At 39.3% G+C, this 123,091-nt stretch overlaps 2 protein-coding genes across 2 annotated transcripts; both read left to right on the top strand.

Annotated features, from left to right (window-relative positions):
• The first annotated feature begins 16,520 nt into the window (after positions 1–16,520).
• On the top strand, positions 16,521–45,323 carry RNF138 (ring finger protein 138). Its single transcript, XM_037508688.2, has 7 exons — positions 16,521–16,696; positions 28,117–28,282; positions 29,764–29,879; positions 37,531–37,587; positions 38,296–38,407; positions 40,600–40,707; positions 42,435–45,323. The coding sequence occupies exons 1-7, from the start codon at positions 16,587–16,589 to the stop codon at positions 42,501–42,503; spliced, it is 738 nt and encodes a 245-aa protein (XP_037364585.1). The 5' UTR covers positions 16,521–16,586; the 3' UTR covers positions 42,504–45,323.
• Positions 45,324–64,668: 19,345 nt separating this feature from the next.
• Positions 64,669–100,261, top strand: MEP1B (meprin A subunit beta). The gene is made up of 17 exons (XM_037508277.2): positions 64,669–64,795; positions 69,723–69,885; positions 72,416–72,608; positions 76,832–76,922; positions 78,755–78,773; positions 79,586–79,630; positions 79,723–79,766; positions 81,883–81,961; positions 87,075–87,192; positions 87,901–88,079; positions 89,673–89,891; positions 90,462–90,614; positions 91,929–92,144; positions 94,618–95,061; positions 96,623–96,802; positions 98,062–98,206; positions 100,048–100,261. Exons 3-17 carry the CDS (start codon positions 72,556–72,558, stop codon positions 100,259–100,261), a joined length of 2,199 nt encoding a protein of 732 aa, XP_037364174.2. The 5' UTR covers positions 64,669–64,795; positions 69,723–69,885; positions 72,416–72,555.
• Positions 100,262–123,091: the final 22,830 nt, after the last annotated feature.

Here is a 123,091-nt window from a genome sequence, read left to right as displayed (position 1 = left end):
TGTCTTTTACTCTTTAGTCCCTTTCTCTAATAAACCTGCTCTTTAAACATAACTAATGTCTCTGCCTCATGGAGCAACTTGTCTAGGAAACGCCGCGTGCTGCTGAAAGGGGAGCTCTGATGAAACCTTTCCCAGAGTGAACCCATGAACCCCACACTCCAAACCAACAGACTCCAAAATGACATCAATTCTAGCCAAAATATCTTATTTTATCTATTATTCTATTACACTTTCTTCTTAGCTGTTACTAGAATTTGAGATCATTCTTTTCACTATTATTATCTCCTCTGTCTAGAATATAAATTCATTGAGAGCTGGTATGCACATTAAACTCCCCAGCATTCTTGCATCTCAAAGCATCTAAAACAGTGGCACATGGTAAGTACTTAATATTCTAGTTGTCTAGTTTATTGTAATTAATGGTGATATGAAGACATGTAAAAGTAATGTTCTTATTACAAAATAATCATAGGAATGATAAAAAAAATGAGACAATTTGCTGAAAGATTGGAGCAAAGCAGAACCTCAATAGATGAAGATCTCCATAGGTAAATATCCCAGGTAGCTCAGAATGCTGTAACAAAATACCACAGACTGAATGACGTCAACTGCAGTTATTTATTTCTCACTGTTTTGGAGGGTGCCAGTCCAAACCAAGTTGTCAGTAGATCTGGTTCTTCATGAGGTTCCTCTTCCTAACTTCTTGCTGCATTTGCACATGGCAGAGAAAGCCAGCTGTTTTCTTCCTCTTCTAAGAGAACTAATCCCATCATGGGGCTGCATGCTCATGACCTTAACAAAACCTAATTACCTCCAAATGCCATCATTTAGGGATTTAGTGATTCAACAAGAATTTTGGGAAGACACAAACATTCAAGTCAAAATAACGTGTTTGTTGAATGAAAAAATTAATAGCTGACAAGTGGATCAAAATACTCATGTTAGCTCCTTAGCAGTCATTTCTCACTCACACAAGCCTCCTTTAGACAATAGGACGCTTGATTGCCCTGGGACAATACTGATGTGCTTTGAGACTCAGGAACTGATCAGTGGACCATCTTTTTAATAAGATTGGAACCTTGGGTGGGAGCTGGTTGTATACTCACCCTCCCTAAAGCCCAAATCCAGTGTTCAGTTTGACCCACTCTTTTCTGTCTATAAAAGCCAGGATCCTGCATCCAGCAGCATCCTGCATCCTAAAGCCCACTCCATGACTCCTGTTTCTTTTCTTTATCACTGTGGTATTGATGACACAACAGGGAGACACAAACATTCAAGTCATAATAATGTTTGTTGAATGAAAAAATGAATAGCTGACAAGTGGATCAGAATACTCATGTTAGCTCCTCAATAGTCATTTCTCACTAGTAAAGTCTATAAGAAGAGCACTACTATAATACAAATACAGCAGACTTTGTCTAAGTTTGCTCATAGTTCCCCCCAAATTTAATACAGTGTCATGCATCTTTAGGCACTCAAAACATAATCTGGTAAGTAAGCTGTAGTTTGCAAGGGATAGACAAGACATTTCTAAGAATAAGGTTTTCAAACTGTTATAAGGCAGCCCCGATACAAAACGGGTTTCCTTGTTATAGGGCAGCCCTGATACAAAACGGGGTGCCTGACTGTGGGTCCTCACCCACGCGCTTAAAAGGACTTATTAATGCTCTACTGCAGGCACATGCGAAAGGTTAATAAAAGGTTTATTTACAAGGGAAGAGGAAATGAGGAAATGTACAACTCAGGGAGAAAAGTGGGAGAGAAAGTTTTAAATGTGTCCTACCCAATCCGCGGATCTGGAATCCCAAATGGCACTCCAAGAGCTGGCCGCGAGCCAGGAGGCGTGAAGCCAGGAGGCGAGTGAGAGAGCGAGACCCCAAGGCCCACGTTTTTATACCCAACTCATGGTTTTTATACCCAACCTGGCTGCTTAACTCCACCCTCAGGTCCCAGCCACCTTCCCTTTGGTGGTGATGGGATTTGTCTTTCCCAATGTCCTGATGGCTTTAGTCTGGAGTGGGGGTGGAGTCCACAAAGCCTGTATGGGGTTAGCTCAGAACATCCTTTCCCCCTAACAATTCCCCCCTTTCACTTTTTGCCACCATTTCCGTGGTGATGAATATCAAATATATGGATGCTGGGATGCAGTCTCAGATGAAAATTTTCCAGGGTTCCAGTGTGAAGGAAAACCAGTCCCTCCAAGTACTGTCCAGTGTGGAAAGCAAAAGTCCTCCATTCCTGGAAAAACAGTTCATCAGTCTGTTATAGAGCAGCCCCGATACAAAATGGGGTGCCTGACTGTGGGTCCTCACCCGCGCGCTTAAAAGGACTTATTAATGCTCTACTGCAGGCACACGCGAAAGGTTAATAAAAGGTTTATTTACAAGGGAAGGGGAAATGAGGAAATGTACAGCTCAGGGAGAAAAGTGGGAGACAAAGTTTTATTTTATTTTATTTTTTTATTTTTTTTTTAATAGAGGCATGTTTTTTTATTTATTTATTTGTTTGTTTGTTTGTTTTGTTTATACATGCACTGGGTACAGTCAGAAGCGCAGGAGGGTGAAAGAATTCACCAGAGCCAGAGTGGGGAGCAGAGCAGGCAGAAGGACCAAAGTACACTGCTGAGGGGAGCAGTGGGCGGCAGGAGAGGTCTGCGCGCCATGTGGGACCCTCCTCCGGTGGCTGGGGAGCAGCCGGGGATCGAACCAGCGCCACAGAGGCCGCGGGCAGCTTCGCAACCCAGCGCTCTACCGCTGCGCCACCTGGGAGGCCCGGAGACAAAGTTTTAAATGAGTCCTACCCAATCCACCGATCTGGAATCCCAAATGGCACTCTGAGAGCTGGCTGCAAGCCAGGAGCCATGAAGCCAGGAGGCAAGCCATAGCGAGCCAGCCCAAGGCCCACATGTTTGGTTTTCATACCCAACCTGGCTGCTTAACTCCACCCTCAGGTCCCAGCCACCTTCCCTTTGGTGGTGATGGGATTTGTCTTTCCCAATGTCTTGATGGCTTTGGCCTGGGGTGGGAGTGGAGTCCACAAAGCCTGTATGGGATTAGCTCAGGACATCCTTTCCCCCAACACAAGTCCAAGCCAAAAAAAAAAAAAAAAATCTGGAGGCATTAGCCAGAACAAGACAGCAAATATGTCAAGATCACAGGGAAAAAAAAATCTTAAAATGGTTTATCTTATGTAAAAACAAATTCTCTCAAGGAACTCTGATGGATCCTCATTAGCTTCTTGTTCAAGTTGTAATATTTTGTTAAGGTTTTTTTTTGTTTGGGGATTCCCTGCTGCAGTCCTACCAATAAACAATTCTTATACAGGTCCAACATCGCCATTCCTCCATTGTTAGGGTCCCATCCAGGATCTTTCTCTGGGACAACAACCTCTGGCTCTGGGGACTGCCTATCCTGTTGGTGGCCTATCCCTGGCTTTTCTGAATACCATCCTCTGCTCATCCAGAGTTAATAAAGTATGCAGCATGGACTGTATATCTGCCCATTTAGGGCAGTGGGAGACGAAGATAGAGGCAAACAAGTTTGCCATCCTCATAGGAGCCTGCCGGTACGAGGGAACAGAGCTCCTCCAATTTAGGAGGTCCGCAGTACTGAGAGGATGGTGCAACCAAAAGTACCCAGCAGGTCGCCCATGTTCATTCAAGCCACCCATTGGCATCTGGCGAAGGGAAAACTGTCCTGCCTCAGGGTGATCCTTCCTGCCAAAATGGGTGCCATGTCTAGTGTGTGGAGGACACACCATTTTAGTTTCCTCCCCAGAGGGCAGTGGAGGCTGTGAAGCCTCAGGAGTCTGAACAGGAGGGGCCTTGTCACATGGAAGAGGATTTTGTCGTGATGTATTTAAAGTATTTAAAATACATGCTCCTCCTCTTCTAACTCTGCCCACTGGCAGTCCTCATGGGAAGGGGAAGGTTTATCCTCTCTGTGCCATAAACCGAGCCTGCTCCTTATCCAATTTATGGAGGGCGACCTCTATCCGGTCCTGCATACTTTTTTTTTTTTTTTTTTTTTGTTTATTTTTATTTATTTATTTTTTTAAGATTTATTTATTTATTTATACAAGCACTGGGTACAGTCAGAAGCATGGGAAGGTGAGAAAATTCACCAGAGCCAGAGCGGGGAGCAGAGCAGGCAGAAGGACCAAAGTACACTGCTGAGGGGAGCAGTGGGCGGCAGGAGAGGTCTGCGCGCCATGTGGGACCCTCCTCCAGTGGCCGGGAGCAGCCGGGGATCGAACTGGCGCTGCAGAGGCTGCGGGCAGCTTCGCAGCCCAGCGCTCAACCGCTGCGCCAGCGGGGAGGCCCCCTGCATACTTTTAAAGGCTTGATCTTGTATGCTTTTATAAACTGACTCAAAGATGTTACGGTTCTCATCCCTCATACACTTAACAGTTAAATCAAAGGCCTGATTTTGTTGTTGTATGGCCACTTTAAAAGCCTGAATTTGTTGTTGCATGGCTAAGTTAAGAGCCTGAATGTGTTGTTGCACATTCTCAGTATGTGAAGTAGAACATCTACCTCTCATAGAAACAAGAATGTAGCAAATGGCGCTTACACATGTTACCAAAAAAAACACCCAGAAGCACAGACTGTAAAGGGATGGCTTGTAAACCACCCATGTATGTATACAATAGTAAAATCACGTGCCATATACACCAGGCTTCATCAAATTATTTATATTAATGAAACTGGCGGTGATATTTAATGGAAGAAGGCTACTTAAATTCAAAGCCGGAAGGAAACTGAAAGAACTCAAGCTAGGAATGAAACTGTATAGGCTCATGGTTGAGGCCATATTTGAGTCAAAAACGCACCCACAAGAGCTGTACGCACAGGGTAAAAAAACAGACTTTTCAGGACTTGAGACAAATATTACACTGCGACTCCTGCAGAACTAGTGCGCTTATGGTGACCAAAGCAAGGAATGTTACTTTGGGCTGGTCAACCACGGGTGTAAACTGGAAACCACGCTGGGCACCAAACTGTTATAGGGAAGCCCCGATACAAAACAGGGTGCCTGACTGTGGGTCCTCACCGCGCTTAAAAGGACTTATCAATACTCTACTGCAGACACAAGCGAAAGGTTAATAAAAGGTTTATTTACAAGGGAAGGGCAAACAAGGAAATGTATAACTCAGGGAGAATAGTGGGAGACAAAGTTTTAAATGCGTCCTACCTGATCTGCTGATCTGGAATCCCAAATGGCACTCTGAGAGCTGGCCGCGAGCCAGGAGGTGAGCGAGAGAGTGAGAGAGCGAGAGAGCCAGAGGTGAGAGAGTGAGAGAGCGAGCGATCGAGAGAGCAAGCCCCCCAAGGCCCACGTGTTTGGTTTTTATACCAAACCTGGCTGCTTAACTCCACCCTCAGGTCCCTTTGGTGGTGACGGGATTTGTCTTTCCCAATGTCTTGATGGCTTTGGTCTGGAGTGGGGTGGAGTCCACAAAGCCTGCATGGAATTAGCTCAGGACATCCTTTCCCCCTAACAAAACCAGGTGCATCTCTTCTCTTTAGATATGCCCTTGTCAAGTGGGACAAAAGAAGAGGTAGCTTCTCTCCTAGATGGAGTTCTAAAGTAGAGATTCAGCCTAGTGCTATAGATCTAAAAGGAGAAGCAATATCATTTTGCCTTAATTCAGTCATACCAGTTATGCTGCTACTTCTGAAAAGCAACTTTACATTTTATATTGCAGTAATTGAGTAAATTTGCTCAGATTATACAATGTAGTGATTTGCTACAGAGTTAATCTATACAGAGACAACCAAACAAAATTAGCTAATCAGGTTAATCAGATAAAATAAATAAAATGTTTAGCCCAGTATACTTTGATATATCTCTAAGTGTGTTTCACTTTGTCCCTTGGACACACCCTAAGCTGTATATGTGAAAAGGCAAAAGTTTTATATATAAAATCATATTGTTCTTTGTCAGTATTTCAAGGGTCTATTTTCCAGAAATTTCCTCAAGTCTTGCTGGTTTTATTTTTTTAAAAAGATTTTTATTTATTTATGCAAGAACCAGGGTACAGGCCAGATGTGCGGGAGGGTGAGAGGATTCACCAAAGACAGAGAGGGGAACAGAACAGGCAGACTGACGAAGTGCTCTGCTGAGGGAGCAGCAGGCGAGACAGGAGAGGTCTGTGCACCATGTGGGTATCTCCAAGGCCGGCGGAGATCGAACAGCATTGCAGAGGCTGCGGACATCTTCATAGCACTGTGCTCAACCTCCTGCGCCACCAGGGAAGCCCAGATCTTGCTGATTTTAAAACTACCTCAATGCGAGAAACAACTTCCTAATTCTTTTTAAATAATGTAATCAAACACTTAAAATCAGAAAATAGAGTGGTGTTTGCCAGGAGTCAGAGGGAGGAAAAAGGGGGAGTTATTTAATGGGTCTATAGAGTTTCAATTTCACAAGATGAAAAAGTTTTGGAGACCTGTTACACAGGTGCATCTAGATAATACTACCCGACTGTAACTTAAAAATGGTTAAAATGGTAAATTTAAAATTTTTGTACAATAAACAAACAAAGATGGGTATGTGGGTGAACAAAATATCATGGCATATTTGTAGCTCTACGCTGTCTAGTTTGGGCAATGACAATGGTTAGTGAACTTTAGGAAAGAAGTATCATCTTGCTGGTAAAGCCTTTGAAGTTTCAAAAATAAAGTATTTAAATATAGAGACTGAACAACTCTTTCCCCTGCTGCTATTTTTTCTACCCACTGGTCTGTATTTTTTTCTATCCACTGATCTCTCTCCAGACTTTTGATGAGATTTTACGCACATAACTTTGTTTGCATGGTTCATTGCCAATCCTGCCCATCCCCAAATTTCAGTGGGTGTACATTCTCTTAGATATTTATTGATTTGAGTCACCAGTCCAGGTTAGTGTCTTTTAATTATAGGATATTTGATGGAACTCTTAGGAAGGAAAAGAAAATCTTATTTTTGTCGGTGGTGCTATTGCTGTTGTTTTAGACACTGAAAAGTCTGAGTTCAAATAATTTAACATTTGAGGAATGTTAGGGAAGAGTTTGTCTGAGACCAAAGTCAAGCCAAGAAAAGCAGAGCCAAGAGAAGTTGAGAAATTAAAGTCCTAATGATATCTATTGAGCCTCTGGTGGCAGATATGCATCATCTCAGATTTGCCAATGGAACTGTGTAACCTAGAGAATTCTATTTATTTTTTAAGCCATTTCAACTTGGATTTCTATCCCTTGCAGCCTATAGAATCTTGACAAACATGAGTTCTATGCAATATTTCTGCATCCTTAAGTGCATTTCCCTCCTTACCTGGTTCAAGTTGGTTTCTGTAATTTATCCCCTTAGAGTCCAATGTGATATAGAAATGAGTGCCAGAAATGGGATCATTATTTCAGATCATCAGAGAAAATGTAGTTAGCTGAGATATGGCTAGGTAAGGAAGGGGCAGGAAAGACTTCTGTATTGTAGGGTTAGAAACATATATATATATATATATATATATATATAAGTTTATGTATATATATAAAACATATATATATATCTCAAGGTCACTGTTTTACATCATTGTAAATAATTCAGAAATACAGGCTCCCACCCCTTGAGATGTGTGCTACCACCACACACACCACCAAGGCACCCATTGTCCTCCAACATAGTCCTGTGCCCCTTTACACCTTTGTTCTCCATCTTCACCCTCTGTCACTACTAGTCTGTTTTACAGTCAGGTTTCTAGGTATTTTTTTTTTTTTTGGTTTGGTTTTGTCTGACCCTATTTTTTTTTTAAAGATTTATTTATTTATGGTTACAAGAACTGGTGTACAGGCTGGAGGTGCAGGAGGTGAGAGGATCCACCAGACAGCAGGGAACAGAACAGGCAGATAGACAGAAATACACTGCTGAGGGGAGCTGTGGGTGAATCAGGAGAGGTCTGCTGCGCCATGTGGGTTGCTCCCTGGTCAGCCGGGAATTGAACTTGAGCTGCAGAGGCTGTGGACAGCTTCACAGCGCTGCGCTCAACCTGCTGCACTACCGGGGAGGCCAGGTCTGACCCTTTTTTCTCCCCTCTCCCCTATATCTCACACAGGAGAAAAACAATCTGTATCTGTTTTCCTCCTTCTGGTTTATTTCTCTTAATGTATTCTCCAGTTCCATCCATGTTGTTACAAACATCAAGAGTACTTTTTTTTTAATGAGTAGTATTCCATTGTTATACTTCATATGTTGAGAACTCATACAACTTAAAAGAAAAAAAAATAACCTAAATAAAAAATGGGCAAAAGACCTAAATAGACACTTTCTAAAGAAGGCATTCAGAGAGACTGTAGGCACATGTAAAATTTTCAACATTGCTTTTTATAAAGAAAATGCAAATCAAAACCACAATGAGATATCACCTCATCCCTGTGAGAATGGCTTATATCAAAAATAATTGCAACAAAAAAATATTGGTGAGAATGTGGAGAAAAAAGAACAATAATCCATTGTTAGTGGGGATGTGATTTCGAACAGCCTCTATGGAAAATGGTATGGTGATACCTTAAAAAAAAAGAAAGAAAAAAGAAAATACCATGTGATCCAGCAATACCTTTGCTAGCTATTTACCCAAAAATATGAAGACATTTATATGAAAAAAACTTATATACTCCTATGTTCATAACAGTACTTTCCATCATTGCCAAGTCACGGAGCCAAACAAAATGCTCAAAGACAAACAACTGGATGAAGAAATTGTGGATATAGACTCAATGGAATAGTTCTCAGCTAGTAAAAAAGACGAAATAGTGCCCTTTGAGGGAAATCAGGTGATTATGCTAAGTAAAATAATTCAGAAAATGAAAGATTGATATTGGATGGCTTCACTTATTGGGAAATATAACAAATATATTGTTTAACAATAAACAACAACAACAACAAAACCTTACACTGACAAACTACAGCAAAAAAAATTATTAAACTTAGTGCAAAATGCACTGGTTACCAGAGGGAATTGTGTGGGGAAAGGAGGAGGAGATAGGGAAAGGAAGGATAGGGAATTGGTACCGGTGGTTTGGTGAATGGTGAATGAAGCGTGTGCACATATGGAAGACTGAAAATGTAACTGCATCGTTCTGTAGACATGTGAATGACTGACAAAGAAAAAGAAAAATACCGGATGGTCTCGCTCATAGCAGGAATCTAGAAAACTTAAATAAGGGACCAGGAAAATGAATAACTATAAGAAAGTGAAAATCAAAATCAACAAAAAACTATGAACCAGAGACACTTTTTGGGGGGGGGGGGAAGGGAGGGATTGGGGTCAGAATGGGGGGGCTGCAATTGTATGGGGAATATAAAAATAAAATTTATTATTTAAAAAAAATAAATAAAACAATAGAATTCTCAACTTGAAATTTTATTTTTTTCTTTTGTCTGCTGTGTGAAAATGGATCTGGGCCCTTCAAATATTTTCCTTTGCTATGTGGCACAGTAAGTTTTGCCAATAGAGGGCACTAGGGAGAAATTGCACAAAAGAGTTTTGTTTCCCAGTTCTGGTGTTCAGGATTCCTGCAGCATACAGAGCAAAAGCCCTGGCTTTTGCCAGCAGACGGCATCTACTCACAAGGTGCCCCTACTGGTTTTGTAGCAGAATGCATGTGTGAGACCTCTTTAAACTAAGCAGCTGTCCCGATTTCTGGGAACTGGCACCAGCAAGTAACGATGGAGACATCTGTGCATTCCAGTGAACCATAGCTGGGCCCTCTCCAGCAAGGCCGGGATCTCAGCCTTAGTGGTGCTGCTGTAAAATGAAAGCATTTATTCTACAAGATAAATAAGGCCACTAGGGGTACACCAGGAATGTCATTAAAAATGACGGTTGTATGACAGTACATTAAAAAATCCTGCTGGGGCCTCCCTGGTGGCGCAGTGGTTGAGCGCTGGGTTGCGAAGCTGCCCGCAGCCTCTGCGGCGCCGGTTCGATCCCCGGCTGCTCCCCGGCCACCAGAGGAGGGTCCCACATGGTGCACAGACTTCTCCTGCCGCCCGCTGCTCCCCTCAGCAGGGTACTTCGGTCCTTCTTTGCTCCCCGCCCTGGCTCTGGTGAATTCTCTCTCCCTCCCGCGCTTCTGACTGTACCCAGTGCTTATATAAATAAATAATAAATAAATCTTAAAAAAAAAAAAATCCTGCTGACAGGAAATTAAATGTTATACAACTAGCTTAAAAACATTGACATTTGTGAAGGAGTTGAAATTTAACTGTCCCAAACTGGGGTGGACTAAAAAAGGATAAATTCCTTTATTTTCTATATTCAATTTAATCTTTTGAGTTTCCATTTGGGCTAATTTGCAGAGTTTTTGAGGGGAGAATTTAAACTTGCAATGGCAAGTCATTCAGTTCTTTCTCTTTTGGGAAAAGGAATTACTTTTGCAGTGTTTCCTTCTCCTTTGTCTTCTCCTAAAATGTTGATTCAGTTAGGAAAATGGGTCAGGGTACAATCAGGAAAGAGTTCATAATATGTAGTTCAAAGGATGATATTTAATATGGAAAAGTAATTTCAAAGATATTTGAGACCTGAAAGACACATGTGACAGTGAGGCAAACAGAAGGCAATGAGGAAGGGCAAGGACTGGGAAGGACTATCTTCCAGAAACTGAACCATGGAAGAAATGAAGCCACTACAAGAAAGGAGCGGGGAGGGCTTTAATCTTCCTTTCAATTGCTCATCAGTGTCTCTCATTGCTTGAATACAGCAAAATATCAGTTGACAAGGGAAAACATTTAACAGTTTTAAGAGTGAGCTTCAGCAACAAAAAGCCGTACACAGGATTTGTGGGAGACAGACTGAAGAGTGCACAAACAAATGCCTAACCTAGATACTTTCAGCTGCAAATAGAAGAGTCAAACTGAGAATAACTTTAACTACAAGGGCTTAACAGATGCGAAGACGGCAGTTTCAGGCTTGGTTAATTAAATGGCGCAATTACACCAAGGACCTATTTTCCTTCTACCTTTCAGCTCTATCATCTTCAGCACATTGGCTCCTGGTTGGTTGGCTCTTTTCATGGTTTCATGATGCTTGCATCATTCCAGACAGCACATACAGACATAAAACATCTGGATGTGGATGTGAAATTGTTTATGTTTTCTTTTGCATAAAAATTTATTGGTCTTTGGGGAATTTGAGTATCACCAGTGTATTACAGCTGAGCCATGAAACTTGTAGCTTCATCAATGTCAATATTAACTGGTTCATATTCATGACACTGTTGATGCATCAGCTGTTTCTGCAGAGGTTCAAGAGAAAGGCATTTTTAGAAATGTGCAAGTTCCTTTTGTGTGTGTGTGTTCACTCTTAACTTTTTCATCATTCACAATATTTATCTTCTTAAGATTAGTGGTGACTTAGCCATAAAGGTCTGCAGGTGATGCCACACAGGATCCAGGAAGTTCCAAATTGCTACGTGATTCTTAAACAGCAAAGGAAAGCATTTGTTGAAGCCCAACAGAATAAAACCCCTCACACCTCCTTGGTCATAATGGAGTTACAGGCCTATCCCTTAACCACTGGTAAGAAATGGAAATAGCCCATACATGCTTGGCTCATTTCAATCATGGTCCATCCTTCCCTTGGGCTGGGCATGAGTTATGACTCCTGAAGCACATAGCTAGAAAAAAAAGAAACGATAATGAACAAAAATGATTTGCTGGAGTGGGGGATGGGGTGGAGTTTTTGAATGTTTGTTGATAGGAGGATGGTACCGGCTGCAGTTTCCCTTTCATATTCTTTTTTTTTTTTTTAAATTTACTTATTTATGCATACAAGAACTGGGGGACAAGCCAGAGATGTGGGGGTGGTGAGAGGATTCACCAGAGACAGAGTAGGGAACAGAACAGGCAAATTGACTGAAATATACTGCTGAGGGGAGTAGCTGGCGAGTCAGGAGAGGCCTGCTGCGCCATGTGTGTTGCTCCCTGCCCGGGGATCGAACACTTGCTGCAGTGGCTGCGGTTAGCCTCATGGGTTGTATCTTAACCCCTTGCACCACCAGGAGGCCCTTCCTTTCATATTCTTATTCACATCTTTTCTATTCAACTTGAGGTATCCATCTGCTTATGTGTATACTGGGGTGAGGTGGGAAAAGGGAAAAGTAGGATTAATTCATCAAAAACAAAAAGAATGCTGCTCACTTAAGAAAAAAAGAACATGTTAAAAGCAGACTTAATCAGTGAAGTTACATGTCTTTAGTTGAATAGGTCATTTATGTTCATAGTAATATTGAAATATTTAAAACTGGAACCAAATGAGCACAGGTCATTCAAGAGAGACTACTGGCCAATCAGAATGGACAAGATTGAAAATGACCATTAGAGTTGCACTGGTACACATGATACCAATTTTAAAAGGTACAAACAAAGTCACCTTCCTACTGCATCACCACCTTCTTCAGTCAACCACTTTTACCAGCAAAACAGATGTTTAACTCTGTAGTGAGACACAGTCAGGCTTCTAAAATTCTTCTAAATTCACTTATCTCCCACTTAAGGGTACTAATTATCTGACCTAGTGAACTGGACCAGAGTTTTGCATTGGGAAAGACTTAGTCAGCATAAGTGGCAATGAGAAAAGTCCAGTCTTTCCAATGTAAATGATTGTGGTTGGAGAAGAGAGGCAGTTTAAGGGGAAAGTAATAGGTAGGTTGAAGGGAGTGCTGAGCACCAGGGAACTCAAAGTACATTAGCCCTATAGGTTGTTCAGAACCAACCCAGGGGTCAACACTCTATGAAAATTCAGTGACATAGACCCTTTAGGTAGACCAAATCTCCCTCTCAACATGGTGAAGAGAAGAGCTCCAAGGGATGCCTTGGACAGAAACTTTCTGGAGAGTATGAAGTGCTGCTCAGGGGCCTGCCATGTTGTGGGTAAAGAATTGGAAGATGATTGTGGAGATCCAGAGGTTTCTAAAGAGTAGGTGAGGCTGAATCAACCAGGGCATACCACAGGGCAGAGACCCAGCTGTGATAATCTAACAGAGTATTCATCAGCAGTTACCAGCAACAGAGTGCCCAAGACTCATTGTGTCTCAGGGAGTAGAATTACTGCAGAAAAGCCCAGCAGGAATTCAAAGGACATTTTGCAGGTTTTAGGACCCAGATTTCCTAGTAGTGCTTCAAATTCCTATTAGCTCTTCCTCCTTCTTCCTCCTATCCTCCCAGATGCCATTCTGAGGAGGGCACACTGAGGGAGATAGAATATTAAGAAATAATATTTTAACCTAAAGTTAAACTTAAGCCTTAACTTAAAGGGACTGTTTAACTCATTGCACAGGCTAAAGGCTGAGGACATTTTATTTACATGGCTGATTTTTTTTTTTGTGTGTAAAACTGTAACATTGTCATAAAAATAGCAAACAGTTTCTCATATGAAATGTTGCCAGGACAGAAGATTGTGTCTTTCCTCAGTGATGGTTTATCTTTCTAGGCTTAACCCTCAGAAGCTAGCTTAATATTCCTTATGCCCACTTTTTTAAACAGAAAATTTATAAAATTAGTTTTATTCAAGCAAAGGCAAATTAATATACATTTTCTGTATCTTTGCCTTCCTCTTTGTTTGTTAAAAAGGGTAAGTTCTCAGGGTTGAAAAGTGTAGCCATGCAGCTAGATCTCCCAAAAGTAATGAATCTGAAGGTTTTTTTTTTTTTTTAAGATTTATTTATTTATTTATTTATATACACACTGGGTACAGTCAGAAGCGCGGGAGGGTGAGAGAATTCACCAGACCCAGAGTGGGGAGCAGAGCAGGCAGAAGGACTGCAGTACACTGCTGAGGGGAGCAGCGGGCAGCAGGAGAGGTCTGCGTGCCATGCGGAACCCTCCTCTGGTGGCTGGGGAGCAGCTGGGGATCGAACCGGCGCCGCGGAGGCTTTGGGCAGCTTCACAACCCAGCACTCAACCGCTGCACCACCGGGGAGGCCCTCTGAAGGTTTTTTAATGAGTTTGTTCACTCATTTGCCACTTTTCTATAACATGAGGTCATATTTTACAAGGGTTCTGTTATAAGGCTTACCATCAGCTAGTTGGTGATTCCTTCTGGAAGCTGGTGAGTTGTTTATAAGGGTGTAATAGGCCAGTCTGTAGTTGGTTATATCCAAGCTGCTGCCCAGACACCTGAAGTCCTTGTATTATTTAATTTTTTTTAAGTTTTTTTTTAAAGATTTATTTATTCATACAAGAACTGGGGTACAGGCCAGAGGTGTGGGGGGTGAGAGGATTCACCAGAGACAGAGTGGGGAGCAGAACAGGCAGATTGACTGAAATACACTGCTGAGGGGAGAAGTGGGCAAGACAGGAGAGGTCTGCTGCGCCATGTGGGTAGCTCCCTGGCAAGGGATCCAACTCAGGCTGCAGTGGCTGTGGATAGCTTCATAGGTTGCGTCTTAACCCCTTGTGCCACCAGGGAGGCCTATATTCTTTTATTCCTGTATCTTGGCTCCATTCCAGGATGGAGAAAAAGAGGTGCCTGAGAATAGCAGTGACTCAACCCTCAGTGGGGGAAATACTGAGGATTTGGAAAGCACCCAGCCCAAATCCCCAATGAATTTCCACACCCACATTTATCAGCTATATGCTTACATTTGCCAAATGACTTCTTTGAATATGAGTGAGTAATACAAATATGGGCATGAGTAAAGTGGCCATTACAGAGAAAGAATGAAGCAAATAAAATTAAAGTAAAAAAAGTGAAGGTTCTGGTTAGGGATTTACAATGAGTAAAGGGGAAACAACTCTGTTAAGTAGAAAATACATACTTCCTAAAGTGGTAAAAAAAAATGAATGAAATATGATAGGAAATATATTATCAAAAAATGAAAATGTTTAAATTTGGTAGAGGAAATGCTATTCATTAGACAAATAATCCAGTATTATTCTAGAAATGGTCATTTAAAGATGCACATTAAAACCCATTTCCTCCCCAAGATTTTCTCTAAATCCACACAAATCCAATCATTTCACTTTCTATCCTTATTATAATCACTGTTAATGAAAAATTTAATGCTTTGGCAAATTTAACAAAGCATGATCATGAAACCTTTTTCTTCCTGAAGTTGAGGGTGTGCCATATGATATTCCATGTTTTTCTTAGCTCCTGTCAACCTGATTGTGACCCCATCTGAGCGATTTCTCAATTGTGTGGATCTAACTGGAAATCGGGGTCCATTTAAACATTTTAAATTAGTGGAAAACGATGGTGAAATACCTCGGTAGGTCCCGGGCCTCATTTTTCTTCAAAGCTATAAAAAAATAAAACAAACCAACAAACAAAAAAAGTACAAACAAAAGGAGTGGGTGGAAGACTGCATCAGCGATTGGGACTCACCAGTAACTGCACTAAGGAGGGAAAAGTTGAAATCCTTAGAGCTCATTTTCTTTTTTTTTCCGCCCAAAGGAATAAGAATTCCAAACGGACATTACTTGAGTGAAAGCCGAAATCCCTAATAGTAGGGAATCCTATTTTATGAGCTAACACTCCTGGGGTGAAAAACACAATCTATGTCTCTGGAGCGGGGAGACACGAGCTGCCCATTGTGAGGCGCCTGGGGGGCATCGTGTGGGCATCCGGCTGTTTATGTCACAAGCTACTCCGGGCGCAGCGCGCCACGCGCCGGTCGCTATGGACACCGCCTCCCCCCGCCTCGCCCCACTCCTCCGCGGGGTGCTCGCTGCCCTCCAGGGTTCGGTGATCCTCCCGGCAGGCTGCTGGCAGCGCCATGCCACGGGAGGGCTGGTGGCAGGCGCGGTGGGATCCCGGTGCACCATGAGCCTCCGGCCCGGCCCCGTCCCGGGCCGATAAGCGGAGCGCGCCCAGCCCGCTGCTGCCCTCCGGGCCCCGGCTGCGAAGGCAGCGGAGCGGGCCCAGCCCGCGGCCGGCGCAGGGCCACCCCGCCGCCTCCTCGCGCCGGGGCAGCGGCCGCACCCGCCGCGCGGCTCCCGGGGTAAGTGAGCGTCTACGCAGGCGGGGAGTGCAGGGGCGGGGCGGGAGTGCAGGGGCGGGGCCGGGCCGCGGGAAAGGCGGGTCGTGGCCCCGAGCGAGACGGCTGCGCGGGCGGGGGCTGAGGACGGGCGGGGGTGGGGAGAAGGAGTCTGAGGAAAAGCCTGGGAAAGGGCGGCTCGAGGCGGAAAGCGGGCACGAGGCGGGGCCGCGTCCGCGTAGAGCAGCAGGTAAGGGAGTCGCCTCAGGCAGGAGCCCGCGGCCCGCGGCCGCCCTGCCGGGCCAGAGGGCCAGTCCTCTGCGCTGCCCGGGCGTGAACGGAAGCGAAAGGGAGCCCAACTGCCGGTGTCTCCGCCGCGGCCTCCCGCCAGGCGCCGCCCTCCACAGCCCGGGCCCGGCGGGAGGCGCCACCCGGGGCGCCCACCCTGGCCGGGCGCGTGCGGCCTGGGCGTCCCGGCGTTCGGCCCCGCCCCGCCCCGGGCCCCGCCCCTTCCTGGCACGAGCCGCTTCCTGACGCGATTCCCCTCCCCCTCCGGGCTCGCGCAGGGACTCGGGCCCCGGGCCGCCACCGCCACCTCGGCCGCTGCCGCCAGCGCCTTGATCCCCCATCCCCCGCCATGGCCGAGGAGCTCTCCGCGGCCACGTCCTACACCGAAGATGATTTCTACTGCCCCGTCTGTCAGGAGGTGCTCAAGACGCCCGTGCGGACCGCGGCCTGTCAGCACGTGTGAGTAGACGCGCCCTCCCCGCGCGCCGCCGGGTGGTCGTTTAGGCCCGGCGTGCGGCCCTGGACCCCCGGCCGCGGCCTGCTGGGCGCCCCGGGGCGCAGAGGGCCGGTTCCGGTTGCTCAGAGTCCGGGGCAGCCCGGCTTCCGCGCTCCGAACCGGCGTGCTGCCCCCCGCCCCGCCGCCGGCGCGCCTGGCCCCCGGCTTTCCCCGGGTTTCGCGCCCGGGGGCGGTGACCAGTCTGTCCCCGCGAGGTCTTCTGACCCCGGAGACTCCTCCGCTCTCCTCCAGGCCCGGGAGGAATTGCAGGGAATGTGGAGCCTTTTTGTTTCCTAGCAACCTGCACGAAGACTGGGGTGTCGAGTGTCAAAACCGGCGGAAGGGTCCGCTCGCCCCACTCCCCGACCTGGTTTGCTTTAAAGTTTTCCCTTCTTCTTTCAGAATCTTGATGCAGCCTTTCCAGAGCTGAGGGCAATTTATAACTTAAGCCTTCAGCGGAGCTTCACAGCCCACCTCGAAGGTGTTTTTGTGTCCTTCAAAATTCAGAACATATTAGAATGGTCTAGAATGAGTTTTCTTATGTCAGAACTGACAGGATATCCGGGTATTAAAGTGATAGTTTCCCTTTGTTTTACTCTTCTGCTTATTATTTGGTTACTAGGAGGGTGGAGATTAAAAAAGGAAGACAGTTACAAAAGAAATGAACTGGGTGGGAGGAACACAAAAGGATTAGGTGAGAAGGTATAGTGCTCTTTGATTTGGCGTGTTTATAGGATGAAATTGGATAATATTGTAGACTGGTAGAGTGTCAATGAAAATTGTTGGAAGGAGCTCTTCTTGTAAAGGTATGTAGCACTTCTCACAAACCTGGCTGCTGATCAGAGTCCCTGGGGAACTTTTAAAGTAAACATACCAATTCCCAGGCTACATTCCAAGCTTATAAAAAAGAATTTCTGGCAGGTAAGGCCTGGAAATCCTTATTTGAATAAAATTATTGTCAGGCTTGAAAGTTCTAAATAACTGAAAAGAATTGAGCAAGTTTCCAAATATGTTTATTTATCGTCTTTATTTTTTTCAGAGAAGGAAGGGCTATACTTTGTAGGGAATAGGGAATGGATTGAACTTTGGGTTAATCAGAAATTTCATTGCAATTATTTGATGTCTACTCTTTTTTAAAGGTTTATGCATACAAGAACTGGGGTGCAGGCCGGGGTGGGGGGCTGAGAGGATTCACCAGAGACAGTGGGGAGCAGAACAGGCAGATTGACTGAAAATATACTGCTGAGGGGATCAGGGGGTGAGACAGGACAGGTCTGCTGCGCCATGTGGGTAGCTCCCTGGCTGGCCAGGGTTGGAACTCATGCTGCAGAGGCTGCAGATAGCTTCACAGTGCGGTGCTTAACCCCTTGAGCCACCAGGGAGGCCCAATGTCTACTCTCTTTACTCATCTGTGAACTTAATTGTAATGTGTGCTTTATTCCTGTAGTGTGGTGTTCATACTAGCCTAGTTATATATTTGCTGTTTAAGAGCAAATATATCTAATAGTAGTCTGAAATTCCTTTATTTGGTGTGACATTCAAAATGTTAGAAAAATATTTTGTGATGTCTTGTTTTCAGACCTTTAATCTGTTAGTATTCTAACTTTGTCTTGTGCTGATGGAGGAGAGAAAGAAAGAAGTGCAAAGTGAGAGGAAATAGGTCTTTTTTTGACAGAATCATTACAATTATTACCCTTTGGGTCATTGACCTCATAGAACTCATTGTAATTTTAGCTCCCCTGAAAGTTCCAGGCAATGTGCTCTTGAACTGTTCTCCTAAGCATTCCTCTGACCTTGTGGGACATTTTAAATTGGTCTGTGTATTTGGCTTGACCTCAAGGCTATGGAAAAGAGAGTGGAGACAATCTGTTGAGGACCTTTCTCAAATCAGTTCATTGGACTTGACTGTGACCAGACTAGATGTGGGAAAAAATGAAATATAGAGCAGATTTTGTTGATGATCAAAGGAATGTACTCTTACTACTGTTCTAGCACTCTCCTCAATCTTCTGTCATTTGTTCCTCTGCTTTTCCACTCCTTCCCCTCCAAGGTATATAAACATGGTTGCTCTCAGGTTCTGGCTAAACAATGAATTGAAGAAGGCAGAAGGAGGGGAAAGTTTTTTTAAAAGGGGATGGTTGGTGGTGGAAAAAGGTCTTGATTTGACTAGAAGGAGTCTATTGGGAAATGTTTTAAATAACCTAGTTTACTGGGTCATTTATTCTCACAAAGGACAAACCCGTGCTTTTCAACAAATTTATATTTAATTACAAAATCAGTTTTTGAGGGCCTCCATGGTGGCGCAGGTGGTTAAGATGCAACCTGTGAAGCTCTCCACAGCCACTACAGCACAAGTTCGATCCCCGGCCGGGGAGCTACCCACATCTCGCAGCAGACCTCTCCTGCCTCACTCCCTGCTCCCCTCAGCAGTGTATTTCAGTCATTCTGCTTGTTCTGTTCCCCACCCTGTCTCTGGTGAATCCTCTCACCCCCTACACCCTGTCTCTGGTGAATCTTCTCACCCCCCACACCTCTGGCCTGTACCCCAGTTCTTGTATGCATAAATAAAATAAATCTTTAAAATCAGTTTTTGATTCATGCATAGTGAGAGATAATCACTGTGGGTCTGTTTAAAAATAAAATTTTTATTCTCTTCAAGACAGAAAAGGATTTGCCTATTCTGGTCAGAAGAGGAAATTCACTATTATTAGAACAACTTCACCAAAATATAAATTTTCATTTAATCCTCGTTCATTTCTTTGAACAACAAATTGTTGAATGCTTTTTCTGTGTCAGGTACAGGGACTACAAAGTGCTCTTTCTCTGTGTAATGGAGACTATTACATAGGGTAATGGAGAAAAAGCTTATATGTAAGTTGATTGATTGGGAAGAGATATTCATAGATAATTTGTGTGGTCATTGAGAGCCCACACAAACTGTTACAATACTAGACCAGCTTATCATAGGGGAGATTTCCTAAAGAAGTAATACCTTTTGTCATAATTGATATGTTGGGGAATATCCTGATTTAGGCTTATAATATGCTGAATCAAGGAAGGGTATAGATGATGACTGTATCTGGACCACAAAGTTTGGCTGGAATCAGAATGTGTGTGGCAGAGAAGGAGCTTAGAGATTCTGGCAGGAACTTCTGTGTAAGCTAATTTAACTCCTTTTGAAAGCCTTGGAGACCTATATAATAATACTTGACAGGGAAACTGCCTGGTCACATTTCAGTTTCAGAAAGTTTACATTGTTAATGGAGTCGGAGCTTGGTGGTGGTGAGGAGACTAGAGAAGAGGCAATTGCTGTGTCAGAAGGAAATGGTATGAACCTGAATTAAGGTAATGATAGAATGGAGAGAGATTTCTTGACTTTTTAAGGCGATTGTATGAGATTTGATGACTGTGCCACATAGTCAAGGTTATATACATAGATCTGGATTACAGAGAGCTGAACCTATGGATGGCTGTAATTGCAGAGGGAAATATACAAATTAAAAGAGCTGAGCACCTAGAAAGAATAAAGTTCTGGAGAGTACCTATGAAAATATAGAGTGAAGATAAGTGCAGCCTGAGTAGGAATGGTCAGGATAGGAAGAAAATTAGGATAGATTATGATAGTGGAAACTGAGATATTTAGGAAAGAGTAATCAGCAATATCAGATACCGTAGAGTGGCAGATGAAATATTTTCAAAAGCATGTAAAGATTAATTAAGAATACTAAAGTTGAGAATGTCCTCAAAGTAAAGTTCAGAAGAAGGTACAGATTGGTATAGTGGTAAAATATTTATCTCTTACAGTTTCCCTTTTTACCAAACCTCCTTTCTTCCCTGTTTGGAATGGTCAAGGAAATAACTGTTAAGGTAAACTCCCATCACTATAAAAATTACATATAATGACAAGTTAATGCCTTGCTAAACTGGTATCTCATCTCTGATTTTAGGCATCTCTGTAAGTAGGCATCTTTTAAGATGAGCTAACATAAATCAGTTTCCACTTCACATTAGCATGAATTTGTATGCTTCTCTATTGATCTGCCTTTGAGTTTTTATTTCTTATAATCGAACAGCTTTATTGGTATTTTGCTGTTTGAGCAATTGTGTTCTAAATATGTACTTTCAAAGTTTCTTTCCTACAGCTTTGTTGTAATTTTGAAAGGCAGGCATCTTTTTTCTTAAGATTTAAAAACTTTATCCAAATTCTCTCAACATTTAGTTATTTATAAAATGACATTATTTTAAAATGAACTGTGCTATTTGTTTATATAACAATATTAATTTTAAGTCCCAAGACTAACCTAAAATGTCTGATTAAAAAAAAAATTCTGACGTGATTTTGGTTATAGATTAGGAAAAAAAATAATGCTAGGCTTTTATTTATTTATTTTTAAAAAAGATTTATTTATTTATACAAGCACTGGGTACAGTCAGAAGTGTGGGAGGGTGAGAGAATTCACCAGAGCCAGAGCTGGAAACAGAATAGGCAGACTGATGAAATACACTGCTGAGGGGAGCAGTGGGCAGGAGAGGTCTGCGTGCCTTGTGGGACCCTCGCCAGGGGCTGGGGATTGAACCGGTGCTGCAGAGGCTGCGGGCAGCTTCACAGCCCAGTGCTCAACCACTGTGCCACCAGGGGGGCCCCAATGCTAGGTTTTTAATGTTATAATCAAGGGCCTCCATGGTGGCACAGGGGTTAAAGTCTCAGCCCTATAAAGATATCTTCAGCAACTGCAGCAGGAGTTCAATCCCAGGCCAGGAAGCTGACCCACATAATCTCTCCTGTCTACCTGCTGCTTCCCTCAGCAGTGTATTTCAGTCAGTCTGCCTGCTCTGTCCCACACACTGTCTCTGGTGAATCCTCTTACCTTCTGCACCTTTGGCCTACACCCCAGTTCTTGTTAGTATAAATAAATACAATCTTTCAAAAATATCAAAAGCATAATACTGGGAAAGTTGTTTTTCTTTCCCAATGTTTGTTGATCAACCTTATACTGGATAAGAACAGAAGCTCATCTGGCGTTTGCTGGTTTTAAGTTGAGAGAAAGTTAAGATAACCTTTTAAGTTGTGTCAAAGTAATGCACTATTCCCAAAGGTGTATGGCTCCTATGATACGTGAAAATAGTTTTAATAACCTTAATTCCTTCTTCATTCCCTTCTGCTTTGTTTTGAAATAAGGTTTATCTAGCAAATTCAAATAGTCAAGCCAAAGGACATTGAGGAATGAGTTTTATATCTGAAAGTGTACTTGGTGGTACAGAGGAAGGAACAGTAGAATCAGAGATAAAAAAGACTTGACTAATTTTCCTTTGTACCTTATATCATGAATCATTATCATAACATTTTTGTAATCAAATGATTTAATTTTATTCTCACTGGTTAGACTGTAAGCTCTTTGAGACACCAATCCTGCTTTGCCTTTAACTTAGCCTTTCACTGCTCTGTGCATTCAGTATAGAGTAAAGGAACGAGTGACTGAGTGAATGTTAGTGTTGCCAAAATCTAATTTGGGAGACCAGAGCTGTCTCTTGGTAGACTCATTTAACTCCTTTCAGCTCATTTCCTTGTTCATAAAGCAGCGGGTAGAGACATATCTGTTTCAAAGGGTTTTTGCAAGGATCAGATGAGGTGGTAGTGTTTGTCATCATCATCTTTATCACCTTCTGTATGTATTTTACATGTTTCACAACCCTTTAAAATACATTGTTATCCTAGTAGTTACAAAATCTGACATGAAATATGTTAAATTATTGCTCTAAGTAGAAATCTGTTTCAAGTTTCTCCATATGTCAAGGAAACTATTGTGAATAAAGAATATTGTATTTCATAATTTCAAAGAAACAAAAGGGAATAATATTGTCTCCATAATAATATTGCCTTATATTTCTTTCCAGAGATGTTTATAAACAAGTTCATAAATACTGTTTTCATGTTTTCCACCCAAAGAATGACACACTATATGTATTCTTTTGTGCTTCGCTATTTTTGTGTTATCTTTAGATACATAAAGGACATTTTTGGGGTGGGGGTGTGTATAGTTTTTATTCATTCAATGAGTGAATGTCTTTTGTTTCAATGCTACTGTAGATACTAGCAGTTATGTTACAGGACAGGGAGAGGGGCAGCCCAAACCGGGCAAACCTGCCTATTCTAAATGGGTTCTGCCATCCGCTGCATTAACACAAAACATGAGACTTTAATGGGAAGGAACTTTAATACAACTAGGAAACAATACAGGAAAGGCAAAGAATCTAGTTTCTAAATCAAGCACCCAAAATCAAGCACGTGGGTAAAACTCCATCCAAATGGGATTGGCCCAGAGCAAGGCCCCAAACCCTGCCACAAGTCTAAGGCATCTTCCAGTGGGGACCCACAGAAAAGGGTTAGAAACAACCAGACAAGCCCGGAAGGAAAAGAGCAAAATCAAAATCAAGATAAAAGCTGCCATTGTCACCTCCCCACGGGTCTCACTCACATCTGTGTCACCCAGTCCACGACCAAAAGACAATCGCGGTTTCTTCACGTGTCTCTAGGCTCCACGTGCCTCCCCCAGGGCTCCTTCTGGCTCCATCCTACTTCCTTCCTCAGTCTCCTCTGCAGCTTCTTCTCTTCCTGCTCAGCTCCACCCTCCATTTGGGTGGGGCAGGGAACCTGGAAACTCCCCTTTTCCTGGGGACCACCCTGTTACAGTTACAGTATAGTGTTCAATAAAATATGAAACTCCCTGACCTCATAGGACATTGTTTTGTGTTCTAGTATTCCATTGTTTAATGTATCATTTTTTATTTATCCAATCTCATTGATAAATATTTACATTGTTTCTAATCTTTTGCTGTTACAAATAATCCCACAATGATTAAATTTTTATAAATACCATTTCACATGTGAGAGATTTTCCTCTCTCACAAGTGGAATCACTGAATCAAAGGGAATTTGTAATACATGTCCCATAGGGATGATTACAACTCTAGCAAAGTGTTCCATACATGTAAGTTAATCATGGCTTTGATTTTTAAGGACTATGGATTATATTTTTGGGTTAAAAGATTTATAGTCCTTGGATTAGATTAAAGTAATATGACATACATTGCTTTAACAAATACTGACAGCCTACTCGGTCTCCAACCCGGTAACACAGTGATGAACCTGTTAGGGTTGGTGATGCTGAGACAGATTTAAATTCAAATAAACACTCAGAAAAGCATGGATTTATAAACTCAGGTTCTGAGAAAGAGTATAAAGGTGGTTGAATAGGTGGGTAGAAGATAGTCAAAGGCCCTTTTTTAAGTGATAGTGTTGCCAAAATCTAAGTGATGTGTAGATGTTAATTTGTGGAGAGCTGGTTTTGTGTCTAGAATATCCTGGGGAGAAGAAACTTTATGGGCAAAGACCCTGAGGTAGAAGGGAACATATAAGGCCTTGTATTTTTATGAAGCGGCATCTCTTAGCCTTAAGGCTTTTAGAGATTTCTTAACTTTATACTATTTTATTTTCAGTTCCCTCATCTGTAAGATCAGGGAACTCTTAAACAATAATTTGTAAAAATTCAAGATACTATAAAGTTTCTGGAATCTTATATTAAATTTTGAGTACATGAAATCAATAAATACCATGTTTTTTTCAGACTAATCAAAAAAAGCTATTAGTGCTATATATTTTTTTAAAGATTTATTTATTTATTTATTTGTACAAGCACTGGGTACAGTCAGAAGTGCGGAAGGGTGAGAGAATTCACCAGAGCCAGAGGGTAGAGTGGAGCAGGCAGATTTACTGAAATACACTGCTGAGGGGAGCAGCGGGCGGCAGGAGAGGTCTGCGCGCCATGTGGGACCCTCGCCGGTAGCTGGGCATTGAACCGGCACTGCAGAGGCTGTGGGCAGCTCAGTGCTCAACCGCTGCGCCACCAGGGGAGGCCCTATTAGTGCTATTTAATGTGTATCTGTATTCGATCATCTTAGCCAAACTGTTTTGTTTTGCTAATTCAAAATAGTATCTCTAAGTTACATTAAAATCTATTTCATTAGTTGCTAGCAAGGCTATGCACATTTTTCCATATTAGATTTTTTTATATACTAATTTATAATTTTAATACTCAGTATGTTCTAGCTACATTTATGATCCGCATTTTGTAGACACATTTTTAAGCTCTGGAAATTATGCTTACTCTGTCTCTTTTCCTTTTTTCTCTGTCTTTTATTGCCCAGTTTTGGGGCCTCTTGAGCTAGGGCTCTTATGACATTTGCTTTTCCTTTTTTCCCTAGCAATTTTTTTTTTTTTTTTTAATTTTAGCAATTTTTGTTTTATTTTAAGCCTGGTTAGAAGATAACATTAATTTGGCTACTTTTAATATAATCATAATATAATTACCCTTGGTTTTACTATAATTTGGTTTTTAACAGAAAGATGCCTATAAGTGTCCAATACAATGATTTTTTTTTCCCCCAAAGTGAGCACACAACCATGTATTCTCAAAGCACCCACATAGAGCAACAGCTTTCCCAGTACCCTAGAAACTCCTTGAATTCTCCCTTCTCCAAGGAATGTATCCCGTTTCTTATAGTACTATTCTTACTTTTTAACAATATATATTTTGTTAATATAGTTTTACCTGCTTTTTGTGTTTTATACAAGTAGAGTTACGCAGTTTGTACTCTTGGTTTTAACTTCTTTAGCTCAAATTATGTTCATTCATAACTGTTGGATGAAGCTGTAGCTTTTCATCCTCGAAACAGGTATACTGTAGTTTTCATTTTGTGAATATGCCACAGTTTGTTTATTCATTCTTTTTTTGGTAGGCATTTGTATAGTTTTTAGCTTTTCATTATAAATAATGTGGCTTAGAATTCTAGGAAATCTCTTCTGATCTTATATACAGTTCTGTCAGGTATACACTTTAGAGCAGAATTATTGGGCTATAGAAGATAACCCAGTATCCAAGTGATCGTATTCGTTTTTCAAATGACTGTCAGTTTACATTGCCATAGCATCACACGCAGGTTTAGATTGGTTCATATCTTCTCCAACATTTGATATTTTCCACCTCTTTTACTTTAAACATTCTAGTGGGTATGTTGTGTTATCAAATTTTTACTGTTTTAATTATTGAAAAGGTAATTATTTTGATACTTTGCTCTAGTTTATCTCCTTCCTTTAAAGTTTTTGTGCATTTAGTTTTAAAAAATCTTTGATGGTCTATGTTTATATATAATTATTTGTAGTTATTAAATTACCCAGCACATTAACTAATTTGCTTGCTAATTGTTAATATTTTGCTTTACTCCTTCATTCAACCAACCTTCATTTTTTTGCATGGTTATCTCCTTGTGATAAATTTTGCTAATATGAACTTTTATTACAATTTTTAATTCCTTTTTTAAGGAAGGTTTAGCTTCATAAATTCATGATAGTTTTACCATGGTCTCTGTAGTTATTCTTTTTGGTAGCTTATTATTAGTCTTGGTTTCTGTAACACGACTTAGTTTGTTTTTTCTTTCTCTGTCTCTTCTCTAAACTCCTTTAAATGTTCCTGTTACTCTAGATTGTTTCTTTAGTGTTCTTACCTTATATGCTCACCATATTCCCTGCTTCCCCCTAATGTCTAGAATCATATTTCCAGTTGCTTAGTGGATATCATGCATTAAGATTTTTGCAGGTGTTTTAGACTTGCATTTATCTTCTAGGTTAAAAACACCTATCATTCTCATTTTCCCACAAGTAATTGTCAAAAAATTCTGTTGAATTTTTTTTTTAACATAGGAAGTTGATTTCATACAGTCACAAACAGTGGGTGGATTTGTCTCTTAAAATAGGGATTCTTATGTCCTGTCCCTCCTCCCCACCTTAGTGCAGACTGGATCATGGTCTAAACTATTGTTCCAGTTAGTCTTGGTTTTATTTTTTTGGTCTGACTCCTCCCTTTTCTTTTATAGTTCCTCTGACTAGAGAATGCAAACACTGACAAATAATTTAAATAATTTTTTTAAAATTCAGAATTCATAAAACAAAGACAAACTTTCAGTTTTTAATTTCAACAGACAAATGACAGCTTTTGTAACATATTTCTGAAGTTATTAAAGTTCTAAACGGCACTAAAGCTTTTGTAACTCTCTCTTAAAGGATTTTGTTAAGTGTTGACAAATTGTTATCCAGAAATGTAGAGCACTTATTTCCTTATATCTCCTCTAACACTAGTTATTATTATTTTTAAAACTAGTATTTAGTTTGACAACAGAATGATACCTTGTTTACTTTGCATTTGTTGATTCCTGGTTATGGTGAATATTTTTAATGTTAAATTTATGTATTATTTGGTAATTGTTTCTCATGCTACCTTAATGATATAACCTACTTTTTATCAAGCTCTTTCCTGTCTTCACAAATATTGTGATAAACATTTTGCCTATTACCTATTTTAATCTTCTAGGCAACCCTATTAAGTATTGATATTGTTATTTGAACGAGGAAACTGATTTTACAGGGAATTTGACTTTGTATTTGACTGCTACATAGTTAGAAAGCTTAGATTCTGTGATCCATTATTAAACTAGTCCCTCTCAACTTTTTTTATTATTGCTGAGGAGGATTGGTTTATTTATAGGGGATTGGATTAAATATATAATTATTCTAGAGCAAAGAGAGATGGCTATGATTTATCAGGTTTTTCTGAAAGCAAAATGATTAAGTTTGATATTTGGTTGGGTTCGGAGAGCAGAAATAATAATTTAGTAAGTTTGGTTCTATTTAGAATGTTTGGTTATAGATGTTTACATTTCAAAGAGTTCTTAAATAGTTCTCAAATTAATGCTTTAGTGCACACTCTTGTGGTGGATTTTCATGTTTCCTGATCACATAAATTTGGGTAACAATTATGCTTTTCTTAGCACAGGAACCTTCTAAGATTTGTTTATGCTAGAATTTCCCAAATGAATTTGTGCACTATTCTATGGTAGACCTATTCACATTTAAAGTATATTAGTTTGACAAAAAACCTGATGTGGTTTGTCCTCTCATTTTATTTGGTGAAGAAATGGAGTTCCACTGTGGTTAAATGTGTCACCTAAGGTCACATAGCTAGTAAATGACACAGGACAAGATCCAGTTATTCTTGTGTATTATATTCTTCTGATAATGTTACATAATATGAATATTATGTTAAAAAGTTGTAAAGCAAATGTGAGTGTAGTTTTTTCATTATTTCTATCTAGTCCAGTGACTAAGTCTTATGCTCTGAAAAATACATGTAGTTTTTGCAATTCTGAGATGTATATACATATGAATAACCTCACTTAGCATGAATATATAACCATAATCATTTGTGTTTAATAATAGAAATGAAAAGAGTACCATTTCCTATAGTTGATATGTCACAAATGTTTGGTTTAGTTTCTGTAGAAAATGTTTCCTGACTGCAATGAGAGAAAGCGGAGTACATTGTCCCCTCTGTCGTGGAAATGTGACTAGAAGAGAAAGAGCATGTCCTGAACGGGCCTTAGACCTTGAAAATATCATGAGGAAGTTTTCTGGTAGCTGCAGATGCTGTGCAAAACAGGTAGAGTAAATGTGACATAGTTCTTAAAGTCAGGTTCCTTAAAGTCAAGTGAAATTCTTTGCTTTTTCTTGGTGGGTTCTGTTTTGAAGAGAAAGGAATTATTTGGGTTGGGAATTGGGTAAAATAGCCCACAAATCTGTGACTTATAAATTTGACTAGTTTGTAAACTTACTGAGAACAGAAACCAAAAGATACAATTTCTGAATTTGTCATAATTTTTACCATGGTACTTTTCTCAAAGAAATTTCTCAGTTATTATTAAATGAATTAAATGAGTCAGTTGATACTTATTTAACTCATTAAAATCCCATTAGAAATTCAACCCTTAGATAAGTTTTCTGATGGTAGCATTGTTATTTCAGTTTTTTTTTTTTTTAAAGATTTATTTATTGATTTATACAAGCACTGGGTACAGTCAGAAGCGCAGGAGGGTGAGAGAATTCACCAGAGCCAGAGCAGGGAACAGAACAGGCAAAAGGACCAAGCACACTGCTGAGGGGAGCAGCGGGTGGCAGGAGAGGGACGGGGAGCACCCGGGGATCGAACCGGCGCGGCAGAGGCCGTGGGCTTCGCAACCCAGCGCTCAACCGCTGCGCCACCGGGGAGGCCCTGTTATTTCAGTTTTATACACAGAAATGAACCAAATGGATTTATGTTGTCAAGGAACTTTTCTAGTTGCCCTTTTTAATTGTATTGTTTATGTATTTATCTAAGAAATCACAAAATATTAAGTTGATGACTTTGCTTAATTTTTAAGGAAAAAGTAGGAAAATCAAATATTGGCAAAAACTGCTATCAATTCTCCAGTTTGTATTTTCCTTATACTATTATTTGATGAGTGAATGAAATGATGAAGGGAAGTTAGACTTGGAGTCTATCTATGTATTTATGGATTGATTATTGCCACTTTTTCAAACAACTAATAAAGCCTGAGCAAAACCAGTTGCTATTTCATGCACTCACATAAGTCAGATATGCTTTTCCATCTCTTTGAGGAAATTGTTAACTGACAGGGCAGTGGAGTGAAGTTGCAAAACACACTTCAGAAATTCTGGCTCTCTTCCTCAGTGTGAAACTGAAAAATGCCCAAGTGTTAATCTGGGAACTTACTTTTTTAAAACTGTTTTCTAAATTTGCTAGGTTGCTGTGAAATAAATAGGTATATACCCTAAAACATGAGGTAACCTCTTAATTATAATTTTACTTTTTGTCTACTAATTTTCGGTAATACTATTTCAAGCTAAAATTACTAATGTTTTTTACTGAGTCTGTGGGTGGATGGACCTTTTCTCCATTGTCTCTGCATATAAAGGATAGAAAGTTAAACCTTTTCAGCTCTGTTTACTAAAAAAGTCCAAAAAACTTGTTTAAATGATGTATTTAGTTACCTATTTTTGATTTTTTTTTTCTCATGTTGATAATACCTCAAATCATAGGAGTTTTAAATTAAGTCATATTACATTTTAATCAATAACTTACAGGTTAAATTCTACCGCATGAGACATCATTACAAATCTTGTAAGAAGTATCAAGATGAATATGGTGTTTCCTCTATCATTCCAAACTTTCAGATCTCTCAAGATTCAGTAGGGAACAGGTAAGCAATATTTACCGTAAAAAGATAATTTGGGGATGAGGGGGAATCCTTTTATTTTTTAATTTATTTATATACATTTTACATCATCATCATTTTTGTACAGTGTTTGCTTTCTCCTCTCAGGTGTAGTCCCTGTAAAATTTCCACCACCAATTCATCTGTGTACCATCACCATAGTCCCTTATGCCCTTCCCTCCCCTGTTTTGAGCCCTCTCCCCTGCAGAATGTCTCTGATTTATAGTTCCATTTTAATTTTGTTTTTTATTATTTTTTTCCCCCTGATCCCTTATTTCATTCCCCTACATTCCTCCTATAAGTGAAACCATTCAATATTTTTCTTTTTCTTTCTGGCTTATTTCACTGAGCATAATCCCTTCCAGCTCCATCCATGTTGCTGTGAATGACATGAGTTTATCTTTTTTTGATTGCTGAGTAGTATTCCATTGTATATATATACCACATCTTCTTGATCCAGTCACCTATTTTTGGGCATTTGCATTGTTTCCATATCTTTTGTTGTAAGTAGTGTTGCAGTAAAAATAGGGGTACAGGTATTCTTTTTTTTGTTTTTAAAGATATATTTATTTTTAAAAGCACTAGGGTACAGGCCAGAGTTGCGGGAGAGTAAGAGAATTCACCAGAGACAGAGCAGGGAGCAGAACAGGCAGAAGGACCAAAGTACACTGCTGAGGGGAGCAGTGGGTGAGACAGGAGAGGTCTGCCTCGCCATGTGGGAATCTCTCTGGTCAGCCGGGAATCAAAGCACGCTGCAGAGGCTGTGCACAGCTTCACAGCGCTGCGCTCGACCCACTGTGCCACTGGGGAGGCCCTAGGTATTCTTTTGAATCAATGTTTTTGTGCCCTTTGGGTAGATCCCTAGGAGTGGAATTGCTTGGTCATATGGATGCTCCATTTTTAGTAGACTAAGGAGCCTCCACACAGCTTTCCATAGTGGTTGGACCAGTTTGCATTCCCACCAGCAGTGCAGGAGAGTTCTTTAAAAAGAGAGTTTTTATAGTTGAAATGGAATTTGTTTAGGGAACTGTGGTAAGCTGTTTTTTTGTTTTGTTGTGTGTGTGTGTATTTTTAAGTAAATTACCAATGTCTTCTCCCAGACTGCAGGTTGTTATTTTGTTTTTGTGATGGTTTCTTGTGAGGTCTACAAAGCTTTTTATTTGATGTAGTCCCACCTGTTTATTTTTTTAATATTTTTTAAAAGATTTATTTTTATTTATGCATACAAAAACTGGGGTGTAGGCCAGAGGTGTGGTTGGTGAGAGGATTCACCAGCAACAGAGTGGGTAGCAGAACAGGCGGAGTGACTGAAATACACTGCTGAGGGGGGCAGCGAGCAAGACAGGAGGGGTCTGCTGTGCCTTGTGGGTCAGCTCCCTGGCCTTGAACTCAGGCTACAAGAGTGGTAGCGCTGAGACTTAACTCCTGGGCCACCAAGGAAGGCTCCCCACTTGTTTAATTTTGCTTTTTTTCCCTTGCCATTGAAGTTGCATCCCAAAATACATCTGTGCAGTTGATATTTAGTAGTATAAACCCAAAGTTAGATAGAATTGGAAACAACTGACAAATTAATAAAAATTTTAAATTGTCATATGTCAGTTGGAGTTAGAGCATTTGTCTCCAGAAGTTTGCTTGACACATGTGAGATTGAATCTGGGAAATCAACTTCCTATGAAACATTTTACATTATGTTATTTAAATTATTATTTCTTAGAAATAATTATTTCTAATAATATTTTTTGAATAATATTTCTAATAATAGATTATCTCTTAGAAATAATATTTCTAAAAAATACATGTTTCTAAGAAATTTCTAAATATACATTAAGAAAATATACATTTACTTAGAGTTGAGAGTTGATGGCTGTTTTCTTTTGCAACTGAAATTAAATTGAAAACTAGAGAAAATCCTTTTAATAACATATTTGCAAACTAGAAAGTCCTAGTTTGGTTTTCGGTTTAATGTTTTTGATGTCTGAAAAATAGTGTTTATTCTGATAGTAAAATGACATGAAAGTGATACTCATTGGTATTAAATTCTGTCAATCTCAGTTTTTTAAAAAAGTTAGGTTTTGTCTTGATTTGTATCTTACTGAGATCTATCTTTAAATCTTTAAAACTTAAACCTTTTTTTGTATCTTAAACTTTTTAATGAAATTTATTTTACACAGAAGAATGGCCAAAATGCATATGTGGCTTAAAAACTAGTGAAAAACAAAGTACCAGTTACCCATTAATCCAGGTCAAAAAACAAAAAACCCAGAATACTTTTCAGCACCTAAAATCTGCATGTGGGGGCCTCCACTGGTGGCACAGTGCTTGAGTGCTGGGCTGCGAAGCTGCCTGCAGCCTCTGCAGCGCCGGTTGAGGGTCCCACGTGGCGCGCAGACCTCTCCTGCCTCCCGCTGCTCCCCTCAGCAGTGTACTTCGTCAGTCTGCCTGTTCTGCTGTCCGCTCTGGCTCTGGTGAATTCTCTCACCCTCCCGTGCTTCTGACTGTACCCAGTGCTTGCATAAATAAATAAATAAATCTTAAAAAATAAAATCTGCATGTGGATCTCAATCCATTTGAACCCCATATTCCCAGAGGTGATCACTGTTCTCTTTCTTAGTTTACCCATTCCCTTCCTTTTCTTATTATCACACATGCAGTTATTCCTGAGTTTTAAAAAGCTCAATAGCAAGCACATACGTAGTTACATAAGAAAAGGCGGTAATGATGCTGTTATAGAAAGGCTCCTAGGAGACAATATGTTAAGCAGAGTTTTCAAGATTTTATTTTAGTAGCATTTCATTTCACATGTTGCTGATAGTTACCATTCTTATACAATGATATTGCAGTTACTCCTCAGCTGAAACTGGTCTAGTAAAGATTTTTTTTTATATTATTGTTTTTAATTTTTATATTATTGTTTTTAATTTTTAAAATTTTTTTTTAATTTTTAATTTTTTATATTATTGTTCATTTTTAAGCAATATTTGCTTCCTCCCACCCCTCAGGTGTAGTCCCCATAGAGTTTCCTTCACCAATGCACCCATGCACCATCACCTCAGTCTCCTGTGCTCCTCCCTCCCTCGCTCCAATCTCTCTCCCTTCTCCTCCTCTGCATTATGTCTCTAATTTATAATTGTCTATTTTTGCTTTTTTGTTTTGTACTGTTACTGTCAGTTTTTTACATGATGTCTTATTTGGTTCCCCTATATTCCCGCTGTAAGTGAAAACATCCGATATTTTTCTTCTCTCTTCTGGCTTATTTCACTGAGCATAATTCCTTCCAGCTCCATCCACGTTGCTGCGAATGGCATGAGTTTATCTTTTTTGACTGTTGTATAATATTCCATTGTGTGTGTATGTGTGTGTGTGTATATATATATATATATATATATATATATATATATCACATCTTCTTGATCCAGTCATCTATTTTTGGGCATTTGCGTTTCCAGATTTTACTTATTGTAAATAGTGCTACTATAAACATGGGGGTACAGGTGATCTTTTTGAATCAATGTTTTTGCGTCCTTTGGGTAGATCCCTAGGAGTGGAATTGCCGAGTCATAGGGTAGCTCCATTTTTAGTAGACTGAGGAACCTCCAAACAGCTTTCCATAATGGCTTTTCCGAAACTGGTCTAGTAAAGATCTTTAGTAGTTTCTAATGGCATCATCTGCAAAATTTGTTTAATTCTCATTTGGACTGCTTACTGTCTTTAGATATAATTTGGATGTAATCTTGTTATTTTAAAAATTGCCTTATATTTCTTCGTCCTTGAGTTTCTTTTATTATTACACTTTTGCTAGATAGTAATAACCCAACAATTTGCTGTTAACCCAATAAATTATTCTTTCTTGCATGGATGGTGCTTGTTTTGTTCAACATTTGGGTTTTTTTTTTTCCCCCCCAGGAGATATGCTCCTTTCTCTCTTATTCCCTTAGATTCAATTGGTTATCAGTACTATTGATTCATAATAATAGTATTGCTCATCTGTGCTTTACTTCTATCCTTCTTGTCACTTTCCTAGCTCAAGCACTCACCATCTCTCACTTGAACTATTATAGTCATCTTTTAGTTGGGGTCCTCCTCTAATCTGTCCTATGTGCTATTACCACAGCAACATTTTAGAAGTGCAATTTCTTTCCCTAAACTTATACCTTCCTCCCTGTACTGTTTCAGTGACTTTCCATGACCCCATAGTAGTTTCTCTTCTTGAGTTCTGTGGACCAGAAAAGGCTCTGTGAATTACCTAGCCTGACAAATTCTTTGTGCATGTGCTTTTTTCTGGAGAGAGAATGTCAAGATTTGCAAGGAGTCCCATGTTCTAAAATCCTAATTTATAAGACATAATCCCTTATTCGAAAGCCCTTTTTGATCTGACACTTGCCTTTCATCTTAGCTTTGTTTGTTTCTTGGCTACCATTTTACTTCAGTATATGTCTTGACCATGTTGAATTATTTGTGCCATATTCTTGCCATCTTTGAGAGCAGTGTAACTTTTTTTCCCCCCTGACCTCCCTGCAGTATAACTTAGTGGTTGAAAAATGAAGGCTTTTAGCCAGTCTGACTGTTTCTGTTTTTTTAGGGTTTGTTTTTTTTGTTTTTTTTTTTTTTGGCAGTCATTTTTTTTAAGATGGTAGGAAGTTTAAGATATGAAACCAGCGTATATAGTCAGGATCTTGGGAGGGAATAGTATGTTCAAATTAGGTAGTCTGAAGCAAATTGAGTAAAAGGAACTATTTTCTACTAGTGTAGGGCATTTGGTATACTGTGTGAGCAGTGTATAGAAAACCACAAGGGATAGTGATATGTTCTGGGTCTGCTGAAAGCAGGGAGGGGAGGAAGTAGGTTCCAGAATGCTTGGAGAAAGAAAGCTTTATGAAGAAGGTAGTTCTAGAGGGCTATACATGACAGTCAAGGCAGTTTTACTGAGAAGGAGTTGAGGGGATAATTATCCTAACTAACCTCTTGTTTCACCCTCCAAGTCCCCTGATGGACTGAACCCATCTGGGGAGCAGAGAAAGGAACCTATTGATGCAGGATTAGTCTTAGTACAGAAGACATGGTGAAAAATGGAGGAGAGAAGATTTGCAAGGGCAGAATCCTAATAAGGATTTGTTAGTAGCCAAATATATTGCAATATATTATATACTGTATTCCATAGTTTCCAAATAACCCAATAGAAAGAAGAAAACATCCAGTATTTTTTTTTTAAAGATTTATTTACTCATACATACAGGAACAGGGGTATAGTTCAGACGTGTGGGAGGGTGAGAGGATTCACCAGAGACAGAGCAGGGAACGGAACAGGCAGACTGACTGAAATACACTGCTGAGGGGAGCAGTAGGCGAGACAGGCGAGGTCTGCTGTGCCATGTGGGTTTCTCGCTGGCCTGCTGGGATCGAACTGGCACTGCAGAGACTGTGAATAGCTTCACAGCGCTGCGCTCAACCACACCAGGGGAGGCCCACATCCAGTATGTTATTAACAGTATCTATAATATTGTAAACAAAGTAGTTCTTACTAAGGAAGACAGATATTGCTGATATTAAAGAAATGATAAAGAAATGATTTTTCCCATTGATTCTGGAAAGAAGACACTGATACAGTAAACATCGTTCTTGTTTTAAATGCAAAACACTGTATAGGCCATAGTTTAAAGACCTTTAGTGTAGGCTATCATAATGCCTTACTGCAGTTTATTCAAGTTTTTCTTCCAGGGCTTTTCTCTAATATTTCTGACATAATCTAGATGTGGTAGTAGAATGGACAGGATCTGAAAATTCGGGCAGTTGTCTGTGAAGATTAGCTTATTTAATTTAGCATAATGTCAGGTTCACTCATTGTCACATTTGCAGATACTGTTCTAGACTGAATAATATGCCATGGTATGTATATATCACATTTTAAAATTCATTCATGTCTTTGTTTATTCATTCACAAAATTGTTTCCTCATCTTGGCTATTGTGGATAATATTGCAGTTAATATCAGAGTGCTAATATTCCTTTGAGATTTGGATTTCAGTGCTTTTAGATAAATACCCAGAAGTGGGATTACTGCATCCTATGAGTAGTTTTAATTTTTCTGAGTAACCTCCTTACTATTTAAATGGTGCAAAAATATACCATTTTTGATTCCAACCAACAAAATGTACAAAGGTTCTAATCTCTACATCCTCACCAACACTAAGGTCTTTGTTTTTTGGCATTAACTATCATAACAAGTGTAAGAGAGTATCTTGTGGTTTCAATTTGTATTTCCCAACGATATTGAGCATCTTTTCATATAATTGTTTGGCTGTTTGTTGACCTTCGAGAAATGTCTCTTAACAGTTTTTAGTCCCATTTTGTATTGAATTATTCTTCATTATTGCATTGTGGAAGTTCCTTATATTAACCCTTTGTTTTACATGTGGTTTGTAAATATTTTCTCCCATATGTTGCTTTCACTCTATGGATTGTTTCTTTAGTTGTGCAGAAGCTTTTTAGTATGATATGGTCCCACTTGTCTTTTTGCTGTTTTATTGCCTGATTGCAACTATCCTTGTTCAGTCTTTGGCTATTTTTGTTATTAATTATATATCATGTTTTATATGTATGTGTCTATAAACGTAATATTTATTGTCATTCTTATATTGCTTTTTATTATCATGCTTGAGAAATCCTTTCCCACATCAGTGTTCTAAAGATATTCTTTGGTATTTTAAAGCTGTACTTTTCATATTTATTTTGAATGTATAATATGAGGTAGGAAAATTTTACCCATGTCATTAACCATTTTTCCAGTATTATTATTAAACCACTCTTTTCATAATGCCCTACAAATCTGTTCTTTTTTGTCAGTTCATTTGTTTATTTTTCTAGTACCATGCTATCTTAATTATTAAGGCTTTAACAGCAAGTCTTGGTATCAGGCAAGTTTCCTCATTGTTTTACTTACAAAATTGTCTCTGTTATTCTTGACTCTTTGCTATTCTATAAGAATTTTAGGATTGGATTTTTGAATTTCCCAAAAATTCCTGTAGAGATTTTGATTAACAGCATTATAGAGGTTGAATTTATTGAAACCATAGATAAATTGGGGGAGAATTGGCATTGTATATAATACCTAAGTGATAATCCCCGTATAGAATGCCCACTCTTCCCCACTGCTGCATGTGACACATGACACTCTGGCTTGGGTACTGAGTGAGGACGTCAAGTTTTTCTGTATGTTAAATGTTGGAAAGCCTAGGTCCTTTTTGGAAAATACAAGCATAATGAATGTTTCAACTAATTTCTCCACTTTGGAGCTCACAATCCTAGTTACAAAATCAAAATTTATTTATAAATTTTTGATTCTGCCTTAGCATTCAAAAGCTTACTGGTCTAGGTAGATTATTCTGCAGAATTCTGTATCTCCTATACTTTTGTGATTGCACGTAAGTTAATATTAGAAGATGTGAATAAAGACCTATTAAACAGTCATCAGAATTTTATTTGGAAAGTAATTAATGCCATAGTTATTTAATAGTTCAGAACTATTTGAAATTTACACTTAAAAAACAAATTCAGAGTATTCACTAGCATTCAAGTTAATGAATCTGGAATATACTTTATTACTTGAGGTGTATTAACTTTCCCCCCCTCTGCTTCTTAAGTAATAGGAGTGAAACATCCACATCTGATAATACAGAAACTTACCAAGAGAATACAAGGTAAACTTTTGACAAATTTGCTATTTTAGTAAATAATATCTCACTTTATAATAACATTTTTAAATTAAATTTTAAAAATTCATTTAAATCATGCTAGAACTTAGCAGTTTAGAAATAAATGATGCATTTGCTACTTGTATTGATCACATGAAATTAGCAGAATTTATAGCTATCCTCTTTCACTGTGGTCAGGTTTCTTCCATGCATAATTCAGGTAGAGATACCAATATTCATCTGTCCATTGCTGAAATTTAGAAATACTAAAACCCAGGAATGCATGATCCTCAAAATATTTTGAAATGTTAATCATTCTGACAATCTATTCTTTTGTTTTTCACTTTAGCTATGAATTTTGTATGTTTGATTCCTAGTGACTGATTAAAGATAAGATGTTGATGGATATGGATGTTTTTTAAGTTTTTAGTTCCTAGATTGGGTTTCTAAACTGGGACCCACAGCATAGTTAAAAATTTAAGAGCTAAACAGTGACCTCTGTTGGCTTCACACAAATAACTGATTTAAATTATTTGGACCTAACTGCTTAATGAATAAAAAACAGTTAGATTTGCATTTAGTTTTATTTTGGCCTAGAAGGCACAGTGAAAAAATTTACTGAGACACTAAAGGTAACTGGTTGAAAAATAGGAACACGTCATATTTGTGTAATAATTATGGATTATGTATACTTTATTTAAAATTGTTTTATAGTTCTTCTGGACATCCCACCTTTAAGTGTCCCTTGTGTCAAGAATCAAATTTTACCAGGCAGCGTTTACTGGATCATTGTAACAGTAATCATCTATTTCAGATAGTTCCTGTGGTAAGTACATATGTTTCAGATGATCTTCTGCTTATGGGTTCGATTTATTTTACTTCCCTACAAGGGAACATGTTTATTTAAATTTGGATCTGGCATTATTATAAGATAGATTTTTGTCAACAGGAGACTGATAACTGTGATACAAAATGAGATATTTAAAATCTACTAACTCATTTTGAAAAAGGGAGATGTGAGGGTAAAGGAAAACAGCCTAGTGAAGAGTGAAGTAATGAAAAATGAACTAAGGACTCTTTACTGAAGAGTGGCAGAATCATTCTATTGGGACCTCTCAGGTTTTTGGAATTTGATAGGTGATTCTGCTCAAGTGAAAGCAGCACCTGTAAGAATAAACTCGTACGTATTCTTTTTAAGTTTTTTATTGCGGTATAATTGTTATATAAAATCAGTAGGTGTTTTTAATTGTGTCCTTGCCAAATCCATTTCACAAATGGATAAAACAAGGAAATAAAAGAACCGTACACTCTATTTGATGCATATATATATTTTTAGGGTGTATAAGAAAGTGGTAAGATTTTTAGATGCATGAGGGAGGTAGAGCAGAGTGCTGGATTCCAATATTGTGTTAATGATCCTATAATTCCTCATTTGGATCATGAGTTTCACAGGTAAGTGATTTCAGCTGTGAATGAAACAGGAAAAACTGAGCTAGAAGAGATATTTCCCCTTTAGCTGTCCATTTTTATATAGAAATATTTTTTCAGAAATAGGAATAGAAGGAAAATATTATATGTAAGGATTGTAGCTATTTCTAAGCAGGTTTAGTAGGAATACTAGAAAAAAATTATAAAATAATGTTTTTTAGTCTGTTGAGCATGACCATAAACTCTTACATAACGCTAAGGAAAGACATACCACCTACTTTTACTAGAAGAGGTCCATTTCCTGTTAAATTACACTGCCAAACACGTGTCCAGGAGAAATCCCAATATTTAAGAGATTTTATTTGTTTAATATTAAATTAGCAGATTTTTGTTTTCTGTATTTGTAAAGGCCGGACTGGGCACAGTACAGGTTTTCTGATCCCATGCAGACCAGGTAAAGGAGGAGTCAGAGTCCTCAGTGGCTTTTTTGCAGGTCTTTTATTGGGGTTCACCAGGCATATGGCAGGCAGGGGTGCTGGCTGGGGGGCTGGGAGGCTGGCAGGCCTCCCAGCTCCCAGCAAGTCTTCACTCTATCTGGGCTCTCTAGCGTTCGTTCTGCTGCTTCTCGGCTTCTCTTTCGGCTTCTGCTTCGGCTTCTACTGCTGCTTCTACTGCTACTGCTTCTACTGCTCCTGGCGTCCCCGTGACACCGCCCTTAAAAAGCACAGTCTTAGCGCAGGTGAATCCCATCTACCTATGCCCACACCCTATTCCAGGTGCCCGCCATCAGGCATGCATTCAGGACAAGGATCCATCATCTATCCTGATGGCGGAAGGGCAGAAAAGCCTGATATTTTCTTTACCCTACAGTATTATATTCAACACATACCATAAACTTTGTCTAGAGTTCAGTTACTAGAATTCCTTTTTATTTCGTAATCATGTCATCCTTTAACTTTTAAAGATATATTTTAAGGAGAAAATTTAAAACCTTTATTATACTTTCATTTCATTTTACTTATAGATGAAATTAAGCTAATAATTATATCATGGTTCTTGTGTGGTTCAAGTGAGATTTTTACACACTGATCAGTGATAACTATCATTGGTTAATAACTTAATAGAAATGGTGTTAATAAAGACTGTATATAGTGTTTATGTTGAACTGTATAAAGTGTTTCTGTTTATTTTACGTAATAAAATATGTAAGATCTCTTCATTGTGTTGTGTTAGATTAGTATAATTTAAGGTAATTTGGCTGGGAAATGATCTATCTAATCATGGAATTTGGTTTTTTATATCAACATGCAACTATAAGCCAGAGACACACTACGGGGAGGGAGAGGGGTAGGAGGCATTACGGTCAAAATAAGGGGGGTGGGAATTGTATGGGGACTATAACCAAGATGAAAAAGCATACATTGTGCAAAAATGAAAAATGATGTAAAAAATATATAAAATAAAATATTAAAAAAATTCTTTTTGTGTAGATGTTTATGGTAACATAAGCCTGTATCGTTTTAATACCTTCAATAATTGCAATGTGTGGTTATTTTCATTATTATTTTTTTAAACATTTTGTTTCTATAGACGTGTCCTATTTGTGTATCTCTTCCTTGGGGAGATCCTAGCCAGATTACTAGAAATTTCGTTAGTCATCTAAATCAAAGACATCAGTTTGATTATGGAGAATTTGTGGTAAGTGAATATTTCAGGATTAAGAAAGTATTGTTTAAATATTTAATAAATTAATCTCTTCAACCTAGACTTGATTTTAAGGCTAGCTGCTGTGTGATACTGGATGAATATAGAGAAGATTCTATTGCTTTTATAATACAGAAAAATTTTGACTTGTAGAAGTAGTAACAGTTGAATTTACTGTCCACCTGTACTAGAGAGATAATTAATAAAGAAAAAACAGGCTTAACATATTAGCAAAATGATTATTTATATGGAAACTATCTAGATTCATGGGAAAATTGTACCTATTAGTGAAGTAAAATTGGTACAATAGATGGAATATGTGTTTCTCACAGTATACTGTACTTATTAAATCCACTGTAATAGATTTCTCATATTTAGCATGTTAGACATTTTATTTTTTTAAATGAAGGAGTTTAATTATCAAATAGTGTTAGGTTGAATGGTAGATTCTGGACTTAGCTGACTGCTTTAACAGGATGAGCAAGGGTAATTTATAAAAAATGCACCCCCAAAATAAAATGAGGTTAATTTCTTCCTCCCAAATGTATCATAATTTTTAAAAAAATTAATGACTTTTGTTTAATTTAATCGTGAAATGCATTTTTTTCCAACTTCAGTCATTAAAACCTTATCTAATTCGATTAATCCTGACAAAGAAAGGCTGATACTTATTTTCCAATGTAGGTAAGCATAGGCATATGCGATTTAAATATCTGTAAAATTCAGATGTGCTCCCATACAATGTTTTATGAGGAAAGTGTAGATTATTCTTAAATTCTTTTTGTGAGAACTGTATATTTGGAAAAACAAAAATATATGCATATATATATATATATTCTAAAGATTTATTTTATTTATTTTTGCATACAAGAACAGGAGTGCAGGCCAGAGGTGTGGGTGGTGAGAAGATTCACCAGATAGAGTGGGGAACAGAACAAGTGGATCTACTAAAATACACTGCTGAGGGGAGCAGCTGGCTAGACAGGAGAGGTTTGCTGCACCATGTAGGTTAGCTCTCTGGCCGGGGATTGAACTCATGCTGTAGTGGCTGGCGATAGCTTGATAGCGCTGAGACTTAACCCCTTGTGCCAACAGGGAGGCCCCAAAAATATATTTTGTGAACCACTGTAATTGTCAGATTGTTTTATCTTGCTACAGAAAAATAATTTAATTATTTAGTTTGTCAAGTGGTAAAGCCTTTTTTTAAAGCTAACATATAGGACATAAGAGATAGCAAATAGAGTTTTTTAAATTGAATGGTAATATGACTAAAATTGAGTGAACTCTAGACTTTACCTTCGATTTATGGTTAAGAAGCTATTATTCAACTGTTAATTCATTAAATGCTTATTTTCTTTAAAATGAATTTAACTTTGGATGTTTGACATTCTTGATTAGAGATGACATAAAATTTATCACTCAGGATTATGAGTTATTCTTAACTATACTTTTAACTAACTGTCAGGCACTATAACTCAGATTTCATTCTGATATTGATCCTCTCTTTTGCTTATTAATTATTCCTAAATGATTACAACCACACTTAATTTTTCATTGAAATTTAGGTATTTACATCTTACATTTTTAAAAGACAATACGTGTTTGTAACATAAACTCTTTCAATTATTTGTAATATGTATCAGCATGTGTAATGTATTGGGCAGAGCATTGAGTGGAGAAGTGTGCTTTCCCTAATGACATGTTAATGTTACTGTTTTTAGAATCTTCAGCTAGATGAGGAAACCCAATATCAAACTGCTGTTGAAGAATCTTTTCAAGTAAATATTTGAAGGCTGTACACATCTCTGCATCATTGGACCTACAAGTGCCATCTTTAAGGGGAAAATTACATAAAGTTTCCATTTCAGTAACTTGATGTGTATATTAATAAAAGTAATTCAGTCTATTGATTTAGTTTTTAATTGAAAAATAAAGGTGAGCCATCTATTAAAAATTTCATTCTCATAATAAGAAGTGAAAGTTATGACATCTTGAAAAGAATTAGAAGGATTATATTTCACTAATGTAATGGTGGAAAAGGAAATCCCTCTTGTACTTTATCATTTTCTATTACGTAATTTAGAATTTTTCTTTATATTGCTTTTGAAATTTTGTTCAGTTCCTTCCATTGATGTACGTATGCACAAAACACAACGGTAGCAAATTCTGAAAGATGTGATTGATATAAACTTAACAAGTCTGAGCCATTTATCAGAGTTGCAGAGTAGAAACTTGAAGTGCTAATGAAACAATCCAAAGGAAACTTTTTTAATACAGAGTCTAGCTGAAGAATTCAATTATAAGAAAATTGTATTTATATAATGTTTAATATTTTTGAAAACTAGATTTCTTTAATAATTTTAACTCTTTAAAAAGTGAAAGCTCATAAAATAATTTCCTTTTTGCTACTACCAGGGAATATCCAAAGAAAATTTTCTTTGGTGGGCAGTTGGTAATTTCAAATCTTGTTTTTTTGGCTGACTAATTTGTGAGGCTAGAGTATATAGTAAGCTGAGTTATAGCTCTTTGGCCTCAGAATTTTCAATAGTCAGTATTTCTGATTAACTAAGATCAAACTTTTATTAGTGACTATTGGTTGGTGATATGCTATTCTATAAATATATTTAAATGGGATTTGGCTTCACCTTAGTTTAGAAATTCATTCAAACCTAAAGTTATGTATATGTACATGTATTCTTGCAGTTTGTCAGGTTATATACAAGATTTTTATTAAGATTTTAGAAGTGCACAAATATGGGACTAAAATGTTTATGATTTGATTAAAATTTTGTATATCCAAGAAGTTTTAAAAAGTAGCAGTCAAATCCTAAGTGTTATAGATGGCTGTTACTACACCTTGAAAATTGAGTTTACACATACACAATTACCTGTTTATATGGTGCTCATTTGTTATTCTCAGAGATAATGCATGATTATGAAGTAATGAGGCAGATTCTATTTCGCTACATTTTAGTCAAAAATGGGTTTATTCTTAGTGGTCATTAATAAAATACATAAATTGACTTGTTCCAGAAGGCCCAAAACACAGATCAAAGAAGGAAGAGTGGATTAGCTGACATTCCATACTAATACACATTGTTTATGCTTTCTTTAATGTAACTAAAAGAAAATAAACGAAAATCTCAAGTAGTTTGCTGCTAATATATGCATATATTGTATAAAAAAGATATATTTTGGTTTTGTTAAAACCCTTGTTGACTTTTCTACAGTGAACTTTTTTTAACTTGATTTAATAAAAATGTTAATTTTGGAAGCAAAGTTTTGTAAAACCTTTTTGCATTCAAACAGCAGTGATTTTATTTATGGGTAGTAATAGCAATCACCAAAAAGCCATACATCTTAATGAACATATGCCTTTGTTCTGTCATTCGAAAGAGTGATGCTTACTATGTGCTTGAATATTTTCTCTGCAGTTACATAAATGTAATTGTAAGAATAGCTGTTTAATGAACTCTTCAAAGAGACCTTTAATCATAGGTTCTTCCAGTTTAAAGCAATAACTTTAGTACTTTTCTTTCAAAGTTTAATACTTCTAGTATGTCAAGTTAAGCCATCCTGAGATTTGAAAACTTTAAAGCAAAATTGTAGTAGAGATCATCTCCATAAAATTGTGCTTTGAAGTTTTGTGGATTACTTAAATATCTTTCATAGTCTTGTATACCTTTTATATAAAAGCTTTTTCATAAGGAAAACACTGATTTTATTTGCTGTTAACTGGGAGTTCCTCAGTATGGATATGTTTGTTTAAAGTCTCCCCTCCTTTTATCAATGGATTGGGTACAGGGATAGACTTTACAGATTTGCAGCTTAAATTCTTGAGAAAGTCCTTATTTTTTAAATGCTTAATAGCTGAGTCAGGATAAAGGAGGGAAACTATTAATACTCTGATATCTAAATTTCATAATACCACTAGGAAAGCTATTTCCTTCAACAAATTATAGTTTATGTTATTGGCTAGAGTCTTATTTGAGATGTATTGCTTTATTTTTCAATTAAAAGTGGTTTTCTCCTCTTTGTGTGTCTAATTAAAATTTTGTCTAGAGGCAAACATAACATTAACTCTCATAACTTATCCTGGGAGACTTGTAGGAAATAACCCATTATTTTTCACTTAAAAATGTGCATCGGCGAAAGCTAACACATGCTGAAACTATGTGTTGAATTTAACTTTATAAAACTATTTCATCTTTTTTCAAATGTAATAAACTTGTGTTATTTTGCAAGTGTACAGTCAGCATGATTTTCAAATCTTGTTAGCAACCAGGTAGAAAGCTAGTTAACTAGTTAATAAATACTTTTATGTGGAAAAATTACCACCCTTAAGTAGGATTAGGGCTATAAGAATATATTGCCAAATACAATGCCATCTACCTGTTGGATTGTTTAATACATACTAATTAAAATCTTCAATGACTCAATTTTTATAGACATCTTTTGGGGCTGCTATTCATAGAATGAACCCTTTGTGGAGGTGGTGACATTTTAGCCTTTGTAGAAATGATGTAATCCAGAAAACATGTAAATACATGTAATCTAAAACACAAAGTAGAATAAATTATGAATAAAGTACTCATTCCATGATACCATGTAATGTGCAATATAATTTTCTAACTGTATTACAATTTTGGAGGAAGATGGGGAATGGAAATGAGTTATATTAAGATATTAAAAGGATACAAGAAGGAGCCTCCCTGGTGGCACAAGGGGTTAAGCATCAGCATGGGTGTTACAGCCTGCATTCTTCCCATCCTCCAGCAATTGTCCAGTTCTGAGGCAGAGAAATGACAGTTACTGCACTCTCGTCCACCCTTGAAATGAGGGAGATAAATGTGTATTTCATTATGTACTTGGTTGACAAACTTGCATTGAACTATACCATATAATTTCTTTGTGATAAGAATTGTTAAGAATATATTGGTGAAGGATATACTGTTGCTGAATTTAAGATGAGTAGCGGTCAGGGGTAGCAAATACAGAAGAGTGAAAATCAGATGATTTACTGTCATACTCTGGAACTAATGGAAAGGAAAAAGAATACATGAGATATGCAGGAGGAAATTTTATATGTGTCTAAATGGGCAAAATAATGGTAACATGATACTGAAAGTGCCCAAAGAGAACAAAGCCTGAGTAATCAGGGTTCAGAGCAAGAAAAAAAAAAAAAATGACTAGAATTTCCTCAGTCCCCTTATGCTTCCTTCCAGTCAAAACGTGCCACCACTATTAACTTCTCATGCCACGGATTGCTCTGCCTGCAATAGAAATAGTAAAATATTTGACTACTTTTACTGAACTTTTGTGTTGAGAATAGTTGTTACCTGCAGTAACCTGTCTTTAGTACAGAAAAGCTAAAAGTATCTTCTAAAACAGCCTTTAAATATTTGTGTGACAATTAGAAGAATGGCAACTGATTCTTTTGTATATTCATTAGAAGAATGGCACTGGGAGTGCTGAATCTAGGTGAAAACTAGATCTTGTAATAACTGAGGAATGACAGGTGAAGAATTAACCAAATAGCCTCCTGCTGCTCTTACTGACTTCTTATAAGCTATGTATAAGATGTTCTCTACAGGGCATTTTGTAGGCATGGAATTCTAGTAAGTACATAAGAACTATATTATCTGGGAATAGTGCCTAATGGTACCATTAGAAATTAAATGGGCTACTGTCCATAGAGAAGTGGGTACGTAGATCTTTGCTGGGCTACTGAAAGAACTTAGAACAACCAAACCTAGTTTCTTGGGCCAGATAGCCTGGTTTTGTTGATTCTGCAGATTGATACTTAGGTAGTTTTGGACAAATAACGTAGCCACTCATCTTCATGGACTGTGAGAACTGCATTAATAGACAAAAGGCTTGAGACAACTTTTTACTTTCTGTGTATTCAGTATAATTCTATCAATTATGTTAATATCTGGCAGGTTTTCCCTTTAGAAACTAAAAAAGATTGTTAGTCTTTGCTAGTCTCAACTTTTATAGGAAGATCTGTGGCATTGCCAGTACAAATCTTCCAAACAATGAGATACTATTGAATATAATATCTAACTAAAAGAAAATATCTTTCAGATGAATCTTTATAGAAAATGACAAACTGATGCTTATACTTCTTAATCAAATGTATGCCCAGGACCCTTAGGATCTACCTCTTAACAGCTTTCAAATACACAGCAGTATTAACTATACTTGTACTTTAAGACTGACTTTTATTTTAACATGTTTGGTTCTTAGCAAATAATACCAAGAAACAGCTGCCGAGAAGAAAACTTATTTCGTGATGTGTTAGTAAATCACTTGGCTAGCTTTTATGATTAAGTCTTAAAGGGGTTTACAGTTTTTCTGACTTTGGAAAAGTCATGAGTGTTGACAATGTTACTTTATACCAACTTTTTTTTTTTGTTGTTTTGTGATTCAATTATACACCTCAAAAGCATTTTTTAATTTTTAAAATTAGGTTCACATAGGCCATCAGTTTGAGGACTTGGTTTCAGGGACTCACTAGACTCAAATTATTGAGAACCCCTAAGAGTTTATCTGTTGTTAAGAAAAACAACCATATTTAACATTGAGAAAATTAAATTTTTCATTAAGAACTCATTACATTAGTATTAATACTATTATTACTGGAAAAGAATTTCAAAAGTTTGAGAATAGTGATACTGTTCGACATTTTAAATATCTGACTTATGGAAGACAGCCAGATTCTTAAATCTATGTCTGCATTCAGTCTGGTTAGTGGGTTATTATGGTTGAAGAATGATGGCAGTCTAGACTAATGTAGTCTAAACATAATGTAGTTGGGAAGGTAATATTTTAATAGCCATTTAGAAAGATAACTGGGTATTCTTTGATACTACAACAAAACTCAACAAATTATAACTTAAAAGTTACCTTGCAACCATATCAAACTTTATACAATGATAACAGTAAAATCATTTTTTTTTAAAGATTTATTTATTTATGCACACAAGAGCTGGGGTACAGGCCAGAGGCGCGGGAGGGTGAGAGAATTCACCAGAGACAGAGCAAAACAGGCAGAAGGACCGATGTACTCTGCTGAGGGGAGCAGTGGGCGAGACAGGAAAGGTCTGCTGCTCCATGTGGGAATCTCCCTGGACAACTGGGAATCGAACCGGTGCTGCAGAGGCTGCGCACAGCTTCACAGTGCTGTGTTCAACCCACTGCTGGAGGCCCAACTCTTCCATTTTCAATGGATCTTGCACTCATGCATAATTTTGTAACATTGTGCAGTGGTCAGTTGGAAGAGGGTGGTGAGTTATAAAAATATTCTATACTAAATTATGTTAACATCACTATTGATCTCATCAGTCTTTAAAAAGTGGGAAGCCGAAAAGATCACAGCTTTCATAAATTTTTTAATTTTTGCTTGAAACCTCAATTTTATCATTGGCACCAATAATTGCTTTCTTTGAAATGTACTTTCCTTCAAATACTCAAGTTTGAATAGTTTGTTTGCCAGTTATCTTTCAGGCAAAAATGGTGGTCCGTGGAAAAAGCTCACCTGGCTGCTCTCCCTCTCCCCAGGTGTAGTCACTGTAGCCCTCCTCAATGGTGTCTTTTCATTTTCATTTCCTTAATACTGTCTTCTGAAATACAATAATTTTGATTCTTTCTTTTTTCTTTAGTGGACTGTGTTATTGGTGTCTTATCTAAGGAGTCTGCCTAACCCAAGGACTTAGATACTCTCCTTTACTTAGTGGTTCTTCCTGTTTTTGCTCTTCTGTTTGAAGTCTAGGATCCATTTTGGGATCCATAGTATATGGTTTGAGAGATGGTGCTTATATCTGGCTGTACTTGACCCCAAAGGATTGCCTTAGCACCTTTGATGAAAATTATGAATCATTAGCAAAAGGATTTATTTGAGGACTCTTTGTCTATCCTTATGCCAGTGTACTGTCTTGAAATTTCAACTTTATATTGAGTATTGAAATTAAGAGATAAAAGTAATCCTGCTTTGGTCTTGTCAAAATTGTCTTGTTTAAGTCTTTTGCATTTCCATATGCATTTTAGGATTTCCTTGTTGGTTTCTGCAAAAATTAAGGTAATTCTTTTTTTTTAAATATTTTTTCAAATATTTATTTTTGTGTACAAGAACTGGTGTGTAGGCCAGATGTGCCAGAGTAGGGGGGGAGGGTTGGGAGAGGGAGGGTGGTGGTGAGAGGATTCACCAGAGACAGAGTGGGGAGCAGAACAGGCAGATCTACTGAAATACACTGCTGAGGGGAGCAGTGGGCTAGACTAGAGAGGTCTGCTGTGCCATGAGGGTTAGTTCCCTGGCCTGGGATTGAACTCATGCTGCAATGGCTGAAAATAACTTGATAGCGTTGAGACTTTAACCCCTGGGAGGCCCTAGGATACATTCTTAAATGTAGAAATTTGTTTCAAAAAGCAAGCATCTCACGTATTTAGTAAGCCTATAATGAATGTAGTGTGGTGTAAAAGCAAAAAAGTTATTGCATATCCTGAATATAAGAAAATTGTTTTCTGAACTTCTACACAATTGTGCTATATTGATAAAAATATTCATAGAATATTCTTGGAAAACTAACTTTACATGTATTGTCGCTGGTTCCTCTACCTAGAATTAAAACAAGATATTGTACTATTCCTTAACATAAATTTATTCCTTAAAAAGAACTACTAACAAATATGCTACTCAGGTAATATCCTCAAGCAACATAGTATGCATTCTTTTTTAAACTTTGTATTTAAAGTAGAGGACTTTTCTCTTGGTTATCCATCTAAGCATCTGATCTCTTCCTTGTGGGAAACAATTTGTGTGTGCTTGCTGGTTGTTTAAAACTTTTTTGATACTATGAGATGCTTTTAGGGATTCTGCAGAAAAACAAGTGTTTTAATTTCTTATACTTATATTCTTACATCATTAATTTTTTTGACAGTATTTGACATCTGTTCTCAGATGTAGTCCCCATAATCCTCCCAACACCATAATCCCTTGTGCTCTTTCCCTTCCTGTTTTGACCTCTCTCCCACCTCCTCCTACGCTATATGCCTCCGCTCTATTATTAGCTTGCAAGTTTTGTCTTTTTTCTGACCCTTTGCTTTCTCTAAATTCTCATATAATTGAAACCATCTATTTATCTTTTTTTCCTTCTGATTTACTTCACTTGGCATAATCACTTCCAGCTTCATCCATGTTAGCACAAATGGCCTGAGTTTCTCTTTTTTGATCGTTGAGTAGTATTCCATTCTGTGTGTATATTTATGTGTGTATACACACACAAATGTATGGTGTATATATATATACACATATATATATACACACACGTATACACATACATATGTGTGTTTAAGTTGTATCCATATCTTGGCCATTGTATATAGTGCTGCAATAAGCATAGGAGTGCAGGATTCCTTTTGGATTAGTGTTATTGTGTCCTTTGGAATTCCTAGTAGTGGTGTTGCTGGGTCATATATAGATCCATTTTTAGTTAAGTAAGAAAACAAGTATATCAAGTTAGGCAGATAAAATTCTTAAGAATTTTTTTTCTGGGGCCACCTTGATGGCACAAGTGTTTGGGTCTCAGCACTATGAAGCAATCTACAGCCACTGCAGCATGAGTTCGTTCCCCTACCAGGGAGTTAACCTACATGGCGCAGCAGACCTCACCTGTCTTGCCCGCTGCTCCCCTCTGCAGTGTATTTCAGTCAATCTGCCTGTTCTGCTCCCCACTTTATCTCTGGTGAATCCTCTCCCTCCGCCCCCACCTCTGGCCTACAATCCAGCTCTTATATGCATAAATAAATAAATCTTAAAAAAATTTTTTTTCTTCTGTGTGTTAGAATAATTTTTCCTTAAAAATGAAATACTTAAAATTATTGAACACTTGTGTTAATCAGTATTCAAAACGTTTTTTTTTTTTTTTTAAAGATTTATTTATTTATTTATTTATACAAGCACTGGGTACAGTCAGAAGCACAGGAGGGTGAGAGAATTCACCAGAGCCAGAGCAGGGAGCAGAGCAGGCAGACTGACGAAGCACACTGCTGAGGGGAGCAGCGGGCGGCAGGAGAGGTCTGCGCGCCATGTGGGACCCTCCTCTGGTGGCAGGGGAGCAGCCGGGCATCGAACTGGCGCTGCAGAGGCTGCGGGCAGCTTTGCAACCCAGCGCTCAACCGCTGCGCTACCGGGGAGGCCCTCAAAACGTTTTTTAAAGGACATTTTAATAAGTCCTTTTTTAAAGTAAGGACTTCCTGATGCTTCCAAATTTGTTCACTTAAGGTGGTGGAGGTGTTATGGTAAAATTCCTTAGGAGACCAGGCAGCACTCAGCAGGAGGGAAGATCTTTACTTAACACAGGAGGCCTAGAGGAGATCTTTCTCCAAAGTCTGAGTTCTGAGCAATTGGGTAACAAGAGGATTTATTCTCTGAGCAGGGACACATTTACACGTTGAAGCAATCAGGGAGTACAGAAGTAGGAGATTCCTAATTGGTTATCTGGCTGTAAGGCAGGTGGTCCCTGGAACTTTCAGTATGCATTGAGACTTTGTCTCAACATAACTTCAGACATTTTCCACTTCAGTATGATGTGCCTCTGAGTGATGTGCCCTCTACCAGCTGTGTGTATTTTCACCAATACAGTTTTGAAGTTCACAATTCCATTTTCTCACTAGGTTCCTCTTTTTAAAATTTTGCTCTCAATATCAATAATCATACTGTTTGTGTCCATTTTAAAGGATATATGTCTTCAAATATACACACATATGGATCTTGTGTTGATTTATTATAGATCGATGGTCCATTCAGATATACTACTAAATAATTGTTTATTCATTCATTTACCTTTTTTTTAAGTTCACACCAAAGGGCAAGATAGTCATCCCTCTTCCCTCAAAGTAATAGATTAAAGGCAATTGGGTTTGAAAGAAATCTTGATTATTCTTTTGTGCTCAATTATCTCTTCTAGTTGTTCGTTCTTCAATGAATGATTTTTTTTTTATTAAAGATTTATTTATTTATTTATACAACACTGGGTACAGTCAGAAGCACGGGAGGGTGAGAGAATTCACCAGAGCCAGAGGGGAGAGCAGAACAGGCAGACTGACGAAGTACACTGCTGAGGGGAGCAGTGGGCGACAGGAGAGGTCTGTGTGCCATGTGGGACCCTCGCCCAGCGGCCAGGGATCGAACTGGCGCTGCAGAGGCTGTGGGCAGCTTTGCAACCCAGTGCTCAACCACTGTGCCACGGGGGAGGCCATTCAATGAATGATCTTGCCTCAGCTTTTAACCCAGTGAACTTCACAGAGATTTACCATTTACCTCTTTTTTTTTTTCTTTTTTTTTTTTTGAGGCATGTTTTATTTATTTGTTTGTTGGTTGGTTTTTGTTTATACAAGCACTGGGTACAGTTAGAAGTGCGGGAGGGTGAGAGAATTCACCAGAGCCAGAGCGGGGAGCAGAGCAGGCAGAAGGACCAAAGGACACTGCTGAGGGGAGCAGCGGGCGGCAGGAGAGGTCTGCGCGCCATGTGGGACCCTCCTCCGGTGGCCGGGGAGCAGCCGGGGATTGAACCGGCGCCGCCGAGGCCACAGGCAGCTTCGCAACCCAGCGCTCAACCGCTGCACTACCGGGGAGGCCCTACCATTTACCTCTAAGCATCTACCATGAGAAAATCTTTCTCTTGATTAGGTCTTTCCAGTGAGGGAAGCCAGCCAAATTGTGAATGAAATGACGTAGGAACCTTAACTCATCTTCTGACAAAGATTTGATAATACATATCCTGTGTCTCCCTGAAAGCAGGTGGGTGCCCAGGATGGAAATTTAGTCAGTCAGAAGACAGTTGAGGCAGTGGTAGAATCATTGTCATAGTTTCTGTTTATAGAAGCTGAAGGAGAATATGGACAACTTGCTCATGATAACAATAGCCAGTAAGAAGCAGAGCAGAAAGTGAACATAGTATTTTACTCCCGGTCCTATGACAATTCCATTTTCATTTTACTCAGTTGTAGAACCATAATTTCCCTTCAAAATCTATGAATTTTCTATTCTTTTGGTAATTACCTCTTTTCTTCAACTGTTTGCTGAGTTTAAGCCACACAAAATTCCAGGCTGAGAGTCATAACATCATCTCTAAGCTAAGAGGTTAAATAAACTGGAGGGAGGGAGTATATTCTCAGTAACAAAAGTTATAACTGCTGGATGGAGAAATTTGATAAAAGCATTTGGTGCAAGGGGTTAAGATGCAGCGCTATGTAGCAATCCACAGCCACTGCAGCATGGGTTTGATCCCCAACCAAGGAGATGACCCACATGGCACAGCAGACCTCTTCTGCCTCACCCCCTGCTCCCCTCAGCAGTGTATTTCAGTCAATCTGCCTGTTCTGGTGAATCCTCTCACCCTTGTGCATCTCTGGCCTGTACCCCAGTTCTTGTATGCATAAACAAATAATAAAAATCTTTAAAAAATATGCTAATTAACCTGCCATCTAGGGCCTCCCTGGTGGCACAAGGAGTTAAGCATAGCACTGTGAAGCTGCCCGCAGCCTTTGCAGCAGGAGTTCAATCCCCAGCCTGGCCAGGGAGCTACCCACATGGCGCAGCAGACTACTCCTGTCTCGCCCACTGCTTCCCTCAGCAGTGTATTTCAATCAGTCTGCCTGTTCTGATCCCTACTCTGTCTCTGGTGAATCCTCTCACCTCCTGCACCTCTGGCCTGTACCCCAGTTCTTGTATGTATAAATAAAAATAAATCTTAAAAAAAACCCTGCCATCTAATGTAATAACATTTTGATATTGTTAGATTGTTTTATATGTATCTATATATAGAACATCCTGTGTTTTCATCAGGATGGGCACATATTATAACCTGAGTTTTTGTTTAGCTCTGTATCATTTTCCAATGTCAAAAACTTCAAATTATATCTATATATTTAAAAGATTTATTTATGCATACAAGGACTGGGTTGTAAACCAGACTTGTGGGGGGATGAGAGGATTCACCAGAGAGAGTGGGAAGCAGAACAAGCAGATCTACTGAAATATACTGCTGAGGGGAGCAGCGGGTGAGGCAGGAGAGGTCTGCTGTGCCATGTGTGTTGCTACCTGGCATGCAGGGGTGGAACTCTTGCTGCAGTGGCTGGTGATAGTTTGAAAACGCTGTCTTTAACCCCTGTGCCACCAGGGATTCCCAAAATTATATTTTCAATAGTTTCATATAACCCATTGTATGGATGTGCTATTGGGCTTCTATTTTGCACAATTAGCTCCTAATTTCTCAAAATACATATCTGTAATGATTCTACATTTAATTTTACCTTTTTTTTTTTTAACTTGTATCCAATCTGGAAACCAAAGAAAACTCTAACTCTGTAAAAGACCTCTTTAGGAAGAAGGTAAGCAAAACCACCTGTTAGAATTTTGCCTAAGTAGGGCCTCCCTGGTGGAGCAAGGATTAAGACGCAACCTATGAAGCTGTCTGCAGCCTCGAGTTTGATCCCCAATCCTGGATGCCTGATGCCTGATGCCTGGCTCCAGGGAGCCACCCACATGGTGCAGCAGACCTCTCCTGACTCGCCCACTGCTCCCCTCAGCAGTGTACTGTGGTCAATCTGCCTGTTCTGTTCCCCACTGTCTCTGGTGAATCCTCTCAACCCCCACACCTCTGGCCTGTACCCCAGCTCTTGTATGCATAAATAAATAAATCTTTTTTAAAAAAAGAGTTGTGCCTAAGTAAATAATGAACAAGCTGTGCCTGAAGGGCATTTCTGAGAGCCTGGTACTGGTTAGGTCCTATTATTTGTGTTCAGAGCACTCATTTCCTTACTCCCCTACAGGCGTTTTTTCCTACTTCCCACTACTTACATTTGAATCCTTGTCTCAGGGTCTACATCTTGTGGAAACCAAACAAAGATAAGCATTCAATCTCAGAGTGTGGCTCAATGTGGCATCAGCATTACTTGGGAAGGTATGAGAAAAGCAAATTTTAAGTTCGGTTCCAGAGCTCTGATACAGAGGCTGGGTCAACAATCTGTGTTTTAACAAGAACAACCATGCCAGGTCCTAAGTCCAAAGATTTCTATTTATTTGATCTGGGACAAGATCCACATTGTTCTAATGTAAAGTAAGGGTCAAGATCCACTGCATCAGGGCCTCCCTGGTGGCGCAGCGGTTGAGCGCTGGGTTGCGAAGCTGCCCGCAGGCTCTGCAGCGCCGGTTTGATCCCCGGCTGCTCCCCGGGGTCCCACATGGCGCGCAGACCTCTCCTGCCGCCCGCTGCTCCCCTCAGCAGTGTACTTCGGTCCTTCTGCCTGCTCTGCTCCCCGCTCTGGCTTTGGTGAATTCTCTCACCCTCCCGTGCTTCTGACTGTACCCAGTGCTTGTATAAAAAAAAAAAAAAAAAAAGATCCACTGCATCAGGTACGTGGATCCAGGACTAGAACTAGTTCCTAGTTCTTAATGTGATGCTCTTTCCAACACACTGGCTATGTTGGAAATTCAAATTTTATATATATACATATATTTAAAAGATTTATTTATGCATACAAGAACTGGGGTGTAAACCAGAGGTGTGGGGGGTGAGAGGATTCACCAGAGAGAGTGGGAAGCAGAACAGGCAGATCTACTGAAATACACGGCTGAGGGGAGCAGTGGGTGAGGCAGTTTGCCCTTCAGTGTGGGCCTCAGGCAGAAGACATGAGTTCCATATTACCCTTCCACATGTCTGAGACGCTTCCAAAGAGGCGGCCTTCTGGATCTACTGAAGGTATCTAATAGTCAAAACTCTAGATATTCCAATTTGACCATCTCTCCTGTATTTATCTCTTAACAATGGGACTCAGGGACTTTTAGCTTATTGTTCTTATTCATTTAGTGAGTATTTATATTTAATGAGTGATTAGTGTATGCAAGGAAATGTACTATACCCTGGGCAGACAATATTGAGTAGCAAGACACAGTCCCTGCCCATGGATGTTTTATAGTGGTGGGATAGAGATAAACATTAAATATTTATACACACACAAACCTAATATTGCAAGTGTGGTAAGCTCTGCAGAGGAGTGATACATGAGGCTCTGAGAGCACAATAGCAGGATTTATGACCAAGATGTCATGTAAGACCCCAGTTGAAACCGTATCTGAGGGAGCACCATTGACTACAAAACAGGGATAAAGAACACAACCATTCTTCAGTCTTTTCCAACTTTGCAAACTCCTTTTGAACTTGAAAAAAGTTAAATCAGTAGCTGATTTTTATGACTGAGGAAATATATGGTGGTTTTCATCCAGTAATAACGCTAAACACATTTGTGATTTATTACTCACACTTATTTACATCCATTCTTAACAATCTCATGGGATTTTACTTTACAAACACTTGCAACAATGTGTAGCTCCTTATCCTTCCTAAGGTGCCTAAGGGTTTGGTGCCCAACGGTTGTCCATCTCTGAGGTAATTTGGGACATCTCTAGTATTGGGAATGGGAAAGCAGGAGATTTCCCCTCTCTTTTTGCTTTCTCTACTAGAGAGCAAGTGCATTTTCCAGTGATTTCTTGGAGACATCAATTTCAGACAGTTTCCAGTGCCGTTTCAAGGGATGAATGGACTATAAAAAGACATCGGTTTGCTTTACAACAAGTAATGTTACAATGGGAAAACTATATTTAAAGAAAGAGAAAAACATCAGGGCATGCAGTGGTTGGTCAAAGTGTACCTTGAGACTCTATGGTTCAGTATAAGTTTGGGGAAAAAAAATTCTCGAGAGTGTGTTTAAACAATTCTTAAAAGCGAGATTGTGGAGTGAGACTTGCGCAGGAGTCACTAAGTGTATACTGTTCCACCCAAACAATGTTGATTTGCCCTATGCCTTGAACCTCTAACCTCATCCAACCTTGGCCCCTTTGTAACAGGGTGGTCCCCAGGAAAGGGGGAGGTTCCCTGCCCCACCCAAGGGAGGATGGAGCTGAGCAGGAAGAAGAAAAGCTGCAGAAGAGACTAAGGAAGGAAGCAGGATGGAGCCAGGAGACCTGGAGGAGGCGCGTGGAGCCTAGAGACACGTGAAGAAACTGTGCTTGTCTTTTGGTCGTGGACTGGGTAACACAGATGTGGGTGAGACCCATGGGGAGGTGACCATGGCAGCTTTTATTTTGATGTTGATTTTGCTCTTTTCCTTCCGGCCTTGTCTGGTAGTTTCTGACCCTTTTCTGTGGGTCCCCACTGGAAGATGCTTTAGACTTGTGGCAGGCTTTGGGGCCTTGCTCTGGGCCAATCCCATATGGATGGACTTTTACCCACGAGGGGATGGGTAACTTTGTGTGCTTCATTTAGAAACTAGACTCTTTGACTTACCTGTATTGTTTCCTAGTTTCATTAAAGTTCCTTCCCATTAAAGTCTCATATGTTTTGTGTTGATGCGGCGGATGGCAGAACCCATTTAGAATAGGCAGGTTTGTGGGGTTTGGGCTGCCCCTCTCCCTGTCCTATAACACCTTCACCTTCTGAAGTGTCAGTGTGGCATCTTCTGTGAAGACATCACTGATCACTTCAGAGTCTTCCCACAAGGCAGAGGGTCCTAATGTAGTAGCTAATAGGTACTGAATAAATGCGTGTGAAAGGAATTTGCTCTTGCTTGTGGGATACTGGGGTTTTAAAATATATTGCATGGGCCTCCCCGGTGGCGCAGCGGTTGAGCGCTGGGTTGCGAAGCTGCGCGCGGCCTCTGCGGCGCCGGTTCGATCCCCGGCTGCTCCCCAGCCACCGGAGGAGGGTCCCACATGGCGCGCAGACCTCTCCTGCCGCCCGCTGCTCCCCTCAGCAGTGTACTTCGGTCCTTCTGCCTGCTCTGCTCCCCGCTCTGGCTCTGGTGAATTCTCTCGCCCTCCCGCGCTTCTGACTGTACCCAGTGCATGTATAAACAAAACAAACAAAGAAACCAGCAAACAAATAAATAAAGCATGCCTCTATAAAAAAAAAAAAAAAAAAAAAAAATAAAATATATTGCATGGTAATTGGGAGCAAACTCATTATATATATATATATATATACTGCAAAGGAGCATGCATGATTTTAAGCTCTTGGGACACTTGTTATTTTGAAGGATGTAAAGTATTGGAATCCATACTCACAGTACTGTGGCAGAGACACAGGCAATGCTGGGGGAGGCAAGCACGTGTTACCACTCTTTTCCTGTCGCATAAGGATCACATTGCTCCTAAATGTCAGCTAGAGCTATAGGCAGAGTGATGAAAACACAGAAGGTAGGATGAATGCCTTCAAATTACAAAAGTGGCTATTGTCAAAGTGCTGGTAAAACACATACATACAACCACCACATGGTGGCAGTTTAGAACTATGACATTACGGATAGAACATTCCAACCCCAAACAGCTTGGCAAAAGGCCAGAGTGGTGAAGGGAGAGCAGGGATGTTGGGACAATTGGAGCGAGCAAGTGAGAGACCATGATTTGTAGTACTTGCAGCACACATTTTGTTTCCCTTAGGAAAAAAAAATAAAGGCACACACAAATACAAACTCATACATGGCAAAGTTCTATAGAATGCATGTTTAAATAGTATTCACTCTCAGAAGCCCTGTTAACCTGAGATGTTTCACTTGTGAGGTGGCTTTTTCCTCAGGTGGTCTCACTTCTTTTGTCTCTTCCACAGTATGCTTTTATAGACACTTAAGCATTTCCTGAGGATATTTTTATTTTTTTTAAAAAAAGATTTATTTTTATTTATGCATATAAGAACTGGAGTGTGGGCCAGAGGTGTGAAGTGGGGGGTTGAGAGGATTCACCAGAGACAGTGTGGGGAGCAGAACAGGCAGACTGACTGAAATACACTGCTGAGAGGAGCAGCGGGCGAGTCAGGAGAGGTCTGCTCAGGCCACAGTGGCTGGCGATACCTTGATAGTGCTGAGACTTTAATCCCTGCGCCAACCACCAGGAAGGTCCTATTTTTACTTTTGTTTAGTTTTCATCTTTCATAGTTACTTTCTGACCTAACCCTCTCATTAATTGCTACTCTGCCTATAAATATATATATATATATATATATATATATAACCTGACACCTGTTATATTTATATATTATGAAAACACATATGCTAATAATCCTGTCTTAAACTTGGTGGGAAATGATGACACGTCCATAAAAACATATCCAATGACATATGGCAAAAATAAATTCTGTAGAATCTCAGAGGAGGGACCTATCACTTTTGATGTCAAGGAAGATTTCAGAGAGGAAACTGACTGACCTGGACTTTGGAAGGTGAATTGTACCTGGATAATACTGGGCGGGAAGCATTCTTACAGCAGAGTATCAGGAAACAGACTCAGGACAGAGAGTCCAGGAGAGTGAACAAAGTAAAAGTTCATGGAAAGTGCAAATGGAGATAGCACAGAGGTATCTGGGTGGGCAGATGGTGAGAACTTCTTGGACCCAAGCTCAAAGTGCCTGTTCTTTACCCCAGAGTTGCAGAAGGTCTCTGAAGCAGGTCATGAACTAGTAGAGGCTGAACTTTTGAAAGTGTAGGCAGTGCAAAAAGGTTTGACGAAATATTTACTTATTTATTTTTAAGATTTATTTATTTATGCATACAAGAGCTGGGGTGGGCCAGAGGTGCGGGTGGTGAGAAGATTCACCAGAGACAGAGTGGGGAACAGAACAGGCAGCTTGACTGAAATATACTGCTGAGGGGAGCAGCGGATGAGACAGGAGAGGTCTGCTGTGCTATATGGGCAGCTCCCTGGCCGGGGATTGAACTTGTGCTGCAGAGGCTGTGGACAGCTTCATAGGTTGCGTCTCAACCCCCTGCACTACAAGGGAGGCCCTGATGAGATATTTAGATGATACTTGAATTTTTTTTAAAAAACTTATCCAAATACCATGAAATACAGTCTATAGCTATCATGCATATGGAAATGTTCAAACATATTATAATCAACAGATTTATCACACAATTATAATTGGGTGACAAAATTAATTGAGAATCACATGCCATCTTAAACACGCTATTTTGAAATTAAGATGTTGCTGGGGAGTGGATGATGAGTGAAGAGGAAAAGTAATCGTGCCTGTATTTAAGAGTCACGTTTCCAACCCCAGCGTGCGGCTGAGGGCAGTCTTGGTTTGGAAAGGGGCTCTGTGACCAGCAAAGCTCTGATTTGCTCTGCACAGAGGGCATCAGTGGACCACTACAGTCAAACATTCTCTTCCATCAAGTGCAACACAAACCTTTTGTAAAGACAAATAATATTCACTAGTTTCACTAGTGTAATAAAAAAAAAAATATAGCTGGTGCAGTCTGGCAATTCATCAAAAAGTTAAATGGCATGACTTTATGACCCAGCAATTCCCTCCTAGATGTATAGTCAAGAGAAATAAAAACTATATCCACATAAGAACTTGTACAATGTTCTAGCAGCATAACCCATGATAGCCAAAAATAACCCAACATCCATCAGTTGATGAATGGTTGAATAACTCTTGCCATTCTCTGTTGGACATTAGGTTTTTCATCTAAACCAGTCACTATTTTCTCCTTGCATGCACCATTTTCCTTTGCCCTGTCTAAGGTGTCTGAGCCTCACCCTCCACCTAGCTAATTCCAAATGATGTTTTATAGATTTAAAAAATTTTTAAACAACTATGTAGTTAGTTGTCTTGGTGTCACTTAGTGATAACCCAGCATTTGTACCCTGGTTTTAGATCTTTAGCACATTGTAGATATTTACATTTGGGTCTGACTTGAGGCTTTATATTGTTTTATTAATCTACCTATTCCTGTTTTTGTTACTACAAATTTCAAATGACTGTTAATTCTAATGTCAGGGAAGGCAAGTCTCTCCATTTCCTTCTTGCCTAGCCACTGACACCAGCCCCATTCTCTCAATTCCTTTCAAAAATTTTCTTGATGATTTTCAGATGTTTATTTTCCCAGAAGAGCTCTGGAATAATTGTTTCAAGTTTCTCTCCCCCCCCCCCAAAAAAAAAGGAATTTAGATTGAAATTATAAATAATTTTAGAAAGCATTTTGTTATTATTTATTACAAATTTAGAAAGAGGAAAACAGAGGAGATGGCAATTGTTTAACTATAATTTTCATAGTCTCCACTCACCATTAATTTGTTCTATACATGGTTTTTGATATAGTACGATTACAGATAAAATGGGTTATTATCAGAAAAATTTGTACAAGACATGGGGCTGGCTAAAGAAATTATTAGGCTATCTTTTAGTGGAATGTGGGCACTCTCAAGAGAATACTGTCTGATTTTATAAAACTCTGCGTATTTGATTGTCTCCTATGAACAGGACAAAATTGAAGCTGGAGAAAACTGTTAGTCATACAAATGCTTCCTATCACTAGAAATACAAATACTATTATCAAGAAGAGATTCTTGACTTCTGTTCTATAGAAAGGTAACATTGATATTACCTTTTATTTTTCTAATAATATTTGTCAGTTTTGCAATTATAAGCACATTTATTTTAGCATTCCTGATTACCTATATAGATGATTGTTCCTCAAATTCTTTTTGAAACTGGTTCTCATACCATACTCGTACTTTATTAATTGAATGAAATCTTGGACACGTGCACATTTGTGCATGAGTTATAATTTTCCTTTCACGAAGATGATGTTTTATCAATATTCTACTTTAATGGACTATGTGGGAAATGTAATTAAAGCAAAATTCTTTAAAGGAATTAGTCTATTCATTTCATATATTTTATAAAGTGATATGATTTTGGGCTTCCCCTGGTGGCGCATGCGGTTCGATCCTGGTCCCACATGGAGTGGCAGACCTCTCCTGTCTCACCCGCTGTGCCCCTCAGCAGTGTATTTAGTCAGTCTGACTGTTCTGTTTCCTGCTCTGTCTCTGGTGAATCCTCACATTCCGTGCATCTGGTCTGTACCCCGGTTCTTGTATAAATAAATAAATAAATAAATAAATAAATAAATCTTTTTTAAAAAATAAAGTGATATGATTTTGCAGAATCCAGCAGACTTAGAGATCTTGAGCCCTCGAAAGATCATGGTGCTCAACCCTTTATCAAAACAGCAACACCACCAGCAACAATAACACTTACGAAAGAGGACATTTCAGACAGTTTAGTCATGAGAAGAAATCAAAGTTTTATGACGTTCTCATGTGCAAAGGAAGAGGCCTTTAGGGAACTAATTCAGAGGTTTTTTTCCTCAACTAGAGTATATACAGTCAAAGAGAACATCTATGATATTATGAGATCAAATACATACATTTTGAAAGTTTGGTTAAAAGGCACTTATATTTAAATGGGTGTGTGGAGAATCAGATTCTCCTAACAAATTTGAGTCCCATAAAATTATAGAATGACTTCAGCATTTCTTCAGAAATGCTCATTTCTTCCCAGGAGAATGTCTTTCCAAGCCTTGTTTCAGGACAAATTCTTGACCACATTAATCTTACAATTTAGTGTAGGTATAAGAAAAAATATTAAAGTTCTGAATTTTCCTTCACTTCTTTGATGCTTTTAAATAAAAACATCAAATTTCAAATACTTTTCAAATGTCTTTCTTTTAGGTTCCAGAACAAATACGTAGCCCAGCTAATGAAAAGTCTACAATTTAACCAACAACAACAACAAAACCCTCCTCCCACTCCTATGCTTTGATTCCTTTCTTCTGAGTTGACTCTCATTGTCAGTTTCTTGTGTATTTCTTATAATGAGTTGGGCATAGACAAGCCTGCTTTGTGAAGTTAATAGATCTTTTTCCTTCTCAGCCCTCCCTGCCCCAGGTGAATGCTCAACAGACCCAGACAGCAGAAGACAGGTCAGTGTGACTTGTCTACTCATTGAGACAAAGGTGGGCTAGTCAGGAGCTTTTTCAGGAAACTGGACACAGACATTTCTTTCTTTCTTTCTTTTTTTTTTTTTAAAGATTTTTATTTATTTATTTACACAAGAACTGGGGTACAGGCCAGATTCGTGGGAGGGTGAGAGAATTCAACAGAGACATAGCGGGGAACAGAATAGGAAGACTGATGAAATACACTGCTGAGGGGAGCAGCGGGCGAGACAGAAGAGGTCTGCTGCACCATTTGGGACCTTCGCCGGCCGGCCGGGATCAAACTGGCGCTGCAGAGGCTGAGGACAGCTTCACAGTGTGGCGCTCAACCGCCTGCGCCACCAGGGAGGCCTGGACACAGACATTTCTGATGGAGAGAAGAAAAATCAAGAAGACAGCATGGGAGAACCCTGATGCAGGCTGGTAGAGGTTTAGAGAGCTGGGAGGAAGAAGCCCAGCTAACACCCAGTGAGCCTGAAGAGGCTGAATTTGCAAAGCCCTGAAGGAGTGTTAGGACTAAGTGTCCTGGGCAGGAGAAGTGAGGCTGAAAATGAAGGCTAAGGGCAGGTAGAGGGGGATTGGGAAGCTCCTGAGAGGGAGGAGAGAGGGGGGCCACAGTTGGGAATCTTCCCAGAAGCTAAACTCTGAAACTGCGCTCCTCTCTTCATGGTAGTCACAGGACCAGTGACAATTTCAGGCCCATGTGGTTTAGAGACCTTTGAGGGTCTAGGTTTTCCTTATTCAGCCCATCCCACATCCTTTTAAACACACTAAAATGCACATACAGCACACATTATACAAATAGTTTTTTTCCTCACTTCAATATCCTGGTTATATTTTTGTAATTCTGCTTTTGAAAATATTTGGCTGTAACTTTGAATTTTTTATTGCTTTTCTTCATTTTGCAAAGTGAGAAAATCTGATCTACTATAGATTTTTTTCAATTGCAAAAATGTTTATGAATGTTAAATGCAATGGCAGATGAGTTTGACATATGAGATTTGATAGAACATTTAATTAGACATTTATTAATTTCAGATCTGTAGTTTTATTTTTAGTTTAAAGCAAAAAATTGTACTTCCTTCCCCCCAACCCCCCCCTACCTCCTGCCCCGGTCTGTCTCAAACATTTTTTGAAGACAGTATTGTTCAAGCTCATTGGCCATGGGCCCGGTTTCTATGGTGCCTAATGGATAAAACAGCTTGCTTGCTTGCAGTCCTCTGACATGATGGTTTGGGCTGCTTCCTGGAACTATCATGTGAAAAACTTGCACCAGGGAGGCTTATCAGGCCTCCCTCGTGGCACAAGGGGTTAAGCCTCAGCACTATGAAGCTATCCACAGCCACTGCAGCATGAGTTCGATACCCAGTCAGGTGACGCACATGGTGCAGCAGACCTCTCCTTTCTTGCCCACTGCTCCCCTCAGCAGTGTATTTCAGTAGATCTGCCTGTTCCGCTCCCCACTCTGTTTCTGGTGAATCTTCTCCTCATTCCCCCCGACACCTCTGGCCTGCACCTCAGTTCTTGTATGCATAAATAAATAAATCTTTAAAAAAAAGAACTGCTTATCCCTTCCTGAAAATTCAGTGCAATGTCATCTAGGGAAAGTGGGGTACAGTGGAAAAAGGCAGCTCTTTTCTCTAACATTTTTGGGCTATGCATCCCTTAGTTAGTCTGGTGAACTCCATGGTTCCTTCTTAGGATAATGTATTAAATGCAAAAGATAAAATACCAGGATTACGAAGTAACCAATTGTATTGAAATACGTCAATAGTTAGCAAAAAAAATATATGATATAGTAATATATGTGTTCCTTAATGTATTAAATGACAAGATCTAGTTGTGCAGCAATGCGTATAAATATTATTTTGAAATATCAATACTTGCTGCAATTGGATAGGAAAATATTTGTTTTTTCGATTGGTGACAGTCATAGCCACTGATAGTACTACTAAGGTTGGCTGTCTATTTTCACAATGGAGGGAAATGCTACAATTTAATCAGAAAGTAATAAAATTAACATGTAATTATTTTCTGTATCTGTTTTACAGAATCCCTAAATTCTATCCCTGTACTGTGGACCTTAAGAGGGTAAGAGATGCCCCATCATCATGAATTATTATGTGGGAGAATTACAGACACCAAGTGACTCTTAAACCTGGGAGGTTCTGATGCTGAATCTCTGATCTCTCAGCCCTTAGGACCACTACTGCCAACTCTCCTGCTGTAGCACGTTAGACAGAAAGTAAGTGCCCTTCAGTGTTTGAGATGTTCACAGTGATTTCTAATTGCCACTTCACGGCCAGAGATGTGACTCTGAATTGTGCTCTCCATTCTTTGACAGCTCTCCTAGGTTACCTACTTAGAAACATTCAATTTCCTTCTAAATTTAGTATTTAACTCTAAAGTTCACATTTCATAATAAACTACCCACTTTCCGTGTTTCTGTATATCTATCCATCCATCCATCCATCCATCCATACATCCATCCATACATCCAAATAATAACCATACATTTAATAATGATACCATGCTCTAAAGATCTGAATACATTTATTTCCCATTCCAAATTCTCTCTTGTTCATAATCTCATGCTGTGAAATACCTACATTAGTACAAAGCATCATCAATGATATAGCCATCCTCAGAAATTTCTAGAATTAAAGCAAATCAAATCATTTCACTATTCAGGACTGACTGCAGGGCCAATTATGAGACTCTTCTTTTCATGTGAGCTTGTTTTCTTTCTTTTTTTTCTCTCCTCTCTCAGATGAAAACACAGCAGCCGCTTACACTGCTTTCCTGCTTTTTCAGAAACAATGATTTCTTAATCAGCTGTGTCTGTGAGGTGTTGTTTTTTTCTGTTCTTGGCTCAGGCAGGGCCTTTAGAACCTTCCTCTGGGTAGGCAACTCCATGAAAACAGTGACCAGATAGATACTTAAATTATGACACTTGAAACTAGTGTTGCTACTTCCCTTTTATCCTTACCCCAACCTGCATGTGTCATACCTCACCGACTCCGTGCACACCAAGTCCCTCTGGCCACAAAGTGCAATGTTAACACCTGAGGGCCCACAGAACCCCCAGCAGCACCTGTCAAAATGGAAGTCCTTATTGCCAATGATAAAAATTGAGCTTTCAAGAACAGGTTAGAATTTTGGAAAACTTGTATCTGCCACCATGATTTGACAGTTTTCCAAAGAGTACTTATAAACTCCTCTGATACAGTTGGTGGTGACAGTAACAGATTTACCTGATAGGTCATAATTAAATTTTGGAAGATCAATATCTTTCTAAAACATAAATTGTTACTGCGTAGGATGAGGGACACCCCAGAACCCCCAAACCTTCCTGCTTTAAATAGGTTCTGCCATCTGCTGCCTCAGGACAAAACTATTTTAGTGAGACCTTTATTGGAAAGGAGTTTTAATACAATTGATGTGCAACAAAGACAAGAAAAGGGAAATAAATATAGGTTCTGCCATCTGCTGCCTCAGGACAAAACTATTTTAGTGAGACCTTTATTGGAAAGGAATTTTAATACAATTGATGTGCAACAAAGACAAGAAAAGGGAAATAAATAGATAAAATAGTTTCAACTTTGGAAACACCCGAAGTTCCCCACCCCCTTGTGGGCAGATGCCCGGCCAAACAGCGTTGGTCCAAAGCAGGACTGCTGAGACCTGAAAGCCTGCCATGAGTGCAAGGCACCTTCTGGTGGGGACCCACAGGAGAGGGGCAGAAAGGGCCCAGCGTGTCTGGGGTGAAAGGAGCAAAATCAATGTCAAAATCAAAATAAATGCTGCCATTGTCGTCCTGCCCAAACATCTCTCACCCACGTCTATTTCAAGTGTTTCCTTCCATGTTCCCTGGTACAAGTCCAAAGCCAAGATGCAAGCTCTGCTTCTTCATGTGTCTCTCTGCCCCATGTGCCCCGTGCCTGTCTCCTTCTGGCTCTCCATTCTCTCCTTTCTCCAGTCTCCTCTTTAGCTTCTCCTCCTCCCTGCTCAGCTCCACCCTTCCTTGGGTGGTACAGGGAACCTGGAAACTCCCCTTCTCCTTGGGACCACCTGAATGATGTTACAAATCATTCACGGTTCAAGGATTTATTCAAAATGCCAGATGGATGAATGGATTTTAATATGACAGAGTATGATAAGTTCATTGACGTGGTTTAAGAACTATGGCTTGTTGAGTTTGGCTACATTTAGAAAAACAGTCACAATGATCTAAAAAGGGTATTAAAATACTCCTTCCTTTATCAACTACATTTCTGTTTGAGCCAAATTTTCTTCACACATTTTATTAGAACAAGATATCATAATGGACTGAATCAAACACAGATCTGACAATCCCACTTTTTTCCATAACCCAGACAATGTAAAACAATGCCACTCCTCTCACCAATTTATTTTTTATTTTGAATATGCACTTATTTTTCATTGAAATGTTATTTACATTAGCATATAATAGGCTTAAGTTTTATTTTTAATGAACTAATGTCTTGTTACGATGTGCTTATGGTGGCGGGATGAAAATGGATTACTCAGGGCCTCCCCGGTGGCGCAGTGGGTTGAGCGCAGCGCTGTGAAGCTGTCCACAGACTCTGCAGCACCAGTTCGATTCTCACATGGTGAGGCAGACCTCTCCGGTCTCACCTGCTGCTCTCCTCAGCAGAGTCTTTGGTCCGTCTGCCTGTTCTGCTCCCCGCTCTGTCTCTGGTGAATTCTCTGAGTCTCCTGCGACTCTGGCTTGTACCCCGGCTCTAAAAAAAAAGAAAAGAAAAAGAAAAAGAATTACTCAGAGTTCATGTCCAGAACAATGAGAAGCCTAGTGGGACTACACTAAGAAAGTGCAGCCCAACTCCAAGGGCAGTCTCGTTTTTATTTAGAATCAGACAGAAAATAAAAAAATCAAAGAGGGGCCTCCCCGGAGGCTCAGTGGTTGAGCGCGCTGGGTTGCAAAGCTGCCCGCAGCCTCTGCAGTGCCGGTTCGATCCCCGGCTGCTCCCCGGCCACTGGAGGAGGGTCCCACATGGCGCACAGACCTCTCCTGCCGCCTGCTGCTCCCCTCAGCAGTGTACTTCGTCTGTCTGCCTGTTCTGCTCTCCGCTCTGGCTCTGGTGAATTCTCTAACCCTCCCAACTTCTGACTGTACCCAGTGCTTGTATAAACAAATAAATAAATCTTAAAAAAAATTATGGATTAAAAAAATGTATATAAAATATATTTTAACAAAAGATCAAAAAAACAAGCAGGCAAACTGGGAATGCACAAGTGTATGGGGGATGCATAACCAACTGACCCCAGCCAAGGTTGAGAAATAAGGAGAAAGTCAAGGAAAGCCTCAGTGTTTATGGTACTCTAACCATAACACCTATTGCTGTTTCTGCACATGCTGTTTTCAGCATATCTAGATCCTCATACCAGGGCTTTTGCCCTGGGAGGTTTTTTATCTCAAACTTTCCCTGTTTCTGCACATGCTGTTTTCAGCATGTGTAGATCCTCATACCAGGACTTTTGGCCTTAGAGTTTCCTTATCAACTTTCCCTGTTTCTGCACACTGAGAGGCACAGAATAGTCAAAGCAAAGAATAATCAAGGCAACAACACAGAATAGTTGAGGCACACAATAATACAAGCTCCAAAAAATTAATACTTCAACTTTTTCTCATTTTTAATAAGGTCAATATCAATAGGTTACACAAAAATTTTGGGGGCCTCCAATCATTTTTTGGAATGAAGAGTGGTCTTAAGACAAAAAAGTTGCACTCCTCTGCAGAGGAATGCACACGTAAAGGAAGGAGCAGGAGACCTTCTCTGTTCACAGCAGACAATCATGAAAAGAATCAAACATTTAATCTTTTCTTTCTCAATAATTTTTGTGGTTAATGTGACCCAGGGTGCATGTTACTGCAAAGTAAAAACTGCAGGTCAGAAATCAGAAGGAAGAAGACTGTCCTCTCAAATTTCCTTTGCTTCTGTCCAGCACATTTTCTTCTTCGAGAGCAGATACTTAATGCATTGACCCTCAGGCAGTTTAGTAACACCTCAGACAGCTGAGTTCTTCCCTCAGAAAGCTGCTTGTCATGCGTTGCCTTTGGCTCTCTTTTTGCTGTTGCCCTGAGGTGGTGGCGATATACATTCTTTAGAAAGTTTTGTCATTTTAGCACATGTCAGGGCAGCTTTCCTCAGCAAGTTCACATCATAAAACAGAAAGCAGCAAAAGACCCGTGCGGTGGAAAACAGGTGGATGAGGCATAGTTTTGAGCACCTAGGTCAGTCCCTCCTGCTAGTAATCCAGATTGATTGAATTTTGGTGACCATATATAAGGTGAGCATAATGGAATATAAAGGGATCATGGTGCCCTCAAGAGCCACTGATGGTCTCAGTTTACATGTTTGAGCAAAAGCGTTTGTGGGATTACTAGAAATATGATATGAACTGAACTGCTTTTTTCATGGAACATCATATTACAAACATAGACAAACCATGGTTATTAGATATTTGGCAGACTTTTTCTCAAAATGTATGGAGCGAGCCTATACTGAATATGTTCAAATTAATGAATGGCTTTTAAAATCATATTAGTGTTGGGCACATGTCATCCCATCCTCTGGAACTACTGCTTTGTCATTTTGCACATGTGTGATTTGGCACCCCCAAATCATAAAGCATTGATGGTGCACCCATAATAACATATCACAACAAAGCTTGTATATTTTGTCCCAATGGGAAATATTAGTTTTTACTGGACAAAACATGTGATTTTATTGACTTTTGGGCTCTGTGCCTGGTGGACATAAGGTAGATTATAAAAAAAATTCAGAGAAAACATTCATAAGCAGAATGAGAATTGAAAGAGGAGAAATAACCACAGATAGCATAGAAATACAAAGGCTCTTAAGAGATTACTATGAACTATATGCCAAAAAAAGCAATTGATAGATACACAATGGTTTTCATTAGTTCATTTCCATTTCTTTCAACAAATATTTACCAAGCAGCCATCAAGTGCCAAGTGTTGGGGTTATACATTTCAATGGGACTAGTTTCTAGTTAGTTACCTGGGAGAGGAAGATTTAGAAATATTATAATCCATGGTGATGAATGCTGTCCATAAACAATCAAAGCATAGCAAGGAGTGATTTATTTCTTCTACTTCTTTGCAGGCCTGAGCTACAGGGGCAGTAAACTGGACTTGAGTTTGAGTGAGTGAAATCTCTTAGTCCCAGGAAGTAAACCACAGGTATCAATTTGGGAACAGCCTCAGATGCCACTTTTTTTTTATTGTGGAATCAGTGGATGCCCACTGTAGACCTGTTCTAACTTGAGGTGAGTTATTTTCTTTTTTAATAGTTTTTTTTTAATTTAAGGCAAGTCCAATGCTAGATTAAATAAACGATATTTCTATGTTCTAATCTTGTTTACTAACAGAAATATTACATTTCTCTACTGTAGTGCCAGGAAGGCACAGAGCAAGATCTCTATGATCCGGGCAGATGGATAAAGGAGAGGCCTGGAGCCCTCCGTGGCTTTTCAGGCTTTTATTGAGCTTTTTACAAGTCATGGGGGCCAAGGGTGCCAGGAAGCTGGCAGGCCTCCCAGCCCCCAGCGAATCTTCACTCTTCCTGGGTTCTCTGGCATTCTCTCATGGTCTCTGATTCTCTGCTGATTTTCTCTCATCTAATTCTGTTGCTCTTTCTCTTTCTTTGTGCTGGCATCTGCATGACACCACTCTTATAAGCCCAGTCTCAGGCCAGGTGTGCCCACCTGTGCAGGCCCACACCCTACTCCAGACATGCATGTAGGGCCTTTAGACATGCATGTAGGGCTTCAGGGATCCATCATTAACTCTAATGGTGGGAGAGTGGAAAGCCTGATAATTTTTCACTTACCCTATATCTACTTACTGTTTTAGGAATTATTTTGAAGAGAACCACAAGTGAATACATATGGCATAACCTGTATTAAAGAAAACGTATTTAGTGAAAGTGCGAAATCTGACTTGTGATAGGGAGGAAAGTTAATTTCACTTGGACTAATTCCTTACCTAGTTAGCACAGGAGGGTGAGAGGATTCACCAGGGACAGAGAAGGGAGCAGGACAGGCAGAATGACGAAATATACTGCTGAGGGGAGCAGCGGGCAAGACAGGCGAGGTCTACTGCACCATGTGGGTTTCTCCTTGGCCAGCCAGGGTCAAACCTGCACTGCAGAGGCTGTGGACAGCTTCACAGTGCAGAGCTCAACTGCCTGTGCCACCAGAGAGGTCCTGGGGTGGATTATTAATGGCACCAGGTCAGCTGAACTAGATTAGGGTTGCCAGGTTTTTTTTTTAAAGATTTATTTATTTATGCGTACAAGAACTGGGGTGTAAGCCAGAGGTGTGGGGTGGGTGGGTGAGAGGATTCACCAAAGAGAGTGGGGAGCAGAACAGGTGGATCTACTGAGATACACTGCTGAGGGGAGCAGTGGGCGAGGCAGGAGAGGTCTGCTGCACCATGTGGGTTGTTCCTGGCAGGTGGGGGGATCGAACTCGTGCTGCAGTGGCTGGCAATAGCTTGATAGCACTGTCTTTTAACCCCTGCTCCACCAGGGAAACCCAGGATTGCCAGATTTTATGAGCTACCTGGTGATCCTTTGCTGATCCTTGGTTCTGGTGGGAAAAAGCTGCAGATTTTTTTCCCCCATTTTGTGGGCTCCTAGCATAAGAACTCCTAGCATACAGCCCATGGATTTGAAGTAGGACCATCTTATGTAGAAATAGAATTTTTCTCACTGCCTCAGCCAGAAACCTGAAATCTGAAAGAGTATTTCTGGTCCATTAATATTTTCTTAACGTCAAAGGTGTGACTATATTGCTGTTCATGCTCATCATGAACTATGACAAATAGTATTTTTGTCTTCAGCCATGGGTATGACTGACAGTCAAACCAGTGGTACTATATGGTGACAATAATTGCCTGAAGTGTGATCAGTAGCCCATGAACATGTGAAAATGAAGAGTTTGAAAATTAAAAAAAAAAAACAAACCAGAAGCAGTGATTGCAAATATTATGTATTAATTTGGTTAGACCACTGTATCTAGGTACTTGGCCCAGCACCAGCCTAAATGTCAGGGTGAAGATATTTTTTAGATAAGAATACCCTTTAAATTAGTAGACTTGGATTCCCTGGCGATGCAAGGGGTTAAGATGCAGCATTATGAAGCTATCCGCAGCAACTGCAGCATGAGTTTGATCCCCAGCCAGGGAGCTACCCCATGGTGCAGCAGACCTCTCCTGACTCGCCCACTGCTCCCCTCAGCAGTGTATTTCAGTCAATCTGCCTGTTCTCTTCCTCACTCTGTCTCTGGTGAATCCTGTCACCACCCAACCTCTGGCCTGTACCCCAGTTCTTGTATCCATAAATAAAAATAAATCTTTAAAAATACAATAAATTAGTAGACTTTGAGTAAAGCATTTTAGCCAACCTACCTAATGTGGGTGGGTCTAACCTAATCAGTTTTAAGACTTAATAGAAAAAAACTAGAGGTCCCAGAAGAAGATAAAATTCTGCCAGCAGATTGCCTTTGGACTTAAGTTGTAACATCAGTTTTCTTCAGGGTCTCCAGAGTTAATATTAGTATACTCAGTAAATAACTTAGAAAAACTTTGAAATGAGAATCAGGTGAAGGTAATGAGCATTAGGAGAGGAAAAATAAGAAGTCTTTTGGATTGTATATTGAAATCTCTGTACTATTTTCTGTTAGAAAGGTTTTTACACTCATGATCTAGACCCTTAGGTCTAGAATGCACTCAGATTCTATGGAGATCTTAAGAACAACATTCCTAAGAGAAATATGCCTCCCTAATCATTCTTAGGAGATCGCAGAACAACAATGAAGCCTAGAATCTCAAGCACTGGGATTCCTGTCAAGATATTTTCTGGAAGATTTGGAGACCAAATGAAGACCAGCAACCAGGGGAAAGACATTTTCTGACATAATACTCTCGATGCCAGGATGAGGCTTGAAAATGCTTTCCATGGGCAGTGTACAAGTGATGGGAGCTGGCGGTAAGTTAGACCAACCAAATGTATCTTCTGTGTTCAAGAGCTTCATTGACATGATTAAATGTAAAAGATAAGCATTAATTGTAGTCAAACACACCTTTGGAGTTGGGATTCAGTCTTGTGTTGATGACTATTAATGGGATTTGTGATGAGAAGCTGTTCATATGCTGATTTAGGGTTCAAAGACTAGCAGTTTTAGGAACTCTTTCTTCTTACCTGTTTCCAGTTCCTAACTGAATGGGAGCTGCCTATCTCAACATATATAGAGAGTGTAATTGAGTGTCTCAGTTACATAGCTCAGATCACAAAAGCAGAAGTGCATAAAAATCCTTAATTTTTCAGCAACCATATTTATTATATGGGGTTCCCATCTGCATTGGTGGGGGAAATTTAATTGTCACCAATTCAAGATTTCCAACTTTTATCCTTAGGTTTCTGCCTGAGGTTACCAGCCCATGGAGGATCCCATTTGATCCCCAATGTCATCTAATCTAACAGGCATCCTCTGAAACATTAATTCTTCCATGCTTGGTTGTCATTCTATGCATGCTGCTGTGGAGACATTCTTATTCTTATCCGGATGACCCTTCAAACATGGAGTTTTTCTCTAATAATTCTGTGCCATTCTCACTAACAGAAGTTACTCATTTTCCTCCAAGACATGCTCTTTCTGCAGTGTTGTTTCTTTGTAACTCTAGCCCATTTGGTTTAAGATCCCACAAACTTCCTGGGGGATACTAAGGAACAAGTGAAAAATTGATCATACCTATCACTTTTCACTTTTCCTTATAGCTCACATCCTGTCCTCAGAGGGTGGAAATGACTTGCTTTTTCATTCCAAAAATCTCGTGCCTTGTCCTTTGGGAGAAATTAAAGCTGACAGAAGTTTTTTCATAATTCTTTCTACTAACATAGAATGGGGGCCATGACAAATCTTGATGGGGAAGAAGAGGTTGAGGGAAAAAATTAGTATTTAAAAATTATTATACTGCATCACAATTAAGTTGAGAGTAAAATTACCGAACTGAGTTAGGAAATACTTCTCCCTAAAGAGACATTACCCTGTGGATTATATACTCAATAGAATACTATATAGCTATTTAAAAAGGTGAAATAATGCCTTTGGGGGATGAAATGGATGGATCTCAAGGTGATGATGCTAAGAGAAATAAGAAATTGAAAGACAGATAAAGATAGATTTTTTTTTTCACTTATCTGTGAAAATATAAATGACAAAAAAATATGTTGGCAAAATACAGCAAAAACAAATCTTGGGGATTTCTTCAGAAAAAAAATTAAAGGATGCCAGAGGAAACAAGGGGAGGGAGGAGATAAGAAAGGGAAGGAATTAGGGCATTGGCATGGGTGGTTTGGTGCAGGGTGAATAGAACATATTCACATACAGGGAGTGAAAATGTGACCCCAAAATCATATTTAAAAATTAAAAAAATAAAGAGATATTATCCCAAGAAAGGTGAGATAGACTTGAGAGATGGATTGGGAACATTAGTTTATAAGGAAACATATAACCATTCTTTTTTTTTTTAATTAAAAAAATTGATTAAACTTTTATTTTATTTTTAAAAAATATTTATTTATACAAGAATGGGGGTACAGGCCAGAGGCACAGGAGGGTGAGAGAATTCACCAGAGACAGAGCAGGGAACAGAACAGTCAGACTGACCGAAAACACTGGAGAGGGAAACAGTGGGTGAAAGAGGAGAGGTCTGCCGCACCATGTGGGAATCTCCCCGGCCGGCCAGGAATTGAACCCACACTGCAGAGGATGTGAATAGCTTCACAGCGCTGCACTCAACACACTGCGCCACGGAGGAGGCCCCAAACTTTGTATTTTTTTATTATTGTTCATTTTTGCATAATATTTGAATTCTCCCCTCAAGTGTAGTCCCCGTAGTTCTCCCACCACCACGGCACCCGTGAACTCTCATCATAGTCCCTTTTGTGCTTCCCTCCCCTGTTTTGATCCTCTCTCTCCCCCTCACCTACTTCATGTCTCAGACCTATAATTTGCCAGCTAATTTTATCTTTTTTTTTCTGATACTTTGTTCAGTTTCCCTATGTTCCTCCTATAAGTGAAACTATCCAATATTTTTCTTTTTCCTTCTGATTTATTTCATTGAGAATACTCCATCCCAGATCCATCCATATTGGTACAAATGGCATGAGTTTATCTTTTCTGATTGCTGAGTAATATTCCATTGTGTATATATACCACATCTTCTCGAAACTATTCATCTATTTTGGGCCATTTAGGTTGTTTCCATATCTTGGCTATTGTAAATAGTGCTGCAATGAACATTGGAGTGCAGGTTTCTTTTGAATTAATGTTTTTGTGTTCTTTGGGTAGAGTCCTAGTAGTGGAATCGCTGGGTCATATGGCAGATCCATTTTGAGTAATTTGAAGACCCTCCACACAGCTTTCCATAGTGGTTGGACCAGTTTGTATTTCCACCTGCAATGTGAAAGAATTCCTTTTTCTCCACATCCTCCCCAGCTTTGTTGTTGCCAGTTTTTTAATATGGGCCATTCTCATCAGTGTGAGGTGGTATTTCATTACGGTTTTGATTTTCATTTCCCTGATTATAAATGAGGTAGAGCATTTTTTCATGTTGACCATTTGCATTTCCTCTTTGATGAAGTGTCTTTTTCGTTCTTTTGCTAAATATTTGACTGGGTTGTTTGCTTTATTTTTGTTGAGTTGTGTAAACTCTTTGCATATCCTTGTTCTTCTTCTTGTTTTTTTTTTTTTTAGAGATTTATTTATTTATGCACACAAGAACTGGGGTGTAGGCCAGAGGTTTGGGAAGTGAGAAGATTCACCAAAGACAGTGTGGGGAGCAGAACAGGGAAATCTACTGAAATACACTGCTGAGGGGAGCAGTGGGTAAGACAGAAGTCTGCTGCACCATGTGGGTTAACTCCCTGGTGGGGGATCGAACTCATGTTACAATGGCTGGCCATAGCTTGATAGTGCTCTTTCTTTAACCCCTGCACCGCCAGGGAGTTCCCAGATCTTTGATATCAGTCTCTTATCAGTTATATGGAGTGTAAATATTTTCTCCAGTCTGTGGGGTTTCTCTTCATTTTGATTGTCTCTTTTGCTGTAGAAAAGCTTTTTAGTTTGATGTAGTCCCAGCTGTTTATCTTTTCCTTCTCTTTCTCTGCTTCTGAGTATGATCCTCAAAGATATTTCTGAGATATATGTCATGGAGTATTTTGCCTGTGTTTTCCTCTGTGTATTTCATGGTTTCAGGTCTTACATTCAAATCCTTTATCCATTTTGAGTTGGTTTTGTGTATGGTATGAGGTAGCAATCTAGTTTCATTGTTTTGCATGTAGGGGCTATGACGATTCTTAACCTTTAACCCTAACTTTCACATGAGCTGGCCTGGTGGGAGTTTTCAAGAGTGACACATGTTGCTATTCTGCTATTTTATATCTGGACAGCAAATATGCCATTTTTCTAACTTGTTAATGGATCTTTGTTATTCAATAAATTTTTATTAAATGAGTGACCAACAAAAAGCCGAGCTTCACAAATGTTTGCTATTTGAAAGAACAAGATTAAAATTAACTTTATAGGGCCTCCCTGAGGGCACAGGGGTTTAAGTTCTCAGTGATATCAAGCTATTGCCAGCCACTGCAACATGAGTTCAATTCCTAACCAGGGAGCCAACCCACATAGCACAGCAGACATCTCCTGTCCTGCCCCCTGTTCCCCTCAGCAGCATATTTCAGTAGATCCCCCAGTTCTGCTCTCCACTCTGTCTCTGGTGAATCCTCTCAACCCCCACCCCCGCACTCCAGTTCTTGTATGAATAAATTAAAAAAATCTTTAAAAAAATTTACACATTAGAGGGATCACAAGAGAAAAGAAAAACTCTGCAGGAAAGTATTAAAAAAAATTAAATTAACTTTATTTTATCTTTTGTTCAAGTAGCATTTAAGATTGTTGGGAGTGAGTATGTCTCTATTAAAGAACTTATTTCATTAACTGGTCTCAGTTAGGAATTTTAGTGATGAATGTTGCCACACAAAAAAACAACCAATAGCTCTGGTGTGCTGCCTTGTGGATACTGAACTTTGACTCCTTGATTTAGAGGTATTACTGCTACTGCAAGCTAACCTGTTAGATGGATAATCAAGATCGAAGGCCATAAATTATGATGTTTGCCTTTTAAAAAGTGCTGCTCTGAATTTCATAGTTCACAACTTTCAACCGGACGCGACAGCATGGATCCACGGTGCCTGCCTTGGTTTCTGTTCTTTGCCGTTTTCCTTGTGGTTTCTGGCTTGGTAAGGAAACAATATATAGAAAACGATTAGAAAAATTGGGGGCAGTTAATACTGATTGCTAAAGAACACCTTGTTTGTTCTTTTTTAGCTGCTTAGAAATTTCAGAGTGTTAATGAAATGAGTGTTTCTTTTTTGCCAAGCAGGGGGCAGAGAGAAAATAGGGTATAAGAAGTTGCATTAGAGGGATTAGAGACATTGATATGAAGTTGTGTTTTTCTTTTTGTTTCATTGTTGTGCAACAGGTATTCTTTTGATAAAATGGAAAATGTGAAACTTGAAAAACTTTCCATTTCCACTGCCAAATATAAAGCAGTTTGCTGTTACAGTAACTTGAGACAAGAATGAAGTACATGATGAATGTCACAGGCAAAGCAAATACATATAAAGTTTTGTAGCATGGAATTTCTCTTCTGCTTCTTTATTAGTTTAGATTACTCCTTCTATAGTGACAGGAGGTTGCTGCAAAAACTAACCCAAGGTCCTCAATGAAATTTCAAATGCATAGAGGAATATCTTGAGAGGCGATTTAAAAATCAGTAATAATAATATTGAGTTACTAGTCTGTGCACTAACTGTAGCACTGAAAACAAAAGATAGCATTTAAGACACATTACAGCAATTCTGAGCAAACACTTGATAATTTTTAGTAAAGTGTGAGATAATCAAAGCAATTGATAATATCAAGAAAGAATGATAACCATCCAGCCAGTTCATTTCCTCTTCTTGCCAAACACTCCAAATAATCCTAGTATTTAGCTATGCAAGCAGCATTTAAATAAAATTACACCTTATAATGGCATAACATTTTGAAATAGTTTACAAAGTGGTTTTTTTTTTAAGATTTATTTATTTATTTATACAAGCACTGTGTACAGTCAGAAGCGTGGGAGGGTGAAAGAATTCACCAGAGCTAGAGCGGAGAACAGAACAGGCAGACTGAGAAATACACTGCTGAGGGGAGCAGCGGACGGCAGGAGAGGTCTGCGCGCCATGTGGGACCCTCGCCCCGTGGGCAGGGATTGAGCCGGCGCTGCAGAGGCTGCAAGAAGTTTCCCAGCCCAGTGCTCAACCGCCGCACCACCAGGGGAGGCCCTATAAAGTGTTTCTTTTACTTGATATCATAGATCCCTCACACTACCCATGCAAAGCAGCACTGGCCATATTTAATGTGAGTGTTAGGAAGGTGAACTGACTTGCCAGGAATATAAACTAATTCTACTGTTTACCAGTCTAAATTTTACTATACTACTTCACTTAATTTTTTTCCAATGGGCATATAGTCTAGGATTCATTTAGTTACAGTGGACAATCTATTTTCAGCAGTTTTTTTTTTTAATTGCACAGTATATACACTGACTTTTTTTCTTAAACATTCGGTACTGTCTTTGAAGGGAGACTCTTGAAAGAAATCTGGAAGTAAACCACAATTAATGAAATCTTGAATAAATTCCTTTTTAAAGAGTGTCATAAATTTCAATACTATTTCAGCTTTGGGAATAGATTATAAGGTCTTTCAAACATTGCTCCATGAATCCTTTACGAAATCATGCTTAAAATGAATGCTTATTTGAGTCTTATGTTTTGACTTATTTTCAGTCTGAAAATAAGTAACAGATAGTTTCAGTTTTTCCTGTGAAATGAGAAGACCCTTTGGTCAAAAAGTTTTCTTAGACTCCAATATAGCTGTCTTGAATATATGTGAGAGTGTAATTCATGATATTAATGATTAACTACAACAACCCAAAAGTGGCTAGATAAAAATTGGGACCAAGAACACCAATTTATGTTATGGGCGGCATACTAATATATATATTTTTATGTTTGTTTCCCAGTCAACTACAGAAAACTTTGGTGAGTCTATTTTGAATTTTGCTATAATAATAATAATAATTTTAAAAGACAGCAACATAGAGCAAAAGAACAGGTAGTTAATAACTGTGAACAGAACAGCAAGGCAAGAAGTTATGACACATTTATTTCTGAACACAATGTATAATTGCTTAAACATAATTGCATAATTGCGTTGAACTTTGATCGAACACTGATCGATTTATTGAGGAACATTTTATTGTTCCTGCTCACATACCAAGCAGAAGAGTAGATGCTGGAAAAGCTGAACACAGTAACTGACATATACAGATCCCATAAATGCTTGCTGTGATTGTTTTTGCTATTTCGTATGGAATCCCATAAACCTGAGATTCTATCCTACTCTGTTGTAAGCTTAGAGGTTTGGCCATATTACTCACCCTTTTGCAATTTAAAAGGCTAATTCAAATTTACATTAGGATTTTGCTTGAGGATGTTGATATATGGGTAGCGTGGGCTGGTTTGACCAAATTTTGACTCTTGCTTCCTGTTTAATACATTCATCTAGTTTAGCTTCCAAATTTAGCTTAATGTTATACAGAGTAACCAATTCCTTATGTTTGAAGTCATTTGGCATTCAAGGGATATGATAGGTTAAGAATATACGGGCAAGAGTTCCTATAGCTCCAAACATGGCTTACGAGAGATTCTTAATCAATTTGCATATATTGAATCAGAACCTATAAATTACTTATCTGAGTTAAAAGAACCTAACTTCTAATTCTGCAGTTAATAAAGATTTTCATTTGTAAACATAATGTTCAATGGGTTTTTCTTTGTTATTTTATTCAAAGATGTGGATGGTGGAATTGATCAGGACATATTTGATATCAATGAAGGTTTGTGGATTTTTTGTTGGTCTCCTTTATTTAGTGGGTAGCGGGGGGTTGAATCCAAATTGTTCACATGAATTTTTTATCTTCCCTCTTAGATTTGGGACTGAATCTTTTTGAGGGAGACATCAAACTTGATGAGGTGAGTTGAAATAGTACAAGGAAGAATCTTCTATTAACTACTGTAAGCTAAAGTAGAGTATCTGGAAATGACTGGTTAGCATGGGCTTCTTATTTTATTATTTTATTTATATATATTTTACATCACTGTTCATTTTCAAACAACATTTGCTTCCCCCCACCTCAGGTATAGTTCCCATAGAGTTTCCTTCATCAATGCACCTGTGCACCATCACCTCAGTTCCCTGTTCTCCTACCTCCCTCCCTCTGATCCCTCTCCCACCTCCTCCCCTGCAGGATATCTCTGGTTTACAATTGTCTGTTTGTTTTGTTTTGTTGTGTTTTATATTGTTATTATTTCCCCCCCATGTCTTATTTGGTTCCCCTATATTCCTCCTATAAGTGAAACCATCTGATATTTTTCTTTTTCCTTCTGACTTGTTTCACTGAGCATAATTCCTTCCAGTTCCATCCACATTGCTGCAAATGGCATGAGCTTATCCTTTTTGATTGCTGAATAATATTCCATTGTGTATATGTACCACATCTCCTTGATCCAGTTATCTATTTTTGGGCATTTGGGTTGTTTCCAGGTTTTACCTATTATAAATAGTCCTGCACTAAGCATAGGGATACAGGTGTTCTTCTGAATCAGTGTTTTTGTGTCCTTTGGGTAGATCCCTAAGAGTGGAATTGCCGGGTCACACGGTAGCTCCATTTTTAGTAGACAGAGGAACCTCCAGACAGCTTTCCATAGAGGTTGGACCAGTTTGCACTCCTACCAGCAATGTAGGAGAGTTCCTTTTTCACCACATACTCACCAAAATTTGTTGTTGCTCATTTTTTTTGATATGTGCCATTCTTACTGGTGTAAGGTGGTATCTCAATGTGGGCTTTTTAAATCCAACTATCTCTCAGGGCCCAAATCCTCTCCCCATTTCTCTCTTTCCTAACATTCCCCTCCTCTCCTCTTTGTCTCCCATTCTCATCTCTTTTCTCTCCTAACTCATTAGTCTATTGTCCTCAAAACATACCAAGCTTATTCCGACCTTGGAACCAAAGTAACTACATTTTTTCTGTCTGAAATAATTTTCTCAGTATCCTTTTGATATTGACTTTTCTTGTTCCCATTTCATCCTTAATGTCATCCTTTCCAAGAGTCCCTGAACTAAGGTTCTCTCTCATTCCTTTGCTCTTGTTTACATTTCTCCCTTTCATTTCCTCCACAATTAAATTTATCCTGTTTAAACTTACTTGTTTTCTTTTTCTTTTTTCCAAAGATCTATTTCTTTATGCATACAAGAGCTGGGGTATAGGCCAGAGATGTGGCGGGTGAGAGGACTCACCAGAGACAGAGCAGGGAGCAAAACAGGCAGACTGACTGAAGTATACTGCTGAGCAGGAGAGTCAGGAGAGGTCTGCTGCACCATGTGGGTAGCTCCCTGGCTGCCTGGGGATCGAATTCATGCTGCAGAGGCCTTGGGTTGCTTCATAGTGGGGTGCTTAACCCCTTGCGCCACCAGGGAGGTCCCTTACTTGTTTTCTTATATGATGTCTGTCCTCTCCACTAGGTATTAGTTCCATGAAGATAAAGACCTTTGCAATTTTATTATCAATGTACCCCTAGTCACTGAAAGTGTTCATTCTGTTGATTGAATGAATATATTATTTGTTTTCTACTATAAAAAGTTCTTATCCTTTAAAAGTGTTTAAAAACTTTTATTTACTTGATGTAGAATTTTTCTGATATTATGAGATTAAGGTTATTGAATTTTCACTCACTTCTTGTATATTTTTAATCTCTAGTATAAGATGCTAGTCTGTATATCTAACAATATTTGTAGTTTAGGTTTTCCAGCAGTCATTCTTTATGTGGTTTTGCATGATTCTGTCTTCATCTTTATCAACAAAATTAATGATAAAAACTGGTGATCTCTTTCTAGATCTCTTTTTATCATTTTATTATAAAATGATAAAAGTAGGGGCACTATAGATGCATATATACATGTGCACACACATGCAATTTGTTAAGATGGGTTAAGAGAGCTTCAAACGTCACTTGTTTCTAGATTAACTATTGATTATTTCATAAGTTTTTGCCTTCATTCAATTACCCCTTTCACATTTATTTTTGACAGGCACAAGATAGAAATTCCATCATTGGAGAAAACTATAGATGGCCCCATACCATTCCATATGTTCTAGAAGATAGCTTGGGTCAGTATACATATCTTGGAGACTCCATACATAATGTGGTTCAGTATTTCAAAGGGGAGGCTATGATGGTTTTTAAGGGTTTTTGTTTGTTTGCTGCTTTGTATGGATGTGCATATGTACTTTAAAAAATAAGCAATGAACAATGAAAAGACCCTAATTGATTTTCTCTGAAATATTTGCTGAGTTTTTTTTAACCAATAAAGGGATTAATTTAACCAACACTTATGCAAAGTCTACCCTGTATTAGATACTTGGAAGAGAAAGATCAGAGAGCTGGTCTTTATTTTAAAGCAGCAGTTTCCCACATGTTTAGAATACCTGAGTGAAAAGCATAAAACAACCAACCAACAACATGTTCGGTTCTGGCATTGGTTCACCAGCACTTTATTTTGTCAAGTTAGCAACTTAAATGAGCATCTACTATCTACTACCATCCTCTTTTCATAAAATAAGTAATGTTTTAATATTAAAAGTCAGAAGACTCTAATCCAAAACTAAGGACAACTTTTATTTTTTTTTAAGATTTTATTATTTTATTTTATTTATTTATAAAAGCACTGGGTACAGTCAGAAGCGCAGAAGGGTGAGAGAATTCACCAGAGCCAGAGCGGGGAACAGAACAGGCAGACTGATGAAATACACTGCTGAGGGGAGCAGCTGGCGTGGCAGGAGAGGTCTGTCACGCCATGTGGGACCCTCGCCAGCGACCGGGGATCGAACCAGCGCTGCAGAGGCTGCGGGCAGCTTCGTAGCCCAGCGCTCAACCGCTGCGCCACCAGGGGAGGCCCACTAAGGACAACTTTTCTGTAAGAGAAATTTTTTTTGCCATTGCAAGAACAAAGAACAAAGTTTTAAAAGAAAAAACAGTATAAAAGGGAAAACAAGTATCCTTTCTATAGAAGAAATTTAATTGTAATGGAAAATTCTGAACATGGCCCTCATTTTATTGATGGACTTGTGAAAATGATATCAGTTTAGGAACCACTGTTTGGGAAGTATTTCCTTAAAGAGCATATATTTCAGTGGAGAGTCAGATGAACCAAAAGCATATTATAATAGAAGGACAGAAACCTTATGAGTAGTGATTATGCAAAGAGCTATGGAAGTCCATTGGAGGGGCATAACTCAACCTGGATCTAAAGCCATACATGTTAGGTAGTAGGCAGTACTGTAAAAAAGCAGCCAAAAAGGTTGTACAAGTTGTCCATCCTGACTAGGTGCCTGGGCAGGGAGATGAATGGGACTAAAATCAAGTTTGCATTCTGTTCATCAGTACTTGTTTGCAAGAAGTGCCATTTATCCATCTGCCAGGCTGGCATTCACAGCATCTGCCCAAATGATACCCCTTGCTAATTCACATTGGTCCGCTGTACCATGTGGGCTAATGCAGCTTCTGATAGCAAGGGAAGGGTGCTCTAGGCAGCTGGATCATTGTGTGCCAAGTTATGGGGAAGGGCAAAATCCCTCAGCTGAAATTTAGATTGGAAGAGGGCAGATAGTGAGGTTGAATATCTAGGCAGGATCCAGAGAGAGAAGGACTTGGGTTTTTCCCAAATTAAAGAACTTGGTGTGTTTACTGATGCAAAATGGAGCCACCAAAATTTTTCATGTAAAAGTGAGCTTGTTATCACTCTGGTTGCATTGTAGAAAATGTGTCATTAATGAGGCAAAAATAAAGTAAGGAGATCAATCAGGAGATGGTTGCTGAAATTTAGGGAGGGTCTGAAAAGTTTCTGCACCAAGACTCTCAGTGATGATAGAGAAGAATGGATAAATCTATGAAAGTGTTAGGAGGCAGTTGTGAGATTTCATGATTGACTTCATGAGCTTAACAAGAAAGAGGTCTAGGTGAAAAGATGATAGGGCCCAGGATTCAGTCGTAGGCAAATGTGTGTATGAGAGTGACTTTAACAATAGGGAATATATCTTAAAGAGGTTGGAATAGAGAAGTGGGGTGGAAATTAGTTCTTGTGATGCAGAATTTGAAGTGCATCAGGCTGACTGTGGTGAAGATATCAAAGTGTTGGTGTACAGCTTGCTCATTTAAGTTAGAGAAATATTTGGGAGTTATTAGGTAGCAGGAGATGGCTGAGTGATGGGTAGGGATTGGCATCTTGCACAGTGCCTTGCATGTAAGTATTTCATGGGTCATGGGTTTTATTGAATGACCAGGAAGACTGAATGAGTAAGAATATGGTGGAAAATGGAATTCAGCCAGGGAGAGAGAGTGGCTTTTTGGAGTTGTTAGAGAGGAGAATCTGATAGAAGTTACTGAAAAGGGAGGTCTGGCCAGAAACATAGATAAAAAAACCAAGAGCAGGGTAGGAAAGCCAAGACCAGAGTAATAAACATAATAAGATGTTACAAAGAAATTATGTCATATGAATAGTAAAAGGCTCTTGGAGGGCCTCCTCTGGTGGTGCAGCAGTTGAGTGCTGGGCTGTGAGTGCTGCAGCAGTTGAGTGCTGGGCTGCGTTCGTTCCTGGCTGCTGGTGAGGGTCCCACAAAACAAAAAACAAAAAACAAAAAAATACAAAGGCTCTTGGAATTGGGGGGGAATCTGAAATATTTTATTACATTTTTAAAAATTTCAGCATTATGAAGGAATTACCTGTGAAATTATAAGATTTTTAAGGTGTATATCCCTGGATATATATGAGATATATATCAGGTATATACATCATACACACACACACACAAACCCACACACACATTGTGAAAGGATTCCCATGGATTAACTAAGAGCCATCCCTTCACATTATTTCGCTTGCTCTCTCTCTTTTGAAGAGAACATTAAAATTCTACCCTCATAATGAATTTTAATTGAACTATTCAGTGTTATTAACTGTAGTCACTATATTTACATTGGATTCCCAGACTTTATTCATCTTATAATTGATAGCTTGTTCTCTTTTAGCAACTACTTCTGATTTAAACAGTTTCTTTTGATCTTTGGATAAAAAAATTTAAAAGACTTTTGTTTTAAAATTATATATATGATATGCATATATGTATGTGCATATATATTCATATATATTTTAAAAATATTTTCATAATAATAATTCCTAATAATTATTTTCTTAATGTTTCATCGAGCATTAGTGAGCTTTATTTATTTATTTTTTAAGGTTTCTTAAACATTCCATTTGGTTTTTTTTAGATTTATTTATTTATTTATTTATTTATACAAGCACCGGGTACAGTCAGAAGCACAGGGGGGTGAGAGAATTCACCAGAGCCAGAACGGGGAGCAGAGCAGGCAGAAGGACCGAGGTCCACTGCTGAGGGGAGCAGTGGGCGGCAGGAGAGGTCTGCGCGCCATGTGGGACCCTCCTCCGGTGGTGGCCGGGGAGCAGCCGGGGAACGAACCCGCGCTGCAGAGGCTGCGGGCAGCTTTGCAACCCAGCGCGAAACCGTTGCACCACCGGGGAGGCACCAACATTAGTGAGCTTTAATTTGACTATCTCTTACTCTATTTTGCCAGGAGTTTTAACCAAAGCATTCCTAAACTTGCAGTCAAATGCTCTAGGGCCTCCCTGGTGGCGCAGCGGTTGAGCGCTGGGTGCGAAGCTGCCCACAGCCTCTGCAACGCCGGTTCGATCCCCGGACTGCTCCCCGGCCACCGGAGAAGGAGGAGGGTCCTACATGGCGCGCAGACCTCTCCTGCCACCTACTGCTCCCCTCAGCAGTGTACTTCGGTCCTTCTGCCTGCTCTACTCCCCTCTCTGCCTCTGGTGAATTCTCTCACCCTCCCGCGCTTCTGACTGTACTCAGTGCTTATATAAATAAAAACAAATCTTTACAAATAAATAAACAAATAAACAAATAAATAAAAGAATAGTAGTTGACATTAAAAAAAAAAAGTGCTTTACCACTATTCCATACCCCTCATTCCTAAACTTGCAGGCTTTAAGTATCCATCTTTAAACAACATTATAAAACAACATAGTAATGGCTTAAGGACAGGAGTTATATTTCATTTTATAAAACTGAACTTTAGCATAATCTGGTATATTATGGAGTGTCAACAAATATTTTCCAAAATAAATTTTAGAAATATACATGAATGAAATATATTAAATAAAAAACATGGCCCAGATCCTACTATTCAAAATCATAAACATTTTTTAAACAGTTTTAACTACAGCATTTAAATTTTTTTGTTCTTCTTTCACTTACCATTTTTGCATTGTTTTATGTTACATAGTTTTTATAATAAAATTAAACTCAAATTTTTAGGTTATTCTTTCCATTTTATGATTTCTTTGTTTAGATAATATTTAATATTGTAGCAGTGACTTAATCTCTTTGTTCAACATGAGAAGAGTATTTCCTTACATTTCAGAAATTTACACCATCTTCAAATGACTCAGGCTAAGGAAATCACTAAGCAAACCCTCTTTTACCTGTAGCAGAAATAAATCCCTATGAAGAGTTTTCTGGAGGTCATATCTGGAAAGCCAGAAATCACTACTGCTCAAATTCTAGTGGGCCAATATAGGAACAGTAGGGTTTTAGTCCTTTAGCTTAAACTTCCATGTTATCTGTTATTAGGTGCAACTCCCCTGAAAGGGATAACACTTGAAGCAACTTCCAGTGAATAACTACATTTCCTTGCCTGAGTACCAGATTTGGGATTGGGAAATGTGAGTGAAGGATAAGAATAAAAGAAGTGGGTGGGATGGACATGAAGACCTGGGTGCTAGGAACCTGAAGGGTTAACAAAGGGAAAATAATCCTGAACAGCTGTTTACTTAACGCTTAGGCCTATTCAGGACTGACCTTATCCTTTGGAGCCAGGGATTTAGATAATTGATATTGGGTGGTGCTTTTTGAATTTATGATGCAAAATGATTAAGGTCCTTGGTAAATAAAGGTACAGCGTAAAAGAAGGTCTTATCTTGGTAGAGGGCTGTGCCTTTTACAATACTCTCACACATGTTAAATGTTTCATAATTGGTATGGAATACTAAATTTTATAAAAACAAAACATTAAACATTCATGAAGGGACTAATTCATGATAAACAATAAAGTGCATGGCCTGTTTCCATGGTGACTTGGTCAATGGTGATAATTTTAATAATTTCCCTTTTGTTTGTTTCTTTCCTTCAGAAATGAATGCTAAGGGAGTTATCCTCAATGCATTTGAACGCTATCGCCTAAAAACATGCATTGACTTCAAGCCTTGGACTGGAGAAGATAATTATATATCAGTTTTCAAGGGAAGTGGGTAAGTGGAAAAATTTGTCTTCTAGGAATTCTAATGACAACAGATGTGGTTGAGGTATTATATCATAGCAATTGCCCCTAGGCTCTGACCTTGAGGGTGGATTGGGGGTTTCCTTTGCTGTTTGCTAGAGAGTAAAAGATGATCTAGTTTCTCTAGCCATAAAAATAACACTTTTATGCATGCAAGCAAACTACTGATATTAAGACAAGGTGGTGGGATTGCATGTCACCCATCCTACTACTTTGTGAACTTCAGCTGTTTATAGTTTACATAGAACACATGTATGCATTTAAATTTATTTTAATCTACTAACTCTTACTACTTGAGTTATGAAGGTGACAGTGTTATTTCTCTGAAACTCAGCAGTTCTGATTGGTTGCTATACCTATCAAACCTTTATTGATGTCCATCCACAAAAGGAGAATCTGAAACACTCTGAAGTTTCCCAGAAAATTCAGGTGAAGGACTCCTGGGGGTCACTTGCTCTTTGTAATATTTGTTGTGAGGACAAGTTCTCCAAAGATCATCTGGTCTTTTCATACCTGTCCAGGGTCATGGAGAAATATATGGAGTTCAGACATAAGAACAGAGAAATACAGGTGGAGTGGGCTGATCTCGGTCAATTGGGCATTGGAGATTTTGCCTTGAGATCTCAATCTGCATCATTATCACACCTTCTCCCTCTTCTCCTGTAAACTCTCCTGTAAGCTGCTGGTCTTCAATAGGAAATAGGCGTGTTGGGAGGCAAGAACTCTCCATTGGGGCAAACTGTGACAGAATAGCAACGATTCAACATGAGTTCCTTCACGCTCTGGGGTTCTGGCATGAGCAGTCACGTTCAGATCGGGATGACTACGTCCAGATCATGTGGGACAGAATTCAGTCAGGTACATGTCTCTCCCTCCCTCCCTGCTCCTCTCCCTTCCTTTCTGTCTTTCTTTCATTAAAATTTTGTTAAAGACTGAATTTCTAAGCTTGTGCCCTCTCCTACCATCTGTGCCAACTGTCAATAAATGGAAAACCTCTGATATTTTGATGTTTTGTGTCATTTAGTTCTAAATGGTATGAGTTGAAATATTGGCTGGTTGCTGGGGCTCTAGTACCCTTGAACCCTCATATTTTTGAGCTTGATATGATCTTAGAAACAAGTCTGGTGTTTCCCAAAGCATGTTTTATGGGGTGCAGTCCCAAAATAATGGATTCCTTGGAAAGGGATCCTTGTCAAATCAGTTTGGGAAATTCTAGGTTAAGAGAAATTAGCCAGCTAGTTGTTGACACTGCTATATTGTTCACAGTCTTTTTAGACAAATGTGAATTTTAAATCTCCAAAAAAGAAGTGCATTTACTAAAACCAATCATGGTATTTATCTTTTTTTTTCTTGGAGTATTTGGGATTTTGTTCCATGGAACTTATATTGGAACTCATGCAGGAGTCAAACAGCTCAAACTTTTTTTATGACTTTATATTTCCAACCAGATAGGTCTTAATAGTCATGTAAGACTAGAGTTCATTTTCCACATTTTCCCCACAGTGATACGTAGCTCTCCCACCTATCCTGTCCTGTAAGGTATAGAGGAAGGGCTGGCATTGCTGTCACCTGAAGCACTGTGAAAAGACTGCTCCATGCTGAAGTCCCTGATATCATAATCTTAACATCACAACTTGCTTTTGCCTTTTCACCACCACTCCTGGGGAATCTCAACTGGATTAAAGCAAAGCAGCAGACTGAAAGCTTTTTTGAGTAAGAGAAGTGTTTAACTTTAATCCATGACCTCACCTTTCAGGATTCCTAAAGTCTTTTCTTTTTAGTAAAAATTTCTGAGTAGATTTGATAACACAGCTATGTGTTTTTGAGATCAGATCCGTCTTATTGTATACACAAAATGATCCAATTTCAAGTTGTAATCAGTTACCCATTAGCATGACACTAATCGTCCAGTTAGCTTCTGTAGGTGTATGATTTAAAATACATTTACACATATTTCGGTAACCTTGAAATCCCAGGCTAAGCTTTCTAATTACCCCAATCTAACTTATGACTCATTCCCAGGAACCATCCCACCACACTTTCCAAAGTCATCTGACTGCTTCTCCACCTGCTATCAAGGTCCCCGTTATTGACTGCCAGTCACCCTGTGTGTTTCAACAATGCTTTCCTGAGAAGAATTCCCCCCTTCCACTAGCAATTCTTAGAACCTTAGGCCAAATGCTAATGTCTGACTTTGGGCTTAGATATGTTCTGCACGACAGCTGATATCATAGCTCTAAGCTTGATTGTTATATGCTAAAGTAGGAGTATATAAAACACTCTTGAAATACTGTCGATAAGATGTAGCAAAGGTTACACTGTTTATTAAACTGTTTATCACATTGTAACTGTTTATTACAGTCTCCTTTTCCAAGTTAACAATATTTTGAATAAGATGAGCTATATTTTGTAAACATTAAGTAATTGAAGATTTTTTTATTTCTCATTTAGGCAAAGAGAGCAATTTTAATACCTATGATGACCAAAGGTCAAACACCCTGAATACTCCCTATGACTACACGTCAGTAATGCATTACAGTAAAACTGCATTCAGAAATGGAACAGAACCTACAATTGTAACAAGAATCAATGACTTCATGGATGTAATTGGCCAAAGGATGGATTTCAGTGAAAATGATCTCTTGAAGTTGAATCGACTGTATAACTGCTGTATGGACAGGTTCTTTGAAACAAATTCTGTGTCTCTGTGCTGTCGGAAAAACTATGCTCTGTGCTATTTTGCTGAGCAGTCTGCCAAGTCTTCTGAAATTATAGTACTTTGAAATTTAGGAAAAAAGCAGAATAGCACCTGGAGCCCTTTCTACAGCTTGGAAAGCAGCATTTCTCTCAAGTTCTGGTCTTTAGAAGTGAAAATTAATCAGATTCTATAAGGTTTTTGAAGCTGCCACTAATCAACATGTGGACCAACTTATATTCAAAACTCTTTAGGCAAAATGAACTATGGAGTTATAATATAAATGAGATCAAATAATATGGGTTGTGGCTTCATAATCTGAAAAACTAGATGAGTATAGATATAGTTTTCTCCAATTTAGAGTTGATTATTTCTTAGTTCTGCTGATAGCAAGAGGTCTTTAATCCATCTTCATGCAGAATCAGCTAAGTGTTCCTTCTAATGTATTCTAGCATTCCTGGTGCTTCTGAGATAAATTTATTTTTTATTACTTAGATTATCATGTACATATCACCAATGTCAATACTTTTTTCCCCCTTCTATAGCATCCTCCTTGAGCTTTATGGACTCATGTGATTTTGAACTGGAAAATGTGTGTGGTATGATCCAAAGTTCAGGTGATAACGCTGACTGGCAGAGGGTTCAACAGGCAACTGGGGGCCCCAATACTGACCACTCCTCCATGGGCAAGTGCAAAGGTAACAGGACCAAGACAGATCTTGATCTTATAATTGTTGGCTCTAGGTATTTCCTTTGTTATAAAAGACCAGGATTTTACCTCTAATTTCTATCAGAATTATTCATGATAATCCACTAGGTTGCTACTAAGGAGTCAGTTTTTTGCCTTATAAGGACATAATTTATTTCTTTGCTTTTTGACTTTTTTATGCTTTTCTACCTATGAGATCTGGATTTTGTGAAGCCCACAGCAGGAGAGGGCTGTGCCTCCTGACAATACTCTTATCTCTGGAGTAGTGGGGTTGTTCTCTTGAAGTTTGCAGGATATGACAGACTTTGTAATGAACAGCATTAAGCTGTGAATGAATCCATGTCAGAATTTCAGCTGGTTATATTCAACATTACATACTCCTGTAGCAAAAATACTTTAAATTAAGGTAGAAATACAGTTTACTTCATCCCATTCAGATGAGTAGCTTTATTTTGAAATATATAGTTTTTTTATTTGGTTACAAATATTAAATTTTTATTTATTTGCTCATTCTAGCAGGAAATATGTAAAACTCGATTTCAGAATTTTGGGCCCTTGTATGATAGATAGATGATGTAGGCAGGGTTGGGGTCTCAAATAACAAAAAGGTGCTCTTCATTTTCTTTCTGCCTTTTTGGGGAGTCTGGATGAGACAGATGATGTTTAAGGGTACTAACTTGCAAAGAGTAGGACCACTAGAGAACTAACACACAGTAGAGTTGAGTATGGACCTCAATATTGTAACATAATCATCAAACTTGCTAAGAGACTAGATATTATTCCAACCACTAAAATGAAATGATAATTACAGATAACTACATAATGTGATAGACATGGTAATTATTATTACAGGGGCAGTCATGTGCCCCTGCAATATATTAATGTATCAAATAAGCAAGTTGTCTACCTTAAATTTAAATAATGTTATATGTCAAATATAGTTGATAAAAAAGATTTTGTGCAGATTTGGACAATGAATAGTGGTTCCACACAGACCAGGAAGAAGAGAGGAGGAAAGGAGGGGAAGGAAGAAAGGCAGGGGAAGAAGGGGGTATGGAGGGAGAAAGGCAGGGAAAGAAAGAGAGAGAGACTAGAACACATAATGCTTTTCAGTTTTTGATAACTAACATCTTAGTAAGAAAAAGATGACCTAATATTTATTGTGCAAACTGCCTGCCCCTAAATGCATATTTAAATGCCCAATACAGTGCCCTAACTACAGTGGCAACTATTATGCTCAGGAAATACCATTCCTATAACTAGTACTAGTTTTCTCTCAATTCTGCTTTTGTCCTTTTAATAGGTTCTGGCTTCTTCATGCATTTTGACTATAGATCTGCAAATGAGGGGCATAAAGCAATACTGGAAAGCAGAACACTGTACCCTAAAAGGGGATTTCAGTGCTTGGAATTTTATTTATATAACAGCGGAAATGAAAATGACCAAATGAGCATTTATATCCGGGAGTATTCTGCAAATGATGCGAATGGTACTTTAACCCTTGTGAAAACAATAAAAGGTACAGTGTCAACAGTCTTACTCTTTGTGTTCAGTCTTAACTCTTAATGCAACAGCATATAACAGGGTAGGTGCTATGGACTCAATACTTTTCTACTTCGAACTTGATCCCCCTTATTTTATGCCATGGTGAGGTGCTATGTTGTGTGACATTCTTGTAAGAAACTAAAGTAATCTTTGTTTCTGTGGAATTCAGTTCTTGATAAATAATAAAAATGTAATAGGGACTAGCTAAGGCAATATGGGAAAAGCTACTGGCTAAATGTAACCAAACTGTGAAATAGATAATGTTACGTTATCTCAGATGGTCTTTGTCCATAAAACTGGTACTTTGGTATTTCCAGTTTACATCTTACCAAGTGCCTTAAGACTGGAAAAGGGACTCTTCCTCTAATTTCTGGTTAAAAAAATAAACCCCAGGGCCTCCCCAATGGCGCAGCAGTTGAGCGCTGGGTTGCGAAGCTGCCCGCAGCCTCTGCAGCGCTGGTTCGATCCCCGGCTGCTCCCAGGCCACTGGGTGAGGGTCCCACATGGTGCGCAGACCTCTCCTGCCGCCCGCTGCTCCCCTCAGCAGTGTACTTCGGCCCTTCTGCCTGCTCTGCTCCCCGCTCTGGCGCTGGTGAATTCTCTCACCCTCCCGTGCTTCTGACTGTACCCAGTGCTTGTATAAATAAATAAACAAATCTTAAAAAAAAAAATAAATCCCAGTGAAGGACTCTGATTGTTATCACTTGGGTTAAGCGTGACTTTTGGAACTTTTTTCTGAGTGAACGGAGCAACACTGAGACCGGGCACCCACCCTTCATTCCAATACTGTGTCAGGTGCTGGGTCATGTTGACCCTTTAAAGCAGACGGTTAAGAGCATTCCCTGAGGAAGGGAGAAGTAGCGAGCTGGCAAATGTATGACTGTCTGCTCCACATATTGACCTCTTGGTTGAAAGAATTGAATAAAACCCATTATAAAATCAATCAATATTATGCTTTATGTCCTGCCATTTCTCCCCCATAATCAGAAACACAGATAATTTTCTTTATGAACACTTGCTATGAGGTTTGTTTTATGTATATATGTACATGTATGCACACAAATACATAAAAACACAAATATATACATATATGTGTATATGTGTATATATTATAAACATATCATGAATATTATGTATGTCAGTATATAACATATGAATCAAATATTTAATTTCTAATTATATATCATAGATATTTATGTGTACATATACATATTTTCTTTGCATTAACAATCTGTTGATATTGATATATAACAGCACAAAAGATTTGCTTTATACATATCTGTATATATGTTTGCTATATGTGTATGTGTATATATTATAAACATACCACATACTATTATTAGTATTTAATATATAATTTAAATACTTCATGTGTAATGATATAGAATATATATTTATATAGAACATATACATTGTGTGTGCATATATTTTGCATTAGCAATCTGTAAATATCATTGATAAATAATAGCACAAAAGACATTTAATAGACTCACTTAGGAGTTCAGAATTTTTTTTTAAAGATTTATTTATTTATGCATACAAGAACTGGGGTACAGGCCAAAGATATGGAGGTGAGAGGATTCACCAGAGACAGAGTGGGGAGCAGAACAGGGAGACTGAAAAACACTGCAGAGGGGAGAAGCGGGCGAGACAGGAGAGGTCTGCTGCACCATGTGGGTTTCTCCCTGGCCGGCCGGGGATCGAACTCATACTGCAGAGGCTGTGGATTGATTCATAGTGCAGTGCTTAACCCCTTGCACCACCAGGGAGGCCCAGGAGTTCAGAATTTATACTGATAATATCGATAACAGAATTTTTTCTAATTTGGATATTTCTAACTTATTTTCAAGCAATTGTGTTTCATATTAAGTCCCAATATGTTTAAGTTTTAAGTCATTGGGGAGAAAAGAGTTGAAATAAAATATCAGGTAAATGTATATAATATTGAGCCAATATTAAGCTAAGCAGGAAATTATAGTATCTGGGCTTTCAAGGAAATGGTAAATACCTACTTTATATTGCAAAAAATTGATGGAAATTTTGTATGTGAAGATTCCTATCAAACTATAAATATATTAAAGGAAGCTTATACTGAGTATGACAGGAATCTTGGAAATAAATATAGAATATTAAATTTAGCCATTTAACTAGCATAGAATGGGAAGTAACTCATCAGTACTCATGAGTTAGATACTGTAGTTTGCTCTTCTATTTCTGGGGAAGGGTGAGTTATCTGCGAAATGACTAGATAAACATTCAAATATTCCAGAGAGCAGTCTAATCCCACAGAAATACCTTGAAGTGAATGGGCTTGGGCTGGAGGAGTGAAAGTACCAAATGTAGGAATCAGAAGATCTAGGACAATCACTGACCATGAAGGTTAGAACTCTGATTTGCATGTGATTCGTGGTTCCTTTGAACTCTCTGAAATAATGTCTCTTTTGTAGATATACCTGTTGGGAGCTGGCAACTTTACTACGTAACATTGAAAGTGACCAAGAAATTTAGAGTGGTTTTTGAAGGGGTCAAAGGCGCTGGTACATCATTGGGTGGCCTGTCAATTGATGACATCAATCTTTCAGAGACACAGTGCCCTCATCATATCTGGCATATAAAGAATTTCACACAGCTCATTGGCAGCCCAAATGGAGTTCTATATAGCCCTCCATATTATTCTTCTAAAGGTTATGCCTTTCAGATTTCCTTGAATCTAAACCATTCAAGTGATACAGCAATATATTTCCACTTGATCTCTGGAGCCAATGATGATCAATTACAGTGGCCATGTCCTTGGCTACAAGCCACGATGACACTCTTGGATCAAAATCCTGACATTCGACAGCGTATGTCCAACCAGCGGAGTGTAACTACAGATCCATTTAGGACCACCGGTTCGTGACTCATTTTCTTTATTGCAAATACATGATCATTACTCCAGGAGGGATGAATGATTTGGGAATGAGAAACTGCACAGTCAAGTACCTAGGTAATTTTGAACCCCAAAATCTTTAGAACAGAAGATATTTAGGGGAAGGGCTTTAGCAGTTGTGGACAGAGACTCCCAGGCAGGAGACTGTCAGGAACGTCATTGGGGGAGTCTGGCAAATAAAGATATTTACTGTATTCTTGGGAATTAATGACCGTACCTGAAATCTCAGTATCATACAAGGGATGTTGGTTTAGAATCTGAAATGTGGGGTTCAAATGTATGATTTGCTTCTCATTACTTATGAAACCTTGAGCAAATCATCTTTTAGAGTCCCAGTATCCTCAGTAGTAAAATTGGGGCAATAATAACTGCACAGATCTGTTATGAGAATTACTACAGATCAAATATGGAAGCTTGTAGAAGTAGCTGGTATTGAATGACCTTCAGATGTTGAGTTCTCCTAACCCTTATTGTCTTGATCTTGTCACTGAAGTTGTCAAAAACAATTCAGCTCTTGTAATGGGGGATGACTTTTGATGAGAAGGAAGATGTTGACCAGATGCTCTGGGGGGTACGGAAAGATATGAGAATGGATTATAATTTCTCTGTAAGTTCAGGAGGACTTGCTAATGGTGACATCATTCATCATCTTCCAGTCTCAAAGGGGAACTGCAACCAGAAAGTAATGATAACATTTCTAAATTTAATAATCTTTTGCCCTCTGGTAACTGGATAAAGAAAAAAAAATGCAAGTATGACAAGGTGAATATTATTACCCAATGTGATTTTTATGTATGAAAAAAGAGAAAGAAAGAAAGAAAGAAAGAAAGAAAGAAAGAAAGAAAGAAAGAAAGAAAGAAAGAAAGAAAGAAAGAAAGAAAGAAAGAAAGAAAGAAAGAGGACCTTGCTGGTAGGAAAAAAACCCTAAACTGATAAGAAAAAATAACATTTAGAAAGAGGATTTGTAGAGACTTAACAGTCAGAATTTCTTCACTTTCAATTCAGAACATTTTTCCTTGAATGACACTGAAAATGGCTCAAAGCTGGGTGGGTGTTCACCTTTTCCCAGAAACTTTGTTTCTCACCATGTTCCAGTCCCAAAAGGACTCTGTTAGGTGAAAAAATCAGTTAATGAGATAAATTATTTTATGTTAATATTAAAAGCTTTTTCAGCAACATATTTATTTAACTCAATTAAAAGGACTATGTATAACTCAGAAAAAGTCCACAAAGGAATGGTTCTAATGGGCAGGGGAGTTTCTGTACAGGTTAGTCACTATGGGTATGATAACTTCACCTGGGAAACATTTAGTCCCTCTCCACTCATATCCCAGAACCTGGTCCTCACTGCCTGGCCATCTTATTTCTTTCAGGAAGTATAAGTGAACAAGCTTCAGTGACTTGCCAGTCATTTAATTATCTTCAGCCCCATCCCAATTGTGTTTCACACTGTCTGTTCTTTCTTACCACCAAAAGCGATGGTGATGCTAAACACAATCCATAAACATAAATTGCTTTTTCAGCTGATGGAAACTATTTTTGGGACAAGCCTTCCAAAGTGGGAAAAGACGCTTCGTTTCCTAATGGAACTCAGTTTAAAAGAGGCCCGGGCCTTGGTACCAGTTCCTTTATAACCCATTTGAGGCTGAAAAGCAGAGATTTTATAAAAGGAGATGTTGTTTATATGCTACTGACAGTGGAAGGTATGTCAATAAAAGTCATTTTATATAAGATTATTTTGGGGGAACCTTATTTACTGTCTTCTTCTGGGCTCAATTTTTAGGTATATTAGAGTGTGGGAGGAAATGGGCATGAGTGGATTTTTTAAATATGAATCATTAACTATATGAAAATAATTTAAATGGAAACAATAAAAGTTCTAGGATAAAGAATTTAATTACTACTACTTGGAGCACTCATGGAAGACTTTAGGCCAGAAAACCTTACAAATTAGTTAAAGTATAGTTTATACCTTGAGATAACAGAAATAAAACATCACACAAAGACTTATTAAACTGAAATGGAATTTCTCTATTATCTCAGATATACACACATAGGTATACACATATGCACAAACATATTTTGGCAATAATAATACTGATCTATTTTCTCTTAAAAATCTCAAAATTTTTTAGCCACAGCAGCCAATGGATACATTTTCCAGTATTGCTGGTGGCTTCCATGTTTTCTGTGGTAGGACTTTAAGGCATTACTAATTTTTAACATTTTTTAAATTGAGCTAACATCTGTTTACACAACTGTATATAGTTTAGGGAAATAGGTTAACACCTCTTCAGATGTATTTAATTCATTTACAATTAAAGACCCACTTGCATTTCAATAAATCAGAATCTTATTTATGATAAAAATTGGTGCAATTAAAACCCATGAGATTTTGAGTTCAGTGTCAATTAGGGTGAGTCTAGATGATACTTGTTGGAAACACTTATTCAGAGATGACTTTTGTCAAGGGAGAAAGCATTTAATTTAGAGAGAAAAAGTCACATATTCATCCATTGTATCTGGTCTTGTTTGGATCAGAAGCAACAGAAAACACCACAAAGAACAGAATGTGGTTGCTAGGGGCTGTGGGTCTTGTGCCAAACATGTACCAAATTGCTCTAACAAGAAAGAGGCCTGTGACTTTGGGAAGCCCTCAGCTGTCTTCCATGTCTATGGTTTCCTTGGGACCTGGTCACAAGGGCTTGGGCCCCTTTGAGCTCAGACATGCCCAGGCAAGCAGGTGGTTAAGTTGTAACCCACAGGCTGCTGGTCTCACTTTCCTTTGCATCTAGATTTCAACTTGCCTCTTTATTATTTCACTACTTAGGAAGTTATGCTGCTTCCAGATTGCCTGCATTTCTCATACCCCTGAAACCTAAGCACCTATTTTAAAATGTGAAGATCAAATGCTTGCTAAAGTCCAAACTGATTTTATCCTTGCTCTCCCCCAACTCCATAGACATCGGCCATCTTAATTCTACACAACCACCCCACCCAATCCCTACCCCAACCCCAACCTCTGGAGGCATCCGGGACCTCTGCCAAAACTTCAAATGTGAGAATGATGGCGTCTGCGTCATCCAAAACGACAAAGCTGTGTGCAGGTAAGATGTAGCTTGGATAAGCACCCCCCTTAGAAACGTCATCATTAGCACCCCCCTTAGAAACGTTAGAAATTTTGTTAGAAACGTCATCATTCCCACAATGTAGGATTAAATATTGATATTTTCTGTGAGTAAGTATCAGTTGCTTCTAATCACAAAAGCAGAGGATTTTTTCCTTCTCTGTCCATGTGGACTTTGGATAACTACAGAGCCAAGAAATCATTGATGACAAAAATAGCACATTATAATCTAATTGTCTGACACAGCCAAGGAGATGTTGGGTTTAGAGAGTGGGGTCCTTGGGTTAACTCTGGGAAAAATTTCACCAGAGCTCCCCTTTCAGAGGCACAGGGCAAGTTTCCCAGGCAAGTTTCTCCATGGGAAAGAAATGTAGTTATATCCAAAAGATGTTTATTATGAAAAAGGAGAGAAGGAAAAATGATACATGCATAGACACAAGTGGGCAGAAAGAGCTGCCCCAACAGGGACGGTTTGCTAAAAGAGAGCCCTGCATGGTCGCAAGCAGGATGTTTTGGTAGGAGAGAGCTGCCTCTGCCGAGGTAGGTCAGTGAAGAGAAGCTCCGGCATGGCTTCAGTCATGGCAGGCAGGAGGCTGCTGCCCTGCGGAGGAAGTTAGGGGCTGGGAGCTCCTGCATAGACAGGTGGGCAGAAGGGCCGCAGCTCCTGCACTACAAAAGGAAAAGGTTGGTGAAGAGAAGCCCCTACATAGGCACAGGTGGGTGGAGGGATTGCTGCCTGGTTCAGGTGCAGAAATTGCCCTGATACTGTTTTCTCTTCGGGAGGGGCTCATTCCTTTGTGGAGTGGTTTGTTTGTTGTTAATTTTGGTTAACTTCATAGAATTTGAAAGGATCCAGAGATCCTACAATGGCCCTCAATCTCCATCTCTTTACCTCTGGTGACGCTGGTGACATTCTCTATAGCAGTCTGGCACCTACTTGGATCTTGTGCCTTGTGATCTAGACATTGGCGCCTAGGATTTTTAGTTCCTGTATCTGGAACCATTAGCCTATATCCTATATATCTGGAACATTAGCCTATATCTGGAACCATTAGCCATTCTTCCCCTACCTCCAGATCCTGGCAGTGTGTGAGCCAGGTTTCTGGTCTTGTGGTGTCTTCTTTCCAACTTTTCTATTCTTTTCTTTTCTTTTTTTAATTTATACAAGAGCCAGGGTACAGGTCAGATGTGCGGGAGGGTGAGAGGATTCACCAGAGACAGAGAGGGGAACAGAACAGGCAGACTGACGAAATACACTGCTGAGGGGAGCAGCAGGCGAGACAGAAGAGGTCTGCTCACCATGTGGATTGCTCCGAGGACAGCGGGGATCGAACTGGCACTTCAGAGGCTGCTGACAGCTTCACAGCACTGCGATCAACAGCCTGTGCCACCAGGGAGGCCCCCAACTTTTCTATTCTTATCCTCCATCACTCATGAATGACATCATCTTTTGAAGTCCTCCTAACAGTCTGTTCTGTTCAGTGTGATTGCCCCATTTCGTAGATGAAGATACTTAAGTTCTGAGATGAGGGAGCCAAGGTGTATTGCTGGGAGGCGGAGAGATGGGGACATGGAATGAGATTTTCTTCATTGCCTATCCTACTTTTCTTTTCCACCTTGGAGCTTCTCTGAGTACTGCATTAGGAAAAATCCCATTGTTCCTTTCCATTGGCCCCACCTGGCCTCCTGACCGCTCCAGTCCAGAGTGAGTGAAATGGTTCCATTTGTCAAAAACCTGAACATTGACCCACACCTTTCGTGGTGAAGCTTTTCAGATTTAAATATCAACTCCTAACTCTCAGTCATGTTCTACATATGTAGGTGTGCATCAGGGCCAGACTGGTGGTACATGGGAGAAAAGTGTGAGAAGAGAGGCTCCACTCACGACACCATTGTCATTGCTGTCTCCTCCACTGTCACTGTGTTTGCCGTGATGCTGATTATCACCCTTGTCAGTGTCTATTGTGTCAAGAAGAAATATAGTAAAGAAAGAAGTTCAACTACGCCAAATTTGACTTTGGAAAATGTAAGTTGAGACTGATTTTTGGTCAATTAAAACCTATTGATGAAATCATGTGAAGAACTAGGACATTTTTGGATATACTTTCTTTTTTACCTTCTTTTCTTCATTTCTTGTACTGACTTCCTGTTACTTTCACTATAAATCAATGCTTCTTAAATTGGGTTTATGGAGCCCACCTACACCACAATCCAAACTCACCCTCTGCCCATTCCAGCCCCCCTTACTCTGGTGGTGGTGGGGGTAGTATTATCCTCCAGCAGTTGTGTACAAAACTGTGTATAGTTATTCATTGTTTCTGGGGTGGTATCTGTGGCTCCCTTAAAGGCAAAACTGATTTTGCCTGCATGTCCCAGTCTTCCTGGAAAAGGGGTAAGGTGACCTGTGTTTTTCTTTTTTTTTTTTTTTGTGGGACCCTCACCGGCGGCCGGGGACCTAACCGGCGCAACCCAGTGCTCAACCGCTGTGCCACCAGGGGAGGCCTGAGGTGACCTGTGTTTTTGTTCTACAGGTCTTTTGGTGATAGCTCTTGAACTCAGGCTTATTGGAGAGGGTACAGCAAGTTTGGGATTTCTGTATTAAAGAAGATTCCAACTAATTCTGATTTTATGTGCAGTAACTAAATCTAAGGCAAGATTTTCAAGTAGAGGGTCTAAAATCTTGCCTCCGTAGGTCTCTAAAACGGCAATAGACTCTTGAAACGACCCTGTCAGTTTCCAAAGCTGACTCTCGGTTTTATTTTTATGCATTACATTTATTGGGGATGCTGTTGGAAAGTCAGAGTGAAAGGGGTTGGAACTGGCAAAGGGTGAGTTTGGACTGTGATGTGGTTGAGTTGAGGCCTCAGGCTTCCCCTACAGGGGAGATCCAGAACTGGAGTGGCCCCTGAGCCCTCCAGAACTGAGGCAAGAGGATCAGGCCTTTGTACTTCCCACATCAAAAGGCCCTGGGCTGGGATGCCTACTGAGAGAGAGCAGAAAATTATGCAAGGCACCATCCTCTCAGAGTGAGGGTATGACCTGCACAAGGACCTTTGTTTTGAAAGGCAGGACTGAACAATACACCTAGCTTTTGCTACATATACCAATAATAGAATACGGAGTTTTCACATGCAGACTCACGTTCTCCCTCACAAAGAAAATGGCATAAAATCCTAAAAGTGACGCTTTCACTCAAAATAAAGAATAAAAATCATTAGCAAGACTAAAGAAAAAAAATGTCCATTTAGAATATCTCTGATACTGGGCCTCCCCGGTGGCGCAGCGGTTGAGCACTGGGTTGCGAAGCTGCCCTCAGCCTCTGCAGCGCCAGTTCGATCCCTGGCTGCTCCCCGGCCACCAGAGGAGGGTCCCACATGGCGTGCAGACCTCTCCTGCCGCCCGCTGCTCCCCTCAGCAGTGTACTTCGGTCCTTCTGCCTGCTCTGCTCCCCGCTCTGGCTCTGGTGAATTCTCTCACCCTCCCGCGCTTCTGACTGCACCCAGTGCTTGTATAAATAAATAAAAAATAAATAAATTAAAAAAAAAAAAGAATATCTCTGATACTAAAAACATTTTATTTTGCTAAAGCAAGAGTACAGTTTGTTAAAAAAAAAAACAACATTTCTCAAGACACACTTTAACTTAAGGCTATGAAATTTTAAAGTGGACAGTCTGGTATGAAGATACTGAATTTGTGAAGTTAGTCAAAAGATGGGCAATGACAACAAACAGAAAGCAGAATTTTTTTAAAGATTTGTTTATGCATAGAAGAACTGGGGTACAGGCCAGAGGTGCGGGGAGTTGTGAGAGTCTTCACAAGAGACAGAGCAGGGAACAGAACAGGCAGATCTACTGAAATACACTCCTGAGGGGAGCAGTGGGTGAGACAGGAGAGGTCTGCTGTGCCATGTGGGCCACCTCCCTGGCTGAGGTGGCTGCAGATAGCTTCATAGTGCTGAGGCCTAATCCCTTGCGCCACCTGGGAGGTTTGAAAGCAGATAGTTTTATTCTCATGCACATTCCCTCAGCATCATTGAGATGTTTAAGGCTAGCTGTAAGGCAATGGAAACAATTACTACACAAGCTTACTAGAAAAGTGCTTAAAATATATACAGGTTGTTTTATTTTTGAACAGCTATTTCCAGCTTATTTTATGATTTGACATAAAGGGGATAGATTAGCTAAAAACCCAGTCAGCCAACTCAAAGGAGGCTGTGCTTGCAGGACGTACGTAATCCCCTGGGTCAGGTGGAGTGGATTTGCAGGTTGGAGTCTGGGAGTTGAAGGGGTGATTAAAGAGGAAATGATCAGTGGGTGGTCACTACCTTAGTGAATGGGATTGTCTCTGGAAATTTGGAAAATGTGAGCATTATTATAAGGACTGACTTACCAAGAAAAACTGGTAGAAATTAAAAAAAATGATAAAACAAGAGAGAAAAGGGCCTCCCTGGTGGCGCAAGGGGTTAAATACCGCACTATGAAGCAATCCGCAGCCTCTGCAGCATGAGTTCGATCCCTGGCCTGGCCAGGGAGCAAGCCACATGGCACAGCAGACCTCTTCTGTCTCGCCTGCTGCTTCCCTCAGCAGTGTATTTCAGTCAGTCTGCCTCCCAGGGGTTAAAGTCTCAACGCTATCAAGTTATCTTCAGCCACTGCAACATGAGTTCAATCCCAGTCCAGGGAACTAACCCTCATGGCACAGCAGACCTCTCTAGTCTAACCCACTGCTCCCCTCAGCAGTGTGTTTCAGTCATTCTGCCTGTTCTGTTCCCAACTCTGTCTCTGGTGAATCCTCTCACTCCCACCCCTGCACCTCTGGCCTGTACCCCAGCTCTTATATGCATAAATAAATAAATCTTTAAAAAAATTATAAAAAAAACGAGAGAAAAAATGGACATTAAGTCAATAAAGGGGGAAACTATCAAGATATCAGGGACATAGTGGGGCAATTAGGTGAAGCAGAAAGAATGACCTTCTTTCTGGGGCTGAAGTGTGTGCTCACCCAAATATTCTCTCATCTGAATTAACTTGTCTAACAGACCAGTGCTTCTTCCCGGAGACCAGGACTGGGCTGCCTGTCAGCTGGGAGGAATGCCAGGAGACTGCTGATGGCATTTCATTTAAAAATTAGACCATTTCATTGTGCTTCATTTAAATGACAGGTTTTAAATTTAGAAATGAACTCATCAATTGTTCTTTCCCCTTGTAGGTGGAGGCATTTTGAAGATTAACTCAACAATAAGGCCAGCAAATAAAATTCAAAAGGATTCATTGTCATAGGTTTCATCTAAAATTTATTACAGCCACCTCATTCTGTTATAAATGCATCACCTCTGTAAATAAATGGATAGACTATAAATCATTATTTTGGGAAAAGTCTAATTGGTGAAATGTTTCTTGTTCTTTTTTGGAGGAGAAGCAATTCAGACTCCTCTGGAGTATAATATTGTCTTTAAGAAGGAGAGTAATAACTAGAGATTGCTTTCCAAATTACTGATCTTTTATTTGGGGGCCAACTGTAGTGGTCTCACAAGTGAGTGAGGACCTACTAGAAAAATCCAGTGGGAACAGTATTCCATGTAGAATCTCAACAATTCCATGCTTCTGTCCCAATGTAGGAAGGGCAGTAGTTTAACTCTCTTTTTCTCTGGGAACACAAGACCCTCTCCTATAGACTCAACACTCTTGTTTTCTCATCCTCCTTTTGGTACATGAGCTTGTTTTAGAATTTTTTTGAACTCATAACAACTATCAACAAGAAAATTAAAAAAAATTTTTTTGTGAAGTACCATTGGTTTACATTGTTGTTAGCATTTGGGAGAATAGGATCTCCCCCTTGAAGTGTAGTTGCCATAGCTCAACCATCACCCAGGCACCCATAGTCCACCATAGTTCATTGCACTCTCTCCTTACCCTGTTTTACCCCTCCCCCTCTGGATGCCCCAGTTCTAAGGTCAGCTTTCAGGGATTGGCTCTCTATGACCCTTAGTCAACAAGAATGGTTTTAACACCCAAAACAGCGATTCTTAAAGTTGTGGGTCTCAGGAGCCTTTGCATTCTTACATATACATGTCTGTATGTTCTTTTGTTTTTCATCACTAAGTATAATATTACTTGTAAATTTTTTTACATTATCAAGTTAAAGAAATTCTCTTCCATTTTCATTTTTCTGAAAGTTTTTATCAGTGGATGTCATCAAACACTTCTGCATTGAGCTATATGAACATAATAAGATTTTTCTTCTTTAACCTGTCAATATATGCTATTGCATTGATTGGTTCTGAATATTGAACCAGCTTCATATCCTTAGCATAAGCCACACTTGGTCACAATATATGATTCTTTTTATATATAACTGAATGTATAATACATCCAAAACAGTTTTTATTTGGGGAGTATTACATTATATATGTATATAATACATATTATTATATTATATAAAATTATTTATATAAATGTTAATTTAGTATATAAAATATATACAATTTATATATAATGTAATACCTACAACCACTATAAAAGCCTATTTTTATGTTAACATAAATTTTATATACTACATATAATCAATATATATATATAATCAATTGAGGGAAAAAACCTCAGATTTCCTAAATGTTAATATAATCATATTACCCATGTGTAGTATAAGAATATATCATAATGACAAAGGAATGAACAGGTATATATATGTACTTATGTATATGTCATTCATTAATAATGTCTACTGTATTGGGTCCAAATTTTACTGACCTGTTAGTTTCAGGCTGTAACTTTTTTTTTAAGGTTTATTTTTCATTTATACAAGAACCAGTGTACAGGCCAGAAGTGCAGGAGGGTGAGAGGATTCACCAGAGACAAAGTGGGGAACAGAACAGGCAGACTGACCAAAATACACTGCTGAGGGGAGCAACGGGTGAGATAGGAGAGGTCTGCCGCGGCATGTGGGTTGCTCCTTGGCCAGCGGGGATCGAACTGACACTGCAGAGGCTGCTGACAGCTTCACAGCACTGTGCTCAACTGCCTGGGCCACCAGGGAGGCCCAGTAAGTTGTTTTTTTTTTAAATTGAGGTGATTTAGAGTTATAGGATCACACCCTTCAGGTGTATGTTACTACATTACACCAATAACCAAGGCACCCATAGTCCTCCACCAGTCCATTGTGTCCCTCTCCATCTTGCTCTACCCTCCTGACATCCTCAATTCTCCCAAACTTCAAGCTTTTTAATGGTATGTAGATCTTTTTTTGTAGTGGCTTCAAAGCTTATGATTAGAGCATAAAGCAATTTACATAGCAATATATGATTGATTTAAATGTTCCCTCTTTTTGAACTCCTGTCCCAGTTATATTTAAAGTGAGAGAGAAATGGAACCATTTCAGCCTGTCATGATCCAGTACCTGCATGATCTTCCCACAAGGATGCTTTCTTTTGTTTACATTCTCCATGGACTCTGTTCCTGTGATTATTTATGACATGTCTCTTAGGTAATAACTAATGGCTTCCCTAGTGGGTGGAGTTCAACAATTTCAGTTTTGCTTCAAGGCAGAGTATAGGTCCACTCAATGAAATGTTTCAACCCTGTAAAACGAGGGAATTGAACTTGATAATCTAAAGCCTTTTCCCATAGAGCCATCATTCCATTGTTCCATGCTGGCCATTGCAGCACGGCTGAGCAGTTACACTTGTTAATCTCTATGTGAATTTTTTCAGCTAAGTTTTTAGCTAAGTTTGTGGTACCATTTGCTTTTACCAGTTTTGACTGTTTTCTGGAAACTGTGACTCTTGTCCTATGGTTATGGCATAACCATACTTTGAATATAGGAGAGTCACTAGCTTTAAAATGAGCTTCTTGAAAAATTTGAAATTTGAGATATTTCACATTATCTTGACATTTGCAGTCTTTATGAATAAAGGCATTTAATATTGTTATTTCAAACTAAAAAGTTCACATGTTGGATAAAATTCATTTCATAGGCAAAATCACTCCTCAGAAGCAGAATACTCATATTCACTCTTTCTTTAACCCTTTTGGGCCTGTTGGTTCCTGGGGATATTGATGGAGATATTGATGTTAATCTGCTTCCTTAAATACCAGGGAGAAATTAAATATTATTTAATATTAGGGCTCAAAGATGATCTTAAAACTACTGTACTTCAATAAATAGCACCACTTAGCCCCTGGAAAGAAAAGCATTCCTTTCAGGTTATCTTCAGTGTCATTCATCATATTTAAATAAGAACATGGGCTGCAGGAAGGACAATCAGTTGTCCTTTGACATCTAGAATTTTAATGTAAAATCAAATTTCACCACTGAATTCAAGTCTGATTGCTGAAATCATCAGACTAGAAGTCTATATATTACCTCATGTTGAGATGTATTTTATATTAGAAAAGAGGTGTTGCCATTGCTACAGTTACTAATGACAGGAAATTTTCTTCGGAGTTCTCAGACAACCAGGAGAAGCTGCTGTGGAAATATAATTGATTACTGGCCACTTAAACCCCTATTTCAAACCAACCCAAGAGATGGAAACAGGCTGCTGGAGATGGATAGCATATAAAATTTTGGGACCTTGGAGATCAGCCAGATAAGAAGGGAAATAATCTTCTTGGTTGGAAGCAGGGAACTAATGATATATGGAGACCTGAACTGAATTCTGAGAGCTGTGTCAGGTGTTTTATATCTTTAATTCTCAAAAAGGACATTGTGATAGGTGATATCCTCCTTATTTGCCAGAGGAGAACTACTATGTTTAGAATTAGGTCAATCTGACTATCAACTTGAGTTTATTCCATTCTGCCATGCCTCAGGCAGGCTGGGCCACCACACAGAAGGCCCAGTAACCTCGGGACTGGCAGATGGTACAGCTACCTCCCTCTTAAATACAGCTTAAGAAAAATAAATAAACAAACAAACAAATAAATAAATAATAAATACAGCTTAAGGAGAACCCGCATGGAAATCTGTAAGGTGGTAAGTTATCATGTAGAAGGAAACCAAATTGAACCCCTACCTTCACAACAGATGGAAGATAAATTACCCTGGTAAGCACAGGAACATGAGGAGAGAATCTGACTCACAGATTGACTGAAATTACAAAAGACTAAGTCCAAGTGAAGCATTAGGCCTCAAACATAAGCAATTCCCTCATTTTTAAAAAAGATTTTATTTATTTATGCATACAAGAACTGGGGGGTGGGGCGTCCCTGGTGGCGCAAAGGGTTAAGATGCAACCTATGAAGCTGTCTGCAGCCACTGCAGCACAAGTTCCATCCCCGGCCAGTCAGGCACTAAGCCAAATGGCACAGCAGACCTCTCCTGACTCGCCCGCTGCTCCCCTCAGCAGTGTATTTCATTCAGTCAGTCTTCTGTTCTATTCCCTACTCTGTCTCTGGTGAATCCTCTCACCCCCCACACCACTGGCCTGTACCCCAGCTCTGTATGCATAAATAAATAAATCTTTAAAAAAAGGAACTGGGGGTGTAGGCCAGAGATTTGTGGGGTGAGGGAGGGGCGGAAGATTCACCGGAGACTGAGTGTGGAGCAGAACAGGCAGATCTACTGAAATACACTGCTGAGGGGAGCCTTGGGTGAGACAACAGAGGTCTGCTGCACTAGCCACAGTAGCTAGTGATAGCTTGATAGCACTGAGACTTTAACCCTTGTGCCACCAGGGTTCCCCACTCCTCTCTGCCTTTTTTTTTTTTTTTAAAGATTTATTTATACATGCACTGGGTAGTCAGAAGTGTGGGAGGGTGAGAGGATTCACCAGAACAAGAGTGGAGAGCAGAACAGGCAGACTGACAAAGTACACTGCTGAGGGGAGCAGCGAGCACGGCAGGAGAGGTCTGCCATGCCATGAGGGACCCTCGCCAGCGGCTGGGGATCAAGCCAGTGCTGCAGAGGCTGCGGGCAGCTTCACAGCCCAGCGTTCAACCGCTGCGCCACCAGGGGAGGCCCCCCTCTCCTCTCTGCTTTTAACTGCTCTTTATCTCCCTAGGAATTAAGGCCTCAGGTTTCAGTTTCTGAATTTCAGGAAGCTTGTTATTCCCAGAACTGATGGGGGTAATAGTTTCAAAAAAGTATTTTAAGATCCTCTTTCCTTTTCCAGTCACACGTACACATTATAAGCAGATCTCCTAGGGACTTAGGAAAGGCATCCATGGGTAGGAATAGGAAGAAGTACAATATATTCCTTTAAAACTTTTTTTTAAACATTTATTTATTTATGCATACAAGAACTGGAGTACAGTCCAGAGATGCGGGGATGGGGAGGTGAGAGATTCACCAGAGATAGAGTGGGGAGCAGAACAGGCAGATCTACTGAAATACACTGCTGAGGGGAGCAACAGATGAAACAGGAGAGGCCTACTGTGCCATGTGGGTCACCTCCCTGGCTGGAGACCGAACTCATGCTGCAGTGGCTTCAGATAGCTTCATGGTGCTGCGTCTTAACACCTTGCATCACCAGGGAGGCCCCTATTCCTTTAAAACTTTTAAAGTAATTTTATTTTTTACATGTTTCCAACCACTGTATTAGGCCGTCTAAACATTAGATTTTTAAAAAAGGGATCTTAAATGTACGTCTTTCACTATCTACCTACCTCAACTGTGTATTGTTTCGATAAGGTGTTGAGTTAGCTAACTGGGATTTTTTTTCTTTCCATTTTTAAATATTTTCAAAATATTATCCATTCTTTTTGGGCTTACTTGTTTTCTTACTCTCATGCTCACAATAAGATTTAATCTTTTGTCATCATGTTGAGAAAATTTCATAACAAATCAAACAAAAATCATTCCCAAGTCCTTAAGAACTTATCTTTCCTGGATGAATAAATTTAGGCGTCTCCTTTCTGGAAAACAACTCAGTCATCATAAACCTTAATGACAGTGAGTTAATAAGTCTAAGGCAGACTGGATTATGAAAAAATTTCTTTTAAATAACTATCTCATGAATGGACATGTGGAATTGTCAGATGGTTCTGATAATGCACTAATTAACAAGGCAGCTCATATTGTCAGCAATGTATAACAAATATTTGCTTATTTAGTTTGGCTTCCATAATATATTATGAATTAGCTTTCATAACCTCCTTTGAAAGGGCCTAAACCAACAATAAGTAACTATATAAAATGCAGTTAATATGAACTGAATACATTTCTCTTCTTGAAAGTCCTAGTAGTCTCAAGAAACTTACCAATTTTTTACTTAATCTAAATCTAATTTGTGTCTCCTTTTGATTGCTGCTATCTCTTTATGAGTCTTTTGTTTGTAACTTCTTGGGTCATGTCCTTTAACTATCCCAGGCTGGATAGGTTCACCGTCAGTTCAGTCAGCTTAGAAGAGAAACTTGAAGGCCTTGGCATCATCCCCACAGGTTTTTTAATAGTACACAAGGGACACAAGCCAGCTGCGAGATGGCAACTTGGGCCCCCTGCGAATCTCTATAAGCTCTTTCCTCTGGGCTTCCTCTCGTAGCCATTGTCCGCCGTAGCCCTTCGCTCTCTGACACACACCATCTTTTGACTCAGGTGTGCCCACTTCCACAGGCCCTCACCATACTCCAGGTGTCCACCATCAGGCATGCATGCCCTGAGCCCACACTCCCAAGCACCTCCTGCATTCAAGGCCACAGGTGATAGCCACAGAGGCTAAAGGCACAAAAGCCTGACTATTTCGCTTACCCCACAGGTCATTTATAATGACAAGACAAAAAGGAACAGGCAAGAAGGAAAAGCTAAAGAAAGATGCCCGTAATGACAGAACAGGACTACTTTCTTGAGCCAATATTGTAAGAGCCCGCTGACGAGTGACATTCTTAAGCTATGTGATAGATCACATAGGCCTTCTGTGTTTTATTAACTGGTCTAATAATTAAATTGACATAAAATGGTAAAAGGAGAAAAGTAAATTTAAGTTTACACATAAGGGAGTACAAAGACTTTAAGGTTCAAGGGCAAGGAGGGACAAAGTGCAGACTCATATGGCAGGTTGAGCTAAGGAATGGAATAGGGGCCTAGGGCTTCAAAGGGAAGGAGGGTAATTCATAAGACAATAAAAGTAGCTGATGTTTGCCCTGCCATATAGATAGATCATTCAGATAAAATATTATCTCTGGTATTTGTTTTCTTTTTGGGCCAGTTCCTCTATATAAATTCTTATTAGTTAATAAAGGGAGAGTTAAAAATTTTCCCTTGAGTCAGCTGGGTCTTGATTGCCTCCAACTCAAAATAATCCATATGCAAAGTGGTGGCCTGAACCCCATTGCCAACCTACAAGAAGCTCACAGAAAGAAAGATACCCCCATTAAATGAGCCTCAGTTAAATAGACCACTTTCTCAGGTGATGTCAATTGGCTTTTATTTATTTTTTTAAAGATTTTATTTATTTATTTATACAAGCACTGGGAGATGCGGGAGGGTGAGAGGATTCACCAGAGCCAGAGTGGTGAGCAGAGCAGGCAGACAGACGAAGTACACTGCTGAGGGGAGCAGTGGGTGGCAGGAGAGCTCTTCGTGCCATGTGGGACCCTCGCCTAGGGCCAGGGATTGAGCTGGCGCTGCAGAGGCTGCGGGCTGCTTCGCAACCCAGGGCTCAACTGCTTTGCCACCAGGGAGGACCACCCCCCCCCAACTTGTGTTTTTGCTCCCAGTTTGTAAATGCTCCAGCTGAGATTTGATGAGAATCTTCTGACTCAAGAGCCCATGCACATAACCACTGCCACCTGGCAGAGTCTTAAGAGAATGACATTGTGGCTGTTTTTAAACACAGCACCATCACTGCTCCTTAGTCATAGACATACCAATCAAATTTCAGAGTAGAGAAAAAGAAGTTCCAGAAAAAACAGTGACAGAGTTGTGTGGAGACCTGGCTTATATAAACGAAGGGAGAGACTTTATATTCCTCATGCACAAGCGTGGCACATACTAGTAACTCAAGAAATCATCATCACATCATATATTCAGAAATAAGAAAAAGCAGCAACTCTCTTAGAAACAGCTGAGTTGGCACTTGGGCCCTAGCTGAGTAACTCAGGACTCCTAGGGATGTATGCGAAGAAGTTACAAGTTTACTTAAGCAAAATGAGGTGCTTCTTGGCTTGCAAATCCTGATCTTGGAAAGGCGGGGCTCAAAATGGCCCCCGAAATGACAGGAATCAGAAACAGGCATACCACTAGCACCTCCTCCTGTCCTCAGCTCTCCTCCACTTCTACCTGCGTGCTGGCTTTGTTCTGTCAAGCTAACTCCCTCTCTGTGGCAGGGGATAGGGTGCCATTGGTGCCAGCTTCAGGTCTTAACTGCTCTGCCACAAACAGGACTTGATGCATTTAGCCTCCAGCTCCATTTTGAAGCATTGTGGAGAAGGCTTTTGATTGTCATGGTTTAGCTTATGTGCTAATTTCTTGCACCAGGGCTGATATGGTGATTGGCTTATTTTGGCTCAAGTGTACAACCCTGTGGCCAAGGAGGGGATGGAAACACAGCCACCAGGAAATGGCTGTGCATGGATGTTAACTTTATTTATTTATTTTTTAAGATTTATTTATTTATGCATATAAGAGCTGGGGTACAGGCCAGAGATGCGGGGGGTGAGAGGATTAACTAGATACAGAGTGGGGAGCAGAAAAGGTAGACTGATTAAAATACACTGCTGAGGGGAGCATTGGGCAAGACAGGAGAGGCCTGCTGTGCCATGTGAGTTGCTCCTTGGCTGCCAGGGGACTGAACTCATGCTGCACAGGCTGCGGCTTGCTTCATAGTGCAGTGCTTAACCCCTTGTGCCACCAGGGAGGCCTGGATGTTCACTTTATACCTGCTACAACTGATGTTGGAATGACTGAAAAAAAGAGAAAAGATCATGTTTTCAAACAATGATACTAGAGACCAGATTCTATTCCTTAGCCAGTTTACAATGGAATTAGACTCATTGATTGTCCTCTTTTCTATTTGGGAAAAAACCACAGGCACTGTAGAGGGTCTGAGGGCGACCTCCTGGCACACACTCCTCTGTTGGACACAGGCCTGGCTGTCAGAGCCTCTCCTCCTTCCACCCACCACCCTAGTAATCTAGAAAACTTGAGGTAAAAAGAAAACTTAGGGCCTCCCTGATGGTGCAAGGCGTTAAGTACCACACTATGAAGCAATCCACAGCCTCTGCAATGCAAGTTCGATCCCCAGCCTGCCAGGGAACTACCCACATGGCTCAGGAGACCTCTCCTGTCTCGCCTGCTGCTCCCCTCAGCAGTGTATTTCAGTTAGTCTGCCTATTTTGTTCCCCACTCTGTCTCTGGTGAATTCTCTCACTCCCCACACCTCTGGCCTGTACCCCAGTTCTTGTATGCATAAATAAATAAATCTTTAAAAAAAAGAAAGAAAAGTTAATGGGTTACAAAAGTTGGTTATGCTAGAGGTATTTCCAAACAGTTATTCTTTAGAGATTTTTCTTTTATTCATTACAAGGAGTTAAAAACTCTTACTCTATTTAGCATTTACTATCTTAATTCAAGAGTTCTATTCATTTGATCTTAAAAAACAAAAAAAAAAGTAAGTTGGCTCCCCTTTTCCTCTACTGATGACCAAGTTTGGCCACCAACACCATGGCTGTTGGAGAAGTAAAAGCCCCGCAGGCCTCTACATACTCAGTGATTATCTGGCGGACAAGGGCGACATAGGGATATGTGCTCTACCACAGGCAGAGGCGATGGTATTTGAGGCACTGTCTGGCCCACCACCTGCCAGTTTGTACCATGTCTGACTTGTGTCAAAAGACACAAGTCTAGGCCTCCCCTGGTGGCGCAGGCGCTTGAGCTCAGTGCTGTGAAGGTGTCCACAGCCTCTGCAGCATGGGTTGGATCCCCGCCAGCCAGCAAGATACCCATATGGCACAGCAGACCTCTCTTGTCTTGCCCACTGCTCCCCTCAGCAGTGTATTTCAGTCAGTCTGTCTGTTCTGCTCTCCAGTTTGTCTCTGGTGAATCCTCTCACCCTCCTGCACCTCTGGCCTGTACCCCGGTTCTTATATGCATGAATAAATAAATCTTTAAAAAAAAAAAAAAAGACACAAGTCTTTTGAAAAGGAAAAAGCCAGTCTACCAGGAGTGAAGAAAGATCCAGACGAGCATGGCCTACTAATGTCAATTTGCCACCTGGCATGGAACTCTAGGTAGTAAAGATGATGATGGCATTGAGCTCTTTGGGTCTGATGCATGGGGCAAAGCAAACTGCAAAGAAGCTAAGAGAAGGTCGTGAACAATATGAGTCAAAAAGCACCAAAACCCTGTGCTTGTTGCCAAATCCTCCACCTTATTAGATGTGTAATTGGGGAGGATGAGACAGATATGGAAAATTAGAGGAATGTGTCAGAAGCATTTGAGCAGATGGCTTGGTCTGAGGTTCTTCTAAACTAGCTACAGTGGGGTATGGAATTAAAGGATTTCAAATACAGTGTGTGGATGAAGATGATGAAGGCAGAGCAGATGTGCCGGAGCAGCAGCTCTGCTTTGAGAACGATGTCTGTGGTTGTGGCTGCTTTCAACAAGGTCTAAAATCCATCATGGAGCACGACCATTAAATACAAGCTTCGACAAATAAAAACTAACAAAAAGCTTATCTTAAGATTTGTAGAAATGAAACAAACTGCTAATTTAGCATCTGAAGTAGTCTTATTAGACAGAAAAAAAAAGCCCCAGTTGCCATTAAAAAAATTACTATCAATAGTCAGAAAGGGCAAAATAAGGGAAATGAAGAAACATTTGCTTTTTGTAGGTTTTATGAGTCTATTATTGAAAAATTCAAAGGAATCTACAAAAAATTAACAAAGGTAATAAGTTCTAATTGCATATATGAAACAAGTATGTAAGATTTATTATTTGTATGTGAATGCCATATGCCAAAATATTCATGATAATGAAAGATTCTTTTTTGTTTGTATGTGCAAATTTTGGGAATTAACTCAGAACACAGAAAATTGAAGAACATTATAAATTCCTAAAATGAAAAATAAAAGACAGCAAGAATAAATGGACAAATATATTTCCAGTTGAAAAATTTAACTAAATAATTTTAACTAAATGTAATGTGTATATTTATGCATCATTGATACATTAGTAATGGAAGTTATAGCAGAATAGAAAATAGAATTTACCTGGAGGACTAAAGTCACCTGAATTTATAAATATGTATACATTTACATGAAATTGTTCTATTATATTTGGAACATATTAGAAAATAATGAAAGCCAAAACATTATAATACTGAGTTGAAAGAAGATAAATTGCCCAGGGGACTCATTCCATTGTTTACATATTAGAAAATTAATGTATGACAAAACAGAAGCACTATGACAACTGTTAATTCCATCCTCAGCTTGCCTCTCTGCCTCCCTGCCTCCAGGTCTGAGCTTCTCCCATGCACTTGGCTAAGTTGGCTCAGGATTCGCTATGTCTTTCTTCTCTCTGCATGCACATCTAAAGGTAAAGATCACACTTGGTGCTGAGACTGGTGTGATATAGAGTTGCTCAGGTGAAAAACTGTATGCCTGAAGCCTATATAATGTTGCAAACTAATGTTACCTCAATTAAGAAAAAAATGAACCAGTAAGTAAACAAGCAAACAAAGAAATTTTCATCTTAAAAAACCCCACAACAAACAAACAAAGGTGCAAGACCCACATTGCTCCAACTGTGCTTCATTACAGATATTCACTGGGAGAATTGGACATCAACTCAGTTCTGTCAAAGTGGTACTTTCTTATTGGCTACTTCTTGTCTCATAAATCTTAGGATCCTAAAGTAGAAGGAAAGGTTTGGATGGATTTGCCTGAGTGGGCTGAATTTGAGAATTCTTGCTTCTTTGACTATGTAATATAATATAAATCATTAAAAATTGTCCTCAAGTCATTGCCAAATAAAGATTATTGGAGTAAATGAATATCAAGATAGGAAAAAATTATTTTTTATATTTATCCTGTATACTTCAATGAATTTAAAATTGTTCAGAGACCTAAAGATTAAAAAACTGTAAGGAAACAGAATAGCATATGATACATGTTTCTCTAACCTGGGCAGTAAAATTGAGGTCTCTTTAAGAGTAACCTTAACATAATAAAGGTCATGTATGACAATCCCACAGCTAAATCACACCCAAAAATGAAAGGGTGAAAGCATTTCCTCTAAGATCAGAAGCCAGATACTATTCAACATAGTAGTGGAAGTCCTAGTCAGAGCAATCAAGCAAGAGAAATAAATAAAAAGCATCAGAATCAGAAGGCGGAGGTAAAATTATTTCTGTTTGCAGATGATATGATATTCTTTATAGAAGTTTCAAAGACTCTGCCAAAATATTGTTTGAACTAATAAACAAATTCAGTAAAGCTGCAGGATATAAAATTAACATAGAAAAAACCAGCTGAATTTCTATAAACCAATAACTAAATATCTGGAAAAGAAATAAGAAATTAATCCCATTTGCAATAGCATAAAACACAATAAATATTTAGAAATACATTTAGTCAAATAGGTAAAGACCTATTACTAAAAACTGTAAGATTTTGATGAAATAAATTGAAGAATATGCAAATAAGTAGAAAACTATCCTATTTTCATGGATCAGAAGAATTAATATTATTAAATGTCTATACTGCCCAAAGTTATCTGCAGACTCAATTTAGTCCTTATCAAAATTTAATGGCATTTTTCACAGAAAAAGATAAAATGATCCTGAAATTCATATGGGCCATGAAAGACTCCAAATAGTGAAAACAATTCTTAGAAAGGAATAAAAAACCTGGTATTATCATATGTCCTGATTTCAAACTACATGACAAAGATACTGCAATTAAAACACCATGGAACTGGCATAAATAAAGACATGTAGACCAATCAAACAGAATCAAATGCCCAGAAATAGATTCTCTGTAGGAAAACCTAAGTGACTCCATCTTGTATTGAAGATATCTTAGGTGCTTTATTGACAGTTGCCCTGCTCTGGGAAGATAGCCAGATTCCCCATTGTGTTCTTCATAGTTGCCCTATCTGGGAAGATAGCCAAATTCCCCATTGTTTCTGTCATCTATTTTAATCTATACCAGTGAACCATACACGATCTTATTCATCTTAATAGCACAAAAACAAATGAACAATCATGTAAAAAAAAAAAAAAGAATGAATGTAAAAATGAAAAAGAAAATGAAAAAAATAAATTATTTTCTGAAAAAAAAATAGCACAAAAGCACATACATAACACAGCCTTGAGACTCCTGATGTAAGTAGTTTTACACAAACTTCAATTCTTTAATATTAAGCTTCAGTGGGATTTAAGGAAGTGTTAGGATGGGAGGTAAGGATCCCACTTCAACCCAATGTACTCTCCACCAACTCCAGTGCCCAGGAACCCTGCATGTAAGTTGTCCTTAATCAACTTTGTGTGATTATAATTTCCAACTCTAAGATGAGTAAGTTCTGGGGATCTAATGTACAGTATGGTGACTACATTTAAACTATTATATTACATACTTGAAATTTGCTAAGTATAGCAACCATGGACACAAAAGGTAATTATGTGAGGTGATGGAGGTGTTAACAAACCCATACCTACCTTATTGTGATAATTATATCATGTTGGATATCTTTTTTTTTTAAATGGTGTATCTCATTTATTGAGCTCTTTACTTTTTTTTTTTAAAGTTTTATTTATTTATGCATGCAAGAACTGGGGTACAGGCCAGAGATATGGGGGATGAGAGGATTCACCAGAGACAGAGCGGGGAACAGAACAGGCAGATTGACTGAAATACACTGCTGAGGGGAGCAGTGGGCAAGTCAGGAGAGGTCTGCGCGCCATGTGGGTATCTCCCTGGCAGGGGATGGAACTTGTGCCACAGTGGCTGTGGACAAGCCTCATAGGTTGCGTCTTAACCCCTTAAGCCACCAGGGAGGCCCCATGTTGGATATCTTAAACTACATAATGTTATGTGTCAACTATGCCTCCAGAAACCTGGAAAAAGAGTTTAAAAAAAGTAATAAATAATATTTTTCTGTCTTTTGCTTCCATTTGCTCTGTGGGATCCCCCTCACCTCTTAAGAGGACTTTTTAATAGTTCTGAGAATTTTCGGGTTTTTCTCACATGTGTTCTGTTATAGATGGCATCCACTATGCTCCCTTTCCTGCTCCAGTTCCCACCAGTTTCTCCTGTCTTGTGGGTTGGATTATGTCTCCTCAAATTCCTATGTCCTAACACCTAACACCCAAAAGTACCTCAGAGTGGGACCTCATTTGGAAACAGGATCCTTGAAGATATAATTAGTTAAGATGAATTCATACTGGAGTAGAGTGAGTCCTCAATCCACTCAGACTTGTATCTTCATAAAAAGGCAAAATCTGAACACAAAGAGAACATTTGTAAGATGAAGGTATGAGACTTTCACACACCCATGAACACTAAGGATTGCAGTTAATCACCTGGTTGAGAAGCCCAGTTCAGAAGCGACCATCAGCCAACACCTTATCTTAGACTTCTAGCCTCCAGAAGTAAGGCAATATATTTCTATTGTTTCATCCACTCAGTTTGAAGAACTTTGCTATAACAATCTCTGGAATTGAGTACATCTGCCAGGTCCCTTCTGGAAGATAATTTCCATGAAGGCAAAGACTGAGTGGGTCTTGTCTGTCACTGAGTCACTACAGGTTAGCACTGAGTCTAACATGCTATGCTCTATCTGCCTTTATTGAGCAATGGTCTAAAGACCTCTAGTGCTGCTAGTGCCTCCAGAGTCTGGGGGTGCAGCTATGTCATGGAGGCCAACATAAATAAAGGTGTCCTTTCATGAAGGGTCATTACTGCTGCTGCCACCTTGTCAACCATGAGGGTCTGCTTTCTCCCACACTTGCCAGCAGTTTTTGCTGATATACTGATACACTTGCTGTTCTGTGTTCTCTGAAACCAGTGCTGCATAAGGATCTCATGTCATCTCCACATTTCACTGTTTCCCTGGGACTTGCATCCAAGAGAGCTTCCCAAAGGAAAAAATATCAAATATTACTAAAGATGTGCAAAAGTTAAAATTCTAAGCTTCTTGCAAGATACCCTGTAGTGTTTTTTGTTTTTTTTTTAACCACTTGTGGGGTTTAATTGCTTACCTGTTAGGGTGCTCTTTCAGAAACCATCAAGGACACCAATGATGGTCTCTTGGCTGATGATGGTCTCTTAGCCTCAGTGAAGCTGTGGTCCCAACTCACACATTAGCTGTCAAGGATGTCCTTGTATGATGGTACTGTGGTGTAACTTATATTTACAACTTCACCACAAAATTATTTGCCATGTCTACCGCTGAAAACAATTGCACTATCCACTCCATCTATCCTTTCATTCATCTGTACATTCATTTAGCAAAGAGATTCAAATTGAAAAGTTTTGGTTCTTAAAATGGCAAGGTTTGTCACCTAGATTAATTCATTTCCAAAGGACAATGAATCAATAGTTATTTTGTATCTCAACATACTGGAAATGGGTAATGTTAATTGACGAATTGCATTGGCCTGTATTTGGGGGTCTAATAAAATACCTAGAGATATTACTCAACATAAGGTGATGCAATGCTTTCTGAGATTCATGGAAAACAACCAGTATTCTCACCCATCAGATTCTCATCGATACCATTTTATCAGCATCCCTGATTCATTCTTTTTTTTGATTATAAACTGAAAGAGGACTTAGAAATCTTTCAGACAGAAAAGGAGAACATCTGTAGAAATATGGTTATTATAATCTTTTTAAAAAGCTCAACCCCAAAATTCCATTTTTCTCCTTCTGTTCAAATCCATTGTCCATCTGCTCTGCATTCCTTGATTCCCTGTGGCTTACTTTGCACCTTTTCCCAGGTTTATTAACACTTGTCATTTAGTCATCTGTCCCTTCAAATCAGCAGCCGCCGCAGTCTAATTTAACAGTAATGACTGGCTGTTCCTCTAGCTCTAATGTAGGCTAATTTGAACAATCTGCAATCCTCTATTTTATTTTAATTTCCAGCCTTCTGTGGATGTTATCTCCTAAAGCAGCAGAGGATGTTTTTGTTTCTGAGCTCAGCGCAACAGATGCTCTGCTAATTTTCCTATAGACAAGGCAACCAGGAAAGCCAGAACTGAACCGCTGTAGTTTGCGGGGGGAGGCGGGGTGGCTGGGTGAGCCTGTATGGGTAGAGGGGGCTCTGTGACTGCAGGTGAGCTTTCTCTGACCTTGTCCCCATTTTGAATGCTGAAAATACAAAGTGAAGACAGGCTGATGGAAAATAGGGGACATTTGCATTAAAATTTTCTAGAACACATGGTAATAGACTAGGTTTTGGGATTCTCGAGGTTCCTACTCATTTGTACAATGTTCCCAGCCTCCCATTCACCTCTCCACCTCACTCCCCTCCTCTCCAAGTGCTTGGGGAGTTCTCAGTAAATTCCACTTAATTTGTGGAATTGAATTGACTAGATTAGCACAATCAAAGCCATGGTAAAAAATATCATTTCCAAGAATTTCTTTTTCAGAAAGAAGCTTTAAAGCAGAGACAATGACTAATTTGGATCATTATTATTAACTAGTTAGGCCTAAATACTGTTCAGGGCACATTTTTCACTTGCCCATCAAATATAATTGAGCCATTTTCCCTCTTTTCAGAATGGCAGTCCTTCTGTTTGACATAACATGTCAGGGAATGAGCAAAACAAATTTTCCTAAATTCTAAATCATCATGAAGTCTGACTGAAAAGACCATAAACTTAGAGGAAAAACACATCACTTCTCTATAATTCTCAATTCATTTTCTCGCATAGTTTATATTATTTATTATTTAAATTATATTATTATATTTTAATTTTGTGCAAACTTGGCTTGTTTTGTTGGGGAAAAGGATGTCCTGAGCAAACTCCTCAAATAGGTTTTATGGACCCCACCCCCATCCCAGACCAAAGAGATCCAGGACACCAAGAACTACAAATCCCCATAATGTCCTCACCCCCAAAGGGAGGATTGCTAGGAACTGAGGATAGAGTTAAGCAGCCAGACTTGGTACATAACCAGCCACGTGGACCTTGGGGGTTGTTGGGTTTTTGCTAGTCTTCAGCGTGCTATTGGGGTACCAGCACAGCAGAACTGGTAGGACACATTCACCAATTTATCTCTTACTCTTTCTCCCTGGGTTATTCATTTCTTCATTTCCCCTTTTTGTAAATAAACCCTTTATTAACCTTTTTTTGTGTCTCTGTGGTTGAGTCTCATTATAAGTCCTTTTTAAGTGCCGGTGAGGTTGGCTGATCTAGAATCAGGCCAACCCATTGGGGATCCAGAGTCAGGCAACATTGGGATTGCCCTATAACAGTTTCACAGCTGTCGTGGGCCCAGGTTCTGACTAGCACCCACATCTGAGGCATCAGGGCATGTTGGGAGGATATGAGTGAGGATATGCGTGTGGACTATTCTTAGTTGTAAAATTTACTTCCTTGTGGAACAATACTAGATTTTGAGTTAGACCTTTAAAGCTGGGGGAAAGTGAGTGACACATATAGGTTCAAGAAAGAAAAAGTAGCCTGACTACAACAATGTCAATCTAAGAAAATCCTGTGATTTACCATTTCTCTATTAGAAGGCATTATCAAGCACCTTGTATGATATATGCCAGGTTCTGTCCTAAGCACTGGAAATACATCAGACAACTAAAAAAGTTTTGACTTTCTTCGAGCTAAGAGGCAATAAAGAAAACCAGAAGATTTTAACAAATGTTAGGCAAGGGATTTGCCTTTAAACAATGTTATTTAAAGAGAGTGGCTACATGACTTTTGTAGAATGAAAAGGAAATTCCCCTCTCTTGCTACCTCTCTGGGGTCTTTACAGTAGGAGAAAAGAAGAAATTTAATTACATATGTATGGTGAATCAATATAAATGTGGATTCTGAATTCTGAAGCCAATGGGGCATAGTGAAGAGATATATATATATATATTCCATTCCATATTGGGAGCATATATATATGCTGAATGAAGGAATGGAATAGGGGTCTGGGGCTTAAGGGGGGAAGAGGGAGGGAGACTCACATGATGAGGAGAAGGTGACTACATAATGAAGACCATATGTGCTATAATTACTTTTACCTTGCCGTATCAATACGCTTCTCTAATGGAAAGGATATTTTGGGTAAAATTCCCTAATTGTGGATAATAATCCCAATTTTCATTCTTCTAGACAGTTAAGGGAGGGGTGGTGGAAGTTTCTTGTGAGCCCAGCACCTTGATTGACCTCAGTGTGAAATAATCCACATGCCAAAGAGACATGCTTTGAGAAAGCCTGTTCTCAAAATCTTGGAGAGGCTTCAACTTCAATATCCCATCTTGCGAAGGGGAATTAAGTGTCTTGAAGATGAGAGTTAGGTGGAAATGCAAATAAATTATGGTATTGAACATAGGAAATATTGAGAAATACCTGGATGCATATATTTTTTAGGAATATTTTCTTTTTTTAAGATTTATTTATTTATGCATACAACAACTGGGGTAAAGGCCAGAGGTGCGGGTGGTAAGAGCATTCACCGGAAACAGAGTGGGGAACAGAACAGACAGACTGACTGAAACACACTGCTGAGGGGAGCAGCGGGCTAGACAGGAGATGTCTGCTGTGCCATATGGTCACTTCCATGGCTGGGGATTGAATTTGTGCTGCAGTGGCTGAGGATAGCTTCATAGTGCTGTGCTTAACTCCTTGCACCACCAGGGAGTCCCAGGAATATTTTCTAATGAGTTCTTGAAATAACCATTGAAGGGAAATGTTAGAAACTAAACTCCTAGTCTTGGGAACGTCCCTGCCATTCTTACCTATACAATGTCTCCCTTCTCTAAATAACTCTTCTCTCGGGTTCCTTCTTTGGGTACTCTCTCAACAACCCACTTCTGTCACACCGCCTAGTTTATCACCACTCTGATGAACTAATTTCTTTACATGGCTGATCTCTTGTTTTTTCCTGTAACCCCCTGAGGACAAGCTTTGTGTATTCCATGCCTGTGACTGGCAACTCCTGGCACAGAGTAAGTATTTAATGAATACCTGTTCAGTGAATATACTTCACCTCCACAACTAGATAGAAAGACAACTATTGTATCTCATTTAGTTTGATATCCTCCTGCATGCTCAGCTTCAAGGAGTAAGTGGTAGATATGGCTCGGCCAATTGCAAGTTCTTTGATAGATGAAAAGACCCCTGTAGGGAAACCAAGGTGATTCTGTCTTACTTCAAAGCCATCTCAGGTCCTTGACTGAGAGTGCCCTACTTGGGGAATGTAACCAAACTCCCCATAGTTTTCTAAATCTACATTAACCTGTACCTGTGAACCCTACACAAACATTAATCTGACAAAGACTCATGTGACCTCCCCTGCACAACTGGCGTCAGAAGATTTACATAAACTACTACTTGTTAAATGTTCACTCAGTTGCAGACTTAAAAAAAACAACCCATCTTGAATAATAAAAGAAAAACAAAAACTAAAGAGTTTGGGGTAGAAGGAGACCTGTCAGGGTGTGAGGTGTGTATCCTGGCTTGACCCCATGTCCTGTTTACTTACTCCAGTCCAGAGAACCCCTGTTTGTAAGTTGCCCTTAATAAACTTTAAGTGTGATTAATGGATGTATCTGCTTGTTCTTCAGACTCAAATTCCCTTCTCAACTTGGGGGAACTTATCTGTTCCCATAGTTACACGTACCCCAAATGAAGTCATTTTTCTAAACCCTCTTGGCTTTTGAATCTGTACTCAAAGTGTTACAGGGCAGGTAGAGGGGCACCCCAAAACCTCTGAAACTGCCTGTTTTAATTAGGTTCTGCCATCTGCCGCATCAA

The sequence above is a fragment of the Talpa occidentalis genome, unplaced genomic scaffold, assembly GCF_014898055.3.
Source record: "Talpa occidentalis isolate TD23 unplaced genomic scaffold, MPIMG_talOcc4v2.1 talOcc4.13, whole genome shotgun sequence".
In the NCBI taxonomy this organism is placed as follows: domain Eukaryota; kingdom Metazoa; phylum Chordata; class Mammalia; order Eulipotyphla; family Talpidae; genus Talpa; species Talpa occidentalis.
This window is presented reverse-complemented; position numbering and strand designations above follow the sequence as displayed.

Coding starts and splice junctions, on each gene's coding strand:
- RNF138 (XM_037508688.2), top strand. CDS start 16,587: ATGGCCGAGGAGCTCTCCGCGGCCACGTCCTACACCGAAGATGATTTC. Junction 28,283..29,763: donor GCAGATGCTGTGCAAAACAG/GTAGAGTAAATG, acceptor AATAACTTACAG/GTTAAATTCTACCGCATGAG. Junction 38,408..40,599: donor TATTTCAGATAGTTCCTGTG/GTAAGTACATAT, acceptor TTGTTTCTATAG/ACGTGTCCTATTTGTGTATC.
- MEP1B (XM_037508277.2), top strand. CDS start 72,556: ATGAGGCTTGAAAATGCTTTCCATGGGCAGTGTACAAGTGATGGGAGC. Junction 79,767..81,882: donor GAGACATCAAACTTGATGAG/GTGAGTTGAAAT, acceptor TATTTTTGACAG/GCACAAGATAGAAATTCCAT. Junction 89,892..90,461: donor GAATCGACTGTATAACTGCT/GTATGGACAGGT, acceptor CCCCTTCTATAG/CATCCTCCTTGAGCTTTATG.